Below are 144,179 nucleotides of genomic sequence, written 5' to 3' on the forward strand. Positions count from 1 at the left end.
CCACAGGGGGTTGAATTTCCATCTCGAGAAACAACCGTGGAGCGCACTTCAATTGTTTTTGAAGATCCTGCATATACGGAATTCATGGGCATTGATGATGGAAAGGAACTTGAATATTCAGTACATCCACCATTCGCTTCCCATGGTAGCTCTGGCAGAAGAACAAAACTGTCAGCCGTTGGAGTGAATGATGCAACAGTTTCTCCCCAAAATTCTCACAATCAGGACAACCCTGTGAGCCATTCGGAATGTCTACCAATGGGACACCAGCTGTCAAACAGTACTGAGGAACATTTGTTGGCAGTCAGAGTAAAAGAAGCTTCCTTTTGCCAGAGTTATGCAGATTCTTTAATAGCAGAAGATTTCACTAGAAAAAGTATTTCTGGTGCCTCTCATGAAGATGTTACATCTGAAGAGCACCTTGATTGGCTGGCAGTGGGGGAACATGTGTGCATTGGTAGTAATAAGACTGGTATAGTAAGATACGTTGGACCTGTGGATTTTTCAACTAGTTCCTGGATTGGCATTGAGTTACATTTTCCAGAACATATCAGAACATATTAAGTATTCTTAATAATAATTTGCTTACCCTGTATTGATTTGAGGACAAGAGAACTTGAACCTGTGAAATCTTTAGCATATGTGTAGCATTTCTTTTATTCATATTCTGAGTTGTTTCTCCAATATGACATCAAGGCAGCCTATGCAGGCTGGGCCAAAAGTGGAGTTTCACTATTTAATAACTATTTTTTTTGTTTTTAATTTACAATACCATAATGCCATACACAATATATATAGGAAATAATTACATTATTTATAAAATCTTTTCAGTTGTTTTCAAAAATGTGTTAAAACATCAGGTGCTTTGTGACTTTTGACCCACCCTGAAATTGACAGTGAAGAGATCAAGTCATAGCAAGCTTCTAATTCTCCCATCATTCTGTAACATTGCTAAAACCTGCTTTTTCCATACTGTTAGCATTTTTTTAATTTTTAATTGTGACTACCTTAAGTGGAATCCTCTTCACAAACTTTCTGGCACCCCTCCTTCCCTGGTTGCCTCATATTCAGGTTTATGACTTACGGTCTTTAGATCACAACGTTAATTGTATTTTTTAAAACATTAACTTTAAAAAATATGTTCGTCTCTAGTTACTGTGAATGAAGAATCAGTTGTGGGAAAATTCAAACTTGGAATAGTTTTCAGATGCTGCAGTTTTAAATTCACAATTTGTCATTTCAGTTTCAGACTTAGAAACTGACATGTTACTGTCAAATATGGATGTTTCACACCTAAGAGAATTCTTAGTTTGTAAACAAATTGTTATTTTTATTATAATACTTCAGTTCAGGTTTTTATTGTATATGTTTGTTTTAAATGATAGCATGGTGTCTTTTTTCTAAAGATTAACACTGGGCACAATGCTGCCTTATATCCTGTTTAATAAGCACACTGAAGAGAGACGGCTTTCATTATTATTTTGTATTGTCTTCCTGTGGGCCTGCTACTGTGCTGACTTGACATTTATTGACAATATTAACAATGCCGACAGCTTGTACGTCTGGCATGTTTCATGTGCCAACCCAGGCCAGTCAGGCAATCTTGATGCAGAAGCAGTATTAACGGCAGAGGAAGAGATGGATGGACAACATTTTCAACAAATGGCTTCTCTTTTGGCAACAGGGACCGGAAACAAAGCAGCAGCACCTCCTCCTCCCAATGAAGGTGCATTGTCTTTTTGATGGCAGTGACCAAGCTCTGATAAAGTGGTCTGAAGTGATGTGATTTGTAGATTTCACTTTTAACAATGGATTTGTATTATGCTTTTTTGTTCTTAGGGAGCTATTCCATGTATAGATACTGTGCAGGACATTTGGAAAATAGCAAATGCTAAAACAGAAAGGTGTGAAATGGCCTGCTGTATTCTTTATTTTTTAGAAAGTGATGATGGGACCTTAAAGCAAGCTGCTGCTCTTCTATGATTTATATGTATAGTAAGCTAACTCCTAGTATTTTACAATTATTATTATCATTATTATTGTAAAGAACTGTAATTTATATTCTTTTTCTGCTACACTGTATTTAATTGGTACAGAATATTTGCGTGTTAGAATACAGATGATTTACTATTTTATAAATATTTGTGCCTATTTGACTTACTACTCTGTATCAAAACCTTTACCAGATATCATTCTTAATTGGTTATCAATTCATAGCTTGGCATGCGTTTACGGCAGGGATGGTTCAGTATTAAAAGAGGTGAAGTGTATTGACTGATCACTTGAAAAGACTCTGTGAGACCGTAATTCCTTCCTCTACCCCATAGATTATGAGACACATCCTCTACTCGCAACTAGGTACTTTATAATTTGTGTATTATTGTTTACACTCACGTATCAGTCTAGAAATTTTAGTTTAAAATTGAATCCCAAATATCTGGGTCAGTTATCCATGTTGAGTATTGTGCCTGAAGACTTACCCAAAAAATAAAACAAGCCCATTCTGTGAGTACAGTGGTGAAATACACGCGCGCGCACACACACACACATACACACACACACACATATGGTAATTCTAACAAAATATTACACTTCTTTCAGTACTTTAATGGCCACGTTATTAAAAAATTACTGGTTTGCATCAATGTGACTTTACCAACTATCATGCTGAATTTTAGTGCTATAAAGTAACCTGTTTTTCCCCCCAAATAAGTGTAAATGAACTATAGTAAAATGCAAAATAGAATCCTATAAAGTAGCCTTTTGTTCTGATCCTAGAGCATTATTTGCTCACAGAAAATGCTACACATTGTAGTAAAAATTAAATGTATTCTTCAAAACATCTAATTTGTTCTAAATATATGCTTAAATGACCTAAACTTGTGAAATAATATTGTGACAACTTTATTTGAGTTGTTCAAGACAGGTGCATCGGGCAAATCCAGAGATTAATTCTGTAGATTATTTCAGAGTTGCGGTGTTCATACCATGTGCCAATTCACTCATACAGAACATTACTGAAAGGTTCATGTCAAATGAAGACATTCTAGCCAGTTTCCAGGTTCTCCTCCCTGGGTTTTTAGGTCTAGACAAAGTTCACCATATGGAACAACTGTCAGAATACTTTGAAAATGACACAGCACTTGCTTCCGTCAAGGCTGAGTACATAATGTGGTGTAATATTATCCTATCAATTAAGAAAGATACTGAGGTACTTAAAGTGTTGGTACTGTCTGACAAAACCTACTATCGGTCAATTAATTTCCTTTTGGCTGTGTTAGATACTCTACCAATAACAACATGCAGTGTGGAAAGATGGTTTCAACCATGATGAGAGTGAAAAGTGTATCTAGAAGTTTAATGACAGACCATGTTCCAGAAGCATTCTCTCCTGACGTTTTGCCCACATCTATGGCAGGCATCCTCAGAGGTTGTGAGATTTGTTGGAAACTACGTAGGCAAATGAGGTTTATATATCCGTGGAACGTCCAGGGTGAGGGAAAGAACTCTTGTCTCTTGGAGGCCAGGGTGCATGTTGTAATTAATCACCTTGATTAGCATTAATGGCCTTGCCAGCTTCAAGGCCTGGCTTCTTCCTGCCTAGGGGAATCCTTTGTTGGGAGGTGTTAGCTGGCCCTGGTTTTTTCCTGTCTAGAATTCCCCTGTCTTTTGAGTGTTGTTCTTTATTTACTGTCCTGATTTTAAAGTTTTTAAATACTGGTAGCCAGATTTTGTTCAATCTCATGGTTTCCTCCTTTCTGTTGAAATCGTCCACATGCTTGTGGATTTCTGTGTAGCCTGACATGGTGGCTGCTAGAGTGGTCCAGCATTTCTGTGTTCTCAAATAATATGCTGTGTCCAGGTTGGTTCATCAGGTGCTGTGCTATGGCTGACTTCTCTGGTTGACTTAGTCTGCAGTGCCTTTTATGTTCCTTGATTCGTGCCTGGGCAATGCTGCTGTGTTTGGTGGTCCTCATGGAGACTTGTCGGTAGACTCCTGCAGAGGTGAGAGCTTTGTAGCTTTGAGGGTGATGAGATGCCCCCTCACATCCCTTTCATTCTCCCGAATAGGAATCCAATCCCCACAGACTCAGAGGCGGGCTTTGGCCAGAGAAGGCCGCACATTTGGAGACAGCGAGGAGGGAGGTTGCTAGGCAACGGGGAGGGCGGGGCTGCGGGGCTACGAGGAGAAGACGGGAGACGTGCCGCCCGCCACGCAGCACCGCCTCTTCTTCCAATTCCGCTTCCTGGGCCTATGAGAGGCGGCTCCTGCAGCAAGGCCCGCCCCTTCCTTCCCTTTCTTTCCCTTCCCTCTCCTCCTGGCCTTGGAGCTTGCTGCTCGGCGGGAGCATCGAGGCGTCAGTGGACGAGGTGAGTTCGTTTTGGCCTTTTTAGACACCTCAGGCGTCGCCCTCATTTTCTCTACATTGAGGCAGCCACATTGGTCGGGAACTGGGAACAACGACGTGAGCTGTTGTTGTTGTTGTTCCTGTCTTTTTATTTCCCTCTGGGTGTACCTACTACACTATAGAATTGACGCAGTTCGACACCACTTTTACTTGTCATGACTCCTGGCAGCTGTGGTTTGGCAAGGCGGAGAAGGCCAAAGGCAAAGCACACCTCCCACGAAGCCATAGCATTAAGCTCTAGCAGTTCAAGTGGTATCAGACTGTGTTTATTTCAGAGTGTAGCTGCACCAGAGGAAATGGTTTCCCCCCACTACCAAATAAACCAGGCATGGGCAAGCTTTGGCACCTGGAGGTCCAAAGTTTGCCCATGCCCGCAATAAATCTTTCAATGCCATGTTTATTTCAGTGCTTTGGGCCCGAAGAAGTGGGTGGGGAAGTTAGTTGGTTTTCTTCCTTTGGAAGCCCTTTTTGTCTGTTTTTTGGGACACAGTCACACAACAGTGTTCCCATGCTCTTATTCCACTGTAACTGCCATGGGAACCTTCTGTGTGTCATCTTTAGTGAAGCCTGGAAACTGATTCTCAAGCCTCCCCCCCCCCCCCCTCAATATACAGACAGTTCCTGAGTTACAAACATCCGGCATAATAATAATAATTATTATTCATTGGAACTTATGCCTCAAGTACCACCTCCCAGCAGTAAAGAACTGGTGGGGTCACAGACCTGCAAAAGTATTGGAAGATGAGCACACAAAGATACTATGGGACTAACGAATCCAGACTGACAAAGTTCTGGAACACAACACACCAGACATCACAGTTGTGGAAAAGAAAAAGGTTTGGATCATTGATGTCACCATCCCAGGTGACAGTCGCATTGACGAAAAACAACAGGAAAAACTCAGCCGCTATCAGGACCTCAAGATTGAACTTCAAAGACTCTGGCAGAAACCAGTACAGGTGGTCCCGGTGGTGATTGGCACATTGGGTGCCATGCCAAAAGATCTCAGCCGGCATTTGGAAACAATAGACATTGACAAAATTACGATCTGCAAACTGCAAAAGGTCACCCTACTGGGATCTGCGCACATCATCCAAAAATACATCACACAGTCCTAGACACTTGGGAAGTGTTCGACTTGTGATTTTGTGAAACTAAATCCAGCATATCTATCTTGTTTGCTGTGTCATAATAAAATAATTATAATAACTATATTTTTATTCCGCCCTATCTCCCCAAGGGGATTTAGAGCAGTGTACAACAGAAAAAATGGCAAAGATTCAATGCCAACAAGCAGGGCCATAGCCAGAAAAATAATTTGGGGGGGGGGGGGGGAGAGGTTGAAACTTTTTTTTAGCACATCATGAAGAGTAGTTCCATAATGCAAAATAATTTAGAAATCAGGCTCCATCGATAAACTTAAGTGGACACTCAAGGCAGATAAACTTCAGTGGACACTCATGGAGATTTGCTTAACCAGTTAAAATGTTTTAAACCAGTTTTTTTTTTAAAAAAAACTGAAAATGTTAAAAGGGGGGGGGTTTGAACCCCTACCCCCCTCCCCTCTGGCTACTGCCCTGCCAACAGGACATAACAAAACAGATCAAATCATAAACAATAAATGAACATTAAAATATTATAAAGTAGCCCAAACTAACAATAAAAAAGTTTGATACATCAAGTAATAGTAGGCAATATAATATTAAAAGTTACAAATGACTCCTAGTTAAGAACTGGGCTGGGACAACAGGAAGGGAGAGAAATCTGCCCCTTGGAAGCTCTTGGGTCTCACTAAACTACAAATCCCAGAACTCCACGTGACAGTTAAAGTGAGACAATAGTACTGGAACAATGTAGTGTGGTAGGGATCTTGTCTTTGTAGCATCCCTCTCTGCCCAACTTGTGGTTTGAAAATATTGGAAAATACTTATCACAGAGGCTGGTTTCCTATCCAAATCTCCCAGGTCTGTCATCAGCACCACACTTAGGCCCCTGCTTATATATTCCTCCAGTTGATGTTATTTTCTTCTTGTCTGAGAAGTTTTTCCATCCAAGGACTGTGAGTAGTTTTGCTTTGCTTCAGTGCAATGGTATAATAGGTATTGTGTATCTCTAGATCAAGCTTTAAGCGCATTCTCTTTCTGTTTTTTGGGGCCATCTAATCTGTGGCCCAAAACAAAGTATTTGAGAGAAATAGGCCCTACTGCTGTTCAAAGAGCTCTGTGTCTGATAAATGTGTTGAGATAAGAACTCCAGAGTCCTGATGAATGAAATTTTTAAATTGAGGGCCTAAACTTAATTTTAATCCCAGTTATTCATATGAATGGATTTTTGTTAGTCACTATTTATCTAGCTCATTGTTTGCATCTAAAATTGGATTTTGCCCAAAATGTGTGAATCTCCTTTTGTACACGATTTGGTAGTTGTTCATAGGGTCAGCATAAGCTGAAGTTCACTTAAAAGCAGTTAATAACTATCAGTGTACTACCAAGTATTTTGGTTTGCATGTTACATCTCACTTCTGAAGTTTTATAATAAGCATACACATTCAGCTGGTGTTGACAAATATGCATCAAGGCCATTTTAACTTGTGGAGAAACAATTAAATAGTTTAGCAAATAATTTTCACCATGACTTTCATGGTTGGTGCTCAGTGCAATGTTTAATTAAAGAAACACTCACATAATAAGCATGTTTTTCCAGAGTGGAGCACCTGACATCTGGGGTAGCGGAGAAGAAAGGATAAGACAGGACAATGGTGGTTGGTTGGTTGGTTGATTGATTTCTGTGTGTTTATGTGCCTTCAAGTCATCTGCCAACTTAGGGCAGCCCCATGAATGTCACAGTGATTTCTTAGGCAAGGAATATTTGAAGGTAGTTTTGCCAATTACTTCCTCTGAAAGATAGCCTACAGTAATAGTAGTAAGAATAACAAGAAAGTAGTAGTAATCATAGAATAATAGAGTTGGAAGAGACCACATGGGCCACCTAGTCCAACCCCCTGCCATGCAGGAAAGGATAATCAAACCACCCCTGACAGATGGCTATTCAACCTCTGTTTAAAAGCCTCCAAGGAAAGAGCTTCCACCATACTCCAAGGCAGAGAGTCCCACTGTTGAACAGCCTGCATGGTCAGGAAGTTCTTCCTGATGTTCAGGTGGAATCTCTTTTTCCTGTAATTTGAACCCATTGTTCTGAGTCCTCGTTTCCAGGGCAGCAGAAAACAAGCCTGCTCCCTCTTAGAACATCCTTTCACATACAGTAAATTCTCACTTATCCAAGACTCGCTTATCCAAGGTTCTGGATTATCCAAGGCATTTTTGTAGTCAATGTTTTCAATATATCATGATATTTTGGTGCTAAATTCATAAATACAGTAATTACAACATAACATTACTGCACATTGAACTACTTTTTGTCAAATTTGTTGTATAACATGATGTTTTGGTGCTTAATTTGTAAAATCATAACCTAATTTGATGTTTAATAGGCTTTTCCTTAATCCCTCCTTATTATCCAAGATATTCACTTATCCAAGGTTCTGCCGGCCCATTTAGCTTGGATAAATGAGACTCTACTGTATTTATACATTGCTCGAAGTGGGTTACAACATAGCTAAAAACACATAATCATGATAGACATTATATAAAATATACACATTAAAGTGTATTTCTATAAAATGCATATTAAAATACACAGAACCAAGATTAAAACACAAGAAACAAGTTTAAAATTCATGATTGGATTGTAATGTATGCTCAGCCATGGAAATCCACTGAGTGATCTTGGGTAACTTGCACTCTCACCCTCAGAAAAAGGCAAATGCAAACCCCCTCTGAACAAATGTTGCCATGGAAACCCTGAGATTGGTTTGCCATGAATTGATAATGACTTTGAAGGCACGTAGTAACAAGATAAAGGAAGATTTTATCGCGCCTGAAGTACTGAAAATTCATAGGCGGTACCCTGTAAAGGCTTACGTTCAAAAACTAATGTTATACACTACTTTAAAAGTGATGTCCAGAATACCTTTTAGATTAATCAAAGTTTCCAATGATGGAGGATTTTAAATATTTCAGAATGTCTTATTCCTTGTAAATAATCCCCAAAAGTTATAAGCCTGTATTAATACTTTTACTAGCATCTAGTTGCCTGGTGGAAGAGGGCTAGAGAGGTTAATTTTTAAACTGGCCCCAGGATTTGGGTCCCCCTCCCCTTTCAGCCTCCTTGATTTTTGTGCTGGTTGCAGAGAAGGGATGGAATACTTCTGTCCATCCTCTGCTATTCCACTACCTTGGCTGCAGGCAGTTCCCAGCCTCTTTTGGATAGTGCTGAACACCTAGGCATATGCAGCGGTTCAGTGGGTCTCCTCTAGTCAGAACTAACAATAGGAATCAGACCAGTGTCTTTCTCTTGAAAGAGTCTAACATAAAGATTAAAATAAGAAATAGCACTTAAAGTACTTTGAAGGTTTTTCATGCTGGATGGGAAAAGGTGTTGAGATTTCATTTTTGTGCTGCTAGGATTGTGGTAAATTTCTAAAGCTTGTTTTGAGAGAGGGGGGAGGGAGAAACAGAGAGAGAGAGAGAGCCTTTACATAGTAGCAAACTTTTTTGAGCTCAGTGTGAAACCCTTAATTGGCCCAATCAAGAAACCACTCATTGCCTCGCCTTCCAAGTGAAATACCTAATGTTTCAGTGGAGCTGCATTGTTGTTTACTTGTCAGGCAGATATATTCAGTTTTCCATTTAACTTTTTCCACAGTTAGTACCGTATGGTGATCCTGATGAATCTTTTCCAGTCTGCTACGAGGCGGTTGGTTTCTCAAGTATACTGTGGATTTAAACCTGCTTCTTCTAAGAAACAAAGGAGTTGCTTTGAAATGGCGCGGCCCAGTTCAAGTAAGATTAGATTCTTCCAGTAGCCATGTCCTTCAGTAAGATAAGATGTCTGTAAACTTCTTTTTTCAGAAGTGAACTAACCTTGACATGTGAACATTTAGAACCTTCTTATTTTAGTCTTTATAAGTGCTCTTAGTTTTGATTTAGTTTAAGGACCTTCAATCTTAGATTAAGATGGAGATGAGATATAAATGAATTATAATCATTATAATAATACATTCTGTTGTGGTTAGCCAAGCATCTATATACTCAAGAAATATCAGTAGGTGACGTTTTGATTACAAGAACTTTCTAGTCCTGTTGCCCAACATCCTTTAACTGGAGTCCAATGCCTTATAAATGTTAGAACATGTTTTATGTTTTATTTCATTTTAAAAAATGAAATAACTGACAGGTAAAATGTCAGGTAAGCTACCCTCTTTAGCACATGGGGTTATAAGATGAATGGCACTATTAATCATGTATTTCTAAAACAGTGATTTTCAAACTCTGGTCCTCCAGTGTTTTGAAACATTGTTCCAGAACAAGATTTTAGTATTTGCCAAAACAATTCAGTATTTGAAATTCCAATAAATAAAAAATGTTAAGATATAAAACTCTGACCACATTGTTGAGATAAGAGATAACAGTTTCTTCTGTGGCCTTCTATCCAGCCATTTTTATAGCTAGCTTGAAACTTCCGCTCAAGTCTTAAACTTCTTAATCAAAGTTGCTTTCTATTTGTTAGAATATGTGCCACTTCACAATGTGACAATTTTGACTTATCTTTCTTTTCTTTTGAAAGACATGGCAGATTTTCGAGAAGCATTTGCTAAGGCAAAACACATAGCCATTATTACTGGGGCTGGTGTCAGCGCAGAGAGTGGTGTTCCAACCTTCCGAGGTGCTGGAGGCTACTGGAGGAAATGGCAGGCCCAGGTGCGTACCCTCCTGCTCCACACTTTCAAAAATACTAAGTATTGTTACTTGATAATACATTAAATGTGTTCAGGAGTCTTGGTATGCAATTGTAAAACTGGAAAGGTAAGCTAGTTGGAGTGGTCAATGATATCCATTAGTATAAGGAGGAAAACTAAGGGTATACAACAATCCCAAAATGAAAGCGCCTTACAGATTGTTTTCAGGTATTTTTTACTTCAGGTTTGCAGTGAATGCTGAGCATTATTAATTCAATTCAACCAGACATGATGTTTTAATATTTAGGCTACATAGTATAGTCTAAATGTACAGTATGTCCCTCCTAGGACAGGTACTTGTTTTATGTACATTTGACAAAATATGCCCTCTCTAGGCCAGCCAATAATTCTGTGGTATCTCACCATTGGACGTTACCCTAAAGTCTCACAGTACAACCTAACAATGTGAATTTGTATGTCTTCCGGCATGACTCTATAGCAGTGGTTCCCAATCTTTTTTTGACCAGGGACCACTTGAGCAGGGACCACTCTCCAACATTAGTACCAAAAAGGTTATGAATAATTTTTTGGTCAACTTTAGATTCAGTTTGGTTATTTGGAGTGCTGATTCAGAAAACTGAATTTGATAGACCACATCAGCTCTAGTTTCTGATACAGAACATATGCCATCCAGTAGTCACCATCTGCTTGCCTACAGTAAACTATATTTAATAATCTAGAGCTGATGTGGTCTGTCCAATGCAATTTTCAGAAGCACCCCCCAAATAATCCCAGGAACAGGCCTAAAAACGAAGACACCAAGAACATTTTTTTTGGTTGGGCTGTGTTATTATCCATAATAGTAACGGTGAGACGGCGGACCATATTTTAGTTCTTGCAGACCATTGGTGGTCCACGGACCACAGGTTGGAAACTACTGCTCTATAGTGACTTTCCGTGGAAGACGTTCATTTCAATAGGATTCATTATTATCCATGATTTCCTGATTCCACAATGTCCTGAAACATATTCCCCATGTTGTTTCTCCCCGCATCCCTATGGGGTGACTTCATGATTTGTGAAGCAGTTTGTAGAGCTGTTGGATTTGGTTTTCCTTTTATATGACATTACTATGGATTGACTTTCCAATTAGACTTTTCAGATTTATTGTCAGGCTAGAGTTGTATTGCTCACTAACAATTTCTGGTTTTATAGCTACAACTCTATGAAATAAAGACTGAACTCAAACTAGACTTAATATAGTATCTGCTGGAGTTTAGTTCCAGAATATCTATGTCACTGCCTCCCTATAGATCCATGGATGCTCAAGTCCCATTATATACAATGGCATAGTGATATGGCATCCCTTATATATAAAATGGCAAAATTAAGGTTTGCATTATGGGGAATATATTCAAGCCATGGATGATTGACTCCATAAAAGCAGAATATGTAGAAATAAGGGGCCAGCTGTAATTTTTATTAAGCATGTTGAACATTAGTGTGCACCATATTAATGTCAGCTGTCTTCCTGCTTTTATACTTGCTTGGGATGAAAACAGGGCTCCATAATCATGTGTCATTTTGTGACGCTCTCTTCCTTTGGCAGGAATTGGCCACCCCAGAGGCTTTTGCCAGAAACCCTTCCCGGGTTTGGGAGTTCTATCATTACCGGAGGGAGCTGATGATGACTAAACACCCAAACCCTGCCCATGTTGCTATAGCAGAGTGTGAGGCCAGGCTGAGCAAGCAAGGCAGAAGCGTTGTGGTAATCACGCAGAACATTGATGAGCTCCATAGGAAAGCAGGGACGAAACACCTCTTAGAAATTCATGGTGAGCATTCATAGAGAGTTTTACTGATGCCTATTACAACTGTCCTTTCCACATAGGAAAAACTATTTTTGAAAATTTGACCTAATCTATTATCCTGGCTCTGATCATATGGTTGCATTTTCATAAAAAATAAAATATAGGGAGATCTCCATAGCTTTCCTGTATACTGCATAGATTGACCTTGAAGGGAAGATTAAACATTAAAACCTTGAGTAAGAACTGCAAGCACAACAAATCAAGATCCCAAGCACTGAGCACACATAGCCTTTCTCACTGAAGCCCTTTGCCATCTCAGCTTTTCATGAAGGCTGGAGGATTGTCCAAAGAACTCCCACAGGAAAAAAGGAATTAGTAATGCAAAAGCCTTGCCTCCCAGTTGTAACAACACAACCACACCACAAAACCACACAGGACCCACAAAACTCACAACAACGCATCGTGACTATAACAACACAACTAAACGCCCCAGAAATACGAAACTTGGCAACACAACGCAAAAGCCTTCCCTCCAGGTTGTAACAACACAACCACACCACAAAACCACAATCCGGACCCATAAAACTCACAACAACGCATCGTGACTATAACAACACAACTAAACGCCCCAGAAATACGAAACTTGGAACACAACTAAACGCCCCAGAAATACAAAACTTGACAACACAATGCAAAAGCCTTGCCTCCCAGTTGTAAGAACACAACCACAACACAAAACCACAATCCGGACCCACAAAACTCACAACAGTGCATCGTGACTATAACAACACAACTAAACGCCCCAGAAATACAAAATTTGACAACACAACGCAAAAGCCTTGCCTCCCAGTTGTAACAACACAACCACACCACAAAACCACAATCCGGACCCACAAAACTCACAACAACGCATTGTGATTATAACAAATACAAAATTTGACAACACAACTCATCCACCTCCCCAATCCCTACATTCACACTTGGCCTCCAAAAAAACAATTACAATAATAACAATGACAACAACAACAACAATAAGAATCAACACCATCACAGGCAAGATACAGCCAGGCACTGAGGCTGAGAGGCCAGTCAGTGCTACACTGGGCCTCCAAAAAACAATACAGTAGCATCTAACTTATCCAACCTTCATGACCACTACAACAACAACAATAATAAACACCTACACAGGCAAAACAAAAAAAAGACTATTTTACCACAATAAAAATATAAGCCGCACTCAGCAGAATCAGACATTACAACTAACAACAAACCAAAGACCACAGGGATCTCAAGCAATTATCAATCAACACAAAAATTGAAGAAGGTAACAGACTTCAAATACCACTACTAATGTGAGTATAAAGAAGGGTGGAGGTCACAGCATAAATACAACCTAATTTAGACTGACCAACACCACCAGACTAAGCCACAGCAACGCGTGGCCGGGCACAGCTAGTATTTTATAGAATGTTTATGTATGTTGCATGGGAGAAATTGTTCTGCATTGTATTAGTAGCCTCATAAAGAGTAGATCTGTTAGAACACTTGTTGAATGATGAATTAGCTCTTATGTAGATCCTACTGATTCAATTTTAGTTATGGTTACCAACAACATTCTGGCTGTTTGGAATATCTCAAATGATTTTTTATTGGACTTTCTGTCTTGGCAAATTCAGCATTTCAAAATTCTCCTGCAGATAAGCAATTTCACTTGTAAGTGAAATAATATTTTGTTCTTTGCTAAAATTGCTGACTTTTGTAATTTTCAGTTCCTCTTTGTAAGCAGTTTTGTATCACCAAGGGAAGGTAAAGGGTAAAGATGTAATTTGGACTTGTTTTATTTTGTCTTTAACTTCACAGGGAGCTTATTCAAAACGCGATGTACCAGCTGTGGGAATGTAACAGCAAATCATAAGAGTCCAATATGTCCTGCTTTGGCTGGAAAGGGGTAATTTATTTGTGTTGACATATCTACAGATGACATTGGTGGAGAGTGATAGGAATGTCAGCTTCTACTATGGACATTTCTCATAAGGAAAGTTTGGTGGACATTATAAGCATGCAATTCAGTCATAATGACATAGACTACATGTGTGTGAATGGAAAGATCTTCTAATTCTATCACAGGGAAAGGAAATTAAAATATCCTCCAAAAATATCCTCCATAATTCTGGGGTATTGCGCCACAATTTTTGGGATTTTCCTAAGCAGTATCAAAACTCCTATGTATTTATCAAAACAGCCCTGGAGGCATTTCTTGTGAGTCAGTTTATACTCTACGTTTCTTTTTAATCATCTTTTTCCATTTTATAAGAAACTGAAGAACTGTATGATAGAGCAATTAGGACATTTTAAAAATGAAATAGCAAAGAGAGACAATTTTATTTCACTGATTTCTGACAAATGTTTTCATTTGTCGTTGAATAAAAAATTATTAGTCATTATGCTGTAAGAGAATTGTTTTTGCTTCCTTCAAGCTAATTATCAGCACAAAATGATCTGCGTACTACTTATCTATGTTCCTGATTTGAAAGTGTTATTTCCTGTTTAATTATGTGGTACTTACTTTGAAAGTAGTTGTTATACTCCAGAAACTTCATTTTTGTGGCTGCCACAAACTGTGTTAAATTGGTTGAGACTCAATGAAAAACTATAGCAAAACGTGTTGCAGGATATCCCACAAAGACAAAGGTTTTGTAGTTTAATAAACCATTTTCATGTTTTTATGATAGAACCAATTAGGAAATTACATATAAGCCAGGAACAAAAATCATGTTGCATAGTGTAATTGGAAACAGTATTCTTACAAATGTCCTTGATATCAGGGAGACTTGTTTATTTCCATTTTATTTTCCTCCTGCCTTCCCTTCCAGTGCTCCAGAACCAGATGCAGAAGATACCCGGATTCCAGTGGAAGAGCTCCCTCGGTGAGTGTTGAGCTATTATGAGAAATGTATAATGGATTATAGAACTTTTTTGTCACATACCAGACCAGAGCTGTTTATTTGATGAATTGCCATCCGAGCACTTTTGGTGTATTTAGCCATGCTTTTGTTCAAATTACGATTTCAGGGGAATATACACAAAATCAAATTTTCAGTACAATAAAAATAACATAATATAGTAGAGTCTTGCTTTTCCGATTTAAACTGGCCGGCAGAATATCGGATAAGCGAAATTGTCGCATAATAGGGAGGGTGGCAGAAGAAGGAGCCTCTTCCCCTGTTGCTGGGGAAGAGGCTCCTCCTCATCCTCCCCGTCATCTTCCTCTCTCTCGGCAGGCTGGCTATCAAGGGAGAGGAAAATGAGGATCACTGGGAGAAGCACTGGGGGCAGCGTAGCTCCCAAAAGAGGCTAGCAGGATGTCCCCGCCGCTGCTCCTGGCAATCCTCCTCTTCCTGAGCAAGCAAGCAAGCAAGAGAGGGAGGGTGCCAGGGCCTCGGATAATACAGACCCTCGGATTAGTGGAGCTCAGTTAAGCGGGGCTCTACTGTAACTAAAACAGTACAGTAAAAATGATATGCCTTTAAAAAATCAAGTCAGGTAAAACCCACACAAATTTAAAATGCCCCTGCATTCTTTTGCAACATAGTGTGTTAAAGTGCTGTGAACATTTTAAAGGTTTTTTTTTAAAAAAATGTGTATCTGTACATCAAGATATGTAGATCTTTATGCCTGGAATGCTTTCTCTAAACTAGTATCTCTCTGGTAAACTAAGGGTGCATCTACATTGCAGAATGAATGCTGCTTCGCATCACTTGAATTGCGATGGCTTCATTGTATGGAATCTTGGGAACTGTTGTTTTAGAAGGGCTTTAATTTTAACCAGGTCCTCATTAAACTACAACTTCAAAGATTCTATAGCATTCAACCAGTGTAAAGTGGAGTCAGCAATACCTTTAGTGGTTTTCTTAGGCTGGATCATGTCTTTTGTTTGCACAATTGCCCCTTCAGAATAGGATAACATTTTTGAAGTATTTTAGACTGATTGGATGGTAAATAAAGAATCGAATTGATTTTCCCTGTAGAATTATTTCAGCAGCAACAGTTTCAGTTGTCCACTAGTAAATTTGGTAGAATTCCAACAGAAACTGGATTAAATTTACTAAACATCTGACACAGCTTTCCCCTTCATAATTCGTATTCTTCTGCAGGTGTGAGGAATGCAGCGGCCTCCTGCGGCCCCATGTTGTGTGGTTTGGAGAAACATTAGATTCTGATATCCTAACAGAAGTAGAAAAGGAACTTGAGATTTGTGATCTTTGTTTAGTGGTAAGTGGTTTTTCTTTTAAAAAATTTTTGTGTATGTGTGTGTTTAATATTACATGGTACTAACCTTGTAAAACTGCACGTTTTCAGGCAAGAATGCCAAGCTATACTATACTGACATTTCAGCTCTTGGGAAATAATACTGAAATATTTCTATAGCATTAATTTTGTTAAAACAAAAACACCTCGCAACTACCAGGTTGGATACATGTGTTTGTTATTAAAACAAAGTCTCTATGTTGATAGTGTTGTCTTAGATAAAATTTGTGATGCTGATCGACTACTAAAGGATTTTAACAACCTATTTATACATTTTAAGGTTTTCCAGGTCATCACATTTCACTGTATGACTTATTGTATCCCCCCTCAATAATCTATGATTGGTAAACACTTACCTTACGTTAGCTATCAGATCAGTGTTGATTTTTAAAAGTAGAATTCGGTTATATTTTTCAGCAAGCAAAGATCATTTTCTTTAGAAATCAGTAAAAACCCTATTATAGGGTCATTTAAAAGTTGGAAATAATTTCAAGGCACCCAATAACAAACCAAGTGTGCCCCATGGGGTCACGAGTCTTACTGTTCTCTGTCCCACATGATTTTTTCCTCTTATTCTTTTTTATATTAACTGTATCAGAATGCAATGTGTCTTTATCAGTTCAAATGGTATTCTGAGTTGTTTAAAGCCTGCTTGCAAAACTCTCATTAAAGAATGTTGTTGATGCTGGTACACTCTTCTGGTTAAGAGGCTGTTAGATCATGTCTAAATAAAGGATGGCAAAGTTCATTTTTCTCAGGAAAGTGACCTTGATGAAGTGTATTTTCTCTTTTTTTCTCTCAGGTCGGGACTTCTTCTATTGTATATCCCGCTGCAATGTTTGCTCCTCAGGTGTCTGCCAGAGGAATGCCAGTTGCAGAATTCAACATGCAAAGCACTCCCGCAACAGACCGATTCAGGTAATATCCTAATATATTCTTAAATTTGAAAAACTTTGCTTACTTACTGTCTTTTAAATATATATTATATTGGATTGGGCCAAATGTCATCTCTGTCTCCCACCCTCCTCCCAATAGCTTTGAGACTTCAGTTTAAGAACTTGAGATAGTGCATTTATATATTACATGTCTATGTGTATTACATGTCTATGATGATGTACTATCTAACTGCTGAATAATTGGATGTTTCAGGTTCCATTTCCCAGGTCCCTGTGGTACTACGCTGCCCCCTGCACTTTCCCGCCATGAAACTGAGATCATCTCATGAGCCTTTCTCAAAAAAAGCACAGAGGAGAAACAGAACTGTCAACTTCAGCAGAGTTCAAACAAAAGAAGGGCTTTGAACTTGTAGAAGACACCATGATTGTTACCCAGCAATGAGGTCTGAGGATCTCACTGAACAAAATAGATCACAGTTCTCAGATTCATTACTAGAATGAGCAAAGGAAACAAATGATCATGGGCAGCATTTTGTCGGACTAAACACTTCCATGTGAAAGGAAAGCTTACAGCTCCAAGTGTAATATCAGGATATTTGTGTTGCAAAGCATTAGGTTATTTATATCTTTAACTCAATCGTAAACATGGAGGGACATTACCATACCTGTACACTTCACGGGATGATTTACTGATATGGTGTAAAATTCTATAAAAAATGCAAGGGTCAATTATCGGATGGCCAAATGACAGCATTTAATAAAGTCAGTACCCACCAGTATCTTTGCAGAAAATCAATAAAACAAAATGGTTTTCTCAAGAGATGCTTTACACTCCAAGAAGGTTCAGTTCTGATACTGCACTTATTTCTGATCATTGCTATGTGCCTTCAAATCATTTTGAACTTATGGCGACCCTAAGGCAAACCTATCACAGGATTTTCTTGGCAGGATTTGTTCAGAGGGGGTTGTCTTTGCCTCCTCTGAAGCTGAGTGCGACTTGGCCTAGTGGGTTTACATGGTGGAGCGGAAATTCAAACCCTGGTCTCCACAGCTGTAGTCTAGTGCTTAAACCACTACACAACACTGTCTCTGTTTCTGATAATACAAGACAGCAATTGAAAACATCTGGAACATCTGCCTGCATAATGCTTGCCCCCCTCTCCCCAAGAACTAATTCTGAACTTGCTTGAATATATGGGCTTACTTATTACAATTTTTAAATTCTCTTATGGTATTTTAAAAAGTATTAAAATAAGATTAACTTGTTTTCATTGTTCCAAAATGACTTTTTGTATTTGAAACATAAGACTTTATTGATAGGTCTCATTACTAAACCAGTGCTGCTGTGGGTACCACACTGATATCGTTGTGCTTACCAGAATCTTCCTTGTGCTAGAAGAGGGAGAGAGGGAACCTTTCTTAGGCCAATTTTCCTCTGTAATTTTGGTGTGGAATGGCAGGAGGGAAGGGGAATTGGTGAAGGCATTTTTCCTGTCCTATTCCTCAATGGAGATTTTCCACAAAGTTTTGGGTGATTCGTCAGTCAGGATCCAATTCATAAGTTTTTTGAAGTGACAGTACAGTGCTTTAGATATCACTGTAGATGATAATTGAAGCACTGTATATCACGATCTGCATCCAATGCTTTGATATTCTCAAAAATTAAAGTATATACGAATATTACACTATGTAACAAAATATGGGAGGAAATCAGTTTGTTTTGAGTGTTATTCCTGTTTAATTGTGCAGTACTTACTTTGAAAGTGGTTGCTATCCCCCATAAACTTCATTTTTTGTGGCTGCCACAAACTCTGTTGAACTACAGTTGAATTCTCAAAGATCTCTATGCCTACATTTCTAAACCTTAAAGAAATTTAATGTGTCTGTTAGACAACCTACAACTAGCTGTCTTAGAGAAAGGCTTTGGAATGACTACAGCCTTGATCTCCAGGGCTAAATCCCCCAAGTTGGGTAGAATTTTGGTGTTGATCAGGTTGTTAAAGCATATGAGTGCAAACAATGACAGACAATGTGTTGTCAAAGGCTTTCATGGCCAGAATCACTGGGTTGCTGTGAGTTTTCTGGGCTGTATGGCCATGTTCGAGAAGCATTCTCTCCTGATGTTTCACCCACATCTATGGCAGGCATCCTCAGAGATTGGAAACTAGGCAACCCCACTTGCCTGGTTTCCAACAGACTTCACGGATCTCTTTGGAGTTCAAGACAACTAACAGACGCAGAGCCAGAGAATGTTGGGTGTGGGCAGGAAAGAGGGACAACATTGCCCAGAATTCACTGCAGCGACATGAATATGGACAGAATATATCTGGTCCATGTGGTTAAGAGTCGGAAGCAACTAAATGAATAGACAACAACAACGTATCTGGGGGAAGAGAGCAGTAACTGTTGGAACTGAGAATTGCCCCCATCTCCAAAATATGGTTTCCAGCCAAATGTTCCTAGAAATCACCTGGAAGACATACATCTATGATGTTCTAGATGGTCTGATAGTCTACACTCCATGTACCCTACATCAGGCATGTCCAAAGTCTGGCACCGGGGCCAATTACATTCCCTGTTCAGATTTCCACCAGCCCTCTCTCTCCAAGCCTCCCTCCCTTGCCATAGATGTGGGTGAAATGTCAGGAGTGAATGCTTCTGGAACATTGCCATACAACCTGGAAAAAGGTATCCCAATGACAGATCATTCAACACAATAATATAATAATTTTTATTTGTATACTGCTCGATCTCCCCGAAGGGACTCAGGGCGGTTTCCAACGTAGATAAAGCATTCAGTTGCCAACATAAACATACAACATAACCATAATAATAAAAAAATCAAACACATTTAAAATTCAGTTCCAGTACTACTCGAGTGAAGTTCAACTACCCATGGTGAAACTTTCAGGGCGGCCCAAGACAACTATTCGAAGTAACGGCCGGGGAGTGAGTAAAGTGCAAACTGATGGCCAGAGTATGGCCTGGTCTACTCAATTCCAATGTCTGCTGAGCAGTTATAGAAGTACTAGGGTTATCTTATATAGGGGACATACATTCAAGAATTGCAAGGTGCCTTGGTTTTAAGTCTGTCTCTGGGTTATTTGGGAAAATTCAGAAAATTGCATTGGATAACCACATCAGCTCGTTTCTTTGATATGGTTATCACGATTCTATATGGGTGAGCAGATAGCAACGGGTAGATGCATATGTTCTATGTCTCAGAAACTAGAGCTGATAGTGTGGTGGCCAGAGTTACAAATCCAATCAGCTATCAGGCCTGGGCCAAGTTGGGCCCTCGGGGTTTTGGACTTCAACTCCCGCCATTCCTGACAGCCTCAGGCCCTTTCCTTTTCCCCCTCAGCCGCTTAAGCGGCTGAGGGGGAAAAGGAAGGGGCCTGAGGCTGTCAGGAATGGCGGGAGTTGAAGTCCAAAACCCCGAGGGCCCAACTTGGCCCAGGCCTGATCTAGAGAGATCACCTAAAAATTTAAAACTGCTTGGTTTGGCTGGGACTCAAACCTTAAGTCGACGATTCCGGTGTTTGTTTGGGACTTCAACTCCCAGGAGCCTCAGCTGCCTCGGCCTACCTTCCGGGTTTCTGGGAGCTGAAGCCTACCACGCCCCGCCCCGGAAGACAACTCTGTTTCCGAGTCAGCCGGAAGCCGGGGTGGGGAAGATGGCGGTGCGAAGGACTCGTGCGTCGTCCAGGAGAGAGAGCCCTGCTGTTGTGGCGGCTGAGGAAGAAGAGGCCGGGGCCGTTTCCCCGGCAACGGGGTCGTCCTCGGAGGAGGGGGACGACAGCAGCGAGGAGGCGCCCGAGGAGGTGGCCTTCGTGAGCGCGCGGGAGGCGGCCGAGGAAGAGCGACGCTTGGCGGCAGAGCGTCATCGCAGGTGGGAGGAGCAGCAGGAATGCCCCTGGTTTACCCTTTCAAACTGGGCCCGGTTCTGTTCAACATGTTTATGAATGGCTTAGCTCAGGTATGGGCAAACTTGGGCCCTCCAGGTGTTTTGAACTTCAACTCCCACCATTCCTAACACACATCTTCCCGATGAACCATCGTGGAACACCTGGAACCACACTGTGTCCAATTCTGGGTACATTTGAAGGGAGATGTTGACAAGCTGGAATGTGTCTTGAAGAGGGCGACTAAAATTAAGGATCTGGAGAAGCCCTATGAAGAGTAGTTTAAAGGGCTGAGCATGTTTAGCCTGCAGAAAAGAAGACATGATGAGGGCCATGTATAAATATGTGAGGGGAAGTTATAGGGAGGAGGGAGCATGCTTGTTTTCTGCTGCTCTGGAAATTAGGATGTGGAACACCAGCTTCAAACTACAGGAAAGGAGATTCCACCTGAACATTAGGAAGAATTTCCTAACTGTGAGAGCGAGCTGTTCAGCAATGGAACTCTCTGCTTCAGAGTGTGGTGGAAGCTCCTTCTTTGGAGGCTTTTAAACAAAGGCCAGATGGCCATCTGTTTTGGGGGGGGGGGGGTGTGCTTTGAGTGCAATTTTCCTGCTTCTTGGCAGAGGGTTGAACTAGATGGCCCACATGGTCTCTTCCAGCTCTATGATTCTATGACTATAAACTAATTTCACAGAGAAAAACTGGGCTAAGTGTGGTCAAGCTTCCTATCAAGCATTAGGTTGGTTCCCACCCTAAACAATTCCCCAAATGTTGGAGCTTGTTCCCAAAAGGTATCAACTCCACTTGAACCAATTTTACAAGAATAGGGAGGGGGTGCCGAGAGGTGATTTTGTACTGAGGTGATTTAATACATTTTGATAGTTTTGATTTGTACTTAAGTATTCTGCTCCTTGTTGTTTGTTCATTCAGTCGTTTCCGACTTTATGACCTCATGGAACAATCCATGCCAGAGCTTCCTGTCGGCTTCTAGTCAACAATGTATAACTATTACACAAAGTATGTAATTAAATTTGAAAAAAGACAACTTCCTGCTTTGAAAGTTTTTCCTGTTTAATTGTGTGGTACTTACTTGTACCTATCCCTGCATACTTTGAGAAGATGTAAGAGGATTCTCATAGTTACTCAAGCAATATGGCTTTTATTGGTCAGAAAATACTGAAGCCAAAATTGTTGTGTACCTTTGTTTCCTGCTTAAGGCCACCCTCGGGTGAACCTGCCTCAAGGTTTACTTGACAAGATCTCTTTAGAAGAGTTTTTCATTTGTCCTTCTCTAAGGCTGAGAAAGAGGGGTATTCACCCAAGGTCATACAATGGATTTCCAGGGCTGAATGAGGATTCAGACCCTCATTTCCAGTCATATCCAATGCACAAACAACTATGGCATGCGGGCTCTCTCTGCTGCACTGTATTTACTACTGAAACATGAGTCCTACCTGGTTCACCATGGCAATGGGGTTTTTAATGCAGATTTCATTAAAAGCTTGTAATTTGTTTATAGGCTTTAGTTGATCATAGGTTGTCCCTAAATGATGCAGGAGAAATAGAAGGTTCAAATGCCACATTTCGCGGATTGACAGATAGGATGGGACTATAATATGTGTTGTAGCTTTCATTTTTAAAGAAGCAATCAAGAAATAATTATTCGTATCTACTTTTGAAAACTGGGGATATAAGGCTTACTTTTAAAAAAATTACAAGTATATGATACTAACAAACTACTTACTGGGGGATCTGGAGAAAAGGTAACTGTAACAGATGATTTCTTAAAAGTAAGCCCTAGCAATGTCCATCTTTGGAATGCAGACCTACCATCGAGTATTAAAAGAAACTTCATGGCGTTGTCTTAAAGACAACATATCATACCAAGCAAATTCATGTAGATTTTTCCTCATTTTTCTGCCCAGAGAAAAGGCTATCATAAAAGAAAAGAGAAGACAAAGAGAAGAATTGTTTAAGGAACAAAAGGTAAGAAAGCTCTGTCTCCTCTCCTTGGTTTGGGATCAGGAAACTGGAGGGGGGAAAACTCTCATTGTTCAGCCGCTTTGGACCAGAGATCAGCCCACAAGGCCAGTAGGGCAGGATTTGGGGGGCAGGTGCATTCAGAATCAATGCACTGAAATAAGTGTTGTACATTAACATTTAGTTGTATCCGTTTGTGATGCCCTAGTGATATACTTATGTGGGAAAACAACATCTTTGTGACATTCAAATGTATCTCCAGGTCATTTCTGTTGTTTTGGTTCTCTCAAATCTCAAAAGAAAGAAAAACAAACTATCAACTTCTAAACATATCAATAAAGAACACTAAGATGAAGGTTAGCTGCCCCATTACTGTTATCAGAGAACTGATTGTCTGGAAATAATCTTTACAAATATCACCACTTTTAAAGCTGTATGGTGCTATAATTAAAGTTGCATGTAGTCTTAAAATGTTTTAATGTTTATGGTTTCTAACTTTATAAATTGTTCAGTGTTAAAAACAAGTTTATATTTACATTTTATAGAACATTTTGCAATTTTGCTCTGTACTGTTTTAAATATGTTGTTAGCTGCTTTTAGAGAACATAATATAGATTGATGTTATAGTAAACATCATTCATTCATTTCAGAAAAGAAAGCTGCTTCCTGCCAGTGTGTTAGAAGAGTTGGCATCATCAGCACAGAAAAGGTAAACAGAAACAGATTTTCTAGTGTTAATTTAAATAAGTTGTATTGTGCCTTTGGCCAGATAAATGGTGACTTGCTCAATGCAGCCTTTTAAATTTGTTTTCTTCTTGCATAGCAGTAGCTGCTTTTTATGCATAAAGTTCCAGAGTATGTTATTTTTTTTTGTCCGGACTCAAAGGAGGCAATTTCTAGGACACCTGCCAAAACCTTCGTGTCCTCAATACATTGATGTGCAAACACAGCAATTAGCTATACTTCCCATGTGTTCTCTGAACATTACCAAATACATAAACAATTATTGATTAATTGGTTTTAAAATGGCTTCTTAAATATAGTTTTTCTTCTTTTTTTTAGTAAAGAGCAGCTGCCCGATAAAACACATCAAGGTATATACAAAATTCTTCTTTGTGTTATATTACTGTTGTTATATGTTCTGTGTTTGGATCTGATATAATGCTAATGGAACTACATACTGATAATAAGAGATACAGTATATCATTCATTAGCTTTGTGTAGTCCAATGTTAGCACTTCATATAAACCACTGTTAAATTATAGTTCATAACTCAGGTTTTACGAGTGTTTATTTTTCAAAAGGTTATATACCTGTTTAGCTTGCAGTTAATTGAAATGTATTTTAATCCTATATGATGTCCCAACAATAACAGCAAAATGTAAAATATTTAAAATATCAAATTGTTAAAACAGATCAGACTGCTGAAAACAAGTCTGAAAGTGAACATGACTCTGAAAGCGAAAATGAGAAGGGCGACACAAAAGACGACAGTGAAAAGGAAATACTGCAAACTAGGTATGGCTTAGCAATTCTTACTTCATATGCCACATTTTGATAAGGAAACTCCCTTAATTCATTCTGAGTACATATGATTTCTCTAGCAGTACTTGTCCCATTACAACAATTTAATTGGTGGTTCAACATAAACAAAAACCATGGAAAGCACCACAGAGAGAACCTTCATTATGCATTACAGATTGAAATCTAGAACAGCAATTCAGAAATAATATGATGAGGCAAATGGAAGATTTGGTGGCAACATTCACCATTTTGGTGAATTTTCACCTAGTAATTTATGTGATAAGAGTAATCTTGAAATTGAGCTGCAATCTTGTTGTTTATTTGTGATCGTAACCCAGCTTAATGTAGTGGTTTGAGTGTTGGGTTACAGTTCTGGAGACCAGGATTCGAATCCCCACTCAGCCATAAAACTCACTGGGTGACCTTCTGCAGTCACATTCTCCCAGCCTTACAAAAAAGTAATGACAAACCTATTTTAAACAAATTTGGTCAAGAAAACACTGCAATAGGAGGTTCACCATAGGTTGGGCCTGCATAGCTGGCGTCCTTCCAGCTGTTTTGACCTCCAACTCCCAGAAGCTCTAGCCAACTTGTCCAATGGCCAGGAATTATGTGAGATGGAGACCAAAAGATCTGGAGGGCCACAGGTTATGCAGGCCTGCCATAGATCAGAAACTATTTGAACCACACAGTAGTCATCCATGTTGGAGGCATCAGTTTCCACCAAGGCAAACGATTTGTGATCTTAATGGTTTTGTGAATACTTATTGGCTGTGGCTGATGGGAGCTGCAGTTCAACAACATCAAGGGACGTCCCCATTATTTATTTATTTAGTACATTTATGTCCTGTCCTTCTCACACCCGGGGGGATGGGGACTCAGGGCAGCCATGTTGTTGTAACAGTCCCACAACTGCCTTTATGGGGTTCTACTGTCTGTGAACCAGGCATTTGAAATGGTGTGGCAGTGGTAGGCTTATGTCTAGTAGGAAATGGCTTTTTGGCTGCAAGGAGCTATGAACAATTGCTTGATCCATGGTAAATCACGATGACAAAATCATGTTGATAAGAAAAAATTCAGGAAGTTGAAAATAGTTTGGTTAAAAAAATCTGAATGTAGTTCTGCTCCCATCAGGCAAGGGATAACACGAAGTCTGATCTTTTCCTTTATCATTAGGCTCCAAGAAAGTTACAAGGCAGTGCGATTAAAAGATGAGAGTTTAACAAACAAACAACAACAAGTGGCCAAAAAATTTATACAAAGACATCTGTATGGAGAAGGTTCTAACCGAACTACTGGTAATATGATTTGCCTGATACACTTGCAGAATATATAATCATATGCTTTGGACAGCCTGATTAAATTGCCTATTTGTCTTTTCAGCAAATCAATATTTTTCTGTTGAAAACAAGAAAAGTAAAGTTAAAAAAGCTGCCATCCAGTTTGTGAATAACTCCTGGGGTGAGTTTTTAGCGTTCGTCCATTTATACGTTTATGTCAGGATGGTTCTCCTGGTAGACACAACCATTTGCTATCTGTTTTCCATGTAGGAGTAGTTTAAAGCAGCATTCGGGAAACTGTACTTCTGGGTGTGTTGCTCCTGTTTTTAAACTTCAGGTTTTGCTTAAATGCAAGAGGAAATTGACTGAATTGTGCATGTGAATAAAGAGTACCAAGTAGAGTAGATATGGCAGAACTGTGGCCAAATATCCAGGCAACAGAAAGAAACAAGGAGAGGCCTATAGCTGCATTCCAGCCTGGAGTTATGTCAGGGTTAAACAATCTAGCTAAAAATATTTGATTGTATACCTTCTTGTGTTTTCAGAAAAGGATTTGTTGCTTTTCTCTCCTTATTAAACAAATGTTTGTCAAGAAGTCTTTGAATTTTTATTCCATTGCCAAATTTTCCTGAATGGTGGGCAGATAAAAGGTCCATTACATTTATAATGGTTTAGTTAAAACGTATTACTTTTCCAGACAGGGAGCACAATGCTACGAAAACCTAATCAATACATTGGGACCTATTTAGGCTTATAGCATGAGGACAGATATTGGCACAAGACCCTAGGGTTTGTTTGGTTTTTTGTAATTTCTGCTCTTTGTTAATCAAGAAGCTTTTGTACTGCAACAGTAAGCATTCTTGAGAACCTTTTGCACATCTTTCAGTGATATTTCGCTTTTGGAGAGTCTTGTAAAATTTAATAAGTTTTTTGGGGCAAATGAAAACTGTATAGGGCATTTCAAGATGAATGAGATAATTTGGAGAATATTCTTTGGTGCAGTGGTTCCCAGCCAGTTATGAATGAACCTTTGGTGAGACTGACATGTTTTAATAAAAAGATAATTTAAATGGCAGGGGCCAGATTTAGTCATAGGTAGAGTTTCTCTTTTGGTAACAGCACCTGCTTGTAATGAAAGTATAATTAAACCTGGCATTAATGATATTTGAACTACTTGTTTGCTTTGTCTCTAGGTGAAACGAAGAAGCAAAAAGCCAAGCAATTTACAAAACGCTGGGTATCTTCAAAAATAATCCCCTGAAACTTTAACAGCATTTTGACCAATAACTTTACCACTGTAAAAGCGAGCATATGGATTTTAGATATTGTGCAAAATTGTTGAATTGATTTTCTGTTACATTTCTGTAACTTAAATGTTATGTTCAAACTGAAAGGTAACCAATACTGGATATTTTTCTGAATAATGTTTATTCTTTGTAACTGTGGTCCAGTTGAAACTTGTCCTGGTGTATCTTCCAATTCAGTCTCTTCAGTGGATATATTTTATCCATTTTTGAATAAATCTGGCTTTTCAACTACTACAATTGTGTAGATATTAAAAAAGCAGGGATCAAGCAACCCAGTGCTCTCTTAAAATAACTGCAAAGCCATGGTTGGCAAGGATTTCGTTTCTGTAATCCAAAAACACATCAAGGGCACTAGCAGCCTTCCTCTCCTATAAAATGAAATGAATCGGAACACAATAGGGGGAGTATTATAGCACCAGAGTTTTGTATCGTACTCGTTTTAAGTGTGTGACTTGGTATCTTTCACATTTCTCATTAAACTGACTTATAAAAGGAAATGAACAGAACCCACTTCATGCCATGTCTATGATATACACTTTTGTATGGTGCTAGGTTCTATGTATAAAGAAAACAGACGTAAACTGCTAGTTTCCTACAAATCTGGATTTTCAGTGCTGGTAAAACTGAAAAACTGGGAACTAGCTGACCATGGCATCCATCCAAGGGAGACTGGGAAATCCTTCACCAGCAGATTTTGGGGTTCAGATGAAGGAGAATAACATTCTGTCAGTATCAGCAGAACAACAGATTTCTTAATGGATGACCAAAAGCAAAGTACAGAAATCTGTCTGGCCTCATCTATCTTATGCACACGGGCCTAGTCAAGCATAGGAACACGACCTTGTCTCAATAAATGGCACTTCCTTCAAAGCAGTCATATCTAAAAGCAAATTTAGATGTCACTTAACTCAAAACATGAGACAAGCAAGAAGGTAAAGTAGCCACCGTCCTCCCATAAGTAGAAGTATTTAATGGCTGGTTAATGATGATATCACTACATTTTATTGCAATAGAGTACTCATTTAAGCACTTTTTAAAATGCAGGGTGTACAAAGATTAAATTAAGACTGAAATTGACTAAATATTTGGTTTTATATAAATAGGCCATAACCACACTGTGTTGACATGTAATACTGTTATAATACAACAGTTAAACAGGTGAGTCTACAACAAAAGTTGTCTGCAATTAAACAGGAAATAGAGTTGAAAAGACCATGTTAAAACAAAAACCACTAGGAAACAGGTTGAGATTTTAAGTAGCAACAAACATATTCACTCAGCTCCTGAGTATTTCAAGTTTTACAGTACACATTAAAAATATTTCTTCCCATCAATACTATACAGCCAAACTGTCAGGTACTTATGCATTTTGCAAATTACACTGATTGATCTATGTAATAATGGGGGGTGAAAGTTGGCAAATTATCCTGCTTGAAGTTTACGTCACCCACATACTAACACATCCACAACATTATCTATTTGACCCTATCTTTCAGGAGGTAGGGCCTTTTTGGTTTGTTTGGAACAATTCAAGGATTTGTTGATCTGATGTTACTGATGATATTTTACTCCGGTTAAAGATGGAAAACTTCTCCTAACAGTAGTTTAGAAAATCATTTGCATCATGCTGTAAACTAGGAAGCAATGTAAAGCAACAGACCTGTCCTTAGTACATAATTTTAAAAAATCCAAACTCCCAGTTGGCAGAGCTGGTCTACTTTCATGTTGAATATATGCCATATAACACACCTCAGATATCTTCATATGCATAGCTAGTGTAGATAATCTTCCACTGTGGCAAATGCACAGGATCCAATTCCTGAGCGGGCCATCAATCCTAGACATTGTGAAGCTTGTCCCATTGCAAGTGCAAGCGGAGGCTGCTTTGGTAGATTGTGTGTCTCTGGAAACATTCAACAATTAAATTTTGTACTGTGTTACAGGACAGAAAAACCACAGTCTTACAATCATGTGTTCAATAAATCCAACCATCCATTATTTGATTTAGATTTGCTGTTCTCCCAGAATGGGACCAAAATTAACTAACAGCACAGATTAAAATGGAATACAGCTGAAAACAATATATGTTCAGAAATAAACTATCCAGTTAAAACATAGATTTAAAATTGAACAAAAGCAATTGAACCAACTACAAAAACAGCACAGTAGCCTATCCCCTATCATTCTGCAAAATCAGGATCTTCAAAAGCCTGTTTCAATATAAAAGGGCTTTTGTAGTTGGGAAAAGGAGGGCCTTCAAACTGTTGTAGGGAAAAACTACATAGCCTGGGCAAAATTACTGAGAAGGCCCTCATATGTATCCTTCCCGGTAGACCTGTGACAATAATGAGGCAGAGACAGCTCCCCCCCCCCCCCCTGAGGATATTAAAACTGAACCAGGCTCAAATAGGGAGGTAAGGCCTTTTAGGAAGTCTGGGTACATGTCCTCTGAAGTGTTGCTCTCAACTATTCCAATCCTAAGCTTCCAAGAAGGGAAGCTGAAGGGCCACAAGAGGCTCTGGACTACTGTCCCAATTTGGAGGTCCATGGTTGGAGCTTTTAAACCGAAGGCTTGAGGGCTGTAACTGACATTGCAATGTTTCTCTCCATTCAAACATGGCAAGATCAACATTCCAGAGAAAGCTATGGCTCTGTAGAATACAAAGCTTTATTTCCCCCTGCCAAATACTTCCCCACACTTTTCATCTCGACTATGATTTAGCAAAGCTTTGGCAGATGCAATTGAGATCTCCTGGCTCTAGGAGAGCAGGTTTTCTTTGACTGTGGTTATCAAACCATACATACATTTTATGAGCGCAAAACCCAGTGAATGTTGATATTCACTTAGAAAAAGTTAACGTTTATGTCATTATTTTCGTGCCAATATACAGGGCAGGATAAATGTCCCCAATCAACTACCGAATTTGCATATTTACATTTCAGCCTTTCTTTCTGTTCCACAAACAGTTAATCATCATGCCTTGCCCCATTCACAACACAGAAGTACTCTTAGTTTCATATATATTTACAGTTATGTTAGAGGAGGAAAACTGACAAAGCTTACCTAGTATTGCACTGTTGAGAACGGAACACACAGGCTCCCTCTGAATGGGATCCAGCTGGTTTCCCACGGGACTGCTCCAGGGATCCGAATATGCAAGTAAACTAAATGCATCCTGTTGAGAAATTAGTGGTTACTTCCCCACAATAACTTTCACAAAATTCTAGCTGTTGCTATCCAATCAAAATAAACTACATATGCTTTCTATTTTAGTTGTATCTCACTCTTTAGTCTCTTTAGAACATATAGCATATTCGCCAAAAATAACTCCAAATGTTAAACATCTTTAAAATTATCTGTGGTGCAAGAGCTTCCAAAATAGTATATAGCATGATTTTTCACTAATAGAGAGCAAATGGAACAAAAAGGCTTATTATGTTTCAAGTTTCTTTATATTGCTTTCTGAAATTCAACAAGATGAGGGAGTTAAGGAAACCCCATACAAATCAAATAGACTCATAAAATTAACAAAATATCCTTTAAAGCCAAGTGTAACATGTGTCTTTTGACCTTTCTGGATAAGGAGAGAATGGGGACCAAATGGAATTCAGGAGGAACATGTTCCAAATTTAAGAGCCATACAGGATATAGTTTCTTTCTATATTAACAAGGTTTCTGCAAGCAGAGACATCTTCCCAAAAAAAAATCTCCCGCTGTTCTGAATAACCAGACAGGTTCATGTGGAATAGCTAGTTTATCAAGTAGCAAATGGCCCTAAGAAAAAAGGAACACACTGCTTAATTTTTGGCTGTCCTGGAGGGCTTTGGACACCATCAGGGCTGTCATTCTAGCAAAAGTGAAAATGAGTCACTTTTGTCATCCCTCAAGTTGCTTTGTAGAAGGAAGCCTTCCAAAAGATGCAGTGATCTTGCCAAGATGTTTCTTATCCCTTAAAAAGGGTGGTTTTGGAACTAACACACAGCATTTTGTTTGAAATATGTGTCTGGGCTTTGCAATGCCCCCTTGTCGCCTCCCTAACCACATTATTTAAACACTGCCCAAGGCCATGTCATGTTAACCAACTTTTCAGACATACATTGTACTACTTTAAAAAAAATCTTGAAAAAGAATCACATCACTGTCAAAAAGAGAACATAATTACAGTACTGATATTTTCCCTACCTCGTAATATAAGAATCATATTACTGGCATTTCATGTGTGAGAATGATAATATCACAAACTTACACCATAGGGCATTTAAACTTACTTTAAGCATCTTCTTATTTGCTGTGTTTTTACCACACTCTCTTCTGAGTTGTTCACTCATGGCTTGCAATTCTCTGCCAAAGTGAATCATTCTTTCAATGGCTGCCTGGCTGCCTCCACACAGTTGGCGTCTCAACTGACTGGAATCAACCTCTGCAATAACAAAGAACCTTTACTTGGCACTGGTCATTTAATTGGTCAAGATACAAATGGTGGTAGCAAGAATGGGTTGTTATTAATGACATCAACTTATATACCAGCTTTACGACATCACCCAGTGTATTATGCTCCTTTTGGTTTTATCCTAACAGTCACAACACAACATGAATAACACAGAAAAAACATCAGTACAAACATTTTCTTTTAAAGCGAGGGATACATGATCTGGAAGATTTTCTGTGATAATGTACTACTAATGGAAGGCCATTTTGCCTCTTGGAGATGTATGTAATTGGGCCTCTGAGGTACAAGTTAAGTAGCATTATAGAGAGAAGAACTTAATTCTGCAGTTCTATGTGCATTCTCTAGAAACATGGCTGGTTATATATAAAGGGAGATATTTCCAAAAAACATCCAGGACTGCATTTTGAAAATAAAGATCTAGTATCTGGGACAGAAAGTAAATGAAGCATAGTTAAAGAGCTTTTACAACATTATAACATAAACTTCTTTTGAAATTTTCTTAACATTTAGGAGCAGTTAGCAATGAGTTATGGAAGAATGGTGTTAAAAATTCAATTCATTTTTGGGTTTGCAGAAGCAGTGTCAGTTTTTGGATCTTGGCACAAGTTTCACTATGAAGAGCACTTTTATGAAAATAAGGGCAACAAAACAAGCTGATGACAAAAGCTGACTTTTCCCACTTCATTGAACTAGTCTATGCACTAAAAATTGTCTTTAGAGCAAGGTTATATTGATTTAATAGGTTTCAGTCTATCAAATGAATTTCTACTAACTTAAACTTCAGGGATGCAATTGATGAAATTTCTTGGTTCAGGAAAGTGGCAATTTTACAGACAGAGATAATGCTCACATTATCAGCTATTGTGCAGAGAAGATTCCATACAGAAGACATTTCATAACTTCTGACTGGTCTATCTCGTCTAGACTAAATTGAGCATTTCATGAAATTGTTGTGCAAACTATGAAGTTGTCTTACTACTGCTAAGAAAGAAAATGCCACTATTTCAGGTACAAACCCAACTTGAATCCTAGAAAAATAGGGCTCACTCTAAAATCCTTAGGATTTAGAATTCAATATGGTCAAACTAGAGAACTGTAATTTAAATAAGCATTGAGTAATTATTTAAGCCTCCCCAAAACAAAACTGAGCGACTTTAAATTTCATTTGAAAATCATTCCAAATAAATTAAAAAGTGATAGTAGTAATATATAAGAAATATTGCTGCAGACCCATTTCTGTGTCACATTCCTCCATTTCGTGATCATGTTTAGAACTACCATTTAGGAAGCCATTGGATGACGTCTCTGCAACCCCATTGGAGTAGTGATCTGTTTCCATGTCTACATCATTGCTGAGAAGAGGAAAAATGTATCATTAACGCCATAAAGACTTGGGACTGGGTCTCATTTTTGAAGTTTCTGTTTCCTAAGTTTCATATCCAACATTAGGTTTCCTAAAACACCCATTCTGTGTGTGGATATTATGCGTACAAAAGCATACATAGAATCTGAGGTTTAAAAATGAATCCTTGTCACTTGGAAGATGATACAGACTCCACTGAGGAAAGACAGCTCATTTTGGGGCAAAGTGTCATCATCTGTTGGCTCTTAGGTCTAATGATGGTGTTAAAAACATTGACCATTGAAGCATTTGATAAACAGTGACTGAAAAGATATATAAATAGACCTGGCTTCTGATGTTGCAAGGTCCTGAGCAAATTTCCCTTACTACTTGCCTGCAGTGTTTGCTCACTGAGAGCTACCAGTGATGTTCAGCCCACACTACTGAATGATGGTCTACAGCAAGCCTCTTCAACCTGCAGCCCTCCTGTGTTTGGGACTCCAACTCTCAGAAGCCCTAGCTAACTTGTTCAATTGTCAGGAATTCTGGGAGCTGAAGTCCAAAACACCTGGATGGTTGCAAGTTGGAGAGGCCTGTTCTAGACCTTCACACCATACATTCTTAAGACATAAGCAGTGCTGCCTCATGATTCCTTATGGCTGCCACTACAGAAAGGCAACAGGAGGCAATACCACTTTAATAAATTGCCATTCCCCCAATCAGTACAATACTGGGTTACATAACAGACAAACTAACAGTACTTGTTGAAAAACAAGAGCATCGTAATGGATTTAATGTACTTACCTAGAATAGCTATTAACCTGCTGTGATCGGGTTACATTTATGTTATTGAGTTCTGGTACATTCAAACTCGTAGACTGATGTTTACTGTGACAATAGGACTGATGTACTTTGTTTGATATCACTCCATTACTGCAACTACTTTCAAAACCTAGAAACAAGCAAGTCAAAATATAAACAATTGAATAATATTTAAAAATAACTGATCCACTACCCTATGCTAAATATATAATTCCGTGTGATTTGTATACCCAAACTACTGTAAAGGGAAAACTATCCTCAATGATTTCAGGTTCAGTTTCAGGGCACTTGATGAGGAAAGTGCAGCTAGAGAAAGCTCTCTCATCCTTTAGCTATCCTTCCCTCTCAAAACAGAAGCACATCATCCACGATTTGCTCTGCAGTGGTTTCAGTAAGATGCAAAGCAAATGGCCCCACCTTCTGCCTGTTAGAAAGTAATTCTGAGGGTAGGATTCTTCTCTCATTTGTACCGATTTTTCATTCAAACAGAGGCGAATGGTACTAAGTTAACAGTAGTCAATGTAATAGAAACTGTACTTCTTCCCCGTCCCTTTTCTAGAAAAAGAAGTTTTGAGGCGGTGAAGGCTCTTCATATAAATCTATTTCTCTTGAAAAATAACGCCATCATAGAATGTGAGAATCACACTTGAGAGTTCCATTTATTTAAGGCCACACTTTGGGGGACAATTCACATGACTATCTTCATTGTGGGTAAAAAAAGGAGGTATGCAAGAACAGGCAAACTTCTAAGAGGACGAACTACACATTCAGACATGTACTACAATGACAACTGAAATGAATTCATATCCTAAACAGACAGAACTAAGAAGTTAAAAACTTCTCCATAAGGCTTTCTGTCACTGCTTTAAACTCACCAGAACAATGTGTGCTACTTCCTTTGCCAGTTGCTAGACTGTGGATATTCATTCCATGACTGGGGCTCATACTGGGGCTACTAAACGACCGAGGACTAACAGGATAACTATCTTGAGATTTTGGACTGTGACCCCCTAGACATCGCACTTCACTGTCTGTACCATTGACCATTTCTATGAACTGGCGTACCCTAGAAAATATAAGAGAAGAGTTACTTTACACAGCTAAGGTAATGTATTTCAAAAATCTAGTTGTGCTACTTGCATTATTAAAGGCTAGCCTGGAAGCCATTTTTCTGCAGTTTATTACTCAAATGAACATCAATAACACTTATAACCATTACTGTGCAAAGGGCATCCCCTTATTCTCACTCATTCGATACACAGGTGTACAATAAAACCACCTGATAACCACTACAAAAGGCAGAGGAAGCGTTATTAGCAAGATAGAGGAAGGAACCCTGCTGCAAAAGCAAGAAAGTCTTTCCTAACTGCAGCTGTTTCTTCGTAACCCATGTGAGGCAGCATAGTAGTGAAATCTGATAACAACATGATCCTTTCTCGAAACGTCTGTCAGAAGTAAGCTCTACTGAACTACATTAACTTACTCCCAGGTAAGCAGACACAACCTATTGCCTACATATTGCAAAAAGGTCATGTCCTCCACTCAAGGAAACTGAAAAGAATAGTAAACAGAACATACATTCTTGAATATACTAGAGATATAATTATTTTCTGTCAAGTTGATAAATATCTGTTTGCAGGAGAGTGTATTTTTGCACATGAACTTTAACAAATTCATACATAAGAAACACAATAAAATGATTCCAGAGTTGTAGGGGAAAAGGTAGATTCTGGGCCTCATTCCCAGCAACAATGAGTGTGCCATTTCTTGTACTTTTTAAGTGCTGCATGCTCACTCTTTATTATGTTTTCAAAATAAGCTACTTGCCCGCTCAGCTATTTAATTCAGAATGATGTAACATAAATAGATCTCTTTGTGACCCATTTTCCTTCTTTTACCAATTAGGTAGATTAAATATAAAAAATAAAGCCGTGCTGATGGACAGCAGCATGCAGGGGCCAAGAACAGGATATATGAAGTTAGTGCCAGATTCAAAGGCACAAGTAAATTGACACTATTTTCACTTTTTAAAGCTTTTCTATAGAACAATCAGGATTGGAAATCTGCTCTTATAAAATATTCTTTAAATAAATTTCAATAATGGTTTGTAATCTATTACCCAGACACATCTTGATTCCTAGACCAGGTAAATCAGTTGTTTTATTTGATTACTCACTTCAAAGCAAATAAAAGATTAGGATTTCTTTCTAGTAGGCTTGGATACAGTTGTTGTGTTGTTTCAATGGCTTCTCCCATTCTTCCTGCTAAAACCAGTTTCTGAATTCCTGTTCAAAAAACCCCAAAAAGAAACAGAGCTCTGTACATATGAGGGTATAATTCAAAAACATCTGAGCAATTTTAAGACCCACTGATTTAAGCTAAAGAGTTACCCACACACACACAAACAAACACACTTTAAAAGAGTCATCTATTATTGGGCTTCTACAGGTGCCTTTAAATACCTACATAAAGGTATAGTAATAGATTTTAAAATATTTCTAATTTCACACACATAAGTATGTTTTATTGGTACTATAATTTCCAGGACAGTCCTTCTCCAAAACAAGTGATGTACTGCAGACATCATAATGTTAACTGAAATTCCTCACTGGAAATCCATAGAAAAGGGTGGGAAGACCACAATGCAAGGCAGCAGCAACCAAAATGCCCAGGAGAAAATGTTTAGATTCATATGATAATAATGGAAGGCATCCAATCAAATCAATCAAACCATTTATTTTGGTCATAGATCAGCACAGGAAATAAAAGTCACAGTTTAGTACATTTAAGGTATAAAAATAGGCGGGGGGGGGGGGGAGAGAAGCAGAGGGGGAAACAGGGTGAAAACATACAATGCACAGGTCTATCAGCAAATTATAGAATCAAGGGAGATGATTACTAAATGCATAATTAACTTTTGGGGCCTGTCATCCCCTGACGGATTTTGTATGCTGCTGCGCAAAACTGCAACATTGTAGGTTGTAGCTGAATTACAGTAGAGTCTCGCTTATCCAACGTTCTGCGGCCGTTTATGTTGGATAAGTGAGACTCTACTGTAATATCTACAAGTAGCAGGGAGGTATAAAATTGTCCTGAACGGCCTGGGTGCTTGTATATCAAGGATAAGATAAGCCTGATGAGGATATTCCTGTAGAATGGGCACTGGAGGAGCACATGTTCTCTTGTTTCTATATGACCCGAGTCACAGGGGCACAGTCTCTCTAGGGAAGGGATCTTGCGAAGGCATCCAATATCATGCCCCAATAGGCTAATATCCCTTTTCTCTGTCCCCTGAAAACAAACCAGTTTTTTTTTCAAATTTACAATAGAGGATTAAGAATGAATGTAAAATACAGAATTAAATACAGTATCTCCCATTGGTTAAATTAAAAATACTGTATAGTTCTCTCAGTTTCTCAAAACTGCAGTGATATTGTAATTTTCCTATAAGTCATTAAAACTATCCACATTGTGGAATTTGAGATAAACATATACGTCAATTTAAATTCAATATGTTAAATGATCAACTAACAGGTAAGTGTCAGAGGACCAAAGCACTAACTGAGATAAAACATTTTTCTCACTGCCGCTGCAGACCATTTGAAGTAAAAAAAATTCATCATGAAACAGCTGATTGTTCAGATTTAGAAAACAGCGAGCAATAAAAGTTCATGGCTGAAATTCATGGGAAGCATTTTTGCTTATGTTAAAAACATACTTCACTTACTTTGTCTATTTTTAATGGAAGCTAATTCTTCTAGTACAGTTTGATCAGTAGATCTTGCAAAGGCCTCTGCTGTTGCACAATATCCATGATGTACCAAATAAGAAGAAACCATCCTGTTAAAAGATGTCAAAACACATATAGGTAAAAATACAGCAAATGCCTTAATTGAACACATGAACTGAATTTGAGAAACATGCCGAAGAAAGACAAACTACCCTAGCTGGCCCAGAAAGGGAAGGGTGATTTAATCCTGTTGCCAGTATTAAATATTTAGTGAGAGAGGAAGTAATAAAAAGCAGCAACAAGGTCTCTTACATATATAGCAATATATGTGCCTACCTAGGAAATTCTGTAATTTGGGGACTAAAAGCAATTTTCCACCTAAACATAGAATGGGTGAGCAATCTTGGCCTTCATTGCTCTCATTTTATATAAAGCTCTTGTTTATGTCCTGGTTCAGAATCACTCTTTCACTGACAAGTGTCTTTAATTCCGAAGCAGCAATTGGTAGCTAAGTGACATAACATAATTTTTTTTACAGAAAACAGATATAGGACTATCGCTTCCTCTCACTGGAGCAGAAAAGCAAAACAGATGTGCCCCAACTAGAGAATACCAATGGAAAATCATTCAGAATCTACCTAGTAGACTAAAATTAACGATTGTTCAAACCCTATCTTTATTTTTGTAGCTTCTATAGAAACATGCTACTAATATAGAAAAAAAGATACTGACAAGTGGTCTTGCTGCTTCACTTGCATAGTCTAGTAGGAATTAACAGTACACTCAACTGTTATTCGTGATTGGTTCTGGATTACAAATATCCCAATTACTCCCTTTTCTGGTAGTAGTTTAATGTTGTTTCATTCTGTAGTATCAATATGTCATTACATGAAATTATGAAAAAAAAAAACCAACAAAGATGGTACTTGTGGAAAATGTAAACAGCCACTGGCAGATATTTCTTAGGCTACTAAACTAAGTTTTGGTTCCTAACTGACATGTGCATCATTATTCTAATATTCTCACTTAACAGTCCCCCCCCCCCCCTTTAAACCACTGTGTGGAAAGCAGGACCTAAATCCAACATAGGGCTGTACCCATTCCTTCCCAGGCCCACCAGTTTTTGAAGCTGATCCCAAAATGGTTATATGGGGGCCAACAGACAATAAAAGCCTTTTTTCCTATGGATAGGTAGCTGCAACAGAAGGTGAGAATGCTCCTTAGCATCTTCTGTAAGCTGTCACTGTTCTATAGTGCTGGATCTTGCTCAAACTCTTTAAAAAGCTAGTACATATTTGAAGTATTACCTAATTCTAATTTTTAAACATTGAAGAGGAATGCCATAATATGGAAATATGGATTTTGCATATGCACTGGATGCCTATTTTAATGCTTGAGTGGATACTAAAAGCCAGAAATTTTACAGAAGTACTATTTTCAGTAAATTTAATTGCTAGATATAATTGCACCTAACCATCTCTTTCAGGCACTACAACCACTGACATAAAAGCCTACAGGTACAGATGTGAAGAACAGTGTTTGTAAGCCTGAATAGACTAGTTTGAAATCTTCAAACCCTTACTTTTGAATCATTGTCTGCCATTCTCCTTCCCGATCTCCTATCGGGAATCTGTCAATCTGAGCTTGAATTTTGGTTCGCCATTCTCGCATATAGTCTTCAATATCAAACACAAATGGATGCTGCCCAAAATTAGCATCCACCACTTCTCCTGGTGTTTGAAGTCCAACTGTAGGATACAGGTTTGGCTGCAAGAGATTATTGCAACACATACTTTCATCTCTGAAAATCCAAACATATTCATTTTAAATCAGCATGAACGCATTGGGTTATTTTTACTGAGTGGTAAAAGCAACAAAACCCGGGACAACTCTACTGGGAGAAAAAATGAATTTTAAATAAACATACAGTCACTCAGAAAACATACACAGGCAGACAGATCATTATGATTCCATTGCCATCCAAAATGCTGGTTTGGTTGTCATATCTATCATAAACCTAATAGTAGTAAAATTTTCATATGATCAGTATTATCATCTTATACCAAAGGTACAAAATAACAACAACTTATATTTATATCATCTCAGGCTAAAACCCTGGTAGAACTGGATGAAAACATTTTAGGCAGCACAATTAGGAAAGATCTTTGCCTTTTGCTTGTTAAGCAGTTGCCAGTCAAAGCAGACAATAGAGGGACCTGTGAGTTCTTAGTTTTCCTTAAATATCAGGATTCCCTAAACATTCTGAAATTGTTTTTATGATGAGATCTTGCTGATCTGTTAGTCTTTCAGGTGTCTTCAGAGTTAGCTTGTGAAAAGTGGCAGATAATATTTCCCAAAATGAAACATAATTTAAAACCAACCCATCCTACCTGGTCAAAAGAACTGTCATTAGAAAAATGGAAATCATCTTATACCAAGTAAGACTACCAACCCATGTTTCTTAGCACTGTCCATATTACAGCGTCAACATAGTAGTTAGTCTATTTGACTAGCAATGACTCTCTACAGACTTGCAGCAGGTATTTTTACATCCAATTTTCCTTTTTTCTTGAGACTGGAGGGGCTAAGAATTTAATCTAGGATTTTCTGCATGCAAAGTGTGTGGTCTGTCTGCCACTAAGGCTGCAGCCCTCATATATAACTAAAATATTTTCTGAAGCATCAGAAAAGGGGAGGTTTTATACTCATTTCCCAATATAGCTTCCAAAATTAAAAGTTTTTTTTAAAAAGCCATTAACATATTGCTTGGAACAAAAGCAGTTTCTATTAAGTAATGAGACTAATTTAAAAATTACTAATTAGCTACCACTGCAATAGTTTTAAAAAAACATGAAAAATAAATAACCTAAAAAATAAGTATTATACAAGCAGAGGAATGTATGAATAATTTCTTAAGTTATCTTACCGGCAAATCTGTGAAAGCAATACCTGTAATCAAGAGACATTACATAAATTATAATTAAAACATACGTTTAAAAATATTTAATACAGTTCTCATGTCAGTACCCTTGTAATTACACTGGAACAACCCAGACTTCACCAGAACAGAAAATGGTTGTGGTTAGGAGTTTTCTAAAATTAAAATATTTAGTTTGATTCACTGTACTTACTAATATAAAGCAACTGAAATTATACACTGAATCAAAGAGAACAAAAGACAGTGAACTGTCTGGAAAGCAGAACTGTTTTAGTTTAAAGGACATAAAACAAAGTTCTGAACATATAATACCACTTTTGTTATTTGATCAGAGACTTCAAAAAGATACTAGGAGAAACAAAGTCCTCATTTAACACAGTGTAATTTTAACATTAAAAAAGAAGAAAGGAGCATGCTGACTAAGATCCTGCGGTGGATCTTAAACCTCCACGTGTCAAGTTTCTCATTGATTGTGCTACACAACCCAACTGTTGAATGAAAAAGTTGCATTAACCAAATGTGCAACCAAATTCACAACTGAAGGGAGTGCTTTTGTAATTTCCAGCATAGGAAAAGAGATTAAAATCTGCTGAGAAGGCAAATCTATGTGCACAATGACACTGTCTCACTTTGTTTCTGTGACTTTGTGACTATTGATCCTTAGACAAAAATGTTCAATCACTTCCACAGAGGAGCTTACACATGTGCAAGATATCAACAGGATTTTGGCCTTTCTGGTAGGCTTAAGAACTGATGAAAACCACATAATTCTTAATATAGCAGATCTGGATAGACACTACAACAATTTGAGTACAGGTAGTCACAGTTACAATCATCATCATCACTCTGTCATACCCAAACTATGTCCATTCTTTGTGTAGAAGCAGGTATTGTTGATAAGGTTTACGCAGCAACCAATGACATCACCAGTTGTAAATGTTGGCCCGTACGGTTGCCCAGTTCCAGAAGAACAAAATGAATGTCCATCATCTCCATGGTAACCATATGAATGCTTATCCCAACCTAAACGCAAAACATAGTATTTAGTATTTGCCACATTATGAAAAGCTCAGAATAGAGGGAAAGTTAGATCCAAGTTTAGACATGCTTAGAATAGAGTAATGGAAGCAACCAAACTCCATTAATTTCAACAAGCATGTCTAGGTCTGAACTGAACATACTGGCAAGAACTGAGAAAGACCACATTATTGAAAAAGCCTCAAAATGTAGGATTTTAGGAAATTCTAAAGCTATGCAACCCCCCCCCCCCCCAAAAAAAAAAAAAAAAAACCCCAAACCACCATTCTTATTGCCTGCCGGGGAATATACAAATAAACAAGAATTGAATCCTTTGGAAAAACTGAGATATAATGCAATTGTAAACTTCTAGTTACTTATAAGAAATAAACTGACTTTACTTTTTAAAGAACATGAAATCTATTATCTATAACTTAGCACAAAACATTATAATTGGGATGGTAATGAAATTTGAAACTATACATCAATGGAGACTTCCATACTAAATTTTTAAACAGAGTTTTAGTACAGTATTTGCTAAACAAAGCTGTATTGGGAAGATGTTAACTGTAGAATAATTAGAACCAAAGCTTTGATAATTTTCATACACAAATAATTATTTCTGCAAGGCAAAGGTGTCAAGTGCAAGGCCCATGGTCCGAATTCGGCCCACCACGGCATTTTATGTGACCAGTGAGGCTTTCAATGCCAGGGTAACTTCATTAATTTATACAGTATTGCAATAACATATTGCCCTTTGAAAGCAACCATAAGGCTGATGTGGACCTCAGTGAAAATGCCATTCCTACTGTAAGGGCATCAAGACTGCAAGTAGTAGTGCATAAAACAGCAGATAAATCAAGTAGCTGTATCCTAGGTAACCACTTAAAATGTACTATGTAACAACTCTTCCATTCAATTGATATTTCAAGCTATCTGATATGGGGGCCAGTGATTCCCCTCCCCAAAAAAATGCCAGAAACTCACACCATATTTGCATCTATTATCATGTCTCTCTTTCCTAGACATCGGGATCAGTATCAACCCATGGATTACCACTTTGAGCTGCAATGTTTAAAGTACACTTTCTCAACTGAATTTCACATAATTGTGCTTCGTTTTGCTGTGTAAAGCAATGGTTTGGTCACTAAGATGTATTTCTATTTAATTCATTTGTATGAGTTTGGGTAAATGTTGGCTGCCCAGTCATGTTTATGGTATCCCTGCTGCATCTCAAGAGTGCAACTCATCTGGACAAATACTCCTAAGAGTCTGAACAGCTTCTATACTGTTGTTTTCCTCTGTCCTCAGTTATTTTATGTAACAATGATAGCTTTCACTAAAAACTGTTTTCATTTAGAAGAAAAGGAGGTACATAGAAGATGAACTGGTTTAACAGCTCACTGAAACAAAGAGATGATAGGAAAACCAAAGTAATTACTAGACATCATACCTGGTAATCTGTTCATATTCACACCTTGAGCAGAGAGGCCAATTCCCATATAACTGTTAAAAGGAAATTTAAAAAATATTTGTGTGTTTCATAAATAACTTCTTCAAAACAGATTAATGTTACTGGAGTTGTTATTTTTAACTGATAGGCATGGCAGTTCTACAATGAATGAAGCACAGATATGTTTTTTTCATAATCAACAAATACAGTTGAGTTCCATTCCTATTACTGCAATCCAAAATCTTAAAAAAGATCTACAGAAGCTCCAGAGATTTTTTAACACAAATTTTGGCCTTGTTGTGCTCTCTTCTCCAAGTCTTAAGGATCCCAGTTTCTCTTCTTTTGTAATCTATGTGTAATTAATAGTCTTCTTGCTGGACATTTCTGTTTTGTATTCCTTTCTCAATGCATTTCTGAACAATTAGTATCATAGGTTATATTAAGTGACATCATTTTAATCAGAAACACAGGGTGAATGACTCTTCAAATTGAAATGTCTTGGCTTTTTAATTCCAGGTAATTAGCTAAAATTTACTAGATACTTCCAGGGAAAAGTGTGAATAAAGAGATACACACAGGAAAACAATATAATAAAAAGTCACTTATGAGCCTTAGCATATAAATACCCAGTAGTGGTTTGGGGAAAAGAAATCATGTTGGATACATTGAATCTTTGCATAGAAAATCACAATATAGAGATGATCAATTACAATGTCATGGTCATGACAGAAATAAGATCTTATATTTTAGTTTAAAAAATGCTTTTTTCAGGCCCCAAATTCCCATGTCACCCAAGCCATTTCAAAACATGTCAGTTTAGCTTCCTTTTTCCTCCTCTCCACCAATTCTGAAAAAAAAGCCCTAGTCGAAATCATGTTAGGAGCAATGCTGGGGGGGGGGTGGTGGTGGTGGTGTTGGGTTGCTGGCCTCTGTTCCCTTTACTCAGTTCTGGTTTAGGACTGTTTGACAAGAATTACCTTTGTTTTCCTTCACCATTTCAAAGAAAATGCACATCTTATCAATAGCAAGCAAAAGAAGATGAGGAGGTAGTGACAGAAGACCTGCCTACTGAAAATCTTTGTTTCAACGAGATAAATATCATACCAAACCTTTTTATAAAGTATTAACAGGAAATTAATATTTCTCTGTATTAAAAATGTTCAAAATTATGCTTTTTTGTTCTCATACGTGTCTTCAAGTAATCTCCAATTTATGGCAACTCTAAGCATTTCCTTGGCAAGATTTGTTCAGCAGGGGTTTGTTTTTGCCTTCCTCTGAAGTTGGGAATGTGTGATTTGCCAAAGGGCACCCAGTAGGTTTCCATGATTGAGTGAAGATTTGGACTCTGGTCTCCAGTCACAGTCCAACTGTTCAAACCACTAAACTGTGCTGACTCTCATTTATAATTCCTTAAAATGAGTCACTACCATCTATCAAGCACTGAATTAAAAGCTAGCATTTTATGTGAAAAAAATGAGGAGTGAATGACTGAATTTATTATTAAAAGATACATTTTAAAACCCCCATTTATGTTTACTATGAAAACAAAGAATTTTACGGTACTATAAAAACTAAGAAGTTTTATTTTCATGGTGTACTACCTACTTGTATCTAATAACACAGGCTGTAGAAAGCATTCCATAAAACTTTTAAAAAGCATAACAACAGCATTAGACTAAGGTGTATGTCCACTTAAAATATTTACTGCTGTGAACATCCTAATAGATCCATAAACTAGGAAGCCATAATAAATTCCAGAATCTAAGGGATGCTAACCAATAGAATTAGATCTTACTTTTTGATTAAATACTTGATCAATGTGTTCAATTATGAACATTAATATTTATGGCTATCAAATAAACAGTATGAATATTCACCTTCCACTTCACAGAGAAACACATTTTGCTTTATAATTACCATCATGCTTCTGGATATTAGAATCCAATTTCATCTTTACTGAGAAGTTATCAAAGCTTCCGTGTCCAATCAATTATGTAATTTTAGTATCTTTGCATGTACATATATATCTTTCTGAGAAGCACTAGACAAAAAAGTATGTGCTACATGGCCAAAGATTTTTAATTCTGCCTTTAGTTGCAAACAAGTATAAACGTTAGAACAGTCAAGAACTGTGAATTTGCTTCTTATGCATGATGTTAACTAGAACAGCAGGGCAGTATCCCATTTGCATTTAACAACATTTGCTAAATATGGAGAGGCATGTTGTTGGATGCAGATAAACTTTCTGGGACTATATCTGAAAGCAGCACTGCTATTAATGGTCTCAGGAGATAGGAGAGGCTTATCTAGAGCAATTACTCACCTGCAATGACACGGGCAGTGCTAACTCCAGGTCTGGTGCATTGAGAAATATGTACTGTGGTCAAACTCTTTCCTCTTTTAGTGGCCTTATCATGGCCCACCAAAAGGACTCTATAGGCTGCAACTTTCTGAATAGCCAAGGGCTACTACTTTAATACGAGTATCTTACAATGTTGGACATCATATCGCTTTGGGACACTGTAGATTTTAACACAGCAGCTAGACTCAAGTGCCTGGTCTAGGGGAAAATAAAAGAGGGCCCAGGTGCTACAATTTGTAGCATGCCAACTTAGGGTATAAGGGCATTGTTTTTGTTTAATATTCAGTAATAAAAACGAACAAAATCACACCTGAGCAGTGACTTGCAGTATTTCACCTAACAAATTCTCAAAAGAAGACCCTTAAGCCTTTTTAGATTATGTTTTTGAAGAGGGAAATGAAATGCAGATCAAATAGAATTTCTTTGCAGAGGTTTTTAAAATATAAGTAGGGAATGATTTACTTGCAGCGAAAAAATACATGTGGTGTCTGACTGGATTGTCCCTACAGCCATATCTAATGTATGCTTACTTGCAGGTAGTCCATGCTGAAATCATTGGCTTTTATTCCTGAGTGAATGTGTACAGAATTGCTGTCTTTTAGTGACAACAATTAGTAGACGGAGACTCCAAATATTAGTGACGAGGCTCAAAGTTATCTCAAAACACCATTCTCCAAGCTGGAAGACTAGTATCATGGGTAACTAAGTGACAGAAAAGAACTGCAGTGGTAGAGCACATATATTTATACTCTGTATTTATTATTTTATTTATTTTATTTACAGTATTTATATTCCGCCCTTCTCACCCCAAAGGGGACTCAGGGCGGATCACATTATAACACACATAGGGCAAACATTCAATGCCCATAAACACATCAAACAGAGACAGAGAGAGACACGCAGAGGCAAGTTAACCTTCTTCTGAGGGGATGTTCGATTCTGGCCACAGGGGGGAGCAGCTGCTTCATCATCCACACTGACGGCACTTCCTCATACCAGGTCGTAAATTAGTTAATCTTGCCTCCCCACTTTTTATAAGTGGTACCTTATCTCCTACTTGATAGATGCAACTATCTTTCGGGTTGCTAGGTCAGCAACGAGCAGGGGCTATTTTTTTTTTTTTAATTGACGGGTGCTCACCCCGCCACGGGCTGGCCTCGAACTCATGACCTCATGGTCAGAGTGATTTAAGGCAGCTGCTCAACAGCTGCGCCACAGCCCGGCCCCACTACTTCAGCTAAAATAGGGATTTAACCCAGCTTACAATAAATACATATCACAATATAAAATCTGCATTGAGAGAAAAGTAGGGATATTAAGGTCTTTGTTCTGGTCTTCTTTTGTGTACGTGTGTGTTTTGCTTGCATTTTCAGTTGCTCTTCTCATAGACTGCTTGGATAGTTTTTTCTTCTATGTTTTAAAATCAAAACTATTTGCTGGGTCTTAACAACAATCAATATCCTGATTACATAGGTACAGCCCCTGTTTTTACCATCAATTCCAGTGTCTGTTAAAACAGCAAAATAATAAAAAGGAACTACTGGTTTGAACCATTGGACGAGTCCCATGTAGAGCAGACCTGCCAAGCGGTAAGTCAACACATAAGCAAATACTGAAAATGTATTGGGTCTACCCTAGTGGAGACTTTGATCAGGAGTTAGGTTATTCCCTCCATTGTTGGGGAAGATTTGGTAGGAGGAAGATATATTTTAAAATGTTAATATATACTTTTACATACACCTCTTCCAACTACTTGCGGCTGATTGGCTGCTACATGCAGTATACTGTACTAACCTCACAGGCTAGAATACTGCTGCTGCTCTATGCTAGCAGTTGTATTTTTCTAGAGTTGTGTAGTAGTGGCAGGCAGACAAAACCTGTATTTTTCAAACACCTTACTATCTCCATTACTCCTCTACTTAATGCATTTTTCACCTGTTGTCATCAACTATGCCTGTGTTGTTATGCCAAATTGATTCTAGGCATGACCCCTAGCAGAAGCTGAACCCTGGCTGTTGGTCCAACTACAGGCACGGTGGGTATATGTGTGCTTGGACAGCCTGAAAATAAGACATGCATAATTTGTGAAGGACATAAGGCCTCCATGTCACAACTCTTTGTTACTTTCACCTGGAAGTCACATCAAAGAATGGAAGAAAAAAGTAGAAACAAATCTGGCTAAAGGATACTAATTTGAAGTTATGGCAAGTGCACAAGAATTAATAACTCTCTCTATATACACACACACACAAACACACACACACACACACACACACATATACACAGTAGAGTCTCAGTTATCCAACATTCGCTTATCCAATGTTCTGGATTATCCAATGCAGTCTGCCTCCCGCTCGGATCCACAGCCGTTTCTCTAGGCAGCAGGGACTGAACTTTTTACACATTTAATTTTTAACAATGTTGTCACTGTAAGTTCATTTTATGCAATTCTATCTTATTTATAGTCAATTTGTTAGTAGCCAATGTTTTTGTATTCAATGTTTTCAATATATTGCGATGTTTTGGTGCTAAATTCATAAATACGGTAATTACTACATAACGCTACAATGGATTGAACTGCTTTTTCTGTCGATTAGTTGTAAAACATTATTTTTGGTGCTCAACTTGTAAAATCATAATGTAATTTGACATTTAATAAGCTTTTCCTTAATCCCTCTTTATTATCCAACATTTTCGCTTATTCAACATTCTACTGGCCCGTTTATGTTGGATAAGTGAGACTCTACTGTGTGTGTGTGTGTGTGTGTGTGTGTGTGTGTGTGTGTGTGTGTGTATATATATATATATATATATATATATATATATATATATATAGAGCGTGCACCCAAAATAGATTGAAATTGACAGAACTTCTTCAGCCGACAGAATGCATTCATAGTTGTTATCCAACATGTGGTGGTTGGATAACAACTATGAATGCATTCTGTCGGCTGAAGAAGAAGGAGAAATGCAAGTAACCATGTTGAGGAGGAACAAATACTTGAAAACTATTTCTGAGTGACAATTCTCGCAGACTCTAAGAACAAGTGGAAAAAAGAAAAGAAATAAGCAACATGTGGTATGTAAAGATTATAAACTGAAAAGAACGTACTATCCATCAAGAAATTTGAGTACTGCCAAAAGGCACATGAACAAGCAAATTCTCTGTTCGTCAGTTAACTGAGACCATAGCAGCAGACATGAGGCCACTTTGTCAAATATTCAGGAAGGTATAGCGACTGAAGGACAAAATACTAGAAATTGTTATTAAACTATGCTATATTTAAAAGTATAAATAACACTTTGGCTTCCAACTAGGGCTAAAGTCAATCAAGGTTTGCCATGATACTGTAAGCCATATATTTCTGGACTATTTTAATTTTCTGTTTACTGTCTCACTCAAATAAATTCCATGTCCTATAAATATTCTCAATAAACTGTGTATGAAAAAGTCACTGGACTTTCAGTTCCCTTAGACTGTAAGCTATATTATGAAACCAGCATTATTTAGTTGGAATTTTGCTACACTTATTTATACAGAATGGATTTATGAGATGGATTTGAAAATAACTTTGAAACAACAGTTTCATAATTTTATAAGAGGAAGTTTCTCTAACATACCTTGCAGTTTTTCACTTTCATGGCTTCATAATCCTAACCCACAACTAGATCTTCAAATTGTCAAGAACAAACACCATTTTATTTGTGCTGCTGAACAAGAGAATCTGAGACAGTAGGGAAGAACTCCAGAATACATCTAGCTACAGTTTAGAATTGTCTAACATTTAAGGTTTATACTGAATACAAGACAGTCAAACACCCAACATTATTTTTATAACAAGCTTCACAAAAGCATTGTTACAACAGAGCACAGTTAAGTAAGCAGGAAATGTAGACACAAGTCATTTAGGACAGACACAGAGAAGGATCTAATAGGCATAAGAGTAATGGTCACTACTTCTATTCCATTCATTGTATACACAAAAATAGTAATTACATTACATTATTTTGAAACTGAGAAAAATAAAAAATGATGGCTATCCAACCAACCACTGTATAAATATTTGAAGAATGAATGAAGTTCCCCATAAATATGCCTGTGGCAACACCAGACCAACAGGCTGTACTCATATAAAAGTTCGGCAAGCATTTAAAAAGTGTATAGTATGTATGTTTAGCAGAGAGAATCCTACAAAACATTTTCCTTTCAATTGGGTCTCTTTAAAATGGCTACCATGAGCACAGCATACAGACCTCATAGAGTATTCCACATAGTATTCAGGAATATCAAGTTAAGCTTGTGCAATTTGGCTGGAGGGCGATACGTTTTTGGTATCCGAATTTCATTTGGTACCCAGATCCATTTTCATGAGCCTCCTAAAAGTAGGCTAATAGAAAAATCTGTTTTTAGCTAGGCAGCCGAAAGATCTGGGAAGATTTGGCCCATTAGCAGCAATAGAGAACTTACAAGGTTCCCCCTTTCTGTTTCTGAGATCCTTTCCTTTAATCCTTTTAAGGGGGCCTGGGTTTGAGGAACAGAGTTAAGGAAGCACTCTTCCTGGGACCCCTTCCTTTCTTCCTTTCAAGCGAGCCTGGGTTTGAGGAACGTGGTTAAGGAAGCACCCTTCCTGGGCTCCTTTTCTTCCTTCCTTTCAAAAAAGCCTGGGTTTGAGGAACAGGGTTAAGGAAGCACAAGCTACGTGCTCCCGAATAGAAGGGAAGAAGTTGCGTCCGGCACCTACATGGGCTGTTTCAGGTGAAAAAAACATGGCAGCTGAGCCCTTGCCATTACAGCTGTTTGAAGAAGCTAAAATGGGTCAGTGCACAATTCTATCAATAATGCTACTAGCAGAACAACAACAACAAAGCCAGAGAATTTGAAACAAGCATTTTCTAATCATATAAGAGATACACCCATATTTTTGCAATGTGAGCCTCTGTTTGAGCGTAGTACTGTACGCGAATGCCATGCAAATATGTATTTTAGAGTTTCAAATATATACTAAGCATTGGAGCAATACTGCTTTCCTTGGAATACTGTCTCAGAAGTGTAAGGATGGGGCAGAAGGTGGCCTTTTTGGGGTGGAAAAGGGCTTCGTAGTGAATCCCATCCAATACAAGTCCACAGAAAGTTCCATGGATGTAAACTTATCCAGTGTAAGCCAGCAGGGGTCTGAAGGTGATGGAAGATCTGACATTTTACTCCACAACCCAGCCACACTTAGAGTACTTGTGCTTGCTTGCTTGCTCTCTCTCGCTCTCTCTCTCTCTCTCTCTCTGCACATTTTGTACATGATCATCTTGGGCTTATTTACATAAAATAAAAATCATGTAAAGTTAGATAGATCAGACTGGACACAATTTTATACACTCAGGATTCAAGTTGGACTCTAATTGACTATCAGTATTCTTCCATTTAATTAACTATGATAAATTCATGAGTACTCCAGTGCCTTCTATCTTCTGAAAGTAAAGAATGCAGAATGATAATATAGAACAGTTATTTGCTATGAATGGAAAGAATTCTGATGGCATATAATATGTAAATACTAAAAAGCAAATAGAAATTATTCTGGGACAACAGCACATTTGAATTTACTGTGTCTACAGTTATGAGCTGTTGTTCCTTAACTAGGAACTCTGAAATAGTGCTCACAACTACGATTACTGTGTATAATAATATACAAAATCAAAAGAGGAGCTACGTCCGTGCTCTTTGGTTGCCTGGTTAAAACTGCACAATTAACACAATAACTTATTTCAGAGATGAGCACACAAAGCCTCCAAATGTGCCTCAATTGCAATCTCATTTTTGGACATGGGTCATGGTTTCTCGAGCTAATAGAAAATTGAGAAAAGCATCATCCAGCCAAGCACAGGTTTCTCATCTGACTTACTGTGCCATATAAAAAATGTGACCTTACCTCAAATATTGTAAATAGTAACATTTCTGATTCATTTTCACACAGAAAAATAGGAGTTGAACATTTTGTTTTATAGAAGTGAGGTTCGTGATATATGGACATGTTTAACATTCCAGTTTTATTCTAAATCAGTACATCTAATGGGCACATTTTATTCACTCCTTAACTGAAATTAAAACAAAATAAAAATTTCACTGGTGATTTCTTTTTTAAATCAACACAATGGACTAGCTATAATATAAATTGTCATGGGCACCATCCATCAGAAAATTAGGCTTATTTAGACCCAGTGAAATCAAGTACACCCAGATGAGTGAACTGAAATTGAAGGTTATGTGCACCACGATGAACTGTTCGGAGAAAAAGTGAGAGATTAATATAACAGGTAACTATTTTTAGTTGGCTGTCCTGCCAAATTAGTTCTATAATACTGAAGCAATACTTTTGTGATAAGGTGAACTAAGAACAACAAACCTGTAAAAATTAGGAATGTCTCACACCAGACAGGACTATAATAGATAAATATTAGGCTTGCTCAAATAATTCGTTTTCCCCGTTTACCGTTATTGATTCGTTTTTTTCGATTGTTTTGAAGCAATATCGAACCTTGGTTGTCCACACGTCTGGATATCGCAGTTTCGAATCGCGAGAGGCCGTTTTTTCTTATTTCTTCGTTTTTTTCGAAAAGAAAAAAAAGCTTTTGCAAAGCACCCAAACTCCTTTCCTTTTGCCCCTCAGCCAATGGGAGGCTCAGCCAATGGGAGGGGGCGAGGGGGAAGGAGGCCGAGGAGGAGGAGGAAGACGGAGGGGGGAAATGGCCGCCGCCGCCGCCGCCTCGCCTCAGCTCAGTGCATTAATTAATTGGGCCTTAATGAGCCCCCTTCCAAGCCAAACCCACCAGAGAAACACCCTCAATGCAAACCTTGCAACGTCCTTCTCTCCTTCTTGGACACAAAGGCAAAGGGAGGAGGCACTTCGGGTTCCCAAGCGACCTGAAAAGAGCCATAGAGAAAGGGAGAGCCAGTGCGCATGCTCCACCCTCCAAGGCACACAAGGGGGAGTTCGCATGGGAGCCGGAAGTGTTGGGGCCTCCGTCCCTCCCTTGCTTTTCCTCTTTGGTCTCCCTATCTTGAACACAGAACACGCATGAAAAAAAACACACCATAATTTCACAATATATAGTTTAAATAACAAAAGGAAGAGGAAGGAAGAGGCCCGGGATGCGAGGGGGTGTGGGCCAGGCCCGTCCTCGGCTGCTCCCAGGGGCCCAGATTCGCACCCTCCCTCCCCCCAATACAGGTCTCCATTCCATACTACGCTACATGAACTTGAATGGATACTGTGGTTGTGTTGTCGAAAGCTTTCATGGCCGGGATCACACTGTTGTGGTATGTATTCCGGGCTCTATGGCCATGTGCCAGAAGCATTCTCTCCTGACGTTTCACCCACATCTGTGGCAGACATAGAGGTTTTGACGTCTATGCGAAGCTAGGCAAGTGGGGTTTATATATCTGTGGAAGGTCCAGGGTGGGAGAAAGAACTCTTGTCTGTGGGAGGCAAGTGTGAATGTTGCAATTGGTCACCTTGATTAGCATTGAATAGCCTTGCAGCTTCAAAGCCTGGCTGCTTCCTACCTGGGGGAATCCTTTGTTGGGAGGTATTAGCTGGCCCTGATTGTTTCCTGTCTGGAATTCCCATTTTCTGGGTGTTTCTGGGAAGGTAATGGCACTCCATGTAGTCATGCCGGCCACATGACCTTGGAGGTGTCTATGGACAACACTGGCTCTTGGGCTTAGAAATGGAGATGAGCACCAACCCCCAGAGTCAGACATGACTGAACTTAACGTCAAGGGATACCTTTACCTTTACCTACACACACACACACACACACACACACACACACACAAGCAGGGACTATATATATATATATACACAATATATATCACACACACACCAATTTAACAAAGTTTCAGCCACAAAAACAAAGTTTCTGAAGTAGAACAATGACTTTCACAGTAAAGACAACCCAATTTAACAGGAAATAAGACTTTCAAACCAGGAACAGATTACTGCAATTATTAAAAAAAGGTTTATTATAAAAGCTATGAAAATTTGCCAAAAATCAGAGGATAAGGGAAACGTTCCACATTTTGGTGAGCTATCAGTGTTAAATGTGTTCTACCACTGTACCAAGTTTGAAGAAGATCACTCAAAAAATGAGGGCGGGAGAGCCCCCTAAGTCCCCCCCCCCTTCGGGCTGTTTTTGGGCCACCGCGCATGCGCGTCCGCCATTAACGAATTAATTTAGAAAATAACGAATTTTCATTAATTTCGAAAAATTTTGGGGGCCAAATTCGTTATTAGCAACAAAAACGAAAAAACTGCCCCCTCTAGTATTGAAACGAGTTTAGAATCAAATTTTTCATGGATCGATCAAGCCTAATAAATATGCCTCAAACAAATTATAGAATCCGTATAGAGTATTTTCAATAATGTTAACACCAATAGCCTATAAAGATAACAGGTAAACCAAGATAAATAACCATAAAGAGGAAGGTCTAAGCAGAACTCCAGCAACTCATAACACATAGAAAACAACTACATCAGCTCTTAACATTTCTGTTGAAATGAAAATAGAAAGCAATAAGTATCAATATGTATCTAGTCGATGCATGATGTGAGATAGCCACAACTGGGAATGTGGAGTAATTTTGTTGATCTTATTCAAAGGAATTATTTTCAATGTTCAACATGACCATTTCAAATAGTGCACAAACTCAACACAGAGCTGTATCAACCCAGGATGATCACATTTTCCAAGTACTGTATCTATTTCTGTATGTGGACATCTTGCCATCATGCACAAAGTGGACATTGTTTCTTTTCTTTTCAGCACGTTAAAACTGGATGTAGTGTTTTGAGTATTCTAATCTATGTTAGAAATGGTTGAAATTCTATTCAGTCCTGCCTGTTTGAGGCTATTTAGCTTGGTTTACTCATTATCAACATGGGATATTGATGTTAACATTGTTGGAAACAGTATATATTGTTCCTGTCATTTTTCGAAGGTATTTTATTTATTATGATCTTTTTTAAATTAAGTATTTGTCTTTGAAACCCTTTCCTCTTGTTTTGGTTCAAATGACCAAATCTTTGTGTTTCACAGCAGTTTCACACTCTCCTATAGTAAAAATGTTTCTGGAGAAAATTATGGCTAAGATTTAAAGTGTAAATCTTAGAGTGTAAAATTAAGAGCTGATAGAACTGCTTCCCCTGCAGAATCAGGAGGAGGTAAAATCAACCTCACATACATAAACTCCTCTGAAAGGACTGGACATCCCCACCAAGGGCAATTTCTGATCGCTGCTGAAATCTGCAATGGAGAAAGGAGTGAATCAACATTCAGCCATCTGGGTTCTGCAGTGCCAGTGTGACAGTGGATTGAGGCCTTCATTTTTTCTATCTCCTCTTCAAAATGACAGAGTTGCCTTAATATACCATATGCATTATTTCACTTATTTTATATTCAGTGGGGGTTCTTTTAGAAAAATGATTATGAGAATCTATGCCAACTAACTTTAGATTATGCCTCCATGAATTCAATACAATGTACTTCCTAATAGACATGCAGAAGATAAGAGCATTACACATAATACATGTGAATACAGTACACACTCTAGGATTCTTCAACTGTCAATAAAAAGAAGCATGTCCCAAAATACAGGGTTAAAATTTTACAGTTTATTTTTCTAGATTTTACCAAACTTTCTATTCAGTAGTCCTTTCATTAGCTAATATTTTGGCATATATCCAACTGAAGCATCAGATTAACAATTGGCACAATTGCAATGTGCATTAGGCTGGCTCCACTTGTTTTACAAGAAAGAAGAGAATGTTTCAATGCAGTATACTGGATGGATTCAAATAACACAAATCAGGGAATTCCGGTGATCCTGGCTTGTTTGTAGCCCAACAGTTCTATTTCAAGCAGGAGTAGCTAAAAAACTACAGCTGTCCAAATGCAAGTGTATTTTCCCCTCTTGTTTATTTCTCTCTCAACAAAGCAGAGAAAGAACTTATGGCTTTGTGTTTTCTGAAAGGGAAACAAATTAGAAAAGACAAATGCTCACATTTAGAAAATAAGCCATGAAGCAAAGATCTGCGTTTGTTCATTTGTTCCCACTGCAAATGGAACCAAACAGGCTCAAGGCATCAGAACACTGTGTGTTTTCAGTAAGCAAAGGTTCCTACATATCCCAATTTTGCCATAATATGTTAATGTGCCGAGGACAGTACCAGTATCATACCAAACACGTCTCTTGCATGCTGATACATCTGTAAGCCATATCTGATGTTAGTTTTGTCCTGTATCAATGAAAAAGGGAGCTATGTGTCTAGAGATATACACCTCCAGTCCTCTTTCTTGGAAGAGGGAATCCTGGGTGATGCCCTTATATTCGTGCCCTACATACGTAAATCCTCACAAAAAACAAATTGGTAATTTGAACTGCATGACAATTAACAATCAAAGTGAAAACATTAAAAATCTTAATGAAGTGATTCATTCACGTTCTTCTCTTTTGAATATCCATATACAGGCAGTCCTCAAGTTATGAACAAGATAGGTTCTATAGGTTTGTTCTTGTATGTATTTGTATGTAAGTCAGAATAGGTACATTTTTAAGTGTTAACTCCAGCCTAAAATACATATATTAGCTTTAGATAGCATAGGGAAGAGTGAATATCCCCGTGGTGTTTGTTTTGCTGTCTGTACCCCTGTTCAGAAGATTTCACTTCACTTTCTGTCCCCGTGACAATTGGATTTTGAAAAAATTGGCTTGTTGTGGATTGGTAAGAAAGCTTCAGTGGAGACACCTTTTCCCATGGTAACTTTTCCAGGAGTGAATTTCCTTTCCTAGGGGTAGATTTCTCTCACTTGCTGATGTCTCACCCCTGTTCTTAACTATGAGTCGCTTGTTAAGCTGGATGTTTGTAACTTAGGGACTGCCTGTATTAACACACTGATAAAAGGACATCTGATAAAAGAATAAATATAAAGTAGCATCTGGAAGTGTGAATGAATTCCATAACTTGAAGAAACAAGACACTAGTATCTCTAAGTTATCTGTTAATCTGAACTTTCTGGCTTAAAGACATATGTGTGTTGTGTTCATAGCAACATATTTATCCATACCATTGCCATCAATGATATTCAATGTCAGCAATATTTAACATTAAAATATAGACCAAAAACAAGGATTATAAGATGCTACTTATTTCAATTAATCAATCCATTATCAATAACTGGATAACTGCAATCCAAATAAATATAGATTGACAAATATTTTAGTTATCTCTGGGCTACAACAAAACTTAGATCTTCCTTAACTGATTATCTAAAAATAAATCTTATTCATCCGAGGCAGACAGTATATTTACAAATTTTGTGTTTGAGAAGGAGTCTTTTTAAGGCCAAATTACACCAAAATAAATAAATCTTTAATTCATTTACAGCTATTAAGGAAGTGAAGGGGATCTAAAATTGTTAGGAAATTGTATTTCAGAAGGGAGGGATAAATGTCTCAGTGTACTACAATCTTCACTTGATACCTCTAATACCCTCTGCACCTGTATTTTAAGACACAGAGATGCAGTTACCTACTACTTAGTAAACACAAAGTGTCACCTAATGCCTGTAGAAAATGGCTTCTTAGCTAAAATTGTTATAACCTTACTGCTAAAATTAAATAATAAGAGAAAGGACACCCAATTAGAACAATACAGTTCAATGAGACTTAAGGAGAAGCACACTCTAGGAACACAGCAGAAAGGTAAATATAAAAATATATAAATATTAATGCTAATGTAAACTATCAATCCAGTACATCTTCTAAGAATATTATGTCCAAGAATAGCTGGTAATGTTCAAAAGTAAGTCAACTGGAAAGATTTCAGCACTGAGAAAATATACTAACCCACCTGGTAGTTTTTCAACATCCACAACAGAAGATGAGATCTTCAGGAGGAGAAAGTCTAATAGCTGATTAGGAGTCCCCCACTTCCCAATATTGTTATCCACCAGGCTCTGTGATTGCCCCGATTTTTCTGCATTTTCCTTAAAGCACTTGCCTTAAATTTGGCAAGATCAATTCACAAATGAAATGTAGCATACGATCACTCTAAGATAAATATTACACATTTAATTAGAGTAGTTTCATTATCTAGAAAAACTAAACACTCATAGAACAAAACACCTTTAGAGGAAACACAGAAAGAATAAGGAGAGTCTCCCTAACAAGGGAATACATTCTAGAATGAAAACAAGTTATGTAATACTGCTTGGAAGTATAGAGACAGTATGAAATGCAATGAAAAGGAGGATGCAAAACATAACAGCCAGAACTACACTATTCAGGTTGCCATCATATATCTACTTTCCTTAGAAGAAGACCAACTGAACTCACTTGAAAATAGAATAGCATAGAATAGCAGTGTAAGACTATTATTTTGGGAATCCCAGTAAGGATGTCTATATAACAAACAGCAATAACATATGTCAGTGCAGTTATTTCCAGAGATTGCTAGATTATAATTCTTTGTAGATACAAAAGCTTTTCCAATTCAAAATAATCAACCCCCAATATCTGATCTCATAAGCCCCTCCCCAAAAAAACCCCCAAAAAAACAAAAACAAATTGTGGCACTCCACATCTAAAGTATTCAGGTAAGTACCATAGTATCTAGGTCATCTTATTCCAACAACAATTTCACTAGAATTGTTTACATCTTCAGCACAGTCATCCTCCTAACAACCATTTGATACAGATCACATATCCCAGTGTTGCCATTGCCTAACAAAATCTGAGTGACAAACAAGGTCTGGCATAGTGAATTTCAGGCTAGGCAAAGCAGGTTCCAAGGCTTGGATTGTCTATTCTGGCTTTTGTTTTCTTCATTATTCCTGCATGCTAAATACAGAGTGGATTACATCAATGTTTATCATGTTATTACTCATATATATGGCATTTTACAAACCCTATTCTTCCCCGGAACCATACTGTTCACATTTACAAACAGGGAGATGTGGACTATAATTACTTAACCTGGATAGAAGCTTAGATCACAAAAATGGGGGGGAAAAGTTGACTAAGGATATCTTCTATGTACATATCAATCTGGACAAGTAAAACCTTCTACTTAACAAGACAGATCTAGTCCAGATAGTCTTTCAAAGACAATTATTAAATAAAGCTAATATTTGCCCACACAGGAATTTAATAAGTTCGTAATTATTACATTATTGCAGAATTATTAAAGTATTATGCCAAGAAGCAGATTGAAAGGTTCTATCCCAACTACTACTGTGGGGGCTCCTAAGAGAGAATATAAGAGACAGTATCTGCTAGACCCATACTACCATCCCCTTTGCCTTTTCGGCCATGTCTTCATTAGATTGTAAGCCTGAGATCAGGGAACTGTTTTGTTGTTCTTTTAACTGTAAAGCACTGTCTACAATGATAGCACTATATAAATAAATTCTAGTAATAATAATATACTTCAAAGCACTGTTTTGGGATTTTTAAAAACCTATCAGACAAGTCTTTCAAAAGGGCCAATGTACCAAAACAGGCCATAGGAGTCAAGGAAAGTGATAGCCAACTTACATCCTCAACATTATTTTGTCATGTTCAGTATGCAGGAGAAATGCAGACGAATAAACGTCAGCTCTAATCATATAAATAATAATATATAAGTTCAGAGTCAAAGGCACCATTTAAAAGGAGCATAAGTGTTTGCTAGAATTTGCTAGAAAACTATTACAGAAAATCCAAAAGCAGATGAACCATCAAAAATTGGTCAGGAAATACACTTCTGTTTGTGAAAGCATAACTGAGGTTCACACTATCTTTTTGAGTATGTGCAACTCGGGGAATTCTGCCATTTATTTTTACTGAAATCAAGATAGATAAAATGCTTGATTTCTCAGATATAAGTTTTCAATATAAACTCTGGATTAAACCTTTAGTGAAGAATATGTGTCTACATATCTAGTCATTGTTTTATGACAGAGCTAAATTTTTAAATATCAAACACCCTGTATATTAAGACTATGGATTCTGGAATTTCATCTCACTGTGATTGGACATGAAACTGAAGTTATTTTGGTATAAACTGTCAGTTTACATTAAGTTAAATTTAAAACAAATATGCACTAAAATCTTACCCATCTCTTCCTTTGCTGACAATTTTAACTTCAAAATAGTATATTCCACAAGCAGCAGGTATAGGATGGGTGGCTCGAACAGAGGCAGCATCTTTAGGAGTTTTCCCATGACCTGAAAAGTATATTAAAATGTACTTTAGCATACAATATTTTAGTATAAATATTAAAATATTTTGTTGTCCCAATGGTATCACACTAGATATCAAGATCAAATCCAAAGTGAAATACTTCAAAAGACATTGCAAATAAAATGTGTAGTATATGCAATCAGTTTTACTTAACAATCTCCTTTCTAATATAACATTCCTTTTATTTCTGTAATAAGGACTTGACAATTAACAAATATTAATTTTGATAACTCCATTTACAGATTTGAGAGTTTCTATCTCCTGTTTTTCACTCAGAGGAATTTTAAAATGAAATGTGTGCAATTCCCATATTTGCATATACAGGACAACTCCCATATCTGTGGGACCAGGACCCACAGTTTTATTCACCCACACCTAGCAAAATAATGTCCTCTCTAGGCATTTCTTAGGTCCTCCGGAGCGCCAGAAGCTGTCCAATAGGGTTCGCTATTGCCACAATTTCTGCAAGTCTCGGTAAGTCTGGGAGCATGTCTCCCATGGATACAGGGAGTGTACTGTGTATTCAAAAGCAAAATGCATTGTTTTGGCATATAAGTAATTGAAATTTATTTCAAGCAATGGGAACTAAAATAAGCTGAAGAGTTTCCCAGTTTTTGAAAAGAAACATCTTTCTGCAGTCTGGGACAAGCAATCTAGAAACAATTGAATAATGGAAGAGTAGATGAACAAACACAAGATAAAAAACAAAGGTAAACAAAATCATGACTTTACATTGCCTAGCTTTTGTGACAAATGAGATATCATGGTTTGAAATCAACACTATGAAATTGCTAAACAAGTTAATTACTACCAATGAATTGCTTAAACAAAATAAAGTTTATCGTAAACCACACTTCTTGGTTTACACATGTGAATAACCCAGGAATCATCTAAAGCAAGAAGGAACTTGATTTTTTCCTCCTCTCAGACACAAAATGGGAGATGTGAAGGCAAGCAAAATGTTTTACAATTGTTCTTTTACATAAAAGAAATTCTTAACTCTGATGAGACAGACCCTTAGGGTAAAACAAATAGAAAATAAAAAGGAGGTGGAAAGGAAATATGGGTTACTGCTACCAATATGGTTGTCATTGTCAATACTGTGACCATTAGAAGCTTCTCTGAAAGCCGTAAGTTGCCTTCATAACTACTGCTGGGGAGACATTATGGATAAAGAAGTGATCATACCAGCATCAGTGCTAGTTTTGTTTTTGTTTTTTTCAAAAATAAAAGCAGAGGGACTTGATAAAACATCTTCCCAATCAATCAGAAACCTCCCAAAGGCAGATTCCACCACCCATTTAAAGCTACAAAACTAGTCCTTAGTTAGCTGTCCATTATAACTGAAGAAGTACACATTTCCCTCAGAAAATTTACACATAAAGAATAGAAAATCAAATGTAGAATTTGATTCCTCTGAATGTGTTTGGCAATGAAATCCCAAACTATTTTAAAGACAGCGTTAATGTGAATGTTGAAAAACTCAGTACCAAAAATGATGAAGGGAATCTATTAAGCAGTAACATGGTGGGTATGTCAACAAAATCCCTAATATGTTTTTACAAGCAAGGGCCAATACTTACTATAGACGGCTAGACAGACTGAATATCTGGTGAAACTGAATTTGGGAATCAAAATGCCCTAAATCAGGAACCCCTTTCACTCTCTCTAATCTAGTCCCAACATGGCATTTTCACTTAGGAATCTTCAAAAGAAAGCAGGCCCTAGATAAGTTGTTCTCAGGTGTGCCTCCTTGAAGCTTACAAATAATGGAACATCTCTACACTGCATCTGATTTAACTTATGAATTACCCTAACACCCAACACTGAGAAACTGAAAGATAGAAAAAAGAGAAGCATCACCATTAATGATATAAGAAAAGAGAGGGTTTTAAATAGATTTTAAAAAGTCAATAGACAATTTATATTGGAGTTACAAACAAGCCATTTTATTTATTTCGTGTCAAAAGCATTGCATAACAAATACATTTTAAAATGATGAAAAAAAAGGAAATCACAAGCAACTAAATAGTTTTAGACTAAAAACGGGCAACAGCAACCGCATTGTCCGTAGCTTTAAACAACTCCTCCTCCGTGCATGAGGCAGGACACTGTGGGCAAGCATACATATGCGGAGTTGTTTGTTCTGTTCCACAGTCACACAAGGTGGAGGATTCCTCCAGGTAGTGCCACCTTGCCAAGTTGTCTTTAGATCTGCCCACTCCACTTCTGAGTCTGTTCAGGGACTTCCAAGTTGCCCATTCTTGGTTTGCCCCTGGAGGAAGACCCTCATGGGGGGCCATACAGTTAGAATTGCCTGGTTTAGCTGCCCAGAGGGACACCCTTGCTGTTGCTGTAGGAACATCAAGAGGAGTGGTGGTTCTCATAAAGCCCTTCCTTGATTTGAGTCTGGAGGGAGGAGGCTGATAGTCATGCAGTGGGTGTCTTTCACAGTGTTCAACCTTATGTCTCTCACTGTTAGCAGCAACTTCCCGTCGCACGTCAGGAGGGGCAATGCCAGCTAACTTGTAGAGTTTATCAACAGGCGTAGGTTTAAGGCATCCTGTGATTATTCTGCATGTTTCGTTTAGTGCTATGTCCACCTGCTTCGCATGGGCAGACTTTTGCCAGACAAGCCATGACTAGCTATATTACTAGATTACAATTTAGTTCATATAATGAACTTGTTGGATCATTATTATACTAAGCTTTAATGAATTTAACAGGAAGCATTGACCCTTACACGGTTTTAAAATATATGCTGACATCTATTCATTATTATTAGTGTAGTTCACATTATACATTATTGCAGCAGAGGTAAATGTCACGACTACATAAAAGTGCAGTATGATCCCCGTAACCATAAAACTGGTATCCAGAGTTTCACATACCCACATCTAACAAAATATGTCCTCTCTAGGACTAGGTCCTTCAAATAGTATGCTTCTACCAGAGGTTATTAAAGTATCGTGATGGAGAATTCAGCAAATCCCTAGAGAAGATGACTCTATGAAACTTCATTTCAATGGGTTTCACTAGAGATGTCTTCTGGAGAGAGTAAAGTTCCTTATCTGCTCATTCCCGTGGAAATTTAATCTTCCCTCACAGCAGAAACAGACAGGCAGCATTTTCCTATTTAGCTAAGTAAAATGCACCAAAACATCACTGTGTCTCTCCAGATGTGCTTCAATGGCATTCATTTCAATGGAAACTTACCTAATCAAGTGTTCTGCATTTTCCCCTCTGTATTTTCTATTAACTAAATGTACTTTTTGAAAAGCAGTAATTAATAGCTTTTTCTTCCACAGGTTTGGTCATAATTCATTGCGAGATCCCCAAGGAAAGTTTAACACTATTTTTATACACTGCAGTAGAAGGCAAAAACAAAAGCCACTAAATATACTTTTAGATTATGCCAGGCCACAAGCATGCTATTTTTTACTTGTTAACAAAAAACAACAACAAAAAAACACAAAGCAAAACAAAATACAGAAGAGAAAATTATGAGACAACCAGAAATTATGGCCAAAGCATAAGCCAAGACAAAGCAAAACAAAGTACTTGAACTATGAGCATGTTAACAAAAACAAAAGACAAACAAAACCAACTTGAAAGTTCAAGCTAATGGCTGCATTCAAAAGAAATGCTACACACATGAAAACAGCCATTAACTTTAACTTCCTATTAGTTTTCAAACTATGTAAACTATGGTTTAGCCTTACAAGAATGAATCATCTTCCTTCTTGACTTGATTGCTCCCTTCTCTCTCTTCTCATCTGCCAAGCCACAAGATGGAGACTGAAGACTCCTAGTTCTATTTTAGTTTAACCACAATATAGCATGCAGTCCAAATCCTAAACTACAGTTCATCTTAACAATTGTTAGTGAAACCAGGATAGCTTCATGAATTTATGGTTCAGTAATCTGTTACTGAGAGTTTATCTAAATTTGTATAAGAGGGAAGCCTTAATTAGAAGAAATGATGCCTGAACTCCTTCCCATGGAGGATGTAGAGGAACCGGGGGAGCACACCAACCTGTGTGGTGACCACTTTAGGTTCATTTTCATAACACGCTACACAAGGCTTAGCTTTACAGCTGCACTTTCTTCCATTTCACATCTTTAATCAATACCTTGCCTCACACTTTAAAAAATATTCATCTTTGGAAGCAGCCTTTGGACATTTTAACTTCTTAGTAATCTAAGGTTGTATGTGCTTCCCCTGGGAGCTAAAACATTATTTCAGCTTGACCCCTAACACTTCAGTGCTGTAGCACACATTCATTTTTTCCAGCCTTTGAAGAGAATATCAAACTATTAATTCACTATAATGTGTCAACACCAAATCAAACATTGAAATATTTAATATTTTCTACTGAACAGATACCAGATCCCAGCAACACCTACCTTTTCATAGAAGCTAACTGTTATGTGTTGGCACCATTGACTTATACAGTGGGTCCCTGGTATGTGCTGAGGTTTGGATCCCAAAATCCGAGGATGCTCATGTCCCATACAATGGTGTCAGTTACATAAGGTGGCAAAATCAAGTTTGCTTTTTGAAATGTCAATGTTTTTAATAATTTCAAACTATGGATGGCTGAATCCATGGATAAGGAGGGATGACTGTGCTTTGAGCAAAGACTCGTTTATGGAAAACTGACTTGAATGCCATCATTTTATACTCTGGACAAGAACAACACATTAGCTCTGTCTCCCATCCTCTCCTATTTTCATCAGACAATTTTACCAAAGCCTGCCCTTCATAACTCAGAAGATGATCTGAATCTAAAACAACATATATGTGCTTTCCAGGTTTTGATTCATTTGTGTTCTTTGGACTTTAATATCATAGCTATAGGACAAGTAGTTGGCAGTTGATGCCTCTAAGGTGTCCTATTTGTACACATTATTTTGCTAGACACATAAAAGGAAAATACTATTTGAGGCAAGAAATCCCAGCAGAGTTGATAATTCAGTTTCCATGATATGAAATTTACCTTCTCCATTACTGACTCATGATATTTATGAGGAAGATCAGATTAAAATACAGAGGAATCTGAAATTGAAGAACTAACATTGACTGAACTTTGTATTGCATTGTTTATAAGCAAGCACAATGCCATAGACAAAATTAATTCCCAGAATTAAACAATGGTTCTCTAACCTTTCTCCTCAAAAACCTTTCTTCTCCTACATTTGTTCTTCCAACTTCAGCTGACCTTTGCTCTCTTGCTAAACAAACACACATTCCTTGCCCTAACTGGTTATTTTTAATTGGACACGTCACACTGACTGGCTTGCTTTCTCCTCCCCTGACCCCAAGCTGTGATTTAGCAAGAGACCTGATCAGGCGGGCAGCAGAAAACCTGCCAGTTTATATATCCTCCTCTAACCCAAAGCAGAAAAGCAAAACATCCTTACATGTTTGATGGGTGGAGAGAAGCAATCGCAGAGGGAGGGATAAAGTCAAATTGTCTCCACTTGGGTTTCCGAAACTGTTCAGAAGACCCAATGAGAGTTACTTCCTGTTGTTCTATTTTTCCACATTTCCCCCTCCCTCCCTTCCCCCATGTGAGCTGCTTCGCAAGATGCTACTCAGGAAGGAATATACAAACACACATACATTCCTAAGAAAGGAATATATATGTGTGTGTACATACACAAATATGCTACTAAAAAGGAATATATACACTCACAAATATATGCTATTATACACACACTCACAAATACATGCTACTGAGAAAGGATTATATATATACACACACTACTAAGAAAGGAACACTGTACACACATACACACATATATGCTACTAAGAAAGGAATATAAATATATCTATATGCACACACACACACACACACACACATATATGCTATTAAAGAATACACAGACACACACATTACTAAGAAAATGTGTGTGTGTGTGTGTGTATGCTCACACATATATGCTACTAAGAAAGGAATATATCAGGGGTCTCCAAACTTTTAAAACAGGGGGCCAGTTCACGATCCTTCAGACCGTTGGAGGGCCAGACTATAGTTGGCCACCGAGCAATAATTAATAATAGTATTAATAATAACAACAACAACAACAACAACAACAACAACAATAATAATAATAAAAAAGAGGGTTGAAAGAGACCCTTTGGGTCATTGAGTCCAATCCCATTCTGACTTTGTGCACCAAAAGTACAAGCAAAGCATCCCTGACAGATGGCCACCCAGCCTCAATGTTAATAATAATAACAACAACAACAACAACAACAACAACAACAAAAGAGGGTTGGAAGAGACCCCTTGGGCCATTGAGTGCAATCCGCTTCTGCCTCTGTGCACCAAAAGCACAAGCAAAGCATCCCTGACAGATGGCCACCCAGCCTCAATATTAATAATAATAATAATAATAATAATAATAATAATAATAATAATAATAATAATAATGGTTGTAAGAGAAGAAGAGACCCCTTGGGTCATTTAGCCCAACCCCCTTCTGCCCTTGTGTCGTGGGGGCCGGATAAATGGCTTTGATGGGCCGCATCCGGCCCCCGGGCCTTAGTTTGGGGACCCCTGGAATATATTATACAGTATACAAACATATGTACAGACATATAGATATATGCTACTGAGATATATATACACATATACACACACACACATATGTGACTAAGAAAGGAACAGTGAACACATACACACATAAATGCTACTAAGAAAGGAATAGAAATATATATATACACACACATACCTACACACATATGTGACTATGAAAGGAATATCTATACAGTACAGTATATACGCACACATACATATGCTATTAAGGAATATATTATACAGTATTCAAACGGATATAGTAATGCTGAAACACACACAAATGTGTATATGGATATTAAAGGGGAGAAAATAACCTCAGAGATTAACGCCACAGATCCCACCCCATTTTCTCTTTCATACCCTTTATTAGGATCACAAGCGAACGGATCTGGTTTAACACGAAACGGCAATAACAATAATCCCAGGCCTAGTTTTCTGGAGAACAGGCCAGATTGCTGGCAATCCCATCCGAGGCAGAAAAGCCCAAAATGGAAAGGGGGGCGAGTTATCAAAGGCAGCGGGTGCCGATCCGTGTGAGAAGGGGGGGGGGGGGGGGTGACTATTGTCCTATGAAGGAGAGGGGAAACTGCCAAGTACTGAAGAAGAAAGGGAGGGGGGAAGGCATTGTTGGGAATCGGGGTGGGGGAGAGAGAGGGAGAGGGGAGCGCGCGCCGCCTTGTTCTGGGCCTTGTTTTGGGCCTTGTTCTGGGCCTTCTCGGCTCCTCACCTTTGTAGTGGACGCGCAGGTTGTTCTGCGAGAGGCCGATGTAGCTGAACTTGTCCTTGGGGCTCCAGGAGCGGGGCAGCGGAGTCTCCGCCTCGTCCACGGCAGGGTAGAGACGCTTGAGGCGGCGCTGGAGCTCCTTCTCCTGCTCGTTCAGGGCCGGGTCCGCGCCAACGCCAACGCCGCCAACGTGAGGGAAGGCGGACGGGGCCCCGCTCCCGGCTGCCATGGAAGAGGAGGAAGATGAGGAGGCCGAAGAAGGCGGCGGGGGAGGCGGCGGGGCCGAGGTGGCGGGCGGCGGCGGCGGCGGGTGAAGCAACAGCGAGGACGGCGACGGGCCTGTGTGGCCCGGCGCTTGAGGTGGTGGCGGAGGAGGAGGCGGAGGAGGAGGAGGGGGAGCCGTAGCCGGTGGTGGTGGCTGCTGCTGTTGTTGTTGTTGCCCGGACATGCCGGCCTCGTCCGCTCTCTCTACGCGGAGAACAGCCCGAAACCGGAGTGACAGTCTGAGGAAGGGGGAAGAAGAAGAGGAGGAGGAGGAAGAGGACCTGCTGCCTCGGCTGAGGGAAACCAACTGAGCTCGCGCGAGGACGAGGAAGAAGAGGTTGGAAGTGACGAAAGGCGGGGAGGGAGGATGACGCCGGCGGTGACGACATGAGCTGGCAGCAGCGGCGGCGGCGCGAGGGGGCGCGCGAGGGAGCGCGCGCGCACCCTCCCTCAGAGACGAACGCGACTCCGCTCGAGCTGAGTGAGGGAAAAGAATCGCTGCTGTCGCTGGTAGTTCAAGACTATTTCGCGCGTGCGCGCGCGCACACACACACAGGCGCGGTCCTGGAAAGTAAGTGAATGCGCGCGCACCCTCCCTCAGAAGAACTCGGCTCCGCTCTTGCTGAGCGGGGGGAAAATGCAATGCTGCTTGATGGTGGTACAGGTTTATTTTGCGCGCGTGACGTCGGCGCAGTCCTGGAAAGAAAGTGAAGAAAGGCAGAAGGCAATGGGGCGGGGGGAAACGCTTTAGTAAATAGGAAAAAGCAAAGACGGATGCAAACTCGACCCCACTTGTTGTAACACCTTTGAAAACAACACAGGCCTTTTTTCATTCAGAACATATATATGTGTATGTATCTATATATATAAAAGGGTAATGAAATTTCGGCCTAGGACAAAACAAGAAAACTACACATCCCAGAAACACTAAACTTGGCAACACAATCCCTCATCCATGCCTCTACGTTCATACAACAAAAAGAAAAGAAAAATAAAGTCCTAATTAGAGGGAGAGGAATAATTGTTTTTATCCAATTGCTGCCAGTTAGAAGGCTAAGTACTGTTCACTTGGTCTCCTAGCAACCCACTCAGCCCAGGGGACAGGCAGCGTTAGGCCTCACAGATTGTCGGATTTTAACTAGATTATATGGCAGTGTAGACTCAAGGCCCTTCCACAACTATATAACCCATTTATAATGGACTTAATGTCAGTGGAAAACCATTACCCTTTACTTTAACTACCACCAATTCCTCAATACTTTATTTCCCATACCACCATACTATGCCACAGCAATGCGTGGCCGGGCACAGCTAGTGTATGTGTTATGTGTGTGTGTGTGTTATAACATTCCTCCTCTTGAAGCCTTGAATCAATGCAGTAGGCTTCAGTTGCAATGTCAGCAATAGGCAGGGAAAACTTGTCCTTGCTGTGATTTTCTAGCTGCTGGTATTTTGAATAATATATATGTTGCCTTGCGTTGGTGCAAAATATGAATCTGTTCACTCTTTTGCCATTAGGCAACATAAAAGAGAGGTGTAGCATACAATTTTACATGTGTTTCTCTCTCTCTCCATAAACGTGAGAATATCACCAGTACAAAAATAACACAGTAGTAGACTCTTAATTATCCCATGGGGATTGGTAGGTGCTGGATAAATATTGTTTCTGGTTGTTTGAGGGTTACTCTTAAAACTAATACTATACCCCATACTGTACCATACCATAAACTCTATATTGACTTGATATTCATATTGAAAGACAGTAGTTAAAAGTAAATTAGGACAAATATATATATTTGTATCACAGTGATACCACAGCTGCTGAAGAAGCAGAATTAGATCAATTCTATGAGGATCTTCAGCACCTACTGGATAACACACCAAAAAAAGACATTATTCTCATTACAGGAGATTGGAATGCTAAGGTGTGCAGTCAAATGACAACCGGGATCACAGGCAAGCATGGTTTGGGACAACAAAATGAAGCAGGACGCAGGCTGATGGAATTTTGCTAGGAAAACTCATTGTGCGTAACAAACACTCTCTTCCAACAACCTAAAAGACGGCTTTCCACATGGACTTCACCAGATGGTCAATACCAAAATGAAATTGACTACATCCTTTGCAGCCAAAGGTGGCAGACATCCATCCAGTCGGTGAAAACAAGACCTGGAGCTGACTGTAGTTCAGATCACAAACTTCTTATTGCACAATTTAGAATCAAACTAAAGAGAATGGGGAAAATACACAGACCAATTAGATATGATCTCACAAATATTCCCAGTGAATATTCAGTGAAGGTGAAGAATAGATTTCAGGGACTAGACTTGATAAATAGAGTCCCAGAAGAACTATGGACAGAAATTCACAACATTGTTCAGGAGGCAGCAACAAAGTATGTCCCAAAGAAAAAGAAAACCAAGAAGGCAAAATGGTTGTCTACTGAGACACTGGAAGTAGCCCAAGAAAGAAGGAAGGCGAAAGGAAACAGCGATGGGGGGAGATACGTCCAATTAACTGCACAATTCCAGAGGTTAGCCAGAAGAGACAAAGAACTATTTTTAAACAAGCAATGCATGGAAGTGGAAGAAGACAATAGAACAGGAAGGACAAGAGACCTCTTCTAGAAAATTGGAAACATCGGAGGTAAATTTCAGGGAAAAATGGGCATGATCAAAAACAAAGATGGCAAGGACCTAACAGAGGCTGAAGAGATAAAAAAAAAAAAGGTCGCGAGAATATACAGAAGATCTGTATAAGAAGGATAATAATATTGAGGATAGCTTTGACGATGTGGTGAGTGAATTAGAACCAGACATCCTGAGGAGTGAGGTTGAATGGGCCTTAAGAAGCATTGCTAATAACAAGGCAGCAGGAGATGACGGGATCCCAGCTGAGTTGTTTAAAATCTTGGAAGGTGATGCTGTCAAGGTGATGCATGCCATATGCCAGCAAATATGAAAAACACAAGCATGGCCATTAGATTGGAAAAAATCAACTTATATCCCCATACTAAAAAAGGGGCTAAAGAATGAGCTAAAGAATGCTCAAACTTTTGTACAGTGGCACTTATTTCACATGTCAGTAAGGTAATGCTCAAGATCCTGCAAGGTAGACTCCAGCAATACATGGAGCGAGAGTTGCCAGATGTCCAAGCTGGGTTCAGAAAAGGCAGAGGAACGAGAGACCACATTGCCAATATCCGCTGGATAATGGGGGTAGCTAGGGAGTTTCAGAAAAACATCTATTTCTGTTTTATTGACTATTCTGAAGTCTTTGACTGTGTAAATCATAATAAATTGTAACAAGTTCTTGGTGGTATGGGGATACCAAGTCACCACATCTGTCTCCTGAGAAATCTGTATAAAGACCAAGTAGCCACAGTAAGAACAGACCATGGAACAACAGACTGGTTCAAGATTGGGAAAGGAGTATGGCAGGGCTGTATACTTTCACCCTACCTATTCAACTTGTACGCAGAACACATCATGCTATGTGCAGGGCTTGACGATTCCAAGGCCGGAGTTAAAATTGCTGGAAGAAACATTAACAACCTTAGGTATGCAGATGATACCACTCTGATGGTTGAAAGTGAGGAGGAGCTAAGGAGCCTTATCACCAAGGTGAAAGAAGAAAGTGCAAAAGCTGGGCTGCAGTTAAACATCAAGAAAACCAAGATTATGGCAACCAGACTGATTGATAACTGGCAGAGGGAGAAAATGTGGAGGCAGTGACAGACTTTATATTTCTAAGTGTGAAGATCACTGCAGATGCAGACTGCAGCCAGGAAATCAGAAGACGTTTACTTCTTGGGAGGAGAGCAATGGCCAACCTTGACAAAATAGTGAAGAGCAGAGACATCACACTGGCAACGAAGGTCCGCATAGTTAAAGCAATGATATTCCCCGTAGTAACCTATGGATGTGAGAGCTGGACCATAAGGAAGACTGAGCAAAGGAAGATAGATGCTTTTAAATCGTGGTGTTGGGGGGAAATCCTGGGAGTGCCTTGGACCCAAGAAGATACAACCAGTCCATCATCCAGGAAATACTTTGGCCACATCATGAGAAGACAGGAAAGCTTGGAAAAGATCATGATGCTGGGGAAAATGGAAGGAAAAGGGAAGAGAGGCTGACCAAGGACAAGATGGATGGATGGTATCTTTGGAGTTACAGGCTTGACCTTGAAGTAACTGGGGGCGGCAACAGTGGACAGGAAGCTCTGGCATGGCCTAGTCCATGAGGTCACAAAGAGTCGGAAGCGACTGAACGAATAAACAACAAAAAATGTAGTACAGTTTTGCTGTATTATGAAAACAACTTTTTATTACAAAGTATTATTTCTTTTATTTGTTTATCAGTTTCTTGAAAATTCCAGTTGCTTGAATTATGATTAACTGAGGCCCCTTCTACACTGCCATATAATCCAGTTCAAAACAGATTATCTGGCAGTTTAGACAGGGTCTGTGAGTCCATTGTAGAATTCAATCGGGGGAGATGGCATTGGGTTCTTACACAGTTTGTTTGTTTTTAATACTATTAATATTTCATTCTATTTTAATGTTTGTATATTTTTATGTTTTAAATTGTATTGCATTGGTTTTACTGTAAACCAGTTTGAATAAATAATAATATTAATTAATTAATTAATATCCAGGGATGTCTTCCAGTAGTATGCAAATTCCAGAGTATAGTCATCTGAACAAAGCAGATTTCTTCCATACTCTTTAAGGTTTAGGTTACATTTTTCATGGGACAGCATTTCCAATTGCGACACTAAGCTATTTATAATTAACCAAAGGCCGTTTGGCTTGACCACACCTTGTCCATGTTTACCCAGAGGTAAATCCCACTGCTTACCCAATTCTATTTCTTTAAAGCTCCACTTGATTCAATGAGTCACCTTGCAAGTGTCACCTTCATCCTATATCCTCCCTTCTCAGTTACTGGATTTATCTTATCCCAATTGTGTTTGTTTATTCAATTACATAGGTGCCTCTCTTAATCCATGGCATAGATTATTTCTTTTCTCATAGACTATCTACTTCATTAGTTCAATTTTAAAAGGTCAGATATCTTGATTTGTGTTAACATTTATCAGTAACGCTTAATCTTAAACCCAGTTGAAGCAGGAGGATCCAGCGTGATGCTATGTTTTGAGTGCTCTGGAGAACAGGGTTCAGATTCCTGCTCTGCCATGCAAACCCACCAAGTAACTTACACCAAGTCATACTCTCTCAGCCTCAGAGGAAGGCAAATCCCCTTCTGAACAAATTGCCAAGGAAACCCTATGATTGGTTCAGGTCAAGGTCAATTTAATTCAGAAGCAACTTGAAGGTACAACACAACAGGAAGCATGAATAATCCTAGTGTTGTGAAACTGCTTTTCTACATTGACACAATTGTGTGGTGTAATGTTGATGCCCGCAAACAATGGTACAGGTTGAGCATCTCATCTCAGGAAGAAGAAAAGGAAGAAGGAAAGAAAAGAGAGGGAGAAGATCTATGAGGGAAATGGGGGAAGGAAAGAAGAGTCACAAAGAGAGGCCACTGTTGACAGAGTGTTGCCATGAAGACATTATGAGGTAGGCCTTCTCAGAGCAGGAGAAAGTAGGCAGGCAGCAATGCCAGGTATATATTCTAGTCAAAAATACTTGGCACCAGAAGTGTGACGGCGCGAGTGGCGCCATCTATATATCGAACTGTAAGTTGCAAAATTTGAATTGTTGTCTCATGCCTGATTTTGCCTTTACCCTGTAAATGTAGTTGGATTGATTGGTTATTTATAGCTGTCAATCAATGTTGTTTGCACCAGTTATATTGCTTCCTCAGCTCAATTGTTTGGCTCCACCTCTTCCTGGAGTAGGACAGTGTTTCCTTTTTTCATTCCACCATCAAGCTTTCTACCAGATGGGCGTAAGAGAGAGACTGCTCTAAAAGCCCTTGATTAAGTTACCTCTCAGCACCAATTCTGAGTTCTTACCCTTGAGACTTATGCTTCATGTTCAGGGCCAACCTGGACGGCGTTGAGGAGTCTCAAACGCCTTCAAATCAGTTCTTTGGCATCAAAGGAAGACTGGGTTTTCAAACATAGGCCATTTGGACTGAGGCTGAGGATCGCTCCGGCATTCACAGCCATTGAGAAAGAGGGACCTGGAACAGCTTCTCAGCTGCAGAGCTCCTTGGACTTAAGATAACCAAAGACTGTAATTTATATTTTCCTTTACCCCTTTGAAACTTCCAGCTAATTGCCTTAAAGGGATAACCTTTTGTGAACAATAAAACCAGTTTTGAGTTATCTACAGTGTTTTGGTCCTTGGGAGTTCCAGTTTCCCTAAAGGAGGGCAAGAAGCAATCCCCTGGGGAAAGATGTCATGTCCATGCCTCTTTTGCTAAGAGTTATAGCCCCAGGCGTGATGGCACAAGAAGTGTGATCAAAAGAGTGGTTAAGTGTTAATGCCAACTGGACCTCCAAGGGAAATATATCTCACAATTGTGGTGCCACAACAGAGAATGCACTCTCCAACATATTGATTACAATGGTGGGGCATGTTCCGTCCCCCAGGACGATGGTTTGCCTTACCTATTGGTCGTTTGTTTGTTTTCCCTCCTTTGCATTTTGTTTGAGCCTCTGGCTGCAAAAGCCTAGGAAAAGTGGCTTGGAATCTGCAATAGCTGGCTGCAGTTTTCTTTGCAATGATTGGTCAAAGAATGCAACATCTTAGGACCGCCCTTTTTACCAGGGTCTAGTCTCCATTTTGGAGCCTCATTTTGGCTATAGTCTTCCAACGTGCTGCAGCTGTGCAAAGCTAACTGGGACAAATCATCCTCAAAACCAGGCCAATCTAAGCCTATCCAAATTAGATAAGTATTGAATTATATTGATCTGGAATAGGAAATCTAGTTAGAGGAGCACGGTTATTCCATCGCTTCTAGAACTAATCTTTGCTGTAAAGATAGGGAAGGAAAGAGTTTCTCCTTCTAATATAGACAGCGTGATTAGGGTATAGTGGTTTTATAATCACCTTTGCCTTCTGGAACCAGGGATAATTCTGCAACTAAAACCTATGGAAATTTGTTTCATTTTCTGCAACTTTAAGATCTGTGCCAGGTTTACAACCTTGTATGAATAAACATCCTTTTTGAAGTTATCCAGACTCAGTCGTTCAATATCTATAGGACAGCTTATAGGGATTTGCAGTTCGCCCGGATAAAGGACAGCACGTTTCAGTTTTATAGTTTTTTATTGTCCGGCGGACGGCACAGTTTTGAGGTAGATCAGCGGTTTTTCCGCTTGAGCTAGCTTGCACGGCTTATAGTTTTTTATAGTTTAGGAAGTTTAGTATAGGCCGCGGCTTTTCCGCCTGAGCTCAGTCTGCATACCTAAAGACTCTACCAGCGTCTGAGGCAGTGGAGCCCGCTCTCAGACCTGAAGGAGTCAAATAGTGGGGCTCTATTTCCTTGCTATTTGGCTCGCGTGTGCGCACGTGGCCCAGTGGCTTTCTGGGTTTGCACAGGCTGTGCAGTTCCCAGCAACGTCCAGGGCTCCCTCGGCGGTAGACCTCGAGCCGCGGAGCACCAGCGACAGTTCTTTGGCTGGCTCTGAGGCGTGAAGCCCACCAGAACCAGGCTAGAACCTGGACAGGCCTGGCAACGCTGCTGCGAGTTCGGCCGGAGCACTCGGCCGGCTTCGACCTGCCTCATGGTCCGGCGGTGGTGACCTGCCTCATCGTCCTGCGGTGGTGACCTGCTTCATCGTCCTGCGGTGGTGACCTGTTTCATCGTCCTGCGGTGGTGACCTCCCTTCACAGCGGGGAGGAGGCGTCTTTTCTCTCCTCCTTTCCAAAGCCAGCCTCGGTGCTCCTTCGGCGGCAGGCCTCGAGCCGCAGAGCACGAGGTGCTTGAAAATTTGGCGAAGTCGCCATTTTGGCAGTTTACGTCACTCGGGCAAGGGAGGTATCAAGTGGCAAGTTGCTGTCAGTTGGCATTTTGCAGCTTGCCCACTAAAATCTGGCGCCAAAGGTCACCATCTTTGTAAAGTATAGTTACTTAGTGATATATATTGCTATGGTTAAGTGTTGTGCATTGTATTATATATTGCATTTGCTTTTATTGTAAATTTACTTGCTGGTATGTTGTATTTGCTTTTGTTGTAAATTTACTTGCTATTAAGAATACATAATGTCTATGCAATTTCAAGATGATACAGATGGTATATCTCCTCCTGAGGCTGAAAGTAGGAATGAAAGGCCCCAAAGGATAAAGCACCCTTCAGCCAAAATGCTAGCCCATCTAATAGACGAAAAGGAGTTCCTCCATGTGAGGTTAGGTTCGGCATGGGAGCGCATCACAACATTGATGGGCAGAATTCAGAGCTTGGGTATTACAAGGGTGCCATCCATATTACAGACAGACCTCGAAGAGACCTTCGGTCTTTGGAGGGGTTTAGTGTCTAAGATAGTCCAGGTCCTCGAGCGCATTAACGCCAAGGATTCAGAGTTAGAAATAGTGAGTGTCTTAGCTGACACTAATGAGAAAGAAAATAAGGTGAGGGCAATTCTAGATGCCTTGGAATTTAGTTCTCCATCTGTTAATCTAAGGTCTGAGCCAAAAGGAAATCAGTCTTCCTTATGCAGCCATGAGACCAATCTTTTAAAATCACCTGCTGTGGCACTTAGTCTTAAGTCCAACCGCTCTAGCCAGGTATCTAAGCTAAGGGAGCGTGCATCGTCTAAACACAGCCACTCTAGCAAGTCTTCTGCTGCTGGGAGTGCCATCTCTTCCCTAGCTGCCTTGCACATTAAGGAGGCAGCACGTCTGGAGCTACAGAGCAAGGTTGCGGAGGCGGAAGCTGATGCAAAAGCAGCTGACCACACTTTCCACCTTAAAGAGGAGGAACAGCGACTCCAAATAGAACAGGCCCAAAGGCAATGTGAAATAGAAATGCTTAGAATAAGGATGGATGCTACTGCCAAAAAGGTAAAGGCTGAGACTTTGGCCAAGGTCCTAAGTGGGCAGCTCACAGAAGAAAATGTAAGTCAGTTGCCGAAGCAGGACCCTTCTTCCAAGGTGCTTGTGCATCTTAATAGCTTAAACAGCCAGCTTTCTGACGAGGAACATGAAGACGTCTCCGTTCGGTCAGAACAGGGCCCTAAAGTTGCCTTCGGGCTGCCGGAAGTTCAAAGCGTCATAGCGGGGAGCTCCTCTTTGCTCAGTTTGCCTGTGCCTCCTACTAAGATTCCCGAGCAGTCAGCCAAACCATCAAAGCCTATCACCAATTGGGCCCTACAAGCAAGTCCAAAGGGAACCATCGGTCCATCTACAGACGATGTCATCCCTCCAAAAGACCAAAGGTCGACGCAAGGAGTATGGTGGGATTTCTCCCCACAGCAGCCAACGCCACACTTGTTCCCGTCGACGCCAGAATCCCAACTCGTCTCGATCCTTAGAAGTCCCAAAAGAGACCTCAAAGACAAGGGAGTTGAAAAGTTTTCAGACAAGCCTGAAGAGTTCCTTCTCTGGAAGGTTACCTTCAAGAGGGCAATTAGAGACTTAAAGTTGTTGCCTGAAGAAGAGCTGACCCTGCTAGGCGCCTGGTTGGGTCCAGCATCATCTTCTCAAGTTAAGAGAATATATTCAGCCCACGTAGCTGATCCCAACAAAGCCTTGGAAAAGGCCTGGGACAGATTAGACCAGCGGTATGGAGCTAGCACGGAGATTGAAGCATCTCTAATGGACAAGCTGCAAAGGTTCCCAACCTTAAAGCTCAAGGACTGCAAGCTCTTGTGGGACCTCAGTGATCTTCTTGCAGAGTTAGAGTCGGCCAAGGAGAATCCAGAGTTGCCTGGACTGCAGTGCCTCGATCAGCATCTGTCCCAGCGGCAGATTCTGGACAAACTTCCCTTTGCCCTGCAGGAAGACTGGGGGAAACAGGTTTTTAACTACAAGGAGGCCCATTCTCAGGCGTACCCACCGTTTTCCCATCTGGTCCAGTTCATCACCAGAGCGGCCAGGGAAAGGAATGATCCACAGACGGGCCTGCCCACCTTATATCAAGGGATCCATACAGGGAAGGCGCCTGAAGTGGACAAGAAACCACCTAGAGAGGCCAATAGACCTGTCAGCGTAAAGGCAGTCGAAACTCAACACAAGACTGACGAACCCAGGTCAGAGGTAAAAGAGTTGCTTTGCCCTATTCACCAAAAGCCTCACAGCTTGGCCAACTGCAGGGAGTTTAGTAGAAAGTCATACAAAGAAAGGCAACAGCTAGTTCAAAAGCAGGGAATCTGCTTTAGATGCTGTGGAGCAACTCCACACTTTGCGTCCAACTGCAAAGAAAACGTCAAGTGTGAGAAATGCAACAGCCTCAAGCATTGCACCGCAATGCACAACTCCAGTGTCATCTCCCACCCCAAAGGGAACGTTTCACCAAAAGAAAAGTCAGCAGTCGAAGACACCGACAAGCCAGTCGTACCAGAGATGCAGGTGGAGGTTTCAGCAGTCGCCTGTACAGAGCTGTGTTCTGACTCGCACCAGTACAGAGTTTGTCATCCTATCTGCCTAGCGGATGTATATCCAGCCAAGAGCCCTTGGCTTAGAAAGAGACTCTATGTGGCCCTGGATTCACAGAGCGACGCCTCCCTGGCTACTCCAGAGTTCTTCCGCATGTTTGACCTTAAAACCAAGATGGTTGACTACACTATGACTACGTGTGCAGGAAAAAAGAAGTTGCAGGGTCGCATAGCATCTGGCTTTGTTGTCTCTTCTTGCGACCAGAAGAGACAGTTCAAGCTGCCAGACCTGATTGAGTGTTCCTCCATCCCTCGGAACAAAAGGCAAATTGTAACTAAAGAAGTTGTGGAGGCTCATCCACATTTGCGACGGTTAAAGAATGCTATACCAGCCTTTCAGCCAGATGTGGACATTGCCCTTCTGCTTGGTGCGGACTGTCCGAACTTGTTCTATGTGAACGACCAAGTTAAGGGACCTCCAGGGGCGCCCATTGCTCAGCTGCTACCACTAGGCTGGACAGTTACAGGCCCAGTGTGCATAAACAAGATGCACCCACCATCGTCGTTGGACTCCAATCAAGCACAGGTGCTTAAAGGTGGACGTCCTACACTTGTGCGCAGTTGCCTAAGTCACATCTCAGTCTACTGCCAAGCAATAACTCCAGAGTATTCCCCCATCTTCAAAGTCTCTGAGAGAGACGAAGCCACAGCGCTCTCGAAAGATGAGCAAAGGTTTTCGGACATTATGAATGCTCAAGTCTCACGAAGTGCAGAGGTGAAAGCCTGCAAATCAACCACAGAAATCAAGATGGGCCAAAGATCTTGCCTGGAACCACACCGTTTTGAATGTTTTTCGGAGTGGCACAGTCTTCTTAGAGCAGTTGCTAGGCTTATACATCGTTTAGCTTGCAAAGATAGTGAGCCTTTACAGGTCCAGGATATGATAAAGGCTAAGAGCGTCATATTCAAGTCAGTACAGAGATCTGCTTTCAAGCAGGAAATAGCTAGGCTAGAGCAAGGGCTCAACATCCCTAATCAAAGTCTTCTAAATGAGTTAAACCCATTTCTAGACAAGGAGGGTATTTTGAGAGTTGGAGGAAGGTTAGCCAAAGCTAAACTCAAGGCGTGCATAAAAAACCCCATCATCATACCCCCTAATAGTCACACTGCATTGCTGCTCGTTCGGCATCACCATGAAAGGATCCATCATCAGGGTAGAACTCTAACTGAGGCAGCCCTTAGAAATGAAGGTCTGTGGGTAGTTAATGCCAAAAGGTTGGTCAACAGTTGTATTTTCAAATGTGTTAAATGCAGGCGCCTTAGGCGAAACTGTCAAAGTCAGTTGATGGCAGAACTACCTCAGGATAGGACTTTGACAGACCCACCCTTTTCCCATGTGGGAATCGATGTGTTTGGTCCTTGGGAGGTTGTCACTAGGAAAACCAGGGGTGGTGTTGTAAATAACAAAAGATGGGCGGGTTTGTTTACTTGTTTGTCAAAACGAACTGTCTATATAGAGGTTGCAGAGGGAATGGACACTTCATCATTCATAAACGCATTGAAAAGGTTCATAGCCCTCAGAGGGCCAATTAAGTCAATTTGGTCGGACTGTGGCACCAATTTTGCATGTGCAGACCTTAGCCAACCACTTCTGGAAGAGGTGGAAGGCCGAATACTTAAGCCAGCTTCCAACCAGAAGACTCTGGCAAACCCCAAAGGACAATGCCAAGGTGGGAAACCTTGTGTTGCCAAAGGACAAAGACTTGCCCCGCTATGCCTGGCCTATGGGCATTATACTAAAGACCTTTCCTTGCCCTGACGGTAAGGTTAGAAAAGTTCAAGTAAAGACTCATAGTAAGGACAAAATGTCTGTCCTGGACAGACCAATTAGTGACCTCGTGTTGCTTATTGGAGATGTTTAAAGTTTTATACTGTTGTATTGTTGTGTATACAAAGGTGTTTGTATGTTTTTGATTGGTAAATTCCCACATCCTGGGAATTTAGCGGGGAGTGTTCCGTCCCCCAGGACGATGGTTTGCCTTACCTATTGGTCGTTTGTTTGTTTTCCCTCCTTTGCATTTTGTTTGAGCCTCTGGCTGCAAAAGCCTAGGAAAAGTGGCTTGGAATCTGCAATAGCTGGCTGCAGTTTTCTTTGCAATGATTGGTCAAAGAATGCAACATCTTAGGACCGCCCTTTTTACCAGGGTCTAGTCTCCATTTTGGAGCCTCATTTTGGCTATAGTCTTCCAACGTGCTGCAGCTGTGCAAAGCTAACTGGGACAAATCATCCTCAAAACCAGGCCAATCTAAGCCTATCCAAATTAGATAAGTATTGAATTATATTGATCTGGAATAGGAAATCTAGTTAGAGGAGCACGGTTATTCCATCGCTTCTAGAACTAATCTTTGCTGTAAAGATAGGGAAGGAAAGAGTTTCTCCTTCTAATATAGACAGCGTGATTAGGGTATAGTGGTTTTATAATCACCTTTGCCTTCTGGAACCAGGGATAATTCTGCAACTAAAACCTATGGAAATTTGTTTCATTTTCTGCAACTTTAAGATCTGTGCCAGGTTTACAACCTTGTATGAATAAACATCCTTTTTGAAGTTATCCAGACTCAGTCGTTCAATATCTATAGGACAGCTTATAGGGATTTGCAGTTCGCCCGGATAAAGGACAGCACGTTTCAGTTTTATAGTTTTTTATTGTCCGGCGGACGGCACAGGGCACAATGGGTATCTATGACAAGCCTCTATCCCTGACCAGGTGTATATTAGAGTAAGCCCCGAAACCTGTTTCATCCGTTTCTTTCGTGGTTTTGTACCGTTTTGTTCATTTGGATTGCACGGAATGGTACAAACCCACGGGAACAAAAGAACCAGTGAAACAAAAGGCAGAAGGGAACGGTAGTTGTTTGGTTGGCTGATTTTTGGTGCTTGATGCTTGTAGGCCCTGCCTGCTGGGCCTACGAGCCATCGAGCGCTCGATGGCTCATAGGCCGAGCTCACAGGGTCTGGCGCTTTGCCGCCCAAGGCCTGATTTTTGGAGGGGGTTTTTTTTTGGACCTTTGATGGAAAAGCCCATTTGTATAGGTGCCTGTTTCCGTAAGTGGCGGACAGAAACGTGGCCATACAAATTGAACAAACAGAAACGGTAAGTAATTCCATAAAATGCACAAATCTCATGTATATAGGGAGAGGCGTTCTCTGTCAACACATTGAACATTATAAAATGTGTCTCCTAAAATGGGTTCTCCCATGATAAACCCATCGACTGAGATGGGAGGATGCCTGCCTAGCCCTGCTTGTTACCACAGACATCCTTGAAGGTGCTTTGAGCTTTTACTGTGCAATGAAAAAAAAAGGCTAGATATGCCACAGCAGGTGGGGATGGGAGAGATTGACATCCATTGTGGGCTGTGGTTCCCTTCCAGCCACAAACAAAAAAAAACCCCTCTCTCCTCTCTTTAGCTGCAACGATAGAAACCCTTGTGCCGGCAGGACTGCTGACTGAAATGTCAACAGTTCAAATCCAGAGAGTGGGTTGAGCTCCCATCTGTCAGCTCTAGCTCCCCATGTAAGGACATTAGAGAAGCCTCCCACAGGATGGTAAAACATCAAATATCCGGGAGTACCCTGGGCAACATCCTTGCAGACGGCCAATTCTCTCACACCTGAAGCGACTTGCATTTCTCAAGTCGCTCCTGACACAAAAAAAGCTGCAAAGACAAATCTGGAATCAAATCTCCATTTTAATTTTCAGTGGTTTGCAGTTTGACACTAATTTGACACCCCTTGAGAGTTATAGATTCTTAAGCCTTTTCTGCCAAAGAATGCTAGTGCCTCACCAAACCACAACTCCCAGGATTCCCTAGCATTGAGCAATTGTACTGTGGGTACATGGTATAGAAAATAATAATCTAGATCCTGGTTTGGCAGATGTATCACACATATTGTAACTACAATATGTGTCCTGCAAAACCCATTATTCTCTGCCTCAACACAATCTTTTCATGGCTGATGAAGAATGGGGAGGGCAGCAGCAAATAAGTATTTTCCTATAGCTGGATGTGCAGCAACAGATATCCTTCAGGACCTCCTCAGTGCCAAAGTTTGATGTTATTGTTGTGGGTCCAGCTGCACATCTGAATAATCTCGGCTACTTCGCCTCTCGTACTCTCCATCATCCAAGATAGGGACATTTTGGGGAAGGGATAGAGGAGGGTCAGGTGCAGCACAGAACAGTGTATTTTGGAAGAAACTTTGGTCATTGTGCAATTGGAAAAGAATTCAAGTCTCCAGAAAGGTGAGTTATGATGGAATAAACTAAACTTACACCATCATAACTCATGAACACAATGCCAGCCAATGTAGTTTTAATAATTCTGTTTTTCCCCATGATGGTTGCACAACTTATTATCCATGATTCAGCAAGAGCCAGGATACAATTTAATTTTGACATAAATATATTGCCCAGTAATTTTTGTTAAATCCTGAACAAGGATTTCTATTTGGAATATTTCCCGTAGAACTGCTTTCCAAACTCTGCTTCATGCTCACACTAAGCCACACGTGAGCCGTTTACCCAAAACAGTAGTAACAAGAGTAAGGATATGTATACTACTAAGCATATAATTGGAGGAAATACAATAGTTCTTTTTGTGATATAATGGAAAATCAAAATATGTAGTCCACACACTGCCTTGCCAGAGAAAGAAGATATGTGCCACCCAGATGAACAATAAAGAACAATTAGTTTATTCTTTTTAAATCCAGAACAACACATGTACAATGTGATCAGTTGCACCAACTCACATAATGCCCTTTCATGAGAGATTTAAAATAGTCTTTCCTTTGTCCAATTCCTTCCAAGAGCTCATGAAGCAAGAGCACACTTCAAACGCTGTGTGTGTCTCTCTCTCTGCTTCTCTCTTCAACCTTTCACTGCTTAACTCAAGTCTAAACAAAAATGCAACAGTATCAAAAACTCCCAGGCTTAACCAGCTCTCCAGACATTTGCTATTTCTTGCATGCCGTAATACTTTTTAAATCTACTGGTATTAAATGAGCTATGTTAAAAAGATTGTCAGCCATATAGTGACAGTTTAAGGAGAAGTTTTAGACTGTAGTAACTTCTGTGGAGGGTGAAATGCTGTCTTTTTAAAATCATTGTTATAGGCTACCAATTCTGAGATTAAGAACTTTCTTAATCATCTGTTGCATGTCTAGTTTTGCTTTAACAAGCTAGTATGGAGATTTGCATTAAATCAGTACCAAAAAATACCCCAGTCCAGACACAATATTTTTAAAAATAGTGTGTATGACAATGCATCATAGTGTAAGAGCTACGATCTGACATGATTATATTCAAATGTGCTGAAATTAAACTTGTTTGTATCCAAACAATGTCTGGAGGTAAGATTGCCAAGAAATCTTCTATATTTTTCCTGGAGTTCCATAAAAGAAAAGCAGGCGATCTCTCGGGTAGATAAAATATCAATATAACTACGGAAATTAGTTTACCAGGCTAACAAGGTTTTTGACTTCCTTTAGAAATGCTTTTTGGAGGGACTTCTGTGAGGGAGTTTCATATAAGCAAGATTTGATTTTCAACTACTAGAATTACCAATCAGCCAGAATGTTATCCTTATTAAAATGATACCCATGTTAATATTTGTAGTTAGTGTGCAAGTAAATACATTTGTTTCGTATAGCTAGAGGCATAATCGTGTTTATTTTTTTCTATGAGCAGTCTGCAAATAAAAGTGATTTTTAAATGCAGTCATATGTTCTAGAAGTAGGTTATGAAATCAGTATTCCTGTCTGAATACTATGTTCTGGGCTATTAGGCCCTAGTCTGTTAACTTTAGCATAAACAACAGTATTTGGGAGGGCGGCTTCAAAAACATTATTTGAGCATAGAGTGTGCTGTTCAAGAAAACCAAGTTTAATCATCACAATGTAGCGTCGTGGAATATTATACATTCCTAGACAGAAAATACATTCTCATTTTCCCTAGTGGCTGCAAACCAATCCTGCTTCCTGCTGCTAGAAAATGTCGTCCTTACTAATGTACATACTTATGTTTTTGCATATTCAGTGATTAGCAAAACCTGAACTGCTTGCATCTTTTCTCACATTGTGGGGAAGATGGACCGAGAATTCCTGATCTTTTAGGCACTCAGTGCAACATTACATTAGTTCAATTTTAATGCAGCCCGTTGATACAATGCAAGAGTCTTCATCCATCTTGCTCAGAGTTCACAATGTGGTCATGACTTTTCAGTATTACTTTCAACACTAGTTCCAGCCTGGTATTATTATTTCATCTAACACTGGGAAGTGAAAATTAATCTGGCGAGGTGTATGGGAGTGTTTTCAATAGCTTTGCTGGAGAAGTGAAAATAGCTTGCTGTCTTGTCACTCATTCTGCCTACACTGTGGGATCAGAGGTGTATATTTTGAGAAAGGAAGCAGGTAATAACAACTGTAGGACCTACTCTGCATGCCTTACAGGTAGTTCACGAGGCACTTGCTTGTCACATTTACCTGTCACATGTCGTTTCTAGAATTATGCAACTTCTCGTGGAATCAAGTGTCAATGATAATCCATCTTAGCACAACTCATAGGAATTTATTGTACAAGACAGGTAAATCAGCACTGCATCTTGATCATCACCTTTGGTGATGGTTCCTATCACATAACACCCTGTGTATCCCACTGCCGGTCTGCTTCCTCCCTGTGACTCTACAGTCACTAGCTAATAATGTGTAAAACCTGTCAAGTTGTGTCAACAGTTTTTCTGTTCTTCTGGCATACTGGTAGTAAAGTGAGCTCAGGGGGTGGGATTCTGCTCACCTCTTTCCTTCCTCTCATTAGTCCCAACCCAGGATATTTTCTCTTTTATTTTCTACTAGCTTGGGGACCTGGCGGTGCCCGGGTTATTTGAAAAAGGCATTATTTGTATTTGAATGTTAGGTATTCTCAGTTTGGAGTGGGTGAACTACAATTCCCAGAATCGTGATTCAAACCTCCCCAAACCCTGCCAGTACAGTAGAGTCTCACTTATCCAACATAAACGGGCCAGCAGAACGTTGGATAAGCGAATATGTTGGATAATGAGGGATTAAGGAAAAGCCTATTAAACATCAAATTAGGTTATGATTTTACAAATTAAGCACCAAAACATCATGTTATACAACAAATTTGACAGAAAAGGTAGTTCAATATGCAGTAATGCTATGTAGTAATTACTGTATTTATGAATTTAGCACCAAAATATCATGATGTATTGAAAACATTGACTACAAAAATGTGTTGGATAATCCAGAACGTTGGATAAGCAAGTGTTGGATAAGTGAGACTCTACTGTATTCAAAGTTGGCCATTTTGGGTCTGTGTAGCAAGCATGATCCAGATCTGTGCCTGGCTGCAGTGCTCTCTGGATGGGGGTGAACTACTACAACTCCCAGATTCCCAGAGCAATTGTCCCAAAACATCTGTCAGTATCCACAGCAGGCAATGTTCAGTCTGTGTGGTCAGTTTGGTCCAGATCCGTCATTGGCTGGGTTCAGTGGTCTTTGGATGCAGGTGAACTACAATTCCCAAAAGCAAGGCCCATTCCCACAAACTCCTGTAGTATGTTCAGTTGATCATGAGACTTCTCTGTGCAAATTTGGATGCAGGTGAACTATAACTCCCTTTCCCCCAAATTTGTCCAATATGTTCTATTGGTTATGGGAGCTCTTTGTGCCATGTTTGATCCTGGTCCATCATCGGTGGGGTTTGATTGCAGGTGAACTATAAATCCCAGTACCTACTACTCCCAAATGTTCAGGCCAATTCCCTTCCAAACCCACCAGTATTCAAATCTGGGCATATCAGGTATGAATTGCAAGTTTGGTCCAGACCCATCATTGTTTGGGTTCATAGCATTCTGGTGTAGGTGAACTACAAGTCCTATAAATTTCCCAGTAGGAGCCACAATGCTCTGACTTGATGCAGGGTAAACAACAACTTCAATCCCCCAGACTCCTCCAGTAAGTTTAGTTGTTGCTCAATTTTGCTCTGTTTGTTATGCAGACAGATTTGAAAGTGAAGGGCAGTAGGCGGGGTCATGCAAATTCCCCAGCAATGGAGAACCCTGGGATGCCTGCCTGTGGTGGAAAAAGCAAAATCTAGGACGAAATGGTCCCCAAATGAAAGCATTCCTTGGGTGGTGGGCCGTAGTGTTTGGAGAGGACATTGACAGGGGTTGAGCTACATGTTCATGGAGCTCACTATAACTGCAATGTCAGTGGACAGGAGTGACTTGCTGGCTTCTCAGCACTGGAAAATATAGCCTGTTTGAGGAGGCTGGAGGCTGTCTGTGTGAGTGGACACCTGTGCCTCATACACACATATAGGTTTTCACTTTTATTAGATAGATAGATAGATAGATAGATAGATAGATAGATAGATAGATAGATAGATAGATATTAAAAGGTATGATGCCTTTGTGATCGAGGTGACCCCCCTCCCAGGACTTTGTAAAAGATAGTTCAAAAATCAAGACTTTATGTTCTATATTTCATATATTTATAGTAGAAGGTGATTGAGACTTTTTACTGGAGTTTACTGTGGTTTACTAAAACTCTTCACTCTGAGGCAAGAGATAACAACTTCATGAACTGTAAAATCATGCTGCTAAAACTCCACTTTTATGAATTTCCATGCTGGGTTCTCCAGATGGTATGAACTTCGTTCTTATCAAATATTTTCAATTGTGTATATCATTCACGATTCCCCTTTATGCAATGTAACTCACTTTTATGGATTCTCCCTTATTTCCATGAAATCTATCTATCTGCCTATATGTATTTGTACTCTTTGGGATCCCTGGAAAATATGTATTTTTCCCAGCATGGTTTATATTCCAACTTTATTTTATTTTTCATTTTATTTCATATAATTGTCAAATCATGAAATCAAATAGGAAATATTTTGAACTCAACCTGAACCCCAGAACTTATCCCATTTCCTATGACCCAGGCTTCCTTTCCCAAAAACAAAAGGATAATCTGCCACCGCTAAATCCAATCAAATTCAAATTGCATGGACAATATAGGGCTTGAGTCGCCGAATTCGGAGTTTGCTGACCTAAAGGTGATTCGCCCCAAGGCAAACATTGTCATATCTCACCCAAAGGAAAAACCAGGACACCTCAGGAAGGCGCCCTGCAGAGCCTGTCAATATGGCTCATCACCACCCATCTTTGCTTCCATCTCTGACACCCCAAGGCATATCTAAAATCTGTATACGTGACAGAAACCCGGATACCCTTGATTGCTGCCATTAATAAATTAAGCACCCTTTAGAAATCGGTCTAGCAGGACTTAATCCGCTAGTTCCTGTCCCGTCACCTCATTGTTTCGATAACTCCCGCCTTCTCTTTCCTGATTGGCCCGAGTAGAGACAAAAGGCAGCTTCCTATTGGGCCAACGGAGCAAGGCGGGAAACGAAAGCCCGCCTCGTTCAACCTTCTAGCCTATCAACGATCAGATGGGCGGGGAAGCAGGGCGGGAAATTCAAAGGGTTGTCAGACTGAAATTTTGTATAAGTATGGCTTTATTTTGATTGTATGGTACCCTAGTAGACCGAATGATCGCTACTAGAGTCCTCTTCAGCTGAATTGCTCAATAAAGACTCCTTGGCGGATTTTCCTTCAACTTTGGCGGACCTTCTTCATTTCGGCTTCAGGTTGTATTGCGGCTCGTAATTCTCCTTTTGGCTTCGCCAAGGTCCGTTCTCTCAGGACCGGATCGGGTCTCTCCTTAAGGGCCCGATCCCCTAAAACGCGGTCGACAACACCTTTTTGTTTTAAAGCTGGAATTCTTCAATCACACTAAAAATAAAAAATTAAGGAACAGAGATAATGCAGAAAGGTGAAATTAAGAGGTTGCGTGGAAGAATGGTTGTGGGACTACAAATTGGAAAATTGGTGCAATTGCGTGTTTGAAGAGAGTTGTAATATCAAAGGTGTTCAACCCAGTATTTATCAGCTATGAATAGCATCAATGACTATAGTGGAATAGTGGGTTTGTGCAATAAGTCCATAGTATTGCCTAATGTCTTATATAGCCTTGGTCTGGTTATAGGACAAACAATATTTTCATATGGCAGTGGTTTTCAACTTGTGGGGCCTCAAATGTTTTGGCCTTCAACTCCCAGAAATCCTAACAGCTAGTAAACTGGCTGGGATTTCTGGAACTTGTAGATCAAAACACCTGGGGACCCACAAGTTGAGAACCACTGCCATATGGGCTTCCCTGATCTAAAATCTTCAGGAGAGATACTTCTCTCAGCCCCACCACCTCACTGACATATGTGGTATGGATACAAATGTCAGCCTCTGGGTGAGAAAATGTCTCCTTACATGTTGTTTTTACAAAGGCAGGTAAAGGTTCTTTTATTTTCATATCTTTACAGATGGAGATCTTAACATGGAGCTTCAAATTGCACTCTTTTAAACCTTTTTATTTTTATTTGTATGTTTGTTATTGACCCAACTAAAGGACTTTTCGTAGTGGCCAGCTTCCAAATAGGTGCAACTTCTCAGTGACCAGTCTGACCCAATTGAGAGAACAAACTGATCTTCCTAAAGCAAGCCCGCTCCATCTTAACAAAAGATGCAAGACAGAGAATATTTAATCCTAATGTCTTGAGAATAAGAGGTTTTGCTCATTTTCTATTTCTCTCTTTCTCAATTTGTGATATCTGGAAAATACTCCAGATGTTCTGATATGATTAATCTTCTGTGGGAAAATATATTCAATTTTGTATAGTGCCAAATTTCCTTTGTCCAAGTGAACATGCCTGGTCTTGTCTTCAAGACATTAAAATGCCCTTCTTTGTCCTCTGTTTGACTGAAAATTAGGGACTAAGTTTATCTAACATCCAAACCCTGGAGGAGACTGGTGGGCCACTCTCTTTGCAACTGGCAGAGTGGAACCAAGTAGGTTCTGAACCTTCTTAAGGTGGTAGTAAGTAGCAGTATTTCTAACTGCTATAAAATATTTTCCTGAAAATGCCTCTTGATCACAAGCAAAGAAGCAGCTGGGAGTAACGCAACTGCAAATAGTAGAGTTGTGCACGGAATTTGTTCTTACCATTTCTACCATTTCTTTCGTGCCTTCTCTTTCTTTGGGAGCCCGAAAAGGGAAGCCCCCTCCCCAGAGAAAAATCTATTCAAAATGAAAGCCTGCTTTCGTCTGCAGCTGATCGCCTCCCAGAATTGATCGCCTCCTAGCTTTGGATAGAGAGTGCATGTGTGGCATGCAGGCCCAGAAAGCACACATGCCTGCCAGTACCTGCAGCCAAGCACCTCTTACTTTAGAGTAAGAGGCACTCAGCTGCAGGGACTGTCAGGCATGTGTGCTTTCGGGACCTGTACACCACACACCTTCTCTCTTTCCAAGGAGAGTGTGTGTGGCATGGCATGCAGGCAGGCCAGGAAAGCATGTGGACCTGCCAGTGCCTGCAGCCAAGCACCTCTTACCCTAAAGTAAGAGGCACTTGGCTGCAGATACTGGCAGGTGTGCGTGCTTTCTGGGCCTGCATGCCACACATGCACTCTCTTTCCATGGCAAGGAGACAGGTTCTGGGAGGTGTTCGGCTGCAGACCACACACTCTCTCTTTTTCCAATGAGAGTGCGCATGTGGTGTGATGTACAGGCAGGCCCTGTAAGCACGTGCGCCTAAAGCCAACCACCTCTTACAAACTCCTTGGAAAGAGAGTGTGTGTGTGGTGTGGCATGCAGGCAAACCTGGTTCGCACCTGCAGTTAAGCGCCTCTTATTCTAGAGTAAGAGGTGCTTGGCCACAAGCACACACGCTTTCCAAGCCTGCCTGTGCCACATCACACATGCACTCTCTTTCCAAGGAAAGTGTGTGTGTGGCATGGTGTGCAGGCAGGCCCGGAAAGCACATGCCTGATAGTACCTGCAGCCGAACGCCTCCTACTCTAGAGTAGAAACAGCAGGGAAGGGGAGCCTTGATGGGAAGCCCCTCCTATAATTATCTGATTTTTGGGGCCCTAAATCGAAAACAGAGATCTACCTTCCCAATTTTGGGAGGCTCCCTAAAAAACAATTGAGGCCCCCACTGAAAGCCGGGACACAAAACGAAGCAAGGTTTACCCCAAATGCACAACCCTAGCCAATAGCACTCCTCCATCTCCCAGTTGCCAGTCATAGTTGCATGACAGTCCTTTTACATTTTAAAGTTGTAAAATGTTATTTCTTTGTAGGGGAGCTCTTTCAGTAGATCACATTACTTAGTAAGTTATGCAAGATGTTCTCCCTTGGCTACACAAGCACAATGCCTGATTTATGGCATGCCGGTGTAACAGTGCTGCTTATTCCCATTGTCATGATCTTTTGCTCCACCCTTCTCACTTTTTCACTGCTGTTTGTTAGAAATCAAGTCAGAGCTTGTAGAGATAATAATTTCTGCTGTGTCACTGTGTCCTGATTCAAGGTGAGACGGTATCATAAACTGCTACTTTCTATGCTGCCATGGCAGAAGGAAGCAGCATTGGCGGAAGAATATCCTAAAGCGAGCAAACTTCTGGCTGTAGGCCAGAATGATCTCCCTGATGTACATCATGGTACAAGCTTCGGCCTCCCATTTGCTACCCATTGCGCTGTTCCTAATCTATAGCAGCAGCATAACATACAACAAATTAATCTGTGGTATTTCCTGTCTACTCTCCACGCCAAGAGCTAAAAAATCCTCAGCATTTGTTTATCGGCTTCTCATGAAGGTAGGGCTGGTGTTAGCTCCCAGCCTTCCAAGACAACTTAAAAGCTTACCAGCATCAGACATCTATATCTACCTTCTGATTAACATTCCTCGCATTGCATCCTCATAAACTATTGCTCTGGCATGGCAGCCTTGCCCTTCAACACGGAGCAGTGATGTTGCATGGCAGTGCCATTTCAGAGGGCACTTTGCCATGAGTCTTCACACCTGGTTGGATTTGGCTCACGTTGCAAGTGCATGATTAGAAAATGTATATTGGTAACTAAATCCTATTGCCAGCTTATTCTACCATCTCAACATTATGAATTAGAAAGACATAGAGATCCAAACCTGTAGTCCATGATTTTTTTTTTTGCTAGCTTGCTATCTAATATCCTCTTTAATAGTATTCTGAGAAAGGAAGTCTACCATTGTGGGAATTATATTAAGGCTTATCAGGAAAAGGAACATGTTTTCAGACTGCAACTTCTCTCTCCAACCAGTACTTGAAGGACCACATACTCGTCGGTGTGGCACTGTCATGTAGCATCATTGCTCCAAGCAGTACCGGTATTACAATTCATTATAACTGGGGTAGAATTTAAGAATAGTATATCCCATTGCATGAGCTAGCACTTTTACAGCCCACACAGGCCACTAATTTTGGCACAGTGATATGTAGTGGCTCTATAGAAAACGTTTTTTTGTCCCTTCAGAGAGTGGTGACAGGAAAAGAAGACAGTCCAAACTCTGCTGATGGTGAATCTTGTACTGTAATGGCTATTACCTTATTTGTGTGTGTGTGTCAGGAGTGACTTGAGAAACTGCAGGTCGCTTCTGGTGTGAGAGAATTGGCTGTCTGCAAGGACGTTGCCCAGGAAACGCCCAATGTTTTGATGTTTTTACCATCCTTGTGGGAAGCTTCTCTCACGTCCCTGCATGGAGCTGAAGCTGACAGAGGGAGCTCATCTGCGCTCTCCCCGGGTTGGATTCGAACCAGCATCCTTCAGGTCAGCAACACGACCTTCAAGTAATTGGTCCTGCCAGCACAAGTGTTTAACCCACTGTGACATGGGGGCTCACCACCAAACAAAAAGCAACAAGAGTTGAAAAAAGTTGAAGGAGCAAGAGACATTTGCAAAATAATAAAGACCACATTTTCCCACATTAAACACTAAAGGCTTCTTTGTTGCGTTGGCCTGGCTGTGGAATGCAATCCAAAGGGATACTTTCCTGGCATCAGTTCGGTTGTCCTTCAGGCACCAGCTGAAAGCACATTGTATTGATTCATAAGTTGCATTTTATTTGAGTCAGGTGGATGTAGTAGTTACAATGCTGGACAAAGACCAAGGACACCCGGGTTTCAATGTCTATCCAAGTGGTAAGCTTATTGGGCATATTTGATCCAGTGAGTAAGGTAAAGGTTAAGGTTTTCCCCTGACGTTAAGTCTAGTCATGTCCGATTCGGGATTGATGCTCATCTCCCTTTCTAAGACGAAGAGCCGGTGTTGTCTGTAGACACCTCCAAGGTCATGTGGTCAGTATGACTGCATGGCGCGCTGTTACCTTTCTGCCAGAGCGGTACCTATTGATCTACTCACATTTGCATGTTTTCGAACTGCTAGGTTGGCAGAAGCTGGGGCTAACAGCAGGAGCTCACCCCACTCACTGGATTTGAACAGCTGATCTTTCGGTCAGCAAGTTCAACAGCTCAGCGGTTTAAGCTGCTGCACCACCGGGGCCTCCTCAACCCAATGACTACCAATTATTTTATCTTGCAAAGCTGTGGGCACATCCAGGCTTAAATCCCTAGTCAAGCATCAGCTTTACCCAGTGTACTTGACTGAATGACCACCACACTCAATCTGAAGTACAAGTCTATTGTGAGAGGAAATTATAACACTATGTACAGTAATATAATTTTAGTTCCTTGGTTATAAATGTAATTTCCTAATTGGTTCTGGAGCCCCTGGTGGCGCAGCGTGTTAAAGCGCTGAGCTGCTGAACTTGCGGACCAAAAGGTTGCAGGTTTGAATCCGGGGAGTGGAGTGAGCGCCCACTGTTAGCCCCAGCTTCTCCCAATCTAGCAGTTCGAAAACATGCAAATGTGAGTAGATCAAGAGATACCACTCTGGCAGGAAGGTAACGGCACTCCATGCAGTCATGCTGGCCACATGACCTTGGAGGTGTCTGTGGACAACGCTGGCTCTTCGGCTTAGAAATGGAGATGAGCACAAAGCCCCAGAGTCGGACACGACTGGATTTAATGTCAAGGGAAAAGCCTTTACCCTATCACAGATTCTATCACAGAAACATGAAAAGTTTGCAGTATTAAATTGCAAAAAAAAAAGCGTGTTTCTGCAGGATATCCTGCAGCACATTTTGCTATAGTTTTTCAATGAATATCTCATCTCATCAAGTCTCGACCAATTCAACATAGTTTGTAGCAGCCACAAAACCAAGTTTCTGGAGTATAACAACTACTGTGCTTTCAAAGTAAGGACTGAACAATGAAACAGGAAACAACACTTTCAAATCAGGAACAGATTTTTTTCCAAATGTTGTTACATAGTGTAACAAGGAAAGAAAGTTAGGGCTCCTTTAAATAATGGCAGAAAGCATATAAATGAGGAATGCTAGTGTCTCAGTTTGATTGTTTTAATCCTTTGATGCTTTTGTGCTTTAAAGGTAAAGCCACTCTGAATGTCTTTGCACTAAAGTAAATATGCAAAGCAGCACCATAAAAAAGACACAAAGAAATAGTGAGAGGCAAAGTTTCAAAAGGTAAAACATACAACCACCAACTTTTAAAGTTTATTTATCAATTTGCTCAAGCTGTCGGCTATATTAGACTTCCAGCAATCATAACATAAGAGGAGGTAACAGGAACAAACAATGTCAGATCCAATAACTATTTTATCATGCCTTTTTATTCCACGCTGCATCTTTATAGGGCCTTCTTCTGAAGACTCAGGTGAAGCTGCTGTTTCTTTAATCTTTGCATGAATGGGAGCACATGCCAACTGATGGCATGGCATGCAGCCAAGTGACTGTTGACAGAGAGAAAGCAAAGGCCATGAAAGATTACACCGATGCACCTGTAGGCAAAAGTCAAACTGCTTCTCCAGGTGTGTTATGTCAAGTTTGAATGCTATTCTAAACTGTGTAAAGTTAATATGTAGTACTATAGTGCCAGCATGTTTCAAGACTTTTACTGCCAGAAGACAGCATTTTATCCTGCTTTCATGCAGGATAAAATACAACTTATTTCAAGGAAACAGGAACACCCGGTGGCGCAACAGCTTAAACCGCTGAGCTTGCTGACTTAGTTGAAAGGTCAGTGGTTTGAATCCGGGGAGCGGAGTGAGCTCCTGCTGTTAGCCCCAGCTTCTGCCAAGTTAGCAGTTTGAAAACATACAAATGTGAGTAGATCAATAGGTACTGCTTCATGCAGTCATGCTTGCCACATGACCTTAGACATGTCTATGGACAACGGCGGCTCTTTGGCTTAGAAATGGAGATGAGCACCAACCCCCAGAGTCGGACACGACAAGACTTAATGTCAGGGGAAAACCTTTACCTACTTCAGGGAGACCAGAGTTTCTTCTAACTGCGATGCAAAGTGTTTTCATTGTGCTTTTCATGTTACCAAAAAGAAACTATGGTAGCAAAGACTTATGCAAAGGCTCATAGTTACGCGGGTTAAAAGAAGTATAAAATGTTGGCAAATCAATTTCATGTTACCACGCTGAGTGACAAAGTTATCCTAAAACTTCACACACAGTCTTTTGCTTCATTTTGAACATTTATCCCCCCTCCCCGTCTTTATATAGGAATGGGTACACTGCTGCTTAATGGAGATCCCTTTACAATCTATCAAGGATTGGTCTCCTTAAAGAAGATCCCATTGCGATCAATAGGAAAAGTTAGCTGACTTACTTTAAGTTTCATTTATGTTAGTGATTGTATTATAAGGATCACCAGTTTTGGTTATAATGTCTCAGTAGGTTTAAACTAATACTGAAGTCCCTTTCTTCACACTTTCTATCTGTCAAAATGCAACTTTCATCATTGGGTGGTTGTGAGTTTTCCGGGCTGTGTGGCCATGTTCTAGAAGCATTCTCTCCTGACGTTTCACCCACATCTATGGCAGGCATCCTCAGAGGTTGTGAGGTCTGTTGGAAACTAGGCAAGCGGGGTTTATATATCTGTGAAGGGTCCAGGGTGGGAGAAAGAATTCTTGTCTGTTTGAGAAAAGTGTGAATGTTGCAATTGGCCACCTTGATTAGTATTGAATGGATTTGCAGCTTCATAGCTTGGCTGTTTTCTGCCTGAGGGAATCTTTTGTTGGGAGGTGTTAGCTGGCCCTGATTGCTTCCTATCTGAAATCCCCAGATTTTGAAAATGAACAAAATCTAGCTACTAGCATGTGGACAATTTCAACAGAAAGGAGGAAACCATGAAAACGAACAAAATCTGGCCATCAGTATTTAAAAACTCTAAAATCAGGACAGTAAATAAAGAACAGCATTCAGAGAACAGGGGAATTCCATACAAGAAACAATCAGGGTCAGGTAACACCTCCCAACAAAGGATTCCCACAGGGAGGAAGCAGCCAGGCTTTGAATCTGCAAGGTCGTTAAATGCTAATCAATGTGGCCAGTTGTAACATTCACACCTGCCTCAAGCAGACAAGAGTTCTTTCTCCCACCCTGGACATTCCACAGGTATATAAACCCCATGTGCCTAATTTCCAACAGTCCTCACAATCTCTGAGGATGCCTGCCATATGTGTGGTTGAAACGTCAGAACAGAATGCTTCTGGAAAATGGCCATACAGCCTGAAAACTCACAACAATCCATGAAAGCCTTTGACAAAATATTGGTTTCATTAGCAAAGATGATCAAAACTGATCATTTTTTTCTGTAGGCCAGGCAGATAGTATAATGTTGGACAGTGTTTTATGAACCAATATATTTAGTATTTGTGCCCTTCTTGTACCGGACTTTAATGCCCATCTTTCTATTCTTTCATCAACCACAAGGATGACAGATGCCCACTTACAAGTCAACCAGCAGCCTGGCCCAAAACAATATGAATACGCCCACACCTCGGCTAAGTGACCCAGTTTTGCAATATTATCACAGACAGTTCAATGCTGGAAGACAAGCTAGTGAGCTTGTGAAAAATGAATAATAATAATAATAATACCAATTAAAATTAATTAAGAACACTTTGTTCTTGTATCGTGTTTCCCCTTTCATTCTTCCTTCTTCCATTTAAAAATCAAGTTCAGCCAAAGCCTGCAATTTTAAGGACTCCTTCTTCCATTTTAAAATAAAATGCTACCTTCACATTGTCTAAGTATATCCAGGTTGTCATAATCTGTATTCAAAATTCTAACTCACGTCATTTATCTGCCTCCTGCTTGTGGCACACTATAATCAACCCAGTGGATTTTAATTCAAGGCTGCTTGCATGAGGTCTGTTGACTACTGTTTGCATTGAAAGCTTTCCCCAGGGCTAGTAAAGTGACAGTCTTCCTGAATTCTGCGCCTCCCTCTCACCCCCCCCCCCAAGTTCCTCTGTCTTTAGATCCCCCGTTTAACATGTGTGGATACAGTTAGAAGTTTATTTAACGTGTCAGAAGTATACAGTTTCAATGTATAGAAAAAAACACAAAGTTAGAAACTTGGCATTATACTAAATTTCCTTTGACCAGAAATTGGCCACTTCAAGTGCCTCTGGTATTGCTATAAGAAGGTCCTCCATTGTGCATGTGGCAGGGCTCAGACTGCATTGTAGTAAGTAGTCTGTGGTTTGCTCTTCTCCACACTCACATGTCGTGGACTCCACTTTGTAGCCCCATTTCTTAAGGTTAGTTCTACATCTTGTGGTACCAGAGCGCAGTGTGTTCAACGCCTTCCAAGTTGCTCAGTCTTTTGTGTGCCCAGGAGGGAGTTTCTCATCTGGTATCAGCCACTGATTGAGGCTCTGGGTTTTAACCTGCCACTTTTGGACTCTTGCTTGCTGAGGTATCTCTGTGGATCTTAGGAAGCTAATGATTGATTTAAGGCGTTGGCATACTGGTTGATATCTGAACAGAGGATGGACTAAAGATGTCACTGCCTTGGTCCTTTCATTACTGGCTGCTACTTCCTGACAGATGTCAGGTGGTGAAAAACCAGCTAAACAGTATAATTTCTCCAGTGGTGTGGGGCGTGGATATAATGTCATAATGTAGTATGTCTCATTAAGAGCCACATCCACTGTTTTAACATGGTGAGATGTATTCCATACTTGGCATGCGTATTTATCAGCAGAGTAGCAAAGTGCAAGGGCAGATGTCTTCATCGTGTCCGGTTGCAATTACCTGGTCATGCCAGTCAGCTTTTTTATTTATTTCTAGTGCCTATTTATAAGTGCTTCTTATAAGTCAGAGCATGGTCCAGAGTAACTCCCAGGTATTTTGGCGTTCTACAATGCTCCAGTGGGATTCCTTTCCAGGTAATCCTCAGAGCTCAAGATGCTTGTTTGTTCTTAAGATGAAAACCACACACCTGCATTTTAGATGGATTAGGAATCAGCTGGTTTCCCCTGTAATAGGCAGTAAGAGCACCTAAAGCGTCAGAGAACTTCTGTTCAACCATTTCTAAACTCCCTGCTTGGGCGGTGATGGCACGATCATCAGCATAGATGAAACTCTGTGTCCCTTCTGGCAGTGGCTGATTATTTGTGTAAATGTTAAACACTGATGGAGTAAGAATGCAAATGCTGCTATTAATCGCACCCATGGGAGAAAAGCGGGATAAAAACACATTAATAATAATAATGTTTCCATTAATATTAATATGACTATTGCTAAGGTGGGAAGCTATGCACATCTACCTAGGGGTAGAACTCACAGAAGAGAATCAGCACTACTTCCTATAAAAAGTGCTTTGGATGCACAGCAAAAATAATAGGTGTATAAGGCTGATGGTGCTGGAGGTTTGGAAACCAATGGGTATAGACGGGGCAGCTAGAATATTAGGAGCATATATAAAAATCAAAATATGTCTGTCTATACCACAAAGGTTGTAACTAGGTGACAATCCAGTGGTTTTTCATGATGTCACTGGATTGCCTGTTGCTAGGTGAAAGATTGGCTGTTGATACGGTAGATGAAGTGGCCCTGTGATGTTACTGGGAAGGAAAGGTGACATGTGTAAGAGGGGAAGTGAGGAAGGAAGGAGCCATGAAGAGCGCCATGTTGCCAAAGAGACATTGTGAGGTCTTCTCAGAGTTGGAGAAGGAAGAAAGGGGAGAGAAAGAAAGAAAGAAAGAAAGAAAGGAAAGAAAAAGTAGGGAAAGGAGAAGGGAAAGGGGAAGAAAGAAAAGGAGGGAAGGAAAGAATGGGATGGGGAAAAGGTATGAGTGGAGGGAAGCCCTGGTCCTTGAGCGCTCTAGCTGGAGGTCAGCTGTGACCAGCAGTGCTGCGGGATTTGAAAAGGCACAATTGGAGGGCGAGAGGGAAAAACATGCCAAGCGGAAGGCGCCTCTAGCCAACCCTGACCGGGACTGCCTTCCACCTGGAAACCGATGCCCTCACTGTGGAAAAATATGGGGGTCAAAAATAAAGCTCTACAGTCACCTACGTACCCACTGCCCGGACATTGCACTTGGAGGGCTATCATACTTGGACAACGAGGGGTCACCTAAGTAAGTAATCCAGTTATTTTTTTTATGATGCTGCTTGCGCTTTAGTGTACTTACTAGGCACTTTGTATTTTCATACTGTGCTTTTGTGATTTTTTAAAAAGTTCAAAAGAAAACGGCATGTCTATTTCTGAAACAGTTAATCTCACGAGTTTATGAACTGACAGCACGCCCTTGATCAATATAAATGTTAATAGCTTAGCACAGTAATTATATCCATAATTACTTTGTACTGTTCATCTATATATATTAAATCAATGCTTAACTACACTCACATCTCCAGAAGTAATTTATACAGAACCTCTCTTGGGTAAACATTGCCACTAAACAAAACCAAGTTGGTTCTGATCATAAATTAAGTCACTTTATAAGATTATCTTTGCAAATCTGATGCTTCATTTTCCCTATTGTAATTAAAATGCTTAGGTTTTCATGAAAACTTCCATATCTCCCTCTCCAACTTGGTGATCTGAAGCTGACCCTCATCTTTCATTAGCACAGTGGTTCTCAACCTGTGGGTCCCCAGATGTTTCGGCCTTCAACTTCCAGAAACCCTAACAGCTGGTAAACTGGTGGGGATTTCTGGGAGTTGTGAGCCAAAACACCTGGGGACCCAAAGGTTGAAAACCACTGCATTAGTGCTTCTTCAGTGGGTGTGAGAGGCATAGGATCAATTTCCAAGATAACTTATTTCAGGAAAAGAGAACACTGAAGAATCCCAATGTCTGGATGACGATCTCCTTTTTCTGGAAGGAAGCTATTTATTCTAGACTTGTTGTAGGTATTGTAAGGATCGCAGTGGTAAGAACGTTAGCAATAAAGGCTTTAATCGTATTTTCTTTGTGCACTTCTCTCAGCTGACCCATCAAAGAGATAATTTAACAGCTTTCATATTGAATTGTATAATCTGCTGTAAAACATCTTGGGAATCATTTAGGTTGAAGAAGGAATTTATTTACTGATCAATTGTGGAATTGTTTTACGCATTAAGTTTGTTGAGCTGGAAGTGAACCTAACTTCTTGACTCTTATATTTTAATGTGTTTTTAAACAAAATGATTTAGTCCTATTCTCTTGGAATAGAGGAGTGCATAAAATATTTATCTCTCAGTTTAATCAATACATACAATATGCAAGTAAAATTACTTCCTGTGGGTCCTATGTAAATCAATGAAGGCTAAATTCCAATTTGGCTGCTTTTGGTAACACATAAAGAATAAAGGATAGCAAGGAGGAGACAAATCTCGTGGCTACGCGAGAGTCTGAGCGAGAAGTGTGAAGGGGGGGGGGAGAAGATTCCAGCAATAAGGAAATAAGGAAGGCTGTTAAGGGAACACCAACAATAGAGACGACTATATAGAAGGGTCAGAGAGTCCCGGAAGAGAGAGGATTGATGTAAGAAGACGGACCGGGAGGTCCAAAGCAAAAAAAAAAAAAAAGAATAACACCCCAGCCAAAACACAACAGATTTAAAGAAGAAGACGAGGAGAAGGTAGGACAGTGACAGATATTTAACAGGAATTAAAATAACAGAAGGAGGGAGAAGTTGATGGCATAAAGATAGTATAAGGAAAACAAAGAGATTATATATGAGAATAGAGAAGTAGCTACTGAGTATAAAGCACAGGAAGAAGAAAAGGAGAGACTAATAATAGTCTTAAATACTTGGCATAACAGGGTGCACAAAGCCCCAAATTCACAAGTGAATACATGCACATTGGTACTCCACAAAATAATTGATCACAACTCAACTAGATACTTGTAAAAGGAGAAGAGGAGTCTGAACTCCATCTAAACTCATCAATTCATCAAATCAATTCGGTCAAAATTAAATTAAATATAAATAATTAAAAGCTCCAAAACAACCAAAGCAATTAGCAATGAAGTAATTAACTGGGGAAAAAATAGACTTAAACTACGCAGAGACATTAACTTTCTCAAAAGTCCAAACACCAAGTTGAAGAAGAGAAAAGGACCAAAAACAATATTTACACAATAGCTAATATAAAAAATAATAAGAATATCAAAACAATAAAAAGAGATGAATACACCAAAATCGAAAGTAGAAAAAGAAACGAAAGATTGGAGAACCATGACACGAAGAAATTCACTAAATGATGATGTGAACTTAAAAGATATTTTGCGGGAATTACAGAAAATTTCCGATAAGCAGGACACATTGCAAAAGGAAGTGCAGACTATTGCAGCTAATCAAGAAATACTACAAAAAGAAGTTCAAACTATAGCAGCTAACCAAGAACAACAGAAAAAATTATTACAAGAAGAAATGATGGAATTAAAAAAAGAAATGAGGGAAGAACTGGGCTCTATGAAAAAAGAATTGACTAAAAATTCAATTGATATAAGTGAACTGAAAATGGAGAAAAAGAAGATAGACAAATCACACTCAAAAATACAAAAAAAAGTAGAAGGGTTGGAATTCAAAAACATAAAATTAGAAAAAATACAAGAAAAATTGGAACAAAGTGAATTAGAATATCAATTAAGATTTAGAAACGTACAAGAGGAAACAAAAGAGAATATTAAAGCTGTGATCACGCAATTAATATCAAAATTACTATACTGTACAGAACAAGAAGCAAATGGACAATTGGACAGAGTATATAGAGTGCAAACTCATTTTGCAAAGAAAAACAGAGGAATTAGAGATGTTATAGTACACTTTGTAAAGAAAAGCACTCGAGATGACGTCTTACGAGAGAATGCATCCAATCCAGTATTTTACAAAGAAAGGAAAATAACAATTCTGAAGGAGTTCTCCCAATCAATAATGAACAAAAGGAAGAAATACTACTTTCTAACGGACGAATTGAAAAGACGCAATATCAGATTCAGGTGGGAAAAATTCGAGGGAATAATGACAACCTATAATGGAGAAAAGTTTTGGCTGACGTCAGAGGAAAAAGCAAGGGATTTTTACAAGAAATTAAGGAAAGACTGCGAACCAGGTATACCAGAAATCTCGTCGGAAGACATGAAAAACCCGACAAAGCCAAAAAAAAGAAGATTCGACTCACCCGAAGAAGCAGAAGGCGCAACAGGTTGTCGATCAAATGATAAGGAACAAGAAGAATTGACAGAGGACGAAGAGGAGGAAGAAGAAGGACTTTTGGCAGATGAGTGATTTTACACAGTCAATAAAATGTTTTTCCAACAACATCAATGGAATGAATTCTTCCAGTAAGAGGAAGAGACTATTCAATCAATTAAGAAAAGGGAGTTATAGTATAATAGCTCTACAAGAGACACACATAGCCCAAAAGCATGTAAAATATCTAAAAAATGATCAATTAGGACAAGAATATTATTCATTAGACTGTAAAAAAAAGAGGGGTAGTAATTTATATTGACAAAAAAATTAAATCAGAAGAATCATTTAAAGATAAGGAAGGCAGAATAATAGCGGTAAAAATTGACTTAGGAAGTGAAAAAATTCTCATATGTAATATATATGTACCGAATGGTCCTAAAACAAAATTTATTAGACTGTTAAGAGATAAATTAAATCAATCAGAGTGTGACCATATAATCATGATGGGAGACTTCAATGGAATTTTAGATAAAAATATGGACAAAACCTGGAAAAATGAAAGCAAAAAGAAATCTAGCCTCTTGCCTAGGAATTTTCTAGCCCTAAAACAAGAATTTGATTTGCAAGATGCTTGGAGAGAGTACAATCCCAATCAAAAAGATTACACCTTCTTCTCAAATAGGCACTGTATTTGGTCTAGGATCAATATGATCTGGACATCGAAATCAATTTCAACTAAAATCAATAAAATTCAAATATTGCCGAGAGATCTTTCCGATCACTGCCCACTAACTATGGAAATAAATTACAGAAAACACCCCAGAGTTTGGAGGCTAAATGACAATTTGTTAAAACAGGAGGAAGATATAAAGAAACTAAAATTGATGACGCGGGAATTTTTTTTAATAAATGATACACCTGAAGTTAAACCACAAATAATTTGGGATGCATTTAAGGCGGTAGCTAGAGGCTTTTTTATCCAGCAAGCGGCGATAAAAAATAAGAGAAGAAATATAGAGCTAAATAATATTAAAAAAGAAATTGAACTGAAAGAAAAAGACTTAAAAGCAAATCCAAAAAATCAAAAAGCGAGAAGGAGTTTGGAATTATTAAATAAAAAGAAAAATTCATGGGAGCTGGAGAAGATAGCCAAGCAAATGAAATGGGCAAAACAAAATTTTTTTGAAAATGCAAACAAACCAGGCAGGTGGTTAGCGAGACAAATAAGAAAAAAAAAACAAAGTCAACATATCACTAAAATCAGAACAAATGGAGAAAGTGCAGTAAGAGATGTTGAAATAAGGGACGAATTTATGAAATTTTATCAGAAACTGTACTCAAGCGATAATATTGAAAGAGAGGAAATAGTACAATACATTAGTAAACAAGGTTTACAAAAGATATCTGAGGAACAAAGGCAAAATTTAAACAAAGAGATAACAGAAGAAGAAATCCAAAAAGCTATCAAAGAGCTAGAGGCTAATAAATCTCCTGGACCCGATGGTCTAATAGCGGGATTTTATAAAATATTACAAAATGACATAATAAAATTTTTGAAAAAGATAATGAATTTGGCCTTAACTAGTAGAAATATCCCAGAGTCATGGAAAGAGGCAGAAATCATAATGATTTACAAAGAAGGAGCTAATTCGGAGGAAGTCCAAAATTACAGACCCATTTCTTTATTAAATAATGATTATAAAATCTTCACAAAAATATTAGCAAATAGGTTTAAAGAATTTCTTAAGGATTGGATATCGGAAGAACAGACTGGGTTTTTACCAAATCGGAGCATAAGAGACAATGTAAGAACTATAATTGACACGATAGAATACTATGAAACAAACCAACAAAAAGAATTGGGACTACTATCATTAGATGCTGAGAAGGCTTTCGACAAACTAAACTGGGATTTTAAAAAAATATTATTGCAGGAAATGGATGTAGGGTGGCAGTTCCAAAATGGTATTAAGGCAATATATAATGAGCAAAGAGCGAAAATTAGGGTCAACGGACAAACGACAGGAATCTTCTCAATAAGTAAAGGGACAAGACATGGCTGCCCCCTTTCTCCTCTGATATTCATTTTTGCGCTAGAAGTGTTAATTCGTAACTTGAAGCAAGACAAAAACTTAAAGGGAATAAAAATAGACAGGCAAGAATTCAAGGTCCGAGCCTTTGCGGATGATATAATCTGCATCATTGACGATCCCAAACATAATATTAAAGGATGGTTGGACAAAATTGAGGAATTTGGAAAATTAGCTGGACTTAAAATTAATAAGAAAAAGACAAAGATATTAACAAAAAACATGACAAAGAATAGTAAGGAGGAACTAAAAGAAATATCAGGATTAGAAACCCCCCCTAAAATAAAATATTTGGGGATCTGGATTTCGGCAAAAAATAACCAATTACTAGAACTAAACTATATTACAAAATGGAAGGAAATAAGGAAGGATTTGGATACATGGAAAAATTTAAATTTATCATTATTAGGACGGGTAGCAACAATAAAGATGACCATTTTGCCAAAGATGCTGTACCTCTTTCAAAATATACCCATAATAAGGAATAATAAAATATTTAAAGAATGGCAAAGAGATGTAACTAGATTTATATGGAATAACAAAAAACCTAGGATCAAATATAGTACTATGATTACCCCCAAAAATAAAGGTGGTTTAGGACTCCTCAATCTAAGACTGTATCACGAGGCATGCGCCTTAGATTGGATAAAAGATTGGACAAATCTTCAAAAAGTTAAAATTTTAACATTGGAAGGCCATGATCTACGCAGAGGTTGGCATGGTTACCTATGGTACAATAAAGTTAATGTGGAAAAAAATTTCTGTAATCATTTTATTAGGTCATCTTTAATTAAAGTTTGGAAAAAATATAAAAATTACTTATACACAAAAACACCATTATGGCTATCCCCACTAGAAGCCAATCAGAGGAGGCTTCTAGGGTGGACAGAATGGCCAACTTATAAAGAAATTTTGAAAAAAGAGAGTATAATTCAAAAATCACCTCAAATTAAGGATTTGATTGAAATACAAGAAATTAATAAAAACGTCTCATGGTATCAATATATACAAATTAAAGAAGCCTTCAAGATAGACTCACGAAACGGCTTCACAACAGAAAACAGTTTTTGGGATGTTCTGATCCAAAGAAAGAACAAAATTGTATCAGTCATATATAAAAAACTGTTAGAATGGGCAACGGCTGAAGTGGAGATTACTAATTCGATGATAAAATGGGCACAAAACATAGGCAGACCAATAAAATTAGAAGAATGGGAAGCAATTTGGACAAAAAAAATGAAGTACACATATGCGATAGAACTTAAAGAAAATTGGTTAAAAGTAATTCACAGGTGGTACTTGACACAAAAAAAAATAGGATTAATGTGGAAAAATGTAAACAACCACTGTTGGAGGTGTAAGGAACAAGTAGGGTCCTACTTCCATATGTGGTGGAAATGTAAAAAGCTAACTAGCTATTGGAAAGTAGTACAAACAGAATGTAATAAAATATTAAAATCAAAATTCGAGTTGAAACCAGAAATCTTTTTATTAGGCGTCTCAGATCCAAAAGAAAATTCAGATGCAAACAAAGATAAACTCTTCACTTATTTCATTACTGCGGCGAGGATTATAATAGCTAAGCATTGGAAATCAGAAACACCACCTACAAAAGAACTGTGGATAGATAAAATCATTGAGATAAGTGATATGGACAGATTAACTTTTCTACTTAAAAATAATATGGATAACAAAATGAAAGAAACGGACTGGACAGACCTAGAAGATTACCTCAAAGACAACTATGTTTAAAGGACAAGCAGAAAACTGGAAGAAAGAAGATCGGAAGTCATCCATTCCCTCCCCCCCCTCCCATTAGAAATTACCCTTCCCTAACCCCCTTTCCTTCCCCCCCCCTCACCATTTGCTATAGAACTATTACATCCCCTCACCCCTCCCCCCCAACCCACATCCCGCCCCTCAGTATCTTTCCCTTGGACAACCCCTCCCCAACCTTCCCATAGGGCCACCAATGTAACTCACAAAAAAAAGTTTCAATAAAAAAAAAAGTAAAAAAAAAAAAAAAGAATAAGACAAGAAGACCATTTCATCCTGAATCATTTATTTTTGAGTAGAAGAATTTATTTCACATAGAAATAATTCTGATATTAAGTGAATCTGCATCACCAGCCTATATACAATCCCCAAAATACATTGATTCAAATCATTCAAAACATCTTTACTTATGGCTTTTGCACAAAAGCCTTTTACTGCCATTGAAAACAATAGTAAATCAGGACTAGGAGGCTAGAAACTTGATTGCAATTAAAGGTAGTTCAAGAATTAAAATGTAAAATAGCAGCATAAATTAAGTGCCTGAACAAGAGAAAACAACATAATGAGGAGAGCAGTGCTTTGGCATCTGTTGAAGGCCAGACATAGAAGGGGGGAAACACTGAGGACCTCATTAAATAAATGCCAGTGAAGACATTGATGTGGTCCTGAATCTACTCCTTATGCCCAAAACAGTAACACTTATTTAAGGTTACAGCTGATCTTTCCAGAAGGAAAAAGACTACATGCAGCATTTCAATAAACATAAGTCAACCCAAATAGGAGTAGCTATCTTTTTCCCTACCTATCCATTCTCCCCACCTTCCAAAGTGAGTCTCCATTATAATTTGACAGTGCTGAAAATCTAACTTTTTCAACCCTGTCAGGAATGTGAACTGCTTGCAATACAATCTACACATCCCTTCTCAGATAAGTATAGTAAGTATAAATTGATCTTAGTGCCTGGTAAGTGAGTATAGTGATGCAAATGTAAGATTAAAATTAATATATTTGCTTTTTTGACAAACCCAAAAAAATTTGCAGGGTGCTAGCTGGCAATGCAGATACAGGTGGAGTATCCCTTATCCAAAATGCTTGGGAATAGAAGTGTTTTAGAATACCTGCATTTGCATGAATGTACATAATGAGATATCTTGGGAGATGGGACCCAAGTCTACAAACATGAATTCACTTATGTTTCATATACACCTTATACACATAACTTGAAGCTAGTTTTGTATCACATTATTTTGTGCACATAACACTGAACCATCAGAGAGGAAAAATGATACAATCTCAGCCACTCATGTGGACAGTTTTGGAATATTTTGGATTTCGAATAAGGATTCCTGAAGGTGTAATGTGAGAACTGAGTTTAAGTTGGAAGCAGGGTTTCCGGGGCTTTCTGAGATTACGGCAATGCTTGCAGAGCTAGCATTTAATTCAGAGGTCACATTGGATGCCAGCTGTTAATCATACTTAAAAGAGATGGACTAAAATTAATGGAATGTAAGTATGATTACATTTGGATCCAGCCTAGTCAAGTGGCTAAATTCAGAGTGACAGCTACTAGCAAAATATTTTGAATAGCATTTCATTTCCAAATAGTGTGGACATTTAGGATTTAATCTTGTGTATGGTACCAATCTTTTTGCTTATTTACTCATATGCAAATCTAAGGAGGACAGCCCAATGATGACTGCAGTACAGCCTAAGCTCAGGGCTTCTAAGCAAGCCAAACTGCATTCCTAAGCTTCTGTGAGCCTTAAGCATATTCCACTGAAATCAATGTAATACATTTTTAAACCACTTTATGGATAATACGTCTATATCCAGATAACAGACAATAATTCAATGCAACTTGATTGTATTTCTTCAGAAAACATTTTTGCTGCTAATTTATATTAGATACATACATTTATAAACATACAAGCACATCAGCTAAAATACGGCAGCTTATATATAAAGAGGTTTGGAGCTGGAGTTACATAATATTATAAAAATACTGTAGTTATTTATGCAGCATATTGGCATCAACAAAAACAAGATCATTGTTTCATTGTTATGCTCATCTCCCATATTATTCAACAAATCCTCCAAATATTTATTAATTTGTTGTTGAAGGCTTTTATGGCGGAAATCACAGGGTTGTTGTGTGTTTTCTGAGCAGTATGGCCATGTTCCAGAAGTATTCTCTCCTGACATTTCGCCCACATCTAAGGCAGGCATCCTCAGAGGTTGTGAGGTATAAAATAATAAAATTTATTAATTTATTTTATTGCTCCACAATGTTAAATGGTGCAAATAGTAGCAACAAACCAAGTTAAACTAGAAAAACCAATCTTCATTGTGGGAAGGGTATACTAAAGTAAACCAGTGAAAATGTATACAATCATATTTCTCTACACTTGAGTTACTATAAACTAATAAACAGTAAATTATTCCAAACATTTCAATACAATCTTTAAAATTTGACATTTTAGAGATTTCCAACAACTGGGCTGCATTTGAGCTTAGTCTTTATTGCTAGCCCAACATTAACTTTATTGCTAGTCCAACATTAACAAAACATATTGATATGCATTGCAGTCTTTTGCCCACTTACCTGACAGTAAGTTCTATTTATTTGCTTTTGAGCAGATCCATCGAGACCTGCACCGTCATTCTCTTATGTACTTGGGCCAACAAGGATGGGCCAGATTCAACCCATTTCTTTAGCCTAAAGCTTTTGTTTACAATCTGAAGTGACCAAAAGTCACTTCCAGTTTTCCGAAAAAGCCTAAAAAGGCCGAGAGGCTCCTGGAAATAGCCTTAAGTGTATAGTGGTGCCTCCTATATACTTACAGAGATATGCCTAGATAATTTTTGCCTCTTCCTGAGAACTTGGGGACAGTGCAGCTCTCCAGCATGCAGGGGAGCTAATACAGATACCTACTTACTACAACCTGTGTTGCTCTTAATCAGGGCCGGCCGGAGATATTTTTGAATGTGAAGCGGGGGTGCTGAAAAGCGCCCCCGCCTCCCGCGCCCTGGCCCCGCCCAGCGTGCCCTGGCCCCGCCTCCCATGCTGCGTGGGAGGCGGGGCCAGGGCGAATAGTGAGGGAGGCAGGGCCAGAGTTGCCCCCCCCCCCAGCGTGCCCTGGCCCCGCTTCCCACGCAGCATGGGAGGCGGGGCCAGGACACGCTGGGCGGGGGGGCGGGGCCAGAGTTGGCCCCGCCTCCCACGCTACTCCCGCTCGCCCGTCTGGCCTTTTCTAGCTGGCCAGACTGCAGCGGAGGTCCCTCCAGGCCGCAATCGCGGCCTGGAGGGACCTCCGCTGCAGTCTGGCCAGCTAGAAAAGGCCAGACGGGCGAGCGGGAGTAGCATGGGAGGCGGGGCCAGCTCTGGCCCCCCGCCCAGCGTGCCCTGGCCCCGCCTCCCACGCAGCGTGGGAGGCGGGGCCAGGGCACGCTGGGCGGGGGACGGGGCCAGAGTTGGCCCCGCCTCCCGCGCTACTCCCGCTTGCCCGTCTGGCCTTTTCTAGCTGGCCAGACTGCAGCGGAGGTCCCTGCAGGCCGCGATTGCGGCCTGGAGGGACCTCCGCTGCAGTCTGGCCAGCTAGAAAAGGCCAGACGGGCCAGGGCGCACTGGGCGGGAGGCGGGGCACCGTCAGGGCGGTGCCCCGCCTCCCGCCCAGCCTGACGGCGCCCCCCCGGGCCTGCGCCCGAGGCGGCGGCGTCAGGTGCCTCTATAGTGGGGCCAGCCCTGCTCTTAATCTGCAATAGCATCCAATATACAGCCATATAACTCATGCCAGTTCCCTTCTGTAATGCATCCCATTGAAACTTCTTTCTTTCTTGCTTTAAAAAAAATCAAAGTAGCACCTAAGATATGGTTTTCAGTCTACCATTCATTTAGCAATTACTTTTCAATGTGAACTGTCTATAACCCCTGCTCATAAAACATTAGCTGGATAAAAATTTATAAAGAAGACCACAATAAAAGCATATTTATCTATTAAAATCAAAGACAGCTTTTACAGGAAGGTTTAACAACCCATAAGGAAATAAGAATTTCTACTGAAAAGAAACCTAATTACACGAGGATGCTTAAGGATGTCCCCTCCTTTCACTTAGTGCTTGCTCTTTCCTTAGAACTTGGAGAGTAACAATTAAGTAGCTACTACTCTAATTTGGCATCATGGCGTTGGAACACATTCAGCAATATGGCAAATCACATAATTAATTTATCCCAGAAATATGTATATATTAGGTAGGTGGACAAAACAGTGCAAAATGGTGGCCTGAGAATCAAGCCAAATTTCAATTAACATACTCATAAATGTATTTATTTTCAGACACATACATTGGTTACATTCGGTAGTTTAAGAAATAAATTAAAGGCAGCAATTTTTGGAAATAAAGGCTACATTACTTCAACTAAGTGTCTTTTTCCTAAGGCAAGATAGTATGGGTTGCTTCAAATCAGACCCTCTGTTATACCCATAAACGGTAAAATCCCAGTGCTACGGTAAGGCATGTAAATACTGAACCTGTAAGAAAAGAAGGGTGGGGGGAAAAATACACAGAGTCAAAATGTAATCCCTTTAAAAGCACAAATCTAATAACACAGACCTCTTATCATACTTCCAACTTCAACCTGATTCTACAACTGTGCATTGCTAGACAAGATGAAAACCAAGGGGATGTGCACAATCCATGATCTGCATTTCTACAACAGAAGACCAATTTCAAATGAGCAGATCACGAAATAAAAGGAGATGGGAAGAAGAAAAGAAAGTGATGTTAAAATACTACAGATGCTGAAATGATTTTATAATTGCAAGAAACACAGTAATAGACATAGGGAAATATCACATCAGTGTATAATCATACAAAATGACCTATTTTTTGAAAACATTCTAGTATACAATTGGCCCTCCCTATTCACTGGTTTGATGTTCACTGATTCTATTATTTGTCAGTGTGCCATCGCCCCACAATAGTGCTCTCTCCTGCTTTCTAGAATGGGAGCAACACGTCATTCAGGTTACTTAGTCCATCGAGACAAATTGAGTTAAGCCCTTCCATACCTTGGCTCAGTCTGTATTCCCATCTTGATAGACTAAGGAGCACTGAGGAATGTGAGTCTGGCAACTAGGGGCTTTGAAGCCCAAGGCCACTGCCTACAGATTCACACAACAATCTTGATTTTCAGGAGAAAGAAAAGATCAAGGCCGCCAAAACAAGAAAAAGTAGCCTTGAAACCTATGCCATAAATTACTTTATAAGAGCTTCAAAAATTGTAAAAACTTTACAAAGTTGTGTTTAGGAATGCCAGTCAACATGAACATATTGACTAAGTAATTCTGGAGATTGCAGTTAGAATAAAGTAATTTTTCCAGCTCAGCTATATTGTGCCACCAGTAAGATGTTGTGTGAATGTGTGGGCAAATTTCCCCTTCCAAAAACTGAGGCTATTGTGCAAATGTGCAGGCAATGGCCTTCCATTATGGGGAGCGGGCTGTGGGGTGGAGCACCAGGCACAATTGAGCTTCCCACTTCACAAAATTGAAAAGCCCTTGGGAGATTTTCTCCCTCCCGACTTCACTGCTGCCCACTAATTCTGTGGGTTTCCCACTTTCTTGGGAGTCCTGCATCCTTAACCTCTTTGAATGTGGGGGACCAACTGTATAATGGTAAAATATGTAAAAATCCTATTTTATCATCTTACTAAGATTTAACTCTCTCTCTCTCTCTCTCTCTCTCTCTCTCTCTCCCTCCCTCTCTCTCTCTCTCTATATATATATATATATTGCCTGGCTGCTCACTGGAAGGAAGGATATTAGAGGCAAAGTTGAAGTATTTTGGCCACATCATGAGAAGACAGGAAAGCTTGGAAAAGATCATGATGCTGGGGAAAATGGAAGGAAAAAGGAAGAGAGGCCGACCAAGGGCAAGATGGATGGATGGTATCCTTGAAGTGACTGGCTTAACCTTGAAGGAACTGGGGGCAGCCACTGCCGACAGGGAGCTCTGGCATGGACTGGTCCATGAGGTCACGAAGAGTCAGAAATGACTATGCGATTGAGCAGCAGCATATATATATACACGCACACACATATATCTAGAGCTTGGCCAGATATTGCATTGAAAAAACATGGTAATCCTGTTGAGCCTAATTAGAGATTTCCTTGTTCTAAATCAATGGACACACTATCACAAAACAGTTTGTACCATTCGTCAAGTAAGCATAACTTTTGATGTAAAAATACATAACATAATAGCGGACAACTGAGACAGGAAACTAGACACATGCAGTGGGACAGATCTACTTACCTGCTAAATATTTAATGTTGTCAAGTTTGTGCGATTCAAGCATTGTTTTCAGACCTGCAACTTCGGTGTCTATTTTCCTGTCTGTCTGCGTTAAAGCCCGATCTTGCTGTGCATGCTTAAAAGAAGAAAAGTGATGTTTCACTATTGTGTAAATAATTCCCATTAGAAAAGACACAAATCTCTGAAAGGTAACGTTTTACATAACTACTTTACATAAGATAAACTTTTCTGTCTTCTACTAAGAAGGCCCTCCCTTGTTCCCACCAGATACACCTATGAGGGTGGTGGGACAAAGAGAAGGGACTTCCCATTAGATCTCAAAGCATGAGTTGGTTTGTAAGAAGAAACAGTAATTCAAACAACCTACCCTTGAGGTCAAAAGGGCTTTATATCTTATAGCTAGCATTTTGAATTATGCCCAAAAATGAACTGGCAGCCAATGAAGCTAATGCAACAACAGAGTTGTATGTTTCTTGAGCCAATCCCAGTTAGCAATCTGGTTTGCAGCTCTTTGGACCAGATGAAATTTCCACACTCTTCAAAGGCATGTATCACTATAGGCAGATCTGACATCTCAGGGAACGTTTAACTGAAAATGCACTCCAAGCCACTGCTGCAACCTAAACTTCCAAGCTAAATCTAGGAGCATAACTAAGCTGTGGACCTGAATCTTCACCTGGACTGTAGTCCCATCCAGCACACACTGAATCCCTCTCCCAACACCTGGCTTTCGACTGACCAGGAGCCCTCTGATTTATCCAGTCCATTACTAATAACAGGCACTGGTTTAGGATCAAAATGTCTCCCTCGTCTTGTGGTGGCAGAGTTGGGTAATATCTGTATATAGATGGCACCACACCCAAAAACTCTGGACCATCTCTCCCAGATGTTTCATGTATATGTTAAATAGCATGAGGGACAGAACCAGGCCCTGAGGGATCTCACAGGCTAGTTAGTGGCCAAAGAATCAAGGAGTTTCTCAGCATCACCTCCAGGAAGGAATGAACTTAAGTATAAAATAGCGACCCTATGTCCCATCCCAGCAAGGCAACCAAGAATGATACCATGGTCAATGGTATCAACAACACATTGAGACTATAACACAGTCATGAAACATGCCAAATGACAAATGCTTTTCTTCATGCTTGCCCCAGAACACGGGCTTAAATCCAATTGTTAGTCTCAATTGGAGTTTATATAAACTGAATTATATAAACTTATTTAATTACCATATTTTACTGATTTCAAAGACCTCAATTAGGTGAAAAGGAGAGAAAGGATTTTCTGATGGTCAAATTAAAAATTCTAAGACAGTCACCACTCTTTAATGCTGGTTTCTCTGAGCCACTTTCCAATAATCTTACATGATCCATGACTTGAGCTCATAAAAGTATACCCCAGAAAATTATACAATTTATACAGCACATCCATTACGTCATACCAATTCAGTATAAAATTATGCACATGTTCTAGCTAAACATCATTTTTGGCACAAGGGAAAGATATTTTATTTGAGTGTTACAAATATTTAAGTGTTCTTTTCATGAATGGAAGTATATGTAAATCTGTGCAATATATACAGAGGAGACAGATGCTTCAATTTGCATTTCTTACCAATTCCACTATTTCTGTTCTCATTTTCAAAACTTTTCTCTCATTATGTGAAAACTGAAAAATAAAAAGAAAAAAATTAAAGGAAAATGTATTCTGATTTAAAACAATGCATTCATCTGCACTTTTTGGTAACATGGGTTTGTTATTTATAATGTCCTCCAGCATCAATGTAACAGCTTCAGACTTTAAATGCTACAGTCTTTATTCTTCTACATTAGAGCTCCCCCAAACTAAGACTCACGGGTCAGATGCAGCTCTGCAAGGTCATTTCCACATTCCCCGCCCTAATCTTTAAACTTATGGTTGCTTTAAATCTGAAACAACATGAACAACAACAATCCTAATTAACTTGACTATCTCATCAGCCAAAAGCAGGCCCACACTTCCGTTTGAAATACTGGTAAGTGTATGTTGGTTAAAATTGTTCTCAATTTTGAATATTGTATTGTTCTTTCATGTTTTTACATTACAAATAACGTATGTGCAGTATACTCATTCATAGTTTTTGCAAACTATAGTCTGCCCCTCCTCAACAATCTGAGGGATCATGAACTGGCCTTCTGCTTAAAAGGTTTGTGGACCCCTATTCTACATCATAGTTTTTCAAGCTGTGTTTTGGGACACGTGTATCAGTTGCAGTGTGTTGGTCACTCATGTGAACATAATGAGAAACCTCTAAATCTACATAAAATAAGCAGTATATCATATATTTTTACAAATATAAATAAAAAGTTTTCCTGAGATACGTTGTTTCACCACACATTTCAGTATTACAACTTATGTATGTATCTGTATCTCCTATAAGGGATTGGTTTAACCTCTAGTTTGCTAGTAAAACTGGATTCCTGTGTCGTGAAATTATGCATGTCTAAAAAGCGTGTTACTACCATGAAAGGTTTGGAAAGCTCTGTTCTACATAATGACCATGCCAATGCTGTGAATTAAGTTGTCAAAAATACCATCCATCAAGATTCAAAACTAAATACTGGTAAATGTACACAGAACCTGGAAAGCCATTCAATATGCTTTTCAATTTTGTTTGATAACTCAGAGGTTTTTTTTAGATTGCCAAGGCACTAATTTTATTATGTATAATAACGTATATATAAATATTAGTATAAAATTCACTGTTATTAAGCATTCAGAAAGCAAAGCTGTGGAGACACTAAACCATTTCCCCAGATCTATGTGCTCTAAGAGACAGACGTTCTACTTCCTAATCGTATTTTAAATCTAGTAATTTTGCCACTCTATTCAACACTATTCCTAAAGCTTGCCTGCACAATCCTTTAGATCAGAAGTGGTGGAGTTTCTGACTAAATTATCTCTGGCAGTGTTTTTGAACAATTTTTATATGAAAGAAAAACATACATACCAATTCTTTCACTCTACTTTTTTCTAGATTGAAATCTAACTTGCTGTCAGTGCGAACTTTGGATGTTTCATCCTAGACAAAAAAATGTACAACATTAAACAGAAAAATTATTTATTGTTATCCAGATTCCTTAACCAACACAGCAACACTGTAGTTAATGTTTCTTTGATTTGTTTATTTTCCTCAAACCTTATTTCTCTAATTCTGCTAAAACAAGTGCCTCTTGAATGTTGGGTAAATGGATCTTTGTGACCTCAAACATCAGTGTAAACAAAAGCAATAGCATTTCTTAATTTGATGACAGGTAAGCAACTTTGAGGCGTGTGGTGATATCAGATCACTTCCAAATTCATTTTTGACAGTTTTTTGTAATGTTTTGGAATCATTGGGACATTTGAGAGACTGGAGATAAAAAATACAGTGTTTTGTAGCAGTTATGAACTCTTTGGGTCCATTCTGGGGCAAAAACCAAACAAACTTGTCCACAAATAAAATTAAAAGGGAGGCATCTGGGGACTTCCCGGAGCTTACTATTCCCCCACTAAAGGCTTAAGTAGCACAAGTAAAAGCCACATAGAAATCAGTTGCCATTATTCCAAGTACCTCAACACCCACCAACTACAACTGTGAACAACCTCCACTGACTAAACTATCTATTAACTGTATCTAAGCCACCATTTCAACATCATAACCCTCACCTGATACCAGTAAATTACAAATAACTAAAGGTAAGAGTTCACATGTTCTGTGACTTGACTGCATTTTGGTGCCATATTAATCTGGTATTTAAATAATTTCTGCTCTGCTTTTTATTAAATTATACATTTTCAACTATTTTAAGGAACCACACACAACTCTTTTACATAAATAACTTGGACAGCAGGCTAGGTCTGTAAAGCAGTGTAAAATATCAATAATTTAAAGAGGATACAGAAATGTGCCAAGCTCAGACACCAAAAGACATTTCAGCAGTTTGCCAATGCCAGCTTCAAAGTGAAAAGAGCAGTCTTAGTAATCCCCATATACTTTTCCAGTCTGGATTAAAAGGCAAGTCAGGAAAGACTTTCCTGCTTCTCTCTACTTTCAAGGCTGTACATAGGGAACCAGCTCCCACAGGGAACACTTATTACCCCCTGAATGTATTCTTCTGCTCCCAACAGATGTTTTCAGAGATACAGCCTGGGAAAGTAGTCTCCATGCAAATAAACAGACTGGAGACTATGGACTCCACCTGTCTACAAAATGACTTCCTTCAAATGTGCAAGGGGGAAATGAGAAAGCCAAACTGTTTCCTAATTATGGGGCTCACCTGTGAGTCAATCCAATGTGAGCTCTGGGGAAGTAATGTGGACTACTATGCATACACAATGCAAGAATTTTCTGATGTGATCCAAATTCAGCCTTTGAGAGATTCAGATTAGACTGATCTCAAATCGTTTAATGATTCCAGATGGCATTTTTAAGACCTTTTCAGTGGAGTCATCTCAGGTCAGGCTAATATGACCTATGATATCTTCTCCTTGAGAGACTGCTCACTAAAACTAAAGCCATTTAGGAGACTTTTTCTCCCACACAGGTCACAAATAATATATCTATTCTTCCGGGGGGGGGGGGGGGTCTACAACATTCTTCTTATAGCAAACAACACAAGTATATGAGAATAAGTCTTCCAAAATTTGGGGTTAGGCAAGCTGTCTCTATTAAACCTCCAAGGCCAAAGCAAAAATTGTGATGTGGTTCAAATCTGCTGTTCACAGCAAAATCTGTACTGTATGGAAGCACCCTTGACTAATCCTATAAAAACAATTGGTGCAAGGAACATGTTATATCTTACTTGAAGAGGACACAATATGGGACCATTCTAGAGCTCTGGTCTTGAACTTAGACCCAGCTTATCATATGGATGTGTCTAAAAGGCTGATTATCCCTAAGACAAACCAATTACCAGTTCCACATACATACTACTTTGTTCTTTTGGTACCATGTCTCCTCCCTTACAATCTTCTACTATGTAAGTATTCTTTATGCCCTCTTCCTATGGAACTCACTGCCTAAGAATGTGAAGACCTTCTTTGGAGGCTTTTAAATAGAGGCTAGATGAACATTTTGGGGGTGCTTTGATTGTGCTTTTCCTGCATGATAGGGGGTCAGACTGGATGGAAGAGATCCCTTGTGGTCTCTTCCAACTCTATGATTCTAGAGCAGTCTCTGCTGCTAATAAAGCTAAAGTTTATTTTGCCTGTCACACAACTGCTTTTCCACATACATCCTTCTCTAGTTCATCTACGTTTCACTCCAAGCAGCTCCTGCTGCAACCAGCTGCAGTTATATTGTTGTTTCTCCCAGATTCACCTTAAGGACATGTGTGATTTTATTGCCATTTTGACTCAGCATGAGTTGAATACTACTAGGGCAATGCTCTCTCTATGACTGCTCCACAGGAGAAGGCTCTTAATTTAGGGTTGGGCATGTACGGCACTCCTGGCTGTATCAGCAGACAGGATTGCAAGTGCCATCACCTGTGACAATGCTATTGACTTGTTTGCTCATTCAAAGCACTCACAGCCTTATAATGCAATCTTATATTTACTCAAAAGACCAGCCAAATCCAATGGGACTGAGGGTGCATCTATTCTGTAGAATTAGCGCAGAATTAATGTAGTCTGACCTCACGTTAATTACTATGCCTCAATGGTGTGGAATCATGGACATTCCAACAAAGTACTGCTGATGCCTTATGGAAGAACAACTCCTAGGATTCCATAGCATTGAGCCATGGCAGTTAAAATAGGTCAACCGACTTAACTTCTACAGTCCCAGGTTAAAAAAAACCCTGTAAAAATCTAACAGAAAGATATTATTCCGTACTATTCAGTATCTTACCATTACTTGCTTTTTCAGTTGCTGAAGTTCAAGTTTTGTTTTCTTTGCAAAAAAAGAGAAAAGACTTAACATTAACATATAGATAGATAACATAGATACAAAGTAGCACTGTACACATCTTAAGCTACAATCAACTCAAGTTACTTTGATGCCACTGAGGGAATAAATAAGTGGAGATTTTTGGAACTTCAGACTAAATATTTCCAGTATTCTTGACTGCTCATAAGCAGTTATATAGCTTTCAGTATGAAAAACAGGCAATGCCTGTAATCGTTGTGTGCAATGTAAAGCGAGGGAAATAAGCCTTCCTTTCAGAAAAAACAAATTCCATGTGTACTTTAGTTTCTTCTGAAATGAGCTGAAATATATTTAACAGACTGGCCTAGCTGTGTCTGAAGAACACAAACTAAATTCATTGATGTGTCATATTCTTTTTGAATATCAAAATATCACTAAAAAATCAAAGTAAATTCACAAGATAATTACTTTTTCTGTTTTGAACAGAAGTAAGTACTATCCCTGTTAAATTCAAAAGTTATCTCAACATATTGTTTTCTATGGTTATTTTTACTTATATGTTTCCTCTTTCAGACATAGAAAATCCTGTGCTAAAATGCCAGATTTAGCATACAACAAAAACAAAGGCCACTTTATAGTCTATAGAACACTATTGCTGTTCCTGGTTTGAAGGTGTTATTTCCTATTTAATTATATGGCACTTACTTTGAAAGTAGTTCTTATACTCAGAAACATTGTTTTTGTAATTCTGTATGTTTGTAATTTTCTTTAATGAAAATATGCCATTTTAACCTTTCAGTGTGCGAACCACAAAAAACAAAGTTTTCCCATGTTTTTATGATAGAACCAATTAGGACATGACATATATAACCTAAGAACAAAAATTATGTTACATAGTGTAATTACTGTAATGTTTTCTTTACCTCGAGACTAGGATGACTCATAACACATTTTGTGGTTATTACAATGACCAAAAAATGATCCAATGTGGTGTGGATATCAGCCACATTTATGGCTGCTTTTACCTCATTTTCTGCTCGGAGTGCTGAAAATTCACTTTTCTCTAAAATAATCATATCTTTTTTCACAACACCAATTCGTGACATTATCTGTTGAAGAGCAATTTCCTATAAAATAAAAAAAATTAGTGATACCACTGCTGCTGCTTTCATCATACCAATAACTCTTGTGAACTAGTATTTTAGTAATAACTGAAAAAAAGCTCTAGAACTTAATTTAATAAAAATGTACTATTGCTATGCAGAGAAGTTCCACTAGAATTCCCGTGTTCTGCATAATTCGAGCTAGATGGGGACACCACTAGGTAGACAGAGAACAGATTTTATGGCACTGCCCCATGTGCTATAATCCACTCACACAAAATATCATCTGATGACTACTCTATTAAAAGTAACCTCCATGCACTAAATAAACTACAGCACATAAAATTTCAAGCAGCTTGTTCAAGTTATGTATGAAATTATTTTTGTCCGGAGTTGAACTTCCAGAGGGCTTAAAACTGATACAACTGGTATGAAAAGACAGACAGTTCCTTGAGATCCATGCTATATGTTCAGAAGAAAGGGAAAGAGGACAATGAAACAGGGCAGTGATGGGCACTGTTATCACATCTGCAGAAACATGAGCCCCATCACTCTTTTCTTGTTTGGGTCAGGACATAATCATATAGAGCAGCAGATATCTATAATTCTCTGTATGACCTATATCAGGACATAATAAGACAAATATGACAAATCTTAAACATAATCTCTCTATTATTAAACTCACTGTATAACTCACATAGGAAATTATTTTTCAAAGAACGAATACTGTTATGCACTGATGGCAATGGGTCTGCTTTAAGTCTAGCTATTTGACAATATTTAAATATTAACGATTCTATACATGCCCATATTTACTCGAATCTAACGCGCCATCGAATCTAATGCACACTTCAATATTTAAAACACTGAAACCAAAAAAATTATTTGCTGACAAATGTAATGTACAGTGGCAAAAGGTGCACTCTTTGTAACTGGCCATTACAGTTGCTGTCTGCTTAGAGTTCCTTCTTCAAAAACAGAAGTGTTGGAACACCAAAGCTTTCAGCAATGGAAAATAAAACCTTGGGGTGCATCTATGCTGTTGAATGAATTCACTTTAACTGTCCTGGCTCAATGCTATGGGGTTATTGGAGCTGTAGTTTTACAAGATCTCTGCCAAAGAATGCTGATGCCTCACCAAACTACAAATCCTAGGATTGCATTACATTGAGCAGTGGCCATTAAATTAGAGGTGATATCTGTCAAATAGGAGCTTTAGGTACAACTTCACCTTTTGCTTTGACTCAGCACTAAGATAACCGTATTATGTAAATCTAATATGCACTCTAATTTTGGCGAATAATTTAGCCAATAAAGGTGAGCATTACATTCAAGTAAATAGGATATATCTATCTCATAAGATATATTTAATATAGTTAACCTGTTGTATTTTTGTGAGCATGTCTTTGTATACCACATCCATGTTGCTCTTCATAATGTTCATTAAAGCTGAAACAATGACTTCAGACTGCTGTGTAGTGAATCCTACAACACAGAACATTGTTATTTCATAAATATTAATTATGTGTAATTTACATACAGCATAAACAAACAAAATCCCAGAGACATATAATATTCAAGAAACAAAGGCAATGGGCAATCCTTTATATATTAACATATACAGGAGATAAGCTTAATCTTTCCCATGGCAGCAACTCAAGCACTGAGGTAACACTAAAACACTAAAAGTCTACTCATATACCGGTAATTCTCACTGCATGTACGAAAGAACACACACAGAGGCAAACGTAAACCCTAACTACTTACAGAATAGTACTTTATGTATATCCCACCCCCTCTCTAAAAGGACTCGAGGCAGCGTACAATAAATAAAGAATATATATATCTCAATAAATAAAATCAAATTACCATTTGCTTCCAGGAGGCGCACGAGGGCATGAGTGTCAAAATAAAGCTTTCTGCTTCCAGACAGAGGAAAACTACCTTTGGTGCTTTCGGACTGTGTAGGTGATGCAGAAATGTTTACATCTAAATAAGAAAGAAGTGTCAACATATAGAAACAAGATATTGACAATACACAATAGCCCTTACTGCATTACAGCCTTGGATCACTGTATAAATATTATGCAGTGACATTATTTCCCTTTTTGACAAGTCCCAGCTTTTATTGGGAAAGGTAATAAGTTTATCCCCATTGGAGTACTTTTAATATGGAATTTCCCAGCAAAAAGAATAGGATTACAATAATAAGGCATAATGTAAATAATAACAACAACAATAATAATAATTGGGTTCTGTCCCAAAAGATCTCAGCTAGCATTTGGAAATAATAGACATGGACAAAATTACAATCTGCCAACTGCAAAAGGCCACCCTACTGGGATCTGCACGCATCATCCGAAAATACCGCACACAGTCCTAAACACTTGGGAAGTGTTCGACTTGTGATTTTGTGATACGAAGTCCAGCATATCTATCTTGTTTGCTGTATCATACAACGTCGTTCTGTCAATAATAATAATAATAATAATAAAATCCTCCTTTAATCTTGGGGGGAGGACAGGCAAGAAATAATAATAAAATAACAACATTGTAACACACCTTGAGCCTTGGGGTAAGGCAGGTGGGAAATGATAATTATTATATATTATTACATCTTATCTGCCTCTCCCTAAAAGTCTGGGAGGGTTGCAATATAATAAACAAGCACATAGAATCATTTCAAACACAGATCATAACCCACAGACATTAGATTAAGAAACACATTATTAAAATACAATATATAAGAACGTAAAACTGTTTCTAACACAGATTTATTTATTTTGTATCAAAAGCATTGCATAAATTAGTATAAAACTAATAAAAAGGGGCAACAGTGACTGCATTATCTGCAGCCTCAAACAACTCTTCCTCTATACATGAGGCAGGATATTGCAGACAAGCATGCAGATATGGAGTTGTCCGTTTTGGAGGATTCTTTTAGGTAGTACCATTTTGCCAGGTTGTCTTTTGATCTTGAAATATATGGCAGTGTGGACTCAGATAACCCAGTACAAAGTAGATATTGTGGGATTTTCTTGCCTTGATATTCTGAGATATAGGCTGTGTGGAAGGGCCCTAAGACACACATTAAAAGAATGTGCGAACTCAACCTCCTCCAAAGTGAATTGAACCACCTAAACTGGGCTCTATAGGCCAATGGATAATCCACTACAGCCATGAAGAGCTGCAAGACCATGAACAAGCCACAAGAGGAAAGACAATGATCCACCCAGAGGAAAAATGTTCTTACCATACATCAATGGAACCACTGATGGCGTAAGGAAGCTGATGAAGAAACACGACCTACAAACTATCTACAGGCCTACCAAGAAAATCCAATAAATGCTACATTCAGCAAAGGACAAGAGGAATCCTCTCACTTCTGTGGGAGTCTACTATATAACATGCAGTTCTGGACAAGTCTACATAAAAAAGGTAAAGGTTTCCCCTGATGTTAAGTCCAGTCATGTCTGACTCTGGGGGTTGGTGCTCATCTCCATTTCTAAGCCGAAGAGCTGGCGTTGTCCGTAGACACCTCCAAGGTCATGTGGCCGGCATGACTGCATGGAGTGCCGTTACCTTGCTGGCAGAGCAGTACCTATTGATCTACTCACATTTGCATGTTTTCGAACTGCTAGGTTGGCAGAAGCTGGGGCTAACAGCGGGCGCTCATTCCGCTCCCGGGATTTGAACCTGGGACCTTTTGGTCCGCAAGTTCAGCAGCTCAGTGCTTCATGTCTATATAGGGACCACCAAATGCAGCATTGCCCAAACACGATCAAAGAACGTGAAAGGCACTGCAGACTAGTACTCAATCAGAGAAGTCAGCCATAGCAGAGCACTTGATGAACCAACCTGGACACAGCATATTATCTGAGAACACAGAAATGCTGGACCACTCTAACAACCACTATGTCAGTCTACACAGAGAAGCCATTGAAATCCACAAGCATGTGGACAATTTCACCAAAAAGGAGGAAACTACGTATGAACATGAACAAAATCTGGCTACCAGTATTTAAAAACCTTTAAAATCAGGGTAGTAAATAAAGAACACTCTGAAAACTGGGGAATTCTATACAATTAACAATCAGGGCCAGCTAACATCTCCCAACAAATGATTCCCCAGGTAGGAAGCAGCCAGGCTTTGAAGCTGGAAGGCTTTTCAAAGATAATCAAGGTGATCAATTGCAACATTCACACCTGCTTCAATCAGATAGGACTTTCCACAGATATATAAACCCCACTTGACTAGTTTCCAACAGACCTCACAACTTCTGAAGATGGCTGCCACAGTTGTGGGTGAAACGTCAGGAGAGAATGCTTCTGTAACATGGCCATACAGTCCGGAAAACTCACAGCAGCAACCCACGGAAATCTGTTTGGTTTAAACTTGGCAACTACGATTCCTTGTGGGCTTCATGCAATTTGATACCACTGTGACTGCTAAAGCTCAATGGTGTGGAATCCTGGGAGACACAGTTTTACATGGACCGCCCTGTCCAAAAAGTGCTGGTGCCTCACTAAACTACAACTCCAGGAACTCCAGGCACCGAGACAGTTAAAGTGGCGTTAAACTGCATTCATTCTACAGCACAGACGCCCATCCAGCGCGTCGCTCTTTTCGGTGGGCCTCACCTCGCCCTTCGACGGCCCGACTGAAGAAGCGCGACACCGGCGCACGCGCACTCCCGGCTCCCGGGAAAGGGCCGCGCGCCACGGCTGCGCTCGCGCCATGGGCTCCCAGCGGCGCGAGGGAGCCAGCGTGCTTCCCGTCTCCTAGGCAACGGCGCGTGACGGGGCAAAGCGTGACGCCGCGCCGCCGGGCGCTGCCGGGGAGAGGGAAGAGCGCCGTCCTCCTGCTCACCACCGACACCGCGGCTTCCATCCGGCCTCCTAGCATCCCGGGGTTAAAGGCCCTTCTTCCTTCTTTGTTCCATGGCTGCCACACTCCTCTCGAGTGTCCTCCCTCGCCCACACGCCTCACGAGTTGCTACTTCCGGGAACACAGGCGTTCCGCTTCGGCGTAGCCACTGCGCATGCGCCAACGTCATTGCTTCGGATGTACGCGCCGAATCCCAACAGGCTCTTTTAGGGGCAGCCACTGCGCACGCGCAACCAGCAGAGGGTTGCATCCAGTGATAGTGTACTGCCTAGGGTTGTGTCTACGCTGGACAGTTAATGCAGTTTGACGCCACTTTAACTGCCATGGCTCAATGCTGTGAAATCTACTGGGGTCTAGTTTTACAAGCTCTTCTCTAAGGAATACTGGAGTCTCTAGCATTGAGCCATGGTAGTTAAAGCGGTATCAAACTGCATAGTTATGCAGTGTAGATACAACCTTAGTTAAATTTGTTGTTTTGGACCAAACTACATATCTTTTTTCAGTTTTACCATAAAAGGAAAATCAAGGGACTCAAGTACCAAAAGAATGGGGTTAATTGACCCCACGCATACACCACCTTCATGACAGAAGGCTGAAATACAGTGCCTATTTATGTAAGAATAAGTACAGTATCACTCTTTGGTAGGGAAGGCTATAGAACTACAGCTCCCATGATTCCAATGCATTAAGCAGTGTAGATGCACACGTACAGTAACAGAACAATATTTGTTGGGCTACGCCTTCCTCATCTTTGATGTATTTAACTGGTTGGTATGTTGGCTACAGCTCTTTTTTGTGTTAAGGGATTCTCCCAAAAATACAAACAAGATACTTAATTGAGCAGTCAGCTCACAATAAGCGGAAAGGTGTTGTGGGGTGACAAAAGAATTTTTGAACTTAGCAGGCAAAGAAGCAGCGTTCAATCTTTATAAGTTACCAAAAGGTTTATTTACAAATCGGAACTACAGTACATTTCTTGATAGGAAAGAATTGGGCCTAATGTTTTGTTGAAGGCTTTCATGGCCGGAATCACTGGGTTGCTGTGAGTTTTCTGGGCTTTATGGCCATGTTCCAAAAGCATTCTCTCCTGACATTTCATCCACATCTATGGTAGGCATCCTCAGAGGTTGAGAGGTCTGTTGGAAACCAGGCAAGTGGGGTTTATATATCTGTGGAAAGTCCAGGGTGGGAGAAAGAACTCTTGTCTGTTGGAGGCATGTATTAATGATGCAAATGGCCTTGCAGATTCAAAGCCTGGCTGCTTCTTGCCTGAGGGAATCCTTTGCTGGGAGTTGTTAACTGGTCCCGATTGTTTCTTGTCTGGAATTCCCCTGTTCTCTGAAAGCTGTTCTTTATTTACTTTCCTGATTTTAGAGTTTTTAATTACTGGTGGCCAGATTTTGTTGGTTTTCATGGTTTCCTCCTTTCTGTTGAAATTGTCCACATGCTTGTGGATTTCAGTGGCTTCTCTGTGTACGTAGTCTGACGTGGTTGTTGGATTGTTCCAGCATTAATGTGTTCTCAAATAATCTGCTGTGCCCAGGTTGGTTCATCAGGTGCTCTGCTATGGCTGACTTCTCTGATTGAGTTAGTCTGCAGTGCCTTTCATGTTCCTTGATTCGTGTTTGGGCAATGCTGCGTTTGGTGGTCCCTATGTAGACTTGTCCACAGCTGCATGATATACGATAGACTCCTGCAGAAGTGTTCTTTGCTTAACATAGCATTTGTTGGGTTTTCCTAGTGGGTCTGTAGAGTTTGTAGGTTGTGTTTCTTCATCAGCTTCCCTATGCGGTCAGTGGTTCCCTTGATTACGGCAAGAACACTTTTCCTCTGGGTGGATCTTTGTCTTTACTTTTGAGGCTTATTATTGGTCTTGCAGCTCTTTTGATGTCTGTGGTGGAGTATCCATTGGTCTGTAGAGCCTAGTTTAGGTGGTTTGGTTCACCTTGGAGGAGTTGGGGTTTGCAGATTATTTTTGCACAGTCTGCCAGTACGTTAATTGTGCTTCTTTTTTTACTTGGACGATGGTTGGAGATTTTATGTGGATATCTATCCATGTGTGTAGGTTTTCTGTAAACTGTATGGACCAATTGTTGACTGAGTTTGCAGATGAGTAGGACATCTAGAAATGGCAGTTTTCCTTCATTTTCTTTTTCCATGGTGAATTATATGTTTGGGTGGATGCTGTTGAGGTGGTCCAGGAACTTGTTTAGTTCTTCTTTCCCATGGCTCCACACGGTGAAGGTGTCATCAAGGTGGCCAATTGCAACATTCACACATGCCTCAAATACACAAGAGATTTTTTTCTCATAACCTGGACTTTCTAAAGGTATATAAACCCATCCCACTTTCCTAGTTTCGAACAGACCTCACAACCTCTGAGGATGCCTGCCATAGATGTACACGAAACGTCAGGAGAGAATGCTTCTGGAACATTGCCATATAGCCCGGAAAACTCACAGCAATATATTTGGGTCTAAGCTTTACACTAACTCCATAACTTCTAATTTCCAAAACAAGAGGAAAAACCTCCAAACATTACATCTCTATTTACATATAGAGTAGAGAGAGTTCTGAGGTTGAAGATGGAGAAACAGAAGTCTTTAACAAAGGCATGCAACCTGAAGAGTATTCATTCTATATCAGAATGAGAGCAGAAAGAGAAACAGAACAAATAGATACATTCCAACTGACATTCAGGAGTCAGGGGGAAAGGAATTCCCTCAGCCTATTTTAAAGTTAACTAACTGTTCCTCATTGAGGACTGCAGACTTGGGCAGTGTAGAATTCCAACATTTTGAAGGTGCTGTAGTTCAGTGTCGGTAGCCTTTTTTTCTGACCATTATTGTGAAATTATCAAATTTGCTCAGATAATTTAAATCAAGAAAACATAATGGAACATATTTCTGAACACGTTTCAAAGGCAGCTCCACACAAATCATGTTGCAATGATCCAAATGGTGTATAACTAAAGCACGTCTCATTCTGGCCGGATCAGACACCAAAGGATATACCCAGCTTCAAATGTAGGAAAATCAGCTCATTGTCTTAATGTACTGAAATAATAAAAGTGCACTTTACACTATAAGCCATGACAGTAACTTTGATATGTATGAGTTTTCAGACAGTTGTCTTTTTAGCCTGAATCATTTACTAGATGTAACTAGATCTTCTTTGATATTTAGTCTTCAAAGCCTATATTCAAAATCATTACTTGTGACTATCGCCAAAGAAAATGTTTGCAAAGATTGGAACACTCACTTTCATGTCGTTTGCATGCTTGCCATCACTTTTCAATTTGTGAGAAGAAAATGTATGAAAGATACATCTCGGAAATGATTCATATAGGATGCCATCACAGAATATAGTCTTGTGGGGATTGGAACAGAAAAATGGAAAATGGAGATTAGGGAGGAAGAAGAAATGGGAGACTTGACTGACTCGAACCAAGCAAAGAAGCACAATGTTAGGAGATAAATACAATGTGGTCCCTAGATCCATTGGGAATATATTCCTGGACTTCATGTGGATACATGAAACTGCAAATACAGTAGAGTCTCACTTATCCAAGCCTCGCTTATCCAAGCTTCTGGATAATCCAAGCCATTTTTGTAGTCAATGTTTTCAATCTATCATGATATTTTGGTGCTAAATTCGTAAATACAGTAATTACAACATAACATTACTGCGTATTGAACTGCTTTTTCTTTCAAATTTGTTGTAAAACATGATGTTTTGGTGCTAAATTTGTAAAATCATAACCTAATTTGATGTTTAATAGGCTTTTCCTTAATCCCTCCTTATTATCCAAGATATTCACTTATCCAAGCTTTTGCCGGCCCGTTTAGCTTGGATAAGTGAGACTCTACTGTAATAGTGAACCTACTGAAATGAAGTGGAGCCGCAGTGGCACAATGAGTTAAACCCTTGTTCTGGCTGAACTGCTGACCTGAAGGTTGACTTGCTGACCTGAAGGTTGGTGGTTTGAATCCATGAGATGGGATGAGCTCCCGTCTGTCAGCTCTAGCTTGCGGGGACATGACAGAAGCTTCCCAGCCAGATGGTAACACATCCGGGTGTTTCCTGGGCAACGTCTCTGTAGACAGACAATTTGCTCACACCAGAAGTGACTTCCAGTATGTTCTCAAGTCACTTTTGACACAATAAAAAAATTAAATGAAGGAGCTCTGCTCTAAGAATAGCAAAGAGCCACACTGGAGGATTTTAAAAGATGCCTAGAGATATTTTTTCTTGTTGGTCATGGATAAATGAAACCATGGATATTGGTCCTGTAGATCTGGGAACCATATTGTTTATCCCACCTCAATATTTTGTGGCTAGAGCCATATATGAGGTGGTACTTCTGTGTAGAGATGACAATATGTTACTACAAAATGACATTGTAGTTTTCACTTGTGGCATGGAATCATTCATATGTGGTATGTATGTATTTCTTGAAGGTTCTTCTTCATGTTGCTGGATTTGGAGTGGCAATACACTTTAAGGTGGCAAGGATACAGAAGCTCTTTCGGAAAAAAAAAACCCAGTGGCAATTCTGAAACAACTGCTTCAGCTCTACAGTCCAATATCCAACCAACAACATAACTTTTATTTCAAGTAACTCTGGCCAAGGTGGAGAAATGGAAACTGTACTGGATTGAACACATCTCGGAGAGGTATTTATCTTAAATTCTAAAGATAAACTGGGCAATTTTGAGCAAGCCAACTTTTAAACAAATATTTCAAATAATGGGTTATGTATAGCAATTAATATCTACTATGCAATTAAATATACAGACTCCTTTCAAAAGGGAGTAACTTATCTTCCTACCTCCAGACAGTTGGATTGATTCATAAACTTGCCCTGGGGCAGAGAAAATTACTTTGGTGGAGCTAACCTTCCCAGAATTCCTCAGCTGGCTTGGCCAAAGTAATATTCCCAGGCTAGATCTTGTTATGAATAGAACTTGCCTATAGCAACATATAGCCCGCAGTATTGTAAAAACTTACCTAGGAGAGTGAAGTCCATTGACATCAATGAGGTTTAACTTGTGAGGTGGTATGTATAGGATTGGAGGATTTAAACATGATAGGTCAAACATTGGTCACCTCAAGGCTGGAGTTTTGCAATGGGACTACTTTTGCACCAAATTTGAAAACTTCAGTGAGTTCAAAACATGGCATCCAAATCAGTCAATGTTATATCTAGCAGTGATCATATCACACCTTTATTAAACTCACACTACTGGCTTGAATTATTTTCCAGGCAAAGTATGAAGTGTTGATTATTACCTTTAAAACATGAATGGTTTGGGTCCCGGTCACCTACAAGAGCTTCTCAGATCCTCTGAAGGGCACTTACTCCAGTCATCCAGGACTAGGCTGGCAATAGTCACCATCAGCTACTACTAGATCGTGAAACATCCTGCTAGAAAAGATTTGACAGCTGGGTATGCTTTCTGAATTTAAAACAGCAATAAAGATCTCTCTTTAGCCGGCCTATCCAGATGATTTTTAAATTATGAATTTTAAACTGTATACTGATTGTTTTAAATGTGTTGCTCCTATATGTTCTTTTAAACTGCTTTTTGAACTGGTTTATGTGTTTTATAACTGATGGATCATGTTGCATTTTAATATGTTGCTGTCCCCTGCCTTGATCCATAGGAGGCAGGTAAGTAATAACAGCAACAACAACAACAACAACCACAAACGTGGGTTGTTGTGAGTTTTCCAGGCAGTATGGTTTCCAGACTTCATTAGCTACAAGCCGCAAGACATTCTCAGTCTGGATCATTCTTTTCTGGAATATTTGTGCAACACAGCCTTGGAAGTCATAGACTTATTGAGATGGTTAAATTGCAGACCACACAAATCATGTGCCGAGGAGATATTTACTAATTTTGTTTTGCTTCAGGCAGTTGTGTGGATGACGAATAAGTGACAGAGCTTGTTCCTATTTTTTGGTAGTTTAAGGAAAAAAACTCTGAATGATTTCTATTTCACTCAGAAGCCACTTTCCGCATCTTTGTGCTCTGTAGCTACACACCTACACAGAGAAAGCAAGAGAGAGAGCAGAACAAAGGGCACATGGACTGAAATAGAGCTTCCACATAATTGTTGCCAAAACACAATAAAAAACAAGCATCCAGAAGAAAGGAATAATAATAACAACAACAAAAACAACAACAACAACAACAACAACAACTTGGTGCCACAAATACCATCTGCCTGTGACAAAGAATTGGTGGTATCACAAGCTTGAAAAAGTTACAGAAAATGTACACGTCAAACTATTCTTGGACTTTCAAATTCAGACAAAGTTTTGGAGCACAATACCCTTGACCTCACAATCATGTTAAAAAATGAAGTGCGGATCGTCGATGTTGCAATCCCAGGTGACATCAGAATCGATGAGAAGCAACTGGAAAAGCTGATGCGATATGAGGATTTAAAGATCGAAGTGCAAAGACTCTGGCACAAGCCAGTAAAGGTGGTCCCAGTGATGATTGGCACACTGGATCCAGTGCCTAAAGACCTTGGCCAGCACTTGAAAACAACTGGCACTGACATAATTACCATCAGCTGCAAAAGGCCACCCTACTCGGATCTGCATGCATTATTTGACGATACATCACATAGTCCTAGACACTTGGGAAGTGTCCAGTGTGTGATCCAATACAACAGCCAGCATAGTGATCTTGCTTGCTGAGTACTAATCTTGTTGTGTATCAAATAATAATAACAACTTTATTTATTTATATCCCACCTTATCTCCCCATGGGGATTCAGGATGGTTACCAACAAACAAAAGCAAACATTCAATGCCCGTAACAAAGACAATAACTGTAAAATTTAAACAAAAAACACTAATAAATTAAGTTACACCAGACATTATATGACATGCAATTAAAATTAAGCAGTTAAGAACACACATTAAATTATGAGTTTAAAATCCAGCCTAGCCAAGTATCATACTTGTGCCAGTCTGTGTCTGTACTACAAATTCTATCCCTCGTCCTTACTATATGCTTGAGTGGATAGAAAAGTTCTGAGCTGTTTTTTAAAGGAGAGAAGAGGGGGGAGCATTTTGATCTCCTTGGGAAGGGAGTTCCACAGGCGGGGGGCAACCACTAAGAAGACCCCCTCTCTCATCTCTACCAACTGTGCTTGAGACAGGGTGGGACCGAGCACAGGGCCTCCTCTGCCGATCAAAGAGCCTGGGCATACAAGGCGGTTTGCTAGATTGAACCTAATCAAGTAGCATACTGAAAGTGTTGGGACAGAAAACCACAAACTTGGCTCTAAATCTGAGGCTGGATCTCACTGCCCTATATCACTGCCCAATAATCCAGTTCAAAGCAGATTATCTGGGATCAGATCCTGAGATATAGGGCAGTGTAGATATATTTTTTCTAAACTGGACCATTGCCACAGAGGGCATAATAAAGCAGCTTTGACACAGCAATAGCCATGAACTAATCAAAGGAGAGCATTATTTGTAATTGAGTCGCAGTGGTGCAATGGGTTAAACCCGTGTGCCAGCTGGACTACTGACCTGAAGGCTGGGTTGCTGACATGAAGGTTGCCGGTTCGAATCTGCAAGATGGTGTGAGCTCCCATTTGTCAGCTCTAGCTTGCAGGGACATGAGAGAAGCCTTCCAGCAGATGGTAACACATCCGGGCATTCCCTGGGCAATGTCTCTGTAGACAGCCAATTCTGTCACTCCAGAAGCAACTTGCAGTATATTCTCAAGTTGCTTCTGACACAATAAAACCGTGTGCGGCATTATGAGCGGCATACAAATGCAACAAATAAATGCATTAATAAAAATGAATAAAACTAGCCTTCCCAAATAGAAAGCTATCTAGATTGCTGGACTGCAACTCCCAACATTGCTGGGGATGAAGTTTGAGAGTGTAACCAAATATTCTCAGGATAGACTGCATTAATAAAAATGAATAAAACTAGCCTTCCCAAATAGAAAGCTATCTAGGTTGCTGGACTGCAACTCCCAACATTGCTGGGGATGAAGTTTGAGAGTGTAACCAAATATTCTCAGGATAGACTGCATTAATAAAAATGAATAAAACTAGCCTTCCCAAATAGAAAGCTAACTAGATTGCTGGACTGCAACTCCCAACATTGCTGGGGATGAAGTTTGAGAGTGTAACCAAATATTCTCAGGATAGACTGCATCAGTACAGAGACTATAGTCATTTGCAAGAAGGGACCCAGGAAGACTATAGTTTCTCTTTAAGTAGGAAAAAGAGATTCGCTACACACGAGACTTCCCTCATGTTACACAACTCAGAAATATAATAATCTGACTGAAAAGGAATTATTTCCAGTGGAAATACACCAGAAGCTATCTGAGCTCATTGTTTTTGAAACATAAGGGACAAAAAGAATAGGAACAAATCCTGGGGGATTTAGTTCTGATCTGTCTTGTATAAGCATTTGGTTGCTCCCAAAAAATTTCCACCTTCCTCAGAAGGGATGTTTAGTCATCAGGGTTTTTTCCCTGTTCCGAAGCCTAAAAAAATATTGGTTGTAGCAAGCGTGTTTTCCACATAATATTCAGTGACTGTATTGTATGATGACTGAACAAAGCCGATGCTTTTGGCACACCATAAAATTTAAGCATTAAGCAAAGCCTTGCAATAACTCCATCCACCCATAGATGACAGTAGCTTCTAACAAAGCTCTGCTCAGGCCATTTAAGGTCAATGAACATTGTGAACATAAAAGACAAACAGTGAAACTATTTCTAATTTGTAACTTAATTTACCCCTAAACCAAAAACATAGTGGTAAACATATCAAGGCAACTCCTTGATCTGATTCCATTTCATATAGACATAATCAGCACTGAGTATGTTGGAGCAAAAAACAGTTTGTCTGACAGTATCCTCCTCATATTTTACTGCAACCTGTGGCATATTTTAGTACATATAATAGCACCACATAATCTTCCTAATCTACTGTTACACCACACAAAAAGCTCAGTCTTCCTAAAACTCAATACCACATCTTCTTATCTCGCTCTCCTCATTTCTCTTTTACGCCCACACACTTACCACGAGATGTGCTATATTTCCTGCACATATTTCGAAACCACTTTCAGATATATAAATGCAGCTCATAGTGTCCTTGAATATGCTAATTCCAAGATACCTTGAAATACCTATAATAATATTGTCATTATGCCCATCTTGGAAATAGCTTGCTAAAGTAAAGGGTAAAGGTTTCCCCCTGACATTAAGTCTAGTCGTGTCTGACTCTGGGGTTGGTGCTCATCTCCATTTCTAAGCCGAAGAGCCAGTGTTGTCCATAGATACCTCCAAGGTCATGTGGCCGGCATGACTGCATGGAGTGCTGTTACCTTCCCACCAGAGTGATACCTATTGATCTACTCACGTTTGCATGTTTTCGAACTGCTAGTTTGGCAGACACTGAGGCTAACAGTGGGAGCTCACCCCGCTTCCCGGATTCGAACCGCCAACCTTTCAGTCTGCAAGTTCAGTAGCTCAGCAGATTAACACACTGTGCCACCTATCTATAAAAGAAAATCTTGAATCCCGTCTTTGTGATGTCTTTTGTGGAACATCTCATTGCTTATCTCTGAAATCTCTCACTGCCATCTTGATTGTAGATATTCTTACAATCCTTGCCACGTCCTCTTGATACTAGCCTAGCAGCATGAACAAATGATTCCCTTGAATTGAAACTTGAGAGGCCATTCACAAAATCCAATTTTATTTACATTTATTTACAGTATTTATATTCTGCCCTTCTCAGCCCGAAGGGGACTCACATCCAAAGCAAACATTCAATGCCATATGAACATAGATACAAAGACAGAGACACAGAGGCAATTTAACCTTCACCAGCTTCCAGCTGCTTCATCATCCACTCTGATGCCGACTTCCTCATTACAAACGCTGCTGGATGATTTTTATGGTGTTGTAAATTAGTTAAATTAGCCTCCCCACATAGTGGAACCTAATTTTCCTACTTGATAGATGCAACTATCTTTCGGGTTGCTTAGGTCAACAATGAGCAGGGCTATTTTTTATTTTAATTGTCGGGTGCTCACTCCGCCACGGGCTGGCCTCAAACTCATGACCTCATGACAATTACAGCACCGTGAGTCCACTTTAACTCTCATGGCAACATCCTATTTTTTTATCATGGCAGAACTGAATTGGAGTCGCTTTTGGTGTGAGAGAATTGGCCGTCTGCAAGAACGTTGCGCAGGGGAAGCCTCCTCTGGGAAGCTTATCTCATGTCCTTGCATGGAAAGCTGGGGCTAACAGATGGGAGCTCACCCCATCTCATGGATTCGAACTAGTTGAACTGTGACCTTGAGGGATATTTAGAATTCTGGATCAAGCATGGTGAAGATTTGCGTGTTTAATGACAACTCTGGAGATTAGGGTTTAAAACCCCACTCAGCAATGGAAACCCATTGAGTGACATTGAATGAACAAATCTAGCCAAGAAAAGTCCATCACCATAAGTCTGAAATTGCTTTCAGGTACTCAACAGCAATAGTCTTATGATATTCTGCCAAATAATTCTAATGCCTCGCCAAACTACATGCCCCAGGGTTCCATAGGATGCAGCCATGACAGTTAAAGTGGGACCATACTGCTATAATTGTGCAGTGTGAAAGGCCCTGGGTCAGGGAGAGGAAACCTTTTCCAACGGAAGGCTATTTCACTCACAGAAAAAGATGAGGACTGTGCAGAGCTGAAGAGGGGGGAAGTAGAATCACTCTCATTTTCGCCTGTCAATATTTCTGCTCTCAAAAAAATCAAACAAATAGGGGATATTATAGATTGTGTGTAGGAGGATGTCTTTAGGTAAAGGTAATGGTTTTCCCCTGATATTAAATCTAGCTGTGTCCGACTCTGGGGGTTGGTGCTCATCTCCATTTCTAAGCTGCTGAGCCAGCGTTGTCCGTAGACATTCTCCAAGGTCATGTGTCCGGCATGACTGCATGGAGCGCTGTTACCTTCCTGCTGGAGTGGTACCTATTGATCTACTCATATTTGCATGTTTTTGAACTGCTAGGTTGACAGAAGCTGGGGCCAGCAGTGGGAGCTCACCCCACTCCCCAGATTCAAACTGCCGACCTTTTGATCAGCAAGTTCAGCAGCTAGGTGGTTTAACCCACTGCAACACCAGGGGCGCCCATGCTATGTTTGTGGGCCTCCAATAGATATCTGCTTGGCTATGATGTGAAAAGAATGGTGAATTAGACACAATTTCGGTTTGATTCAATGCAGCTCTTTTTGTGTTTTTCATCTTCCCCACAGGGAAGATGTGAAGGTCAGACTGAACAATGATGTACCTTGCCCTGAATTTCTTGGAGGTAAGTTGGACTAAAATGTAGCCACTCAGTTTTGTAGAACAATTAAGAGGAACTTTACTGACTTCAAAATGATCAAACAGAGCAATATTTACAATAGTCTCCCTGATTGCTTACAGAGAACAGTAGGAATAAATACTCCTTTTAAATAGTCTGTTAATAAGCCTCAATGCCTTAGAAATGACAAGGCTTTAGAGAGTCAGCAGCCATCTTCTTTCCTGGCTATTTCCAGTTAGCACTCTCTTTCACTCACTGAGGTGAAACCTGCTCAAACGGGTTCCCTCAGCAGCATAACATAGGAAATAGCCAATCAGATTGCTAGCTCTTCACAGGCTCAGCCAATCAGCTGCTTACACATGCTTTTCCAGTTAACCCATTACATCATGGTGTCTTTTACAAACCCCAATAAAATGTACTACATAAATATGTTGGCAAAGGCTTTCATGGCTGGAATCATTGGGTTGTTGTGAGTTTACCAGGCTGTATGACCATGTTCCAGAAGCATTCTCTGCTTCTGGAATGTGGTCATACAGCCCGGAAAACTCACAGCAACCCAATTCTACATAAACTTACTTCCCTCTGCTGCCAATCTCTGGTCTCCATCTGATGAACTGATTGACTATACAAGCAGAAGAACCTAGCAGCTTAATGTGTATCGAATGAATGGGTATAACTTGTGTGCTCTATTGTAGCCAATGGTTTCACACTAAAAAATTCAAACTGACTGAAAGTAAGGGATGCCTTGATGAAGAAGGAAGTGGCAGATCAAATAGAAATTTACTGTGATATATTACACACAAGAATGTAGATATGTGTCACATTAAAAGCAGCTTAATAAATGACAAGGTGTTTAATTTTAGATTCACAAAGCTCAGTTTCTTGTTTCTGAAGTGCTATAATAAAGCATTTCCCCCTATTTTTAGTATCCTTGAGATAATGTTGTTCTTATACTCACTGATGCTGGTAATGCTTGCACTTTGGCAGGACTCAATTGGTGATGTTAAAGAAAACAGCTAAAAGAAAGGGGGAAATGGAAAAAGATAACCAATTTGTATGTTCTTTTCATGCTCTGTCTAGCTGGTTGCCCTTCAGAGGGAAATATAAAAAGAGCTGTTTGTTGAAATGTTTGAAGTCAAATGGCCTGTGGCTGGACTTACTGTGTTAGGAAACTTTCAGTCAACTTTGTGGACAACGAGAGGCACATTAGTAAAGTAGAAGTAGTAGTAGTAGTAATAATAATAATAATAATAAGAGCCTTTCTTATTATTACTTATTAATAATAATATTAATAGTTAATATTAATTATTAATAATTAATAACCATTATCAATTATCAATTATTAATTATTAATAATAATCTTAACTATTATTATTAATAATAATTAATAATAATTAATAATTAATATAGTTAATAATTAATAATTAGTATTAATTATTATTAATACTTATGCCTCAAGTACCACCTCCCAGCAGCAAAGAACTGGTGGGATCACAAACCTGCAAAAGTATTGGAAAATGAGCACGCAAAGATACTATGGGACTTCCGAATCCAGACTGACAAAGTTCTGGAACACAACACACCAGACATCACAGTTGTGGAAAACAAAAAGGTTTGGATCATTGATGTTGCCATCCCAGGTGACAGTCACATTGACGAAAAACAACAGGAAAAACTCAGCCGCTATCAGGACCTCAAGATTGAACTTCAAAGACTCTGGCAGAAACCAGTGCAGGTGGTCCCGGTGGTGATGGGCACATTGGGTGCTGTGCCAAAAGATCTCAGCCGGCATTTGGAAACAATAGACATTGACAAAATTATGATCTGCCAGCTGCAAAAGGCCACCCTGCTGGGATCTGCGTGCATCATCCGAAAATACATCACACAGTCCTAGACACTTGGGAAGTGTTCGACTTGTGATTTTGTGATATGAAATCCAGCATATCTATCTTGTTTGCTGTGTCATAATAAAATAATAAGAGCATTATCTATTGCACTAGATATGAAATATATTGCGGAAATCAGTTTCAGATGAACTCTATTTCCCTATAAACCCAAAGGGCCATAGTGCTATCGATGTGGAAATATGTATCTGCAATGGGAAAATTTTAGCATATTCATTTAGACAAATCCTCTTCCCTATTTAGAGTCAACTTTTGAGGCTCAGCAAGATACTGGATATTTCTCAGAGGATGAGGGGGATGATGGGTTTCCTACTGATGAGTCTGTGTGTGATCAGAGTGAATTGCAGGCCTCAGATCAGAGAGAAATGCAGCCAGTCGAAGATGAGACAGAGGATGTTTTGGATTCCAATGTTCGTTCCTTAGAAACAGGAAAAGTTCCGTTCTCTTGGGAATCGGCTTTTAGCAGATGGGGAGTTTCCCCGTAATATCAGATTAGGTCTCTGCATGGAGGGAGTGAAGGATAGATTAGTAAAGGTAAAGGTTTCCCCTGACGTTGACACCTCCAAGGTCCGTAGACACCTCCAAGGTCATGTGGCCGGCATGACTGCACGGAGCGCCATTACCTTCCTGCCGGAGCGGTACCTATTGATCTTCTCACATTTGCATGTTTTCGAACTGCTAGGTTGGCAGAAGCTGGAGCTAATAGCGGCCGCTCACTCCACTCCGGGGATTTGAACCTGGGACCTTTCGGATAGATTAACAGCAGGTAATCCGCATTTCCCTTAATAACCATATGTAATATAGGTTTTTGTACACAGCTTCCACACAGCTGAATAAAATCCCACATTATCTGCTTTGAACTGGAATATGTGGCAGTTTGGACTCAGATAACCCAGTTCAAAGCAGATTTTGTCGGATTTTCTGCCTTGATATTCTGGGTTATATGGCTGTTTTGAAGAGCCCCCAGTGAGTGCCATAGAACAATAGTGAAATGTTCTAAGCAGATCATAGAAAGAGGGGTTTAGAGATGTAAACCAAAGACCTACTTATGATATTTCCACTGTTTTTCTTTATTCTGCCATTGTCCCACCAAACATAGCTTATGCCATACACAGTAGCTGCTATGGATCAACCCCAAGGAATCCTGGGAATTGCAGTTCAGGAAGGAGCATTTAGAATTCTCAATCACCAAACAACAAATCCCAAGATTCCATAGGAAGCAGCCATGACATTTCAAGTAGAATCACATTACTATAACTGTCTGAAGAATGGACCCCTGGTCTTAGGTGGTATTCAAATTTTTAATGCATCAGTGACATCCAGGATGGGCTATTATAATGAATTGTATGCTTTTAAAGACTGCTCACAAACTCCAGAAAGGCCCAAAAAGCAGCTTCCTGAGTGGAGGCACAGTGGCCACATCATCTGACACAATAGTCAATCAGCTAATTTAAAATATCGCTTTTAGCCTGTAAAGAAAGGAAAGGAAAATGTGGCCAGTGGCGACTTCCTAGGTGCTGGAGGGCTTCAATTTTATTGTTGTTTTTTTTGAGGGGTTATATATATATTTTTTTTTAAGCAAACGATACTATTTAGCCAAGAAATAAGTGAGACCAAGAAACTTTTAAACCAATTCCTTGCTTCAACGAAGGCAGCTTTGTTAAAGTAAGCCAAAAGCTCAGCAGGATCAACAGCTTCTGTGGCGGTAATTACTCAATAAAATTGATTGGTTCTGAAAGTAATTGCTTCCCCTTTAGTCTGGAGCTTCTCCTTGAGTGTGATTTTTGGCAGCGAATCACTTGCTTGTTCAAGAAAGTAATTGCTTCAGTTATAGCTCCATCACTCCTGATTTGGGAAGAATCTTTCAACCCAATCTTAAAACAGGCCAGGGTGCTGCCAAAAAACAAAACAAAAAACATAGCAGAATTGTCCCAACTACCTTTGAATTTTTCAACCATTAAAAAAATAATAAACAAATACATAAAAAATAAAAGTGTATGTGCATTTTTTTTCTTCTTGGCAAAGTTCTCTGGGATTCTTTAGGGACTACATGTAAGACCTAGGGCCCTCTCACACAGCCATATAACTCGGAATATCAAGGCAGATAACTCACAATATCTTCTTTGAACTGGATTATCTGAGTCCACACTGCCATATAATCCAGTTCAATGTGGGTTTATATAGCTGTGTGGAAGAGGCCTTCTTTGTATTTTGTCAACACAGACAGATAGCGGAGAGCTACGTAAAAGATAAAAAATTCGACTTTATGGGTCGGGAAACCGTGTGGGACATAATAATGTCTAGAGAAAACAAAACCATCAAGATTTTATATCAAAAACTACTCGAGTGGAATACAGAATCTGAAGGGGTAAAAGACACTATGACTAGATGGGCACAGGATGTGGGACACCCAATTCAATTTGAAGACTGGGAGAAATTGTGGAAAACCAAAATGAAATATTCTAGTTCACTCAAATTAAGGGAGAATTGGTATAAAATGTTTTTCCGATGGTACCTAACCCCCCAGAAATTATCTAAATTTTACAAAAACCAGAAAAAAGAATGTTGGAAATGCAATAATAAAACAGGGACTTTTTTACATGTATGGTGGGAATGTAAAGAGGTCAAAGGTTTCTGGAAAATGATACATAATTATGCAAAAGGAATCTTAGATAAGAATTTTGATTTTAAACCTGAATATTATTTGTTAAATATTACCGACTTTCACTTAGAAAGAAATGAAGATATATTATTCTTTCACATAACAGCAGCTGCTCGAGCTTTAATAGCTCAAAGATGGCGTTCGAAAGATATCCCATCGGAAGACGCATGGATCACCAAATTAAGGGAATACATGGACATGGATACTATGACCTTTTTACTGCAAGATTATACCAAAAAACAAAGGACGGACTGGTCACCAGTAAAAAATTTTTTACAAGGGAAACATCAGATTAATTTTGAATAGTTGGTCAGAGCAAAGATAGACATGCGTCAGACTGAGAATGTGCGGGGATATGGGCAAGGAAAATTTATAGCATAATGTAAATGAATTACTGCCCCTGTGGAATCGACTGGAAGTTATTGGTGTGTTTTATGTTTTTGTTTTTTTGTTTTTTCCCCCTTTTTTCCTTTTTTTCCTTTTTTTTTTTTGCTGTCTGCTGGATGTGTGTTAAAATTATTTTTATTTTTATTTTATTTTTTTATTTTCCCCTTCTTTCTCCTTTCCCCTCCTCACAATTTTTGTAATGTAATTCTCTAAATTTCTGAAAAATCAATAAAAAAACTATTAAAAAAAAAGAATGCTAAGGGCCCTTCCACACAGCTGTATAAAATCTACACTGAATTATGGATTATCTGCACTGATATTCTGGGTTATATGGCTGTGTGGAAGCGCCCTAAGACACCCTTGTTCTCACTATATTTGTTTATCAACTTGATCATTTTAATTACAATTCATATTCTTACAGATTTTTCTTGTTTTGTTTCCTTTGTATGTATGTCATTTTGGGAGGACTCTAACCTTAAAGGCAGCATTTGAAAAATAAATTTAAGCAAATAAGTAGGTAAGTATATCTGAATTGCCAGTGTTGTAGTTTGAGCATTAGACATGGGGCCCTTCCACACAGCCATATAACCCAGAATATTGAGGCAGATAATCCACAATATCTGCTTTGAACTGGGTTTTCTGAGTCCACACTTCGATATAAGCCAGTTCAAAGCAGATATTGTGGGATTTTATTCAGCAGTGTGGGAGGGGCCTAGGACTTGGGGTAGTAAGGTTCAAATCCTCGCTTAGCACAAAAACACAACGGGTGATCTTAGGCACATCCCCTTAGCCTCAGGGCCCTTCCACACAGCCCTATATCCCAGAATATCAAGGCAGAAAATCCCACAATATCTGCTTTGAACTGGGTTATCTGAGTCCATACTCAGATAATGTGGGATTTTTCTGCCTTGATATTCTGGGATATAGGGCTGTGTGGAAGGGCCCTCAGAAGAAGGCAATGACAAACCCACTCTGAACAAATTTTGCTGGGGAAACCCCATTATTGGGTTGTTTTAGGGCCACTATAAGGCAGTAATGAGTAGAAGGCATAGCAGCCAGTACACCTGGGTATCAGCTTGACATCATGCTAATCCAAATTAGTACATGCTAGCTATAGGATTTAAGGCACTGCCAGCTCACTTCCAAATAACTTCTCCAGATTCTTCAGTGATGCCCTTCACCTGCTGTACTTACTTCCAAGTATAGCAGGTGGCCTTGATTTGTTCCAAATTGGCCAAATGGCAGCTTTGTTTAATTCTGGGCTAGTAGCAGCCATCATTTGGGAGGATGCCAAGAGGATAGTTACTTATCACTTTCTGCATTGACTAGCAGCCAGGGCCAGTTTGCCCCAGGATAAAGGAAAGTCCAGGGTATTGTTGGGACTGGGAGTCTATGCAGGTGGGAAGGCAAGCCACTTCGCAAATGTTTTGGCCTGACAAATATGCCACTTGGATGTAAAATCAAGCTTGTTCCTGTATTCGTTATGTAGGGGGCTGGACTGGATGGCCTTTGTGGTCTCTTCCAACTCCATGATTCTATGAACACCCCATTATTCCAAACTAAATGTCTTACTACCAGGCACAGAAGGTCCTGAGAATTGTATTTCAAAAAGTAGGTAGGTAAAGGATTTCCCCTGACATTAAGTCTAGCCGTGTCTGACTCCGAGGGTTGGATCCCATTGCCATTTCTAAGCCGGTGTTGTCCGTAGACATCTCCAAAGTCATGTGGCCGGCATGACTGCTGGAGTGCCAATAACTTCCCACTGGAGCGGTACCTATTGATTTACTCACATTTGCATGTTTTTGAACTGCTAGGTTGGCAGAAGCTGGGGCTAACAGTGGGAGCTCACCCAGCTCCCCAGATGCGAACCACCACCTTTCGGTCAGCAAATTCAGCAGCTCAGAGGTTTAATCCACAGTGCCACCGGGGGTAACATATTTCAAAAAGTAACATTCCCAAACTTAGTTTCAAGATCATGGCAAATGCCACATGCTAGAGAGGCAAACAATTGGGAGGTCCACCCACAAGAGAGTCTTGATCCGTCTCATAAGGATGGCTTTGTGAAACAGTTTTTCCATTGGACTGGAAAACATCCAGAGTCCCTTACAGAGCAAATGTTCCCAGAGCCAAAAGAAACATGCTGAGAAAGAGTCTCCTGCCTTTAATAATAAAAAAGCAGTGACTATTCAGCGCTTGAAGAGGAGCAAAGAAATTAACTGGCAGCCTTGCTTTCGTTCTTTTGGCAAGGGCATTCATTTAGAACCTGGTTCCTCTTAAAATTACAGAAACCTCCCCTGGAGGACAAAGCACACTTCTAAATGATTATTAATGGGTTTTGTGGCTGAAGGAAGAAAGTTAACAGCCAGCCTTTTGTTAATGAGCCATGTTGCAGCTTTTCATTTTACATCGAGTGTGTCTGAATTGATGGGAGAGAGTGCATTTTAATTGACGGGAGAAAAGAAAAGACATGTAAGAAAAGAACTCTGAATCGGGGAAGCTATTTAAGGACATAGGTTACCACCACAGAAGTGTGTGGCATACCTTCAGTAGTTTATTTTTGGTTGCAGAGGGTACAGGTTTTTATTCTAGTCAAGCATAGACAGAGACAGTCATCATTGCTCCTAGATGTCCCTGTATTTATTGTCTATCCTGGCTGTTGATTCTGGGAGCTGTGTTCTAAAGAGTAAATACCCCAAAGGCAATACAGTAGAGTCTCACTTATCCAACACTCGCTTATCCAACGTTCTGGATTATCCAACGCATTTTTGTAGTCAATGTTTTCAATATATCGTGATATTTTGGTGATAAATTCATAAATACAGTAATTACTACATAGCATTACTGCGTATTGAACTACTTTTTCTGCCAAATTTGTTGTCTACCATGATGTTTTGGTGCTTCATTTGTAAAATCATAACCTAATTTGATGTTTAATAGGCTTTTCCTTAATGCCTCCTTATTATCCAACATATTCGCTTATCCAACATTCTGCCGGCCCGTTTATGTTGGATAAGTGAGACTCTACTGTATATCTTGTCTTCTCCAGCATAGTTCATCACAAACTTTATTAAAAAGCAGTTTAAAAAAACAAACAAACAAACAAAAACCACTACCACTTGGCTAATGAAGAAAATCCTGATCAGGGTAGCTTCTGCCTACCTAGCAGTTTGAAAATAAATGTGAGTATATAAATAAGAACCGCATTAAAGAAGAGAGGTATTTTATCAGAAGAAAGGAGGACATTTATGAACAAAGAAAGCTCTTCGACAGGGAGATAGAGTGACAGCACCCTCCGGTGGCTGGAACCGAGCACAGCCTCCAAAGATGCCGAAAGATGGGAAAGCCTATATATACCTCTATTTGTTATCTGTCTTGTCATTGTTATAATCGGCATTGAATGCTTGCCGTATATTCTGTGATCTGCCCTGAGTCCCCTTCAGGGTGAGAACGGCAAAATATAAATATTGTAAATAAAATAAATAAGAAACACTTTTTAAAAAAATGCATGTATTCTTTTTATTAATCAGCTACATTGTTATGGTTGAGCCTTATGGCTCCAATACTGGGAGACGTGGTCGTAAGACTCCTCGAGAGTCAGACTCTCTTGAGGAGCGAGAGAGGAAACGGCTGCGGGACATATTTGCAGAATCAACTGACGAAGACTCCTTTGAGGGTTTTACCGAGAGAATGGAGGAAGAGGTGGTTAGTTCAGAGGAGGATCACATGGAATGGTCTCGTGTGAGGGAGGATTTGGGTGTTCCTGGTAATGATAGCATGGGAAGCGACTGGCGGGTTGCAGGATCGGACCCGTGGACGAGTTGGAGGGATGGAACGGGATCCACAGCTGGGGATGCTGTGGGGCGTAGTCAAAGATGTTTTAGCTCTGATGAGGATGATGATGATGAAGCACCTGGAATTAGGGTAACAGCTGATAGCGATGAGGAGTTGTAACTGGCATAAAATGGGGTCTTGAATCCAGGGCTAATTGCGTTGGGCAAGGTAATCTGGACAAACGCTTGGGCTCTTGTTGGGAATTTCCTGAAGACGGGTGTGTTTCGTTTGCTGAATACGTAAGTTACCAAGGACATTGGGCATAGACGGCGGGAGGAACTGTGTGGGCTTTTGTTGTGCAACCTGTGTTTAATCTTATTAGCTTGGACCTCCGTCGTCTTCTTGACGGACATTATTTACCTACTCGGGATTGACGCTGGACTGACTGACTGACTGACTACGACCTTGGACTACCCTTTCTTTGGCTATCGGTGGAATTCGTGGAATCTAAGACGCCTGCACCTGGCTATCGACCTCGGACCGGATTGGGACCCCGCTGACCGCTGCAACCCTGATTGATGTGTTTGGACCCGGAGTTCGCCCGCTGCACGGAGGAGTAACAACTTAGTTACTCAACCACAGCTGTTGAGTAGCAGAGAGGAATCTGCTGCCAGTATTTATGTTTTATTGAATCTTTGTTTACCAGCTTTTGTTTGTTTAAAGTGCCAGGCTGAAGTAAGCATTTTTGGTTTAACCCGGATTAAACTCCTGTTTAATCCGGTTTATCTTTTGAA

The 144,179-nt window shown here is 39.6% G+C and overlaps 4 protein-coding genes and 1 long non-coding RNA gene across 5 annotated transcripts; 3 read left to right on the forward strand and 2 right to left on the reverse strand.

Moving 5' to 3' along the window:
* The first annotated feature begins 4,214 nt into the window (after positions 1–4,214).
* On the forward strand, positions 4,215–18,487 carry sirt5 (sirtuin 5). The gene is made up of 9 exons (XM_062980684.1): positions 4,215–4,371; positions 9,174–9,310; positions 10,095–10,228; positions 11,816–12,041; positions 13,878–13,965; positions 14,891–14,944; positions 16,172–16,289; positions 17,128–17,243; positions 17,475–18,487. Exons 2-9 carry the CDS (start codon positions 9,184–9,186, stop codon positions 17,548–17,550), a joined length of 939 nt encoding a protein of 312 aa, XP_062836754.1. The 5' UTR covers positions 4,215–4,371; positions 9,174–9,183; the 3' UTR covers positions 17,551–18,487.
* A 2,132-nt stretch (positions 18,488–20,619) lies between these two features.
* nol7 (nucleolar protein 7) lies at positions 20,620–27,448 on the forward strand. The gene is made up of 8 exons (XM_008108810.3): positions 20,620–21,113; positions 23,052–23,112; positions 23,757–23,815; positions 24,169–24,200; positions 24,522–24,624; positions 25,807–25,928; positions 26,014–26,091; positions 27,104–27,448. Exons 1-8 carry the CDS (start codon positions 20,635–20,637, stop codon positions 27,169–27,171), a joined length of 1,002 nt encoding a protein of 333 aa, XP_008107017.2. The 5' UTR covers positions 20,620–20,634; the 3' UTR covers positions 27,172–27,448.
* Positions 27,449–28,167: 719 nt separating this feature from the next.
* Positions 28,168–67,682, reverse strand: ranbp9 (RAN binding protein 9). The gene is made up of 14 exons (XM_003219787.4): positions 66,923–67,682; positions 59,481–59,592; positions 42,971–43,023; positions 41,356–41,523; positions 40,489–40,511; positions 39,145–39,329; positions 37,560–37,672; positions 36,009–36,117; positions 34,708–34,898; positions 33,815–33,962; positions 32,899–33,020; positions 31,487–31,638; positions 30,282–30,393; positions 28,168–29,120 (listed from the first exon to the last, which is right to left on the reverse strand). The coding sequence occupies exons 1-14, from the start codon at positions 67,365–67,367 to the stop codon at positions 28,990–28,992; spliced, it is 2,064 nt and encodes a 687-aa protein (XP_003219835.2). The 5' UTR covers positions 67,368–67,682; the 3' UTR covers positions 28,168–28,989.
* Positions 67,683–108,925: 41,243 nt separating this feature from the next.
* Positions 108,926–123,305, reverse strand: mcur1 (mitochondrial calcium uniporter regulator 1). The gene is made up of 9 exons (XM_003219788.4): positions 123,041–123,305; positions 120,269–120,388; positions 119,781–119,884; positions 118,322–118,423; positions 117,279–117,320; positions 114,396–114,467; positions 113,021–113,074; positions 111,407–111,521; positions 108,926–109,620 (listed from the first exon to the last, which is right to left on the reverse strand). The coding sequence occupies exons 1-9, from the start codon at positions 123,303–123,305 to the stop codon at positions 109,565–109,567; spliced, it is 930 nt and encodes a 309-aa protein (XP_003219836.2). The 3' UTR covers positions 108,926–109,564.
* A 42-nt stretch (positions 123,306–123,347) lies between these two features.
* On the forward strand, positions 123,348–130,005 carry LOC134298973 (uncharacterized). Its single transcript, XR_010006117.1, has 3 exons — positions 123,348–123,466; positions 127,748–127,963; positions 128,554–130,005. It is a non-coding gene; the product is annotated as an uncharacterized LOC134298973 (long non-coding RNA).
* Positions 130,006–144,179: the final 14,174 nt, after the last annotated feature.

Source organism: Anolis carolinensis, chromosome 4 (genome assembly GCF_035594765.1).
Source record: "Anolis carolinensis isolate JA03-04 chromosome 4, rAnoCar3.1.pri, whole genome shotgun sequence".
Lineage (NCBI taxonomy): Eukaryota > Metazoa > Chordata > Lepidosauria > Squamata > Dactyloidae > Anolis > Anolis carolinensis.

Bases quoted from the DNA above. Each gene is read 5' to 3' on its own strand.
- nol7 (XM_008108810.3), top strand. From the start codon at position 20,635: ATGGCGGGAGTTGAAGTCCAAAACCCCGAGGGCCCAACTTGGCCCAGG. The intron at 23,816-24,168 runs GTAAACAGAAAC...TCTTTTTTTTAG, and splicing joins GCATCATCAGCACAGAAAAG to TAAAGAGCAGCTGCCCGATA. The intron at 26,092-27,103 runs GTGAGTTTTTAG...CTTTGTCTCTAG, and splicing joins GTTTGTGAATAACTCCTGGG to GTGAAACGAAGAAGCAAAAA.
- sirt5 (XM_062980684.1), top strand. From the start codon at position 9,184: ATGGTGATCCTGATGAATCTTTTCCAGTCTGCTACGAGGCGGTTGGTT. The intron at 12,042-13,877 runs GTGAGCATTCAT...TTAACTTCACAG, and splicing joins ACACCTCTTAGAAATTCATG to GGAGCTTATTCAAAACGCGA. The intron at 17,244-17,474 runs GTAATATCCTAA...TGGATGTTTCAG, and splicing joins CCCGCAACAGACCGATTCAG to GTTCCATTTCCCAGGTCCCT.
- mcur1 (XM_003219788.4), bottom strand. From the start codon at position 123,305: ATGCTAGGAGGCCGGATGGAAGCCGCGGTGTCGGTGGTGAGCAGGAGG. The intron at 120,389-123,040 runs GTGAGGCCCACC...TTTCTTATTTAG, and splicing joins TCGGGCCGTCGAAGGGCGAG to ATGTAAACATTTCTGCATCA. The intron at 114,468-117,278 runs GTAAGATACTGA...TTTTTTGTCTAG, and splicing joins AACTGAAAAAGCAAGTAATG to GATGAAACATCCAAAGTTCG.
- ranbp9 (XM_003219787.4), bottom strand. From the start codon at position 67,367: ATGTCCGGGCAACAACAACAACAGCAGCAGCCACCACCACCGGCTACG. The intron at 41,524-42,970 runs GTATGATGTCTA...TTTTGCGTTTAG, and splicing joins GAATATGAACAGATTACCAG to GTTGGGATAAGCATTCATAT. The intron at 39,330-40,488 runs GTAAGATAACTT...AATCTCTTGCAG, and splicing joins TTGCTTTCACAGATTTGCCG to CCAAACCTGTATCCTACAGT.